The sequence below is a fragment of the Barbus barbus genome (assembly GCF_936440315.1).
Source record: "Barbus barbus genome assembly, chromosome: 16".
In the NCBI taxonomy this organism is placed as follows: domain Eukaryota; kingdom Metazoa; phylum Chordata; class Actinopteri; order Cypriniformes; family Cyprinidae; genus Barbus; species Barbus barbus.
In genome coordinates, this window is record NC_136744.1 from 8,884,366 (window position 1) to 9,000,806 (window position 116,441).

Consider the following 116,441-nt stretch of genomic DNA (forward strand, 5'->3'; position numbering starts at 1 on the left):
TCATGGAAAAAGAGTCAACAGTGGATTGATTCATACATTTTTTTTTTTTTACTTACAGGACAGTAAGGGTACATTTTTGTCAGTGATTAGGCCAGAACATTTTTTTCACCCACACATATTTATGATAGAATTTAGGTGTAGAATTATTAAATTGCCACACTAAAGTGACATGAGGACTAAATTAGATGAGTGAAGTATGACGTAGGCCTAACACATACACAAACAAAAACAGGCCTCTGACCCTTTAAAGCCTACAGTATCATATTTGAAATGCAAATTTATAAGGCCTCTAAATTATAAACACGATCGAAACCTGTTGTACATGATCTACTTCATGCCTTTAGACTGATAGTTCATACTGTTTTAGCAAATAAAAGGCCCTATTAGTATAACTAAAAATTTGGTAACACTAACAGTATTCACTTATAACTACTTGCTTATTAGCATGCATGTTACTATATTGGCTGTTTATTAGTACTTATAAAGCACATATTAATGCCTTATTCTGCATGATCATATTCTAGATCCCTTAACCCTACCCCATATCTAAACATAACTACTCAAACAACTACTTTACTTACTATCAATTAGGAGTTTATTGAGGGGAATACTCTTAATGGTGAGTATGTGTTCCCTAATCTAAAGTTTTACCAAAACGGCCCCTTCAGGTCGTGGCCCACATGTCTTTTTTACTGTGAAATCTTTAATGATTTTTATAAATGAATCATAAGAATAACTTTTAAATTGCTAGTAATATTTCAAGATGAATACCTGGACTGAAGCAACTTAGGTTTACTTGATTATCAATATATCATTTTTTTTTTTTACAAAAATCATGTAAAAATGTGATAATAAAGGCTTTTGAGGAATGCTTATTTCATCTTATAATCATCATTGTATTGCACTGCATTACATATTTTGCCCTCCAGAGCTTGGGACATAAACTAAGCATTTAAATATCATCTTACAAAAACATATTATTGGTAAAAATAGAGTGACAACTGATATTTACATGCATTTTATGTAAGTACTCTGCTATATTGTTATAAAGATCTCATTGATTTGCAAGCACATCATCTTACCTTTTGACCCTATAAATATCAGCAACAGCACATTTTTGCCCAGTCTGGGCCTCTGCATAAATCTGAGGTGTTTTTATTTCCTCAAGTAGCTCCATATTGTCCTATTTGAGCCTGATGTATCAAATATGATTCTCAACAGAAAACACATTTTACAAAACAAAACACATATTTTAGACTACCACGATACCAGGTAATGGACTGTCAACTATAGTGCAATGCACTTTTGGTATCTGTCACGGTGCACACAGCAAGGAGGAACAAGGAACACGGAGACGAGGATGTAACTCCAAATAACAGACTTTACTGGAGACAGGGCAGGACAAGGCAAACTCACAGACATCAAACACCGGGGGTAACGAGTAGACCAGACAACATCTCACAACACAGATAGGACTTAAATACACAGGATAATTAACTCAAACACACCTGGAACAGAATAAACTACTAATCACATTTAACAAGGACAGGAACCAAACCATATATGGGCACGGAAACACAGGGAGCACGTGGAAACACAAGACACACACAACAGAGGTCTGACAGTATCAAAGTATCTGACAGATGCTCTCCTGTGGGATGGGATGTTGCATGCAGAAATGTGGCGCGCCATACAAATGCAGCAACAGGGTATCGGTTTCATACAGAAACAGCAGCATGTACTGCTGGAAAATGCTGAAATGACTCATGCTTTTTTCAACTCTTCCCCTCCAAACATCTCCATTATACAATATAACACTCACTCTTCACAGTCCAATCAGTTCTCGATGTACTTAGAATTAATTCACAATTTCCCTTCATATGTTAGCAATATTAAATGTGTGAATTTGGAGTAAGATTAAATCATCACTTTATAAGTTCAAAGTCGATATTTTACACTGAATTAACTTGTGAAGTTATGGTAGATTTAATTGAACCAGTAATACATTACTTTTGTGAGAGCTACATTCCCGGAGATCTCAGCTCCTGCTTTAACACCCCAGCCTGTAATTTCCAAGTAACGTTGTATTCGTGTTTAGCTGGTTCAAGTGTGTTTGATTGAGGTAGGAGCTGAAATTTGCAAAACGGTAGATCTCCATGAACAGGGTTGGTTACCCTGTTCTTTATCTTTTCTTTCATAAATGTTACAGGAATATATTAGACTGTTTGTTTCAAACTACCACACTCTTAAAAGGATCAGATTGTATTGATGTGTAGTACACTTCAGATCTTCAAAGAATATTTTTACATACAAAGAACATACTTTCAGATAATATAATATTAATGAAATAAAAGGCTACATAATTGTACTTATACAGAGTACACTTTCATGACTTTTCAGTTATGCTAGCTGTGTTATGGAAGCAGGCGGACACGGAGGTAAGTGATAACAATGTGCCTTTATTTACAGTGAATGTGCTGGAGATCGTGCTGAGAGGTGAGTAGGTGAACTTGAGGTTGGATGCCCGGGGATCTGACGACTGAACTGATAATGTCCTTTGCTTCACAGGTATGACTTGTCAAGACTTGAGAGGATAGCCGGAGCCAGACGAGATGAGTCCCCAACAGTGGCGAGACTGCAGACAGGGGAGACAGACGGAACGGAGAACAACAGGTTAGACAGACAGGTAAGTTGAAGGTAGGTATACTCATCGGCTTCTGGAGACGTAGGAGAGGAGTCCACATTGAAACAACGAGATCGGACGCTGGGGTGAATCTGGTGAGTGTCTTTATAGTGCTCCTGATGATGACAGTGATGAGGTGCAGGTGTGAGTGGTTCAGAACGCAGGTGAGGCTGATCGTGGAAGTTGAGTGGGGGGAGAGCCTGGCCGTGCTGTTACAAGCTGAAAGTAACTCCTCACATCCTGATAGCAATCACTAAATTACATTTTTATTCATTTAGCTGACGCTTTTATCCAAAGCGACTTACAATTGCTATATATGTCAGAGGTCGCACGCCTCTGGAGCAACTAGGGGTTAAGTGTCTTGTTCAGGGACACATTGGTGTCTCACAGTGGATTCGAACCCTGGTCTCTCACACCAAAGGCATGTGTCTTATCCACTGCGCCATCACCACCAAATTAAGTGTTCTAAATGTATTTATTTGTATACATATCGCCCGTTGAAGGCGTATGTCACGAATCCTGGCCATGCTCTTCCGTTAACTCGCCACCAGATGTCACTCATTCACCACATTGACTCTCACACTACACAGCACACTGGACTACAGTTCCCACAATGCATTGCACAGATCACAGCTGTCACCATTCACTCATCACACACACCTGATGCTCATTTCACAATCACGCACTCCCTATTTAACCTGGGACTTCCTCTTGCTCTGGGCCGAGTATTGTTTAGCATTTATCACTCCCCAAGCGATAGCTACTTTACAGAGCCATAGTCTTAGTCTTGCCTTGCCTTGTTTATCTTGCTGTGTCTGACCCTGCCTTTGTTTCCTGGATTTACCCCTTTGCCTTGCCGTTTGGACTCTGTTCGCTCCCCGTTTGGATTATCGCTCTCGTTTCTCTGCCTTGCCCCTTTGGATACTGTTCGGTGATCGTCGACCCACGCTTGCTCCACGGATTGCTCTGTCTTGCCCTTGCCATACCTGTTTGCCGATCTCTGACCCTGCCTGTTTTCTGACCATGTTTTTTAATAAAGCTTTGCACATGGATCCGCACGTCTCACGTCTCGTCAGCCCCGTAACAGCGTAGGACTATAAAATGTTCGTCTAATCACATCCCTCAGTCCGAGGACTATGATAGGTTGTCCTACCTGCCTGTCAGCGTATGTATTTGCATATGCACATCTGGTTTGTGCAGACATGATACGTTCCATTACGCTATTGCAGAACGTCGAGAATGGAATGTGTTATTACTGTAATATTTTGCGCTATGTACTATGGAAGGTGTTATTATTGTAATATTATGTGCTATGTACTAGGGGAACGACTTCAGATCTTTTAAAGCTGACATTTATGTGATGAAAGTCGAGTCGACGTTGTCTAGACGCCTATGACGTTATTAATGAACAATTAAGCCTTGAGCAAAGATTTGAACACCTTGTGCGCAGCTGTGGAATATGACTATATTTCTCACAGATTTATACTCGTTCTAAATCAGATACAGATAAAGTAGCACTGTAAAGACTGAATTTATATGAATGCATTAAAGAGAGAGAGCGATTGCGTGTGTGAATTAATTCTACCTGACAGCGTTTCTCTACTAACAGTGAAGCTGTGCGTTCACTATTATAAGTGATATATTTTCAGTTTCTAAGATATATTATTGAGAAATCACAGAACAGTGTTCTGTGATTTACATTTCCACGCCATGCTACCGAATGATTCTTTTTATGTGATGTACGACGAGCTACTGTCTGTAGCCTATGTGTGTGCATTACAATGCAGCAGCACATTGCATTGCAGATGGTATAATCACACATCTTGTTGAGCACTTTAGGAGTATGCATTTATTTGTCATATTAACTGTCTGGAAACGGAGGGTAAATGTGGACTTCAAAGATTTCTTATCCTGTTGCGCCCTCTATAGGACTGGCGACTAGTCGACTTCAAGATTAAAGCGCCACGGCAGAACAGAACATTAAAGTCGACTAATAGACTAGTCAGTGCAACCCCTACTTTGTACTGTAATGTTTTCTCACCAGTGAATGAAACATGAGGTAATCTGACAGCGTTGCACTGAATGCTTCACCAACACCGTCTCTCATTGTGTTCCTGGTTAGCCTCTGGTCTGCCTGTGCGTGTTCTTGTGTTTTGGAGGAGGTGTGGATTTGGAGAGTGATTTGCAGGCAGGGTGGGATCTTATGCTTTCAAAGCAAGCTTCAGATTGCTAGCCTCTCAGAAATTGTAATTAGTCAAATCAAAAATTAAAATGATTCGCCATTTTGAAGAGTACCCCAGAACATAATCAACGTAATCAGCATTGTTTACGTTCAGCATGCGCACGCTGTCTACTGAATGTAAACAATGGTGTTTGCATTCTGGGCTACTCTCCAAAATGGCAGAAGACTGTAACTCGGGGAGAAAAATTGTTGAGTAAATTATGCTATTATTGTTTTCTTTGCTCACAAAAAGTATTCTCGCTGCTTTGTAAAATTATGGTTGAACCCCTCATGCCACATGGACTATTTTACAGATACACTTGCTACGTTTCTGTGCCTTGATCGTGGTAGTATCCTTGCTATCTCTGGAGGGTCAGAGAGCTCTCAGATTTCATCAAAAATATCTTAATTTAGTCATGTGAATACCTCAAGCTCCTTAGATAAGCTTCTACCCACTTGCTAATTACTACATAATTTATGATGAAATAGTTGACATTTCATTGGAAAGTATACTTTGAAAATGTCTATATTCTAGAGACTTAATCATGCTTTCGAAGGCTTTACAATGGTGACAATGTCTAAATACTTCAAGGAAACAAACCGCATGGCTACCAGACAGACCCCACCTCCCACTGAGGCTAAGGCAGCCTTGAATTCACCCAAGAAACAGACTGATGCAAAAGTGAGCTTGGAGAAAGTTTTCACCGAAATTTCAACGATCGCCATTAAAGAGACAACAACGGAGTTAAAAGATTATGTGAACGGACTGCAGGTGAGAATGGAGGAGGCGGAGGGCCGTATTACACAATTGTAAGACGTGACAGAGGGGCTGATGACAGACAAAGATGTTAAAGAAAAGAAGATAAAAGCTTTGTGGGAATGTGTTCAAATGCTTGAAAACCATTGCAAGAGAAACAATGTAAGGCATTGGTCTCAAACTCAATTCCTGGAGGGCCTGCATAATCTCTGCACAGTTTAGCTCCAACCCTAATCAAACAAACCTAATCCAGCTAATCAGGGTCTTCAGGATTACTAGAAACTTCCAAGCAGATGTGATTTGGAGCTGGTTGGAGCTAAACTCTGCCGAGCTGTGGCCCTCCAGGAAGTGACCACTGATATAAGGCTTGTGGGGGTGAAAGAGAAGTACGGGATGAACGGCACCCTGAGAGAAGCGTGAAGAAAGTTCTGAGTGAAGGTCTGGGGATCGACATGGAGGGGGAGTTTGAAATTGAGAGGGCTCATCGAATATTAACCCCCATGCCAAGTGATGATCAACTGCCGAGACCGGTGCTGATCAGGTTTCTGAGACAATCAGCTCAGGAGAAAGTACTGCGAGCCGAGTGGGAGTGCCGTGGAATTGAGTGGGAGGATCTTAAACTGTCCATGTTTCCCGATATGACGAGGGAGCTGGCTGAAAAAAGAAAGATGTTCCTGCCTGCCAAGAAAGTACTTCAACAGCTAAATGTGAGATACATGCTTACCCTGAGATTTACTTGGAAAGGTAGAAACCGTAGTTTCACCAACACCGAGGAAGCGGAACGCTTCATCAACACGTTGCGCAATGATGAGACATAAACAGGTATGCCCTTATAAGACAGTGATGCTTATGGACATTGAGGAATATATAAACGTCAACCATGGGTGGAAATTAAACGCGAGTGGGCTTTGAGCTTTAGATGGTATGCTGCCTGAGCCGGTTGCAGCTGGACAGTGACATAACCAGCTGCATGGGGGTGCCCCACGGACTAATAGGAGTTATTTTCTGTTGTTGCGTCTTATATTTACAACAATTTTGTTGTTTTTAGGTTTTGACTTAAAGACCAGAGATCGGTCAGAGCTCCCAGTTTCTGTTTTGAGGGAGCATTTTAAGTTACTTAATGGTGTTCGTTTTGTTTTTTGTAAATCTCTAATTAAAAAAGGTTCGGTCATGACAAAGTTTACAATTAAGAATTGATTATATCTGCTAGGCAACAATATCTATATAGGTATAAATACACAACAGTGTTTTTTTTCCTTTTCTTTTTCTTCTTTCTTTTTCTCACCCTTTCTCCTGATGTCGATATTACATAGTGCACTATGGTGGGGAATCATATAATATGCATGTCAGAATTACAGTAAGGAGCAAAATCTTTGTCAATAATGAAGTGTTATTTGCATTAGATTAAAAGCATCTGCTTATCAGCAGAAACTCTACAAAAGTGTTTTCAGTTCCTTCAATACTCAAACTTTCTACTCTATGAGCAGAAGGTTAGTTCACTGAAGATGTGGCAGCAAATGCATGTTAATATATAGTATATAAATCACATGGAGGATTAATAACCTTTTCAATGTTGACAGAATTTGTGGTGCATAATGGCAGAAGATGGTAGGTCTTTACAGAAGCTTGGCGGAAGAAGCGTAGGCAAAGATGGTGGCAGGGCACATTCTGTTTTTCTCAAGTGCCTAAATTGATTTTGGTGTGGAGTTTCTTTGGGCAGCAGCCAGCGGCTAATGCAGTATCATCCTGCCACTCCCTGTCTCAGATGCAGACACATAAAGAGATGGATATCTGTGCTGAATATGAAACAGAGATCCTTCTGTTTACAAGGCCCTAAGACATATGAACATCAAGAGTGTAAGCATACATGCAGGGAACATACTGTATGTCTATATATAAATACTCGAACAATGTGAACATGCCTTATGCTTTTTTTGTTGTAGTAGTAATACCTTTAATAAAATTTATAGAAAGCCTCTTTAAATAGGATTCAAACTGTTTTGAGTATGAATAATAACATGGATTATTGGATTAGTATTATTAAATAGTAATTTCATTCATTAAAAATAAGGCAGGATGCTGATAACGGAATAAATCTGACATACTGCACATCCAGACAAGAATTCATGACATATGTTAATTGACCTAATTTGAACGTTACATACAACTTGCTTTACAAACCTGCCTATATGCCTGCTCCCAAAACACAAACGCATACTTCAAATATGACTGAGCTTTTTCATAATTATATATCAGTAACATTAAAGGGATAGTTCACCCAAATATGAAAATCCCGTCATTAATTACTCACCCTCATGTCGTTCCAAACCTGTAAGACCTTTGTTCATCTTCGGAACACAAATTAAGATATTTTTGATGAAATCCGAGAGCTCTCTGACCCTCCATAGACAGCAACACTACTGACATGTTCAAGGCCCAGAAACGTAGTAAGGACATTGTTAAAATAGTTCTGCCGATGTAGAACCCGAATGCACTGCACCTTGTTTCCAATCAAAAGTAGACGCACGCTGTATATAAAACAGTCTTCATGAACATGTCTGAAGATTTCGACAGAGAAGATGACCTGCAATTTTTTACCCAGCCTTACTTTTTTTAACCAGAATATACAGACGATGAACTAAGAGAGATGGACGTGTCTTCTGAAATTTCATTAAACAAAAAAAGAAAATAAAAAAATTAATTTAATTAAACAACAACAACAAAAAACGTGTTATACAATGTGTATGGTCAGTACATCTCAGATAGTTTCTCAAAGCATTTGATGCTAAATGTTTGAATTCATAAAGAAATTTCTGTCTTTTGTTTGAGACATTAGGTATGTTTGCATGCACTTATTTCCCTAAATCGAAATGAATCCTGTCTGTTTTCTGATTCTGAAACTTCTGTTTAAATGAACATAGCAAGCTGATTTTCTTATTAATTTACAAGTGTATACATGTATTCTGTACAAAACATCAGCATGTATGTCCCAATCAGCACAGTCCAAACCAGAGAAAGTCTCTGCAATATTGTTACATGTGCTACTGTGAGTATAATTATCTTGTTTGCCTTGATGGCAACAAGAAAGCGGACATGTATGTCAGAAGAGCTTTATGGGACATATTTAGTAAATATGCACATCTTCCACTGACCTGTTTGAGACACGCGGCGTAAATAAAAACACGTTTGCATGTTAGATGTAAAATGTACTATGTAAACATGCGTATCACAGCACATGTGCACAAAGTGTTTTTGAATCCAATTTCAGTTATAGTTGGATTCAAGAGTTTACATTTTTAATATATTTCTGTTGATTGGTTATTTCAGGTTGACACCAACCTTTTCAGTCCAATTAAGCCATCAAGTTGATTATAAATGGCTGTATAAAACCATTATTGTTCAGAAAGTCTACAATGTAATATATATATATTTCGATGTTGTAAATAAAGAGTTTGTTTTCTACTTCAAAATGTAATTTTTAATTCAATGTGTTACTTGCTGCTGCTTTGTAATTTGTGAAATTTACTAGCAATTTATTTTTAATAAAACTTTGTTTCAAAGCCAATTATTCAGTCTAGAGGAGACGTGAGATTATATCTCAGACAAAAAAAAAAAAAATCTGAGAAGCAGGAGACTGCAGCAATGTCCAATTGAGCTGCTTAGGAGAAACATGCAAGATATTGCTGAGCTTTTAACTGTGATTTTTCAATCAGAACCAGAAACCAAGAAACTTTTCATTAAACTGATTTGATTTATATCCACAAAAGCCATAAATATGTCTTCTGTAGTCTGAGGGGTGGCAGTCCGGCGCACTGAACTTGTCTCAGGTTGACGTCACAGTCTGGTACCTTTCTGAGGTCATTTTTTATTCTTAGTCATGAAATCATAAATCATTTAGCCATGGTCTTAGTGGCCATCCATAGAAGGACGGAGTCGTGCAGAAACCAGGGGAGACATTCCCCCAAACATGTCACATAACCCTATCAGACAAAACTACATATCAGAAGTTTGTGAACATCAGCCAGCTCAGGTACACAGCTGCTCTTAAACACATTAGACCAGTCACCTGACAAACCGCATCCTCAGTTACCCCCTTCTGTCACCCAGAAGACATGAAAACATGTACTGTGTGGTGTAAAATCCAATTACGCAATTAGGCATCTCTGCCGCATGCCTATAAAGCTGGAATGTTTTTCTTGTGTCGTAAACCAATCAGCTGTCGGATGGTCCAGAGCATCTCTGCAGCGACTGGTCAAAAGTGATCAGAAGGGTGGAGTGAGATGCTTAGAAGGAGGGATTTGTGTTATTTAGGACAGCCCCTGTCCCAAGTCAGCCATACCCCCTTTAATTGTTTTAGCGTGCTAGAGAGACAGAGTTTATTCTGGCAGGGAAGAGAGTGCAGCCTCACTCCTGTGAAGTACGGACTAGTGTGGATGGAGCACGACATCTCTCTCCATCCCTCGTCGCATGCCAAGTCAGTCTGACTTTATCACCGTTCACCGGCTCCGACTTTATTTTGTCCTCTGCATCTGGAGTCTCTGACTGAGAGGAAAAGGAAGGAGCAGGTTCTTCAGCCTTGGAGGAAGAGAACGAGGCTTCCCAAAACCAGAACTGACAGCCTGGACAAGACCCCCAGTAGACAGCCACCATGTGTGACTGTTTTCACCTGGCGTTTCCCAACTGGCATGCGTCAGCCGCGGGTGAGCATCACTCTTTATTTTGAACCCTCTCTTTAGCTTTCCTTCTCTCTCTCTCTTTGTGTCGGTCTTACTCTGCATAGTCTGTGCTATTTTTATCTCCGCACTCAGCACCTCTGATGGTAGGACAATATAATCATGCAGTTGGGCTGTGCACGTGCGTTTTAGAGGGACACTGGTGCTGAGCTTGTTGACAAGCAGCACTGCATTTCTCTGCTGAGATGACGCTGCAGTGTGGGTGATCTGGGTGTGTCTGCAGTAAAGGGTGTGTGGTATCTGGCTGTGGGTGTGTCAATAGAGTTATGCAGTATTTTATCAACAGCATCTGCAGTCTATTTGTTTACAGTGTTGAGAGTGCGATTTCGGAGCGTTTAGGAATTGTCAAATTTGGATAGAATTGTTTACAAGGATTTGTGAAAATTCAGTATTTTTTTCCCCTAATATTTAAATTAATAAATGTTTATTTAAATTATTATTAAATATGTACGCATTTATATGAAATATATTGACACTATCTATATATGTATATATATATATATATATATATACATATATGTTTTTTTAATCATATATAATAAAATATAATACACACACACATATATATGTATATACTGGTATATATTTCAAATATGCATGTAATTTTATGAAATTATTAACTGAATTTTTACGTAAAATATACAACATGTATCCATAAGCCAAAGTGTCTCCACAACATAGTGATATATATTAGTAAACAAACAAACAAACATAAAAAAATGGAAAAATACATGTTGTATAGATATGCATGTACTTTCTTTGTCTAATGTTTTCTATCTTTGGCTGTGTCATTATGTATTACAGTGACTTGATTGTGCTCTTTTTGGCTTCATATCAAAGGACTTTAAAATCCAGTTAACCTGCTAACCAAACAGCTCTGTCATTTGGTCACCTTGTCTCATTTAATTCAACTAGCAGCTTTATCTATAGTTTTTTTCTTTGACCTTCAGATGAACTTCAGCCTCTTTAGTGATACAAACAATCATTTGGAGTGACCTAAATGAGTCAAGAGTTATATTTTAGAGATCTTACAAGCTCCAATGAGCAACCAATACATCTCACAATACAACGGCTGCATGACAGCTTAATTACTAGATATATAACCAAGAATGGCATACACAGGATTTAATTAAATCAAATGTGTTTATGTGCTCTGGTTTTATACAGACATGAACTTGCTATGCAGCTTTCCATGACGAAATGTTTGTGAGATTGCATTAACACAATCTCTGCTCTCTGAGAAAATTATTTAAATCTGATCACACTAAGATGAATATATTAGAATATCGTTCCAGTAGACTAGACTTAAAAACTAAATTATTCTAAACTGCTATAAGCAAAGCACAGTAACCATACATTTTGTCAAAATTGAATTTTGAGCCAAATCAAGTCTATTCTATGACAAATGGTGTTGGCTTTGCTATGCTCACATTTCTCAGAGTGTGAAAATTTATATAAGATCAATCAAAATTCAATCAAAAAACTTTTCTCTTTAGTTGGTGTCTTTGTGGTTTGACTGTAGGGCAATATAAAGGCTGGTGGGCACGGCTCAATGAGGGATTTAGACGTCTGAGACTTGGATAATGGCTAAATTACACCAACTGAGCATGATGAGCAAGACGTGGATGAGAATGAATACTCTGAATTAGTGCAATAGGCCAGCTGATATATGGTCAATGAAAAAAAAAAAGCTTTTAAAAAAACCTGTAAAAACTGTAAATTATCTACAGTAAAAAAAAAAGTCATTCAACAAGACATTAATGAAACTTTAGTGTAAAAAAGTTTAAAAATCATATTTATAGAGAAGTTCTAAAATATTAGTGCATCAGCAGGCCATAAAATACTTATTGATTTTACCCACTTAGTCCACACTTAAAAATAGTTATCATCTCACTAATGCCCTTCTGCTAATAAATAAATTATGAATTTGAGAGTTTTTGCATTTTTCATGGTTTGGTTTCACAGAACTGTCTGAAGTTGAATATTACTGAAGACAAAAAACAACAACAAAAAACGAGAACAGGTCATACTTTTACCTGTGAGAATATTGTGAGATATTTAATTAAAGGCATAGTAAACAAACAAATAAATGGTAACACTTTCTTAAAGCCTTTAAGGATAACACATTATAAAAGTATTCATAATGTACATTGTAATGCATTATATATGTTTTATAAATAATTGTAACCAAAGTTAAATGCATTAAAATATTTGAAGTTTAGTTTGTTTTAATGCATTATACTTTCTACGTGTGTAACAATGAATAGATTAGTATTAGAATGCATTTCAACTGTGGTTATAATTATTCTTAAGATCATACAATGCATTATAAGTTGCATTACTAGGCATAATAAATGCATTAAAACTACTTTTATAATGCATTATACATTAAGGCTTTAAAGTAAAGTGTTGCCAAATAAATAAATAAATACATATATACATACATAAATAAGTCATCATTTAGACTCACCCTCATGTCATTCCAAATCAGTTAATGGAGTCCAAACAACATTGTATGGAGAAAAAAATTATTATTATTTATAGGAATTACAGTTAGGAATTACACAGTTTAGTAAATGATATCAGATTTTTATTTGTGTCTGAACTCTCTGTTTAACCCTCTAATTCTAAAGCCATCATCTCTTTGGCACATACAGTAAATGCATCAATTATTGCTGCTGATTGATTGGAAACATGAAGGAACTTGGTCCCATGTTCTTAATGCGGAAGAAAATCCAATTCTGTTTTCAGTTTTCAGTATTTTCCCTCTCCAGCCCTGAAATTCAATTATATTTTGAATACAAACAAGTCTTTCCCACTTGACTCTGAAAGAGGTTTGTGTATGATGTTATGAGCGCAGGCCAGAATTGATGTTCCTGCTCCCTGTATCTTGCTGAGCAGCTAATTAACTGTATTAGTGTGCTGAAGGAGCAGAGCTCTGGGCCTCGTATGGCCACAGGAGCAGAAAACAACCTCTAATGTCTGTAATCTTGGTCATGGGAGATGTGCTAACATACAGAAGATCAGCAGTTGGCAAATTCCAGGATTTTTACAGCTTAAGTTGTAATATCACGAAATATGAAACATACTACACAGCATTTAGCAATACTCAATTAGCGAGGTGTGTTAAAGGTTTGGACTTAATTAATTTAGCATTTTTTAAAAGATGAATCATTCATAGAATAAATATATAATACTAAATATGTAATAATAATACTGAATACATCACCCAAAAATGAAAATCCATTATTAATTCACCCTCATGTTGTTCCAAACCCATATGTTGTTAGTTTTTCTGTAAAACATAAAAGGAGAATTTTTGAAGAAACTTCATGCAGATCTTTTCCACATTTCAAAATGATCATCTTTTTCAAGTTCAAAATAAAAAAAAACTTACAACTTATCTACTAGAAATGTGATTTCAGAGATTTTGATAACATACCGTATTTTAGTGAAATATTTGCATACACAAGCATAAAGTCTTCACATATGATATCAATAAAATGTAGTGTAAATAAAAAAAAAAATCTTATATTTTAAAAAAGAGAGCTTTGTGACTTGTTTTTTTTTTTTAGTGAAGTGACATACGGCCAAGTATGGTGACCCATACTCGGAATTCGTGCTCTGCATTTAACCCATCCTGCCGTGCACACACACAGCAGTGAACACACACACACCGTGAACATACACCCGGAGCAGTGGGCAGCCATTTATGCTGCGGCGCCCGGGGAGCAGTTGGGGGTTCGGTGCCTTGCTCAAGGGCACCTCAGTCATGGTATTGAGGGTGGAGAGAGTGCTGGACATTCACTCCCCCCACCTACAATCCCTGCCGGCCCGAGACTCGAACCCGCAACCTTTGGATTACGAGTCCAACTCTCTAACCATTAGGCCACGACTTCCCCGTGGCCTAATGTTTTGGTGACATATTTGGGCACACAAACATAACATCTTCACAAACGATGTCAATAAAATGAAGTTCAGTTTGCTGATGATGTTATGTACTCAGTGCAGCAGACTAAGCTTTTGCCAGAAGATGTAATGACCTTTGGTCCCCATTGAAAACTATGTTCTGGGGTTAGGAAAACTATGATTTGTCTACAGCTAGTTACAGCACTGTGAGCGTCCACACCCCTGAACAATATCTAAAGGCTCATTGTTCAAATCTGATGATGCAATTGTTTAATCAACACGTCCACATACACAAGAATAGGAATAAACTGAAATGGACAACATATGCACAACCTTCATATTCATTTTGCTTTGCAGAGAGCTTCCTTGTCTTTGTCAGAGCTGTGGTCCCACTCCTTCTTTCTCATTCCAAAAATTTAATTATATATGAAAATAAAGCTAAATCCCAATGTTAGAATATACCTGACTCTGTTCACAATGAGACAAACAAATAGTTACTAACTTTAGTCATGATGATAACAACATGCATTAAATATAACGCCCTTAAATAAATTTAATTTTGTGTAGCCCTTCATAACATCATAAAAAAGAGAATCAGTGCGTGCATACTTTCTGTACTAATAAAGTAGTGTTAGAGGATTTCCTATGCTAGTAACACAAATTATATACAAACTATTTTACAGTAGTCACATACTTTAAATGCTTTATCACTTTTAGACCAGCACCCTGTGAGCAAACATTTGATTAAGGAGTAACTACTTTATGAATTTACTAACACTGAATTTCTCACACTCATGTCCATCTCAGTTAAGGATCAATGATTGTGCCTAAAAATCAAATAGGCTTTTTGTAATTCAGGTTTCTTTCTATTGTTGGTTTGTTACTTGCTAAATCAGTTGCATGGTAATTTTATAACAAATATGAAGCTAAATGATAATTTTGTGGGTATAAAAGGAATTTTTGGACTCTGGTATTTAAACACACAGTCAACCATGTGCACACACACATACTGCAAAAACATCATGTGATTGACAGCTTGCTTTGTATTGAGTTAACTGATCTATTCTTTAAAATCTTATTTACTTTGGCAAAAGCACAATGAAAACAAAAGAACTCTGAACTGCATGAGATCTTGTCTTCATTCTGCATTCATTTCCCAGTGTACACTAATGTCATAACTATTTCCTTCAACTCAAATTTAAACTAAACAAACAGACAATATTCACTGGAGAACAGAAGGACATAAACATCCTTACAACAAAATCTTTGCCCTGATTCATCATTTGCTATAAAATCTCAAGACCTGTCAGTTATATTCATTTGTGAATGTGTGCAAGCAGTGTTACACATTCAGAATCAGATGTTTGTTCTACAGCACAATAGCATTAGCAGGAGTTTGAACCACAGCCCTAAAACAGGATTGTGCCATACCTAAAGAAGGGCAGGTCCCTTCATCTTCTCCACAAAAACTAACAACTATCCACAAACTATCCTGTCAATGCATGCTGTGCACTAGGTGAATTACTATCTGGAAAACAGTAAAACATATTTCTGCAAGTAAACCGCATATCAGGTAAGTGCAAATCTGTATTGTTAACCTTTTGCATCATTGTAATTACAATGCAGCAGCAGCATGATGTTTTTGGATATACATTGCATAATACTGCATTTTTTTTGTTTTTGTAATTCTGTAATCTATGCTATTTTATTCTTGGAACATGGATTCTTTTAGTGTTTGTACTTATATATATATTTCAGTAGCATACTGAAGTAAACAGCGTGTTTTAAAAGCAATAAGTTAAGCATATTATTTTTCTGAATCTTCAGTCACAAGCTAAAACTGATTTCACAACACCTACAGCAGAGCTCACATATTTCATTTGTAATCCTAACAGAAACACACAAAGTATAGGAGCCCAGGAATGATTGCAAATTGATTTAGTGTTGATTTTATTTTAAATGACTTATTAATAATGGACAATGGCCTTTTAAGAACACTTTAAAGCATTTTATTAGGTAATTATTACATATACCAACTAACCAACAGCCTCATTATACCTGACAGGGGTGAGGAGCCTGAAAGCATTTAAGAAAAAAATAAAACACTTGAAGAAAGTGAGGCATGTTTGTTTAGGCCTGTTCCATTCACTGTGTTGGTTTTGGACATATATTATAAAGCTTTATATTAAATGAAAAAAACAAAAAACATCTTAAGCCTGTTTAGCTACAATAGCAGCCAGAAAAGACACCTTGTTGAAAATTGTTGATCCACACCACAACATATGAAACCTCAAAACGACAGAAAACAACTGTTACAATCACCCCAGATCTCTCCTATGAACATCAGTTTACATCAGGTTACTTAAACCATTGGTTTTGCCAATATCATATCATTGAGTGAAGGAACACAGTATATGACCTGTTTAATTAATGGTTTCTTTTGCAATAACCTAAGGTGCTGGGTTGAAATGCAGCCAGCAAAAGGGGTGCTAAACCCCTTTCAAACATTGCTTTACCTTTGTTTAAAAGCCGGGTTTAAAGAGCCTAATAATGGTCGACACAAAACTTATTGTTTTTTTGTTTTTAATTTTTTTTAATTGAGGGTGTGTCATGTAACGTGTCAGTGCTGGCATCTGCATAGTGACAGAATGATAGATGAATGGCATTTTAATTGTTTTACCAGAATACCATTGAGTTGGATTGTTCTCAAAGCCTTTGACACCAACAAAAGATATGGGAAGAGTTGTCTCCTCCCTTTAACAAGTCTGTTTACTTCTTATCTTAACTGTGGATAATTCACATTTAGCACGGCTTTTCCCCAGCTGTCTATACATTGGTGCATTCACAAGTTTAGTGTCTGATCATTAGACACTAGTGGTGCTAAACTCCTTTCAAACATTGCTTTACCTGTGTTTAAAAGCCGGTTTTAAAGAGCCTAATAATGGTCGACAAAAAACTTCCATAATTTTGTTTTTAATTTTTTTTAATTGAGGGTGTGTCATGTAACGTGTCAGTGCTGGCATCTGCATAGTGACAGAATGATAGATGAATGGCATTTTAATTTTTACCAGAATACCATTGAGTTGGATTGTTCTCAAAGCCTTTGACACCAACAAAAGATATGGGAAGATATTTTCTCCTCCCTTTAACAAGTCTGTTTACTTTACTTCTTATCTTAACTGTGGATAATTCACATTTAGCACTGCTTTTCCTCAGCTGTCTATACATTGGTGCATTCACAAGTTTAGTGTCTGATCATTAGAAACTGTAAAAAAAAAAAAAAAAAAAACAAAAGGTGCTGGTGTAATAATATTCACATGCTACATGACATGCATACTGTACATAAATCTCCATTGTGCTTCAATACCATCTAGACCTGATGCCTGGATAAGTGCTTGAAGGAAAGTGCAGGTTAATGGCCTGGGCATAGTGAGGCTTATGGAAAATGTTTATGTACCTAAACGATCCTTTAAGTGCATTCTGTTATGGGAAACTGGAAATATCTGCATTTCTCAGATGAAAGGAAGTCATAAAAGCATTATTTCTGCTGGTATCATAAGTATTTCTGTCTATAGTATAATATTGTTCAAATTAATACAACTATTTAAAAAAACATGCAAGGGAATCATTTCTTCAAATGATTTCAAAATATTCTTCAAATTTCTTCAAAATATATATAATTTGTATTTTTAGAATAATACCACATCTGCAGATATTTATAACCATATTATTTACACTGTCCTTTTCGGACCGATATTGTTTCCATGTTGGTCTTATTGCTGGCAGTGTAAACCGACCCCTTAAGATCAATAGAGTGCCTCAATTTACAGGAAGCAACAGAAGCAGGTAGACTGTCTGGATCCTGTGGGAATAGCTGCCAGGAAATTTAGCCTTAGATTCTGCCTTTTTTGTAGATAAAATTTTTTTTGGGTCTGGCAAAATACAGTAGATCCCTCACTGACTCTCCAATCAGTACAAACTATAAAACAGCAAATAAAGAAAGTATAGATTGCATAGATAATTAACAGGCTCTACATTTAAGATGCATTCTTAAGTTTTGGTCATATGTACAGAAAACATAATGCACCTACTTCAAATTCAAGTCCCATGTGAGCTTTTCACATAGCAGCCAGATGTGAAACCTATGTATGCACATAGCTTGACCCTTAAGTGCTTATTATGCTTTTTTCATCCCGACAGGAGAAGGGCGAAGGCTGAAGGGACCAGAACAAGACACAGATGATGATTTAGTGAGTATCACTCAAGTAAAGCACATTCAGCAAATATACAACATACAACTTGTGTTAAACTGTATCTCTGTTTTAGGTTAATTGTTTAAAGCTGCAGTCTGTAAGTTTTGCCTCTTTGTCGCCATCTCTGTTTGAAAACCTGGAATTGCAGAATTATCTTCCGTGCATGGGGTTGTGCACCAGCACGGCTCCAGCGCGAATTAATCTAATGTTTTGAGGAGTATGTGTGTCAGTCAGTCACCGAATCAGTGTGGATACTGTACTTAGGAATCATAGATTCTAGCCTTGAAATATATGACCCAAATAAGAATTTGCACCGCATAGTGCCATCTGAACAAGTAAGTTAGTGAACACTGTCTGGTTATGTACTTGCTCAAATATTGATTCCGGATCATTTTTAACCCAAAAAAGTTACGGACTGCAGCTTTAAACAATCTTTAATTGGTGTTTGATATAATAGGTATGTGAGGAGCCAGAAGTTTTAGAGGAGGAAAGACCTCGTCCTCAGGGTTCCTCTCCTGTTGAGGAATTCCCCACCACAGAGAAATACGCAAAACAGGTGAGCGCTACATTAGACTCTTATCTTATTTATGTACAGTATAATAACCCTAATTCAGAATTGTGTAATGCTGTATTTGATCATAAAACTATTATCTATTTAAAATATCACATGCTGTTTTGTAAGGCTGAAGGTGACTTCTATGACTCACCCACCAAGAGTTCCAAAAAAAGCAAAAGGATTGGTTTCGGCTCACTGTTTGACAAGCGTTCCTCTGCCAAGATGAATCAAACAGAGGTCAGACACACCTAAAGTTCTCTCTAGTGAAGAATACAGGTGATTAGGAATGTAAATACTGAGAAAACATGAATCAATTTCTAAATTATTTTCATTCTATTTCAGGATATGCAAAGTGATCAGTCAGAAATAATAGTGAAAACTGTGAAAGAAGTCTGTGCTGAGGGTTTGATTGTAAGTGGAGGAAAGGACGGCATATTCATCAAGGAAGTAAAAGCAGAGTCGCCTGCATCAAAGCATTTAAGTGTGAAAGAAGGTGAGATTTTTATTGTAGCACATTACAGAACATTTCTGAATACAGCTAAATTTGTTTTTCCTCCATCTTTTCACTTGCATCCTCATTTGTGTTCTTCCTTCTGGCCTTTCAGGTGATCAAATACTTAGTGCTACAGTATATTTTGATAATGTGTCATATGAAGACGCCCTCCAGATTCTTGAGCATGCTCAACCATATAAAGTGGCATTCTGTCTAAAACGCAAACCACCTCCAATAACCCAGGAAGATGCTGAGACAATGAGGCCAGATACAACCATTGTAATTATAATACTGTTCATTATATTCTTAAATACAGAATACAGCCAAGCTTCTTCAGAGGTTTCATTGACATTATATTTGCTTCATCAATGTTTGCAGGGCGAGGAGGCTGAGCAAGAAGAAGAAGGAAGAGGACCAGAGATGAGAGGTCAAATAAAGACAAAAAAGCAACATGATCGCATCTCTTGGCCCAAATTCCCTACCTTTAGCAAAGGTTGCAGGGCAAATTTTAAAAGATCTCACAGCACATCAGAAGCAGAGGAACAGAGAAAATTAGAGATAAGTCCACCAACAAGTGACACAGAGTCTCCACTTAAGTCTCCATTAAAATCCCCAGATGGAAAAGACAAGAAAAAGACACACAAAATGAAACTTAAGAAGCGGATGGCAGGCCGCAGGAGCAAATCTGTTGAAGAAACCCAAGAAAGTGAAGAGACGCTTGCAACAGATGATATGGCGGGCTTGGACAACCAAATTATTATGAATATAGTGGAAGAGCAAGTGCCAGTGACTAATTTGATAGAGAGTCCTAAAATATTGAATGAAGCTGACTCAGCTAAAACAAGAAATGAATATACATTCCCGACTTTGCCAGCGACTGAATCACTGCATAAGGTTGAGCTCATCAGTGTGGACACCACATTAAAGGCTACTGATATTACAGTCATTCTTGGAGATGATGGCAAAGAAAGGAGAGAGAAATCGGAACTGAGGGTTAGCATTCCAGGAAAGGATACATATGAAATAGAAACAGAGAGTCAATTAAAATCCTCCACAAGTGGAATCAGAACTTTAGATCCATCAACATTCGACAATATTTTGGACAGTCCAAATGTAATGCCACAAACTGAAACAGCTGGACATAATGTTGATTCCGATAGCAAACCAAGAGATAAAGAGATTTTAGAAAAAACTCAAGAGTCAGCAAAAACAGACATGACCATACCTAAAGTCGATGCTTCTCTTGACATGCCAGATGTAGGACCAATAAGCAAATCACCAAGAATTGTCTGTGACAAGGAAAAGAAAGAAATCAACATTTTAGAAACAGAAAGTTATGGAATTCGAACCAGAGGACCACTGGCAGACATGGCCATATCAAAGAGCCATTTTTCAAATGCAGTAAACAGACTAGACTTTACATCAGACACTTTCACTTTTGAGAATCAAACAAGTGAGGATGTGTCCTCAACAGACACAAAGAAACTAATCACTCCAACACCTGTTATATCCCAGCCAAAATCACATGATCTGGATGTGGACAGAAGCAGGAAGAGTACTGGAGGTAGCACTGACATTGAATCAACTTTTAAACTGCCTAAAGTAGATGTCTCTGAATTCGACCACCAAGAATCAATAACTGTAAAACAGAGAGAACCGACCAAAGTACCTCTTCTGAAACGAGAGGAAATTGAGATTCCCGGAATAGAGAACAAAGGATCAAAAGCCAAGGTTAAATCTCCTAGAATTAAAGAACAAAAAGTTGAGAAGATAATAAATATATCAAAATCAGAAAAAAAGCAAGCTCGGGGTGCAGCAGAAGAGTTTAATGTTGAGGATGTAAAAGAAGCAGTATCAAAATTCCCTGCCTTCAAATTACCTGAGAGAGACATCACTGGAGTCCTTGTACAGAGAGAGGTCACAATCATGGAAATGAAGTCAGACAAGACTGACATGACACCTAAAGGATCCCCTTGTAAAATGTCGAGCATGAGCACAGAAATAAACATTAATTTGCCTGACACAATGGATAAAGAAAAGCAGAGACTTTCTCCTCTTGCTAAAATAGATCAAGCCTTTGTATTACCAAAAATTGAACAATTGCATCTAGATGAAATGGTTATAACTGAGAGCAAAACAGACCAATCAAAAATTAAACTTGTTGACCACCAACCCAAACCTGGCAAAATGTTAGCAAGGGATGATAAGATAAGTAAATCTCCAGATGTACAATTCAAACTTCCAAAGCGTGAAGACATTGAAATACCAGGAATGGAAGCCATTGAACAATCAGTTCCACTGCAAAAAATCATAATAGCCAAAGATACAGACACTCAAGGCAAGGCTGTGAAAGACTATACTGATACCGATATTAAAGCTAACAAAAATGTGCATGAAAAAAAATCAAAGAAATCAAAGGTATCAATGCCAAGTTTTGGAATCATGACACCTGATATTCACTTCCCATGTATTGCGATTGAATTGCCAATAAAGGCCACGTCATCTAAAAGTGATAGTGGTGCAATCAAGGAGATGAAAACTGAAGCAAAAATATGTCTTGAAGAAGACATCAAAAAATCTTCTGAAGAAACAACATTTGATGAAACTAAAAAAGCACATGATATAGATGGTGATCAAATGCTCCATCATGACGTTTGCACTGCTATTGTTAAGGAAACCTCAAAACAAGATGTTGAAGGAGAACTGAAGGCTGAAATCAAAAGCAAAGACACAGATTCCTCTCCACAAAAAAAGAAACTGCCTAAAATAAAAATGCCCAAAATTGGAGGGAAATCTATGAAAGGAACAGCTGAGGTCACTACAAAAGAGGATGTTACAGTGCAAGAAAGTGACATAACAGAGGTTGTATTAGATTCTGAGAAGAGAACATCTGAGACGGATCCAGAAACAGACAAAAATTTGAGTAAATTCAAAATGCCAAGCAAAGATGTTTCTGTTCCAAAAATAAAAATCCTTAAGGCAGAGGGAAAATCAAAGCAGGAGGAAACTGGGCTCTCAAAGCCTCAGGCTGTTGAAGCTGTTGAGGATGATCGAGAGGAAAGTGGATTTACACTGATCAAGTTTGGTATTTCAATGCCAAAAGAGAAAACAGAAGAAGGTGGTCTGTTACCAGATGATTCTGAAAAAACCATCAAGGTTAGTGGAAAATCTGACGTGGAGCTACCTGAACTTCCACAAGCTGAAATAAAAGAAGCAGAGTCTAAAATGAAGAAACAGAAAATATCATTTCCCAAATTTGGATTCTCTAAATCAGATCCTAAAGTAACTGATGCTGACATAACGCTCCCAGCCACACAGGGCTCTTTACATGATGCTGATGGGACAAAAATAGATGTTGAAAGTAAGACTACAGATGTAGAGACTGAGTTCAAGGACTCAACAGATTCTCCCACAAAATTTAAACTTCCCACAATTAAACTTCCCAAATTTGGAGTCTCATTTCCCAAGTCAACTGATGCTGGGGCCGACATTCAAATGCCTGCTGTCAGAACAGAGGAGACTACAATGGATGTTAAATTGCCAGAAGCTAAACTATCTGTAGAATCAACAGCACTATCTGACAGGAAAGGCCCAGAAATGACTCTCAGTGTATCCAAACCTGAAGTTGACTTGTCTCTGCCTGAGGGTAAGGTAGAAATCAAAGGTTTTCAGAAAAAAGAAATAAAATCATCTGAAGAAATTCCATTTTCTAAACCAGATATTGATGCTAGTCTGACTGACCATGACGCTGGGGAAATTCCAGCCACTGTGTTTTCAAAACAAGACATCAAAGCTGCAGGTTTTGATGTCAGTCTTCCACAGGTTGATTTATCAATTCCAGAAGGTTCTGTGGAAATAAGAGAGCCTGGTGTGAATTTCCCAGTTTCAAAGGATGAGGCTGAACATAAAGATCTAACAAGTGGTGGTACACCAGTAAAGTTTAAACTTCCCTCTCTCAGCTTTCCAAAATTTGGTGGAAAATCATCTAAGGTAGTAAAAGACATGCCAGTTGTAGATATAGATATTGAAGAGCCTGATGTAAGCCTTCCAGAAACACAAATATGCTTGAAACTCAAAGATGATGCACCATCAGGTGATGTCAAGGATTTATTTGAGACTACAGAAGGTCAGTTTGCTAGTGTAGATGTTAAGGTTGAAGAACCAAAGCTCAAAGAACAAGAGGTTACCGTTAGACTGCCTAAATTTGGCATTAGCCTTCCAAAGGTTGAAGCCCACAAGCCAGCCGATAGTACGAACAAAGAAGAATCAATTATAGACCCCAAAGAATCAAATGCAGAGTCTGTCCAGGCTGAGAAAGATCCAAGATCTCCAACCAAAATTAAACTTCCTACAATTAAATTCCCAAAATTTGGGGTCTCATTTCCAAAATCAACAGATGCAATCTCTGACAGTCAAATGCCTGAAGTCACCAAAGATGAACCTACCATGGAAATTAAAGCGCCAGAAACCGAACTGTCTGCAGAACTGCCATCACTACCTGAAATGAAAACCCCACATATTATTCTCAGTGTTTCCAAATCTGAAGTTGATGTATCTACCCCAGAGGTAGACAAGGCTATTGATGCACACTCAGAAAAGATATTGTCTTCAGATCATGCATTTTCTAAACCAGAGGTTAAGATGAGCCTTGTAGGCCATGGTCTTGATCAAGAGACAGCTATAGAAGATTTGAAAGTGCAAGCCAAGAAACTTGAGGCGGAAGTCAAACTTCCTTCAGGTTCAGTAGATGAAGTCATCCTGGAGGCTAAAGAGAAGGAGAGTCAAGTCAAACTTAAGAAACGTAAAATATCTTTTCCAAAATTTGGCTTTTCCAAATCTGACACTAAGATCCCTGATGCTGACACCAGTCTTCAAAAAGAAGGAATATCTGTGCCTGACCCTGAGATCAAAGAGACAGAAGTGACACTTCCTGCTCCAGAGGTTGAAGTCCAGTTAAAAAACAAAAGTACTTCTGGTTCTCCATCTAAATTCAAGCTTCCAACAATTTCTCTCCCTAAATTTGATATTTCCATTTCAAAGACTGGGGAAGAATCTACAATAAAAGCTGAGGATGATGCACAGTCAGAAATAAAGGCAGCATCAGCAGTTGCATCACAAGATAAAGATGCAGGAATGCAAGATCCAGAACCATCTAAATCAACTTTTGAAACCATACCAGTGGATGCTGAAATAAAAACCAAAGACACTGATCCTGGTAGTCAAGGGAGTAGATTTACGATGCCCAAATTTGGATTTTCATTTCCAAAGCTAAAGGGACCAGAATTTAAAAAGGGTGCATCAAGAACAGATGTGGAACAAACAGAGGTTTCACTGAAACATGACAAGGAGAGTGCTGAGGGAACAGCAAACATACCTGGGGCATCTGTGGAAATGGAGGTAACGATGAAAATGCCAAGCTCAGAGCATGAATTTTATGAACAAGACATTAAAGCTCCAGAGATTAAGGTTGTGAGGGGAGATACATCTGTGGCAGTTGGTGAAGTGGATGTGAATCTTGAGTCTGACTTGAAAATTCAAACAGAGATGTTAAAAGATGATTCAACCACAGGAGGGTCACAGATCAAATTCAAACTTCCTACCTTCAAACTACCCAAATTTGGAAGTTCATCTACCAAAGTAAATGCTGAAATAACGGATTTGAGGGGTGAGGAAATTACTTTGGAGACTGAAGATTTATTCACATCAGTAAAACCATCAGACGTAAAAATTGACTATAATGTGCCCAGTCAAGAGTTGAAGAAATCCTCAATCAGTGTTGATCAGCCAAAGGTAGATAGTGGAGATCAATACACCCTGTCACTTACAGAGGCCAAAACATCAAAGGCAGAGGGCTATATTTCCTTCCCAGAGGCAAAACTTGGGGATCCATCGGCTAAAGCAGAAGTATCACAAGCCACACTAGAAAGCAAATTTGATCAAGAAGTTGATTTAAAAGACACAAGTCTGAAAATGAAAAGACCAGGCTTTTCACTTCCTAAATTTGGATTTTCTAAAACAGATATCAAGGTCCCAGAGATTGATGTCAGTCTTGCACAAGTTGATACCTCTAAACCAGAAGGTGATGTGAAAATAAAAGAACAAAGCATGAATATCTCAATGTCAAATGTTGAGGATGATCAAAAAGATACAGGAACTCTTGGTGCCACAACAAAATTTAAACTCCCCTCAATCAACATACCAGAGATTGGAGGACAAGCTACGATGGAAGAGAAATCTATGCCAGTTGTAGATATAGCTGTTAAAGTACCTGACGTGAGTTGTCCAGATACACAAATAAACATATCAGGTGAAGCCCCATCAGTAGATATAAAGGAACCTCATCTAGCCATAGACGGTCAAATTGTAAGTGTGGACTTGAATGTAGATGACACTGAACTTGGAGGACAGGGTGGAAAATTTAAGATGCCAAAGTTCGGTATTGGCCTACCTAGAGTTAAAGGGTTTGATTTAAGTACATCAAAGTCAGATGATACAATTGAAGTACAACAAATTGATATAAAAAAAACGGAGATAACAACTGACGGGATGGTTCACCCACCAGAACAAGATTCTAAAGGTTTAGATGTGCAGATGAAGACATCAGCTGAATTTGGGTTTTCAAAACCAGAATTAAAAGCCCCTGAATTTGATGCAAGTATTCAAAAAACTGATATCCCCATACCTGAAGGCAGTATGGACCTAGAAGAAGCAAATGTGGATATTAAAGTGTCAAAGATGGAGTCTGACCAAAAAGGTTCAACAATTTTTGGATCCCCAACTAAGTTTAAACTCCCATCTATAAGCTTCCCAAAATTTGGTGTTAAATCATCAAAAGTAGCATTAGACATTAATGTGATAGATTCAGAACTAGAGGGAACAAACTTAAATACTGACATTTCTAAACCTGATGTGAAATTAGAAGCACAGCCACCCAATACTGAAGCTAAAGTTGAAGGGAGTGCAGACATGCCTGAGGCTGACTCCAAAGGACTCCAAGTAAAATTGAAGAGGCCGAGCTTTTCATTTCCCAAGTTTGGGTTTTCTAAACCAGACACTTCAACTCCAGAGGTTAATGTCAGTGCACCAAAGGCTGAAGTGTCCATACCAGAGGTCAATGTACCTGTAAAAGAACAAACAGCAGAAGTCACACATTCCGGAGGAGTGGCTGAACAGAAAGATCTAACCATTGTTAGTTCCCCAACCAAATTTAAACTGCCAGAAATTAACTTGCCAAAATTTGGAGTCAAAACTTCAAAAGGTACAGTAAGTTTACCATCAGCAGATGAGGACATAAAAGGTATCAGAATCACTGCTCATGAACCAGACATCAAGGTGTCAGGTCAAATACCAAAAATTGACTTAGATGTAAAAGAAATAGAGACCGATATACATGCCACAATAAGAGAAACTGATGTTCATCTAGCAGAAGGAAAAGTAATACTACCCCAACCTAATGTTGACATTCAAGACATATCCATCGGAGGCAAACCAGATATGCCTGAAGTTGACTTGAAAGGGCTTGATATGAAACTGAAGAAGCCAAGCTTTTCACTTCCAAAATTTGGTTTTTCAAAGCCAGATATTAAGGGGCAATATGTTGATGCCAGTCAACCAAAGATAGATATGTCTGTGCAAGAGGGCAACATACCTATTAAAGACGTAGATTCAGAAATCTCTATTACAGATGAAGTGAAACAAGGAGATACAACAACATTTAAGCTGCCCTCCATCAACCTTCCAAAGTTTGGACTCAAACATCCAAAAGCTACAGCTGATATTCCAGCAGTTGAAGTAGATATCAAAGAACCTGAAATCAGTCTCCCAGAAAAAGGAGAGTTACAAACCACTGACACAGAAACAAACATAGACATTAAAGGGCCATCTGTTGATGTGGACATTAAGGTTAAAGAAATTGAAGTTGATGGGATGGGAAGTAAGTTCAAGCTGCCAAAATTTGGAATTGGCATGCCAAAAGTAAAGGGGACAGAGATGGAGGGAAAAGAAATAGACATAGAGACTGACCTGCTATGCGAAGAAAAGGTAAATGTACAACAGCCCAGCATTGAAATTCAAAATGTGACCATTGAGGGGAAAACAGATAAAGTTGAAGTTGACTCCAAAGGGCTGAAAGTAAAACTTCCCAAATTGGGATTTTCAAAACCAGATCTTAAGTCTCCTGAAATTGATGCGAGTCTACCCAAAGCTGACATGGGCACATCAGCGGGAAATGTTGATGTTTCAGTGCAATCTGCAGACATTAAATTACCAGAAGAAGAACCTGATTTGAAGGAGGAAACTTTTGGCTCTCCAACAAGATTTAAACTTCCAACAATCAATTTCCCAAAATTTGGAACCAAAGCATCAAAGGATACAGCTTATATAGCTACGGCACATGTGGACATCAAAGTTCCTGAAGTAAGCCTTCCTGATAAGAAATTTAACATGTCAGGAGAAGTGTCAAGTGTTGAAATGAAAGGGCCAACAGTTGAAGGCCCATCCATTGAGATAAACATTAAGGCAGATGATAAAAAGCAACAAGAGGACAAATTTAAGCTTCCAAAATTGGCTCTTCCAACAATTAAAGGTCCAGATGGTGAACAAGGGCTTAAGAAAGCTCTGACCGAAACAGAAGTGAAAATGTCAGGGGATATACTATCTATAGACAAGAAAGAGCTAAAGTTACCCAAAGGATCAGTGGAACTGGATGTGGAGCCTAAAGGTGCTGAACTTGAAGTAGAAGAAAGTAAAATCAAACTACCACAGTTTGGAATTTCTCTACAAGCATCGAAAGGTTCAGAAAGTGTTTCAAAAGCAGAGGTTTCTCAAACTGATGTTAAAGGATCTGTTACAGTAAAAGATTTTGTGGTTGAGGAACCAGCAGATTTAACTGATATGAGTTCTAAGAAACCAAGCTTTGGATTTCCAAAATTTGGATTTTCAAAATCAGATGGCAAGGCCCAAGATATTCAAGCCAGTGAAACGGCAGCAGATATATCTTTGCCAGAGGGCACTGCAGAAATAGGAGAATGTGAGACTGAGGGCAAAACTGAAATAACAAGTCCACAATTTGGCTCGCCAACAAAATTCAAACTCCCAACAATAAAATTACCCAAATTTGGAGTTTCCACTCCAAAGGTCCCTAGTGATGCAGCAAAGGCTGATTCTGAAACCAAGGAAATTAAAGTTAGTTCTGTGGATTATGAGATAGAGACATCAAAGGTTGATCTATCAGGTGACATCAAAGGCAAAACTGCAGAGACTGAAACCCCATCTATTGATATTAATATAAAAGAAAAAGAACTTAATCAAGAGGGACAGGAAATTAAATTTAAACTTCCAAAATTTGGGATTTCGTTACCCAAAGTAAAAGGTCCTGAGGTGACGGTGACTGCAAAAGAGGTAAAGACAGAAACACCTGAAATTGGGATCACTGAACCAGAAATTCAGGTCGCAGCAGAAGATGAAAGTCTCCCAAAAGTAGACATGGCTTTAGATGGAGGTTCTAGCCTTGAAAAAAAAGAGGTAGAGAAAGAGTTGAAAGATGATACAGTTGTTTCAGGTTCTCCAAGTAAATTCAAATTGCCTACTTTTAAAATGCCAAAATTTGGAACTTCGGCTCAAAAAACCTCTGATACAAAAGTAAAAGTTGCAGAAGTAGATTTACCAGACACTGACCTAAATATTGAAGTCAAGCCTGTACAAGTGTCTAAAGAAACAAAAAGAGAGGGTGAAATTAAAGAAACCACTGAACAGCTTCCAGAGGCTGCTGCTAAAAAACAGGATGGGGACAAAGGCTCCCCAAGTAAATTCAAGCTTCCTACTATACAAATGCCAAAGATCAGCATTTCAAGAACAAAATCTCAGGAAGGAGAAGATGATACCACCACCAAAGTGAGTGCTCCAGATGCTAAAATAGAACCCAAAGATGATACTCAAGGGGCTGGAAAATCACCAAAATTTACAATGCCTACACTTGAGGATGTTCTCAAGGGCTTTGAAGTTGAATTTAATGTTCCAACAATAGAGGAAACGGAAGCACAAAAGGACAAACAATCTGTTAAGCCAGATCAGGAGACTGGAGCAAAAGTTGAGGAAGCAGTAGAACCTAAGGACAAAGGAGCTCAGGAGAAATCAAAATTTAGATTTAAATTTCCAAAATTTGGATTCAGCCAGTCTTCAGATGAAAGCGATAAGTTGGTTGACGCTAAGATCGAAGAAAGTGAAAAGCGTCTGGAGGCTTCAGCAGATCAGAAAGCAGCTGTTAGCAAAGAACAAGTAAAAACTGAGAAAGGAAGCTGGTTCAAGTTCTCATTTTCTTCTCCAACCAAAACGTCAAAAATAGTTGAGAAAGAAATCATCCAACCACCTGAAGAGGCTGAGAAGCTTGATGATGTTGAGGAAGAATCAAGCAAGGAACATGAGGAACCTGAGATGAACTCGCTCAGTGAGGCTGTGGAGGAAAACCTCAGCCCAACACCGTCACTGAAGTCATCTGATGCTTTTGCAGATATAAGTTCTACAGTAACCACTGAGCAAATTGGCCAGTCACAGACCTCACCTACAAAAGTTAAAGTGAAATATTCTGAACCCATTGCCACCGTTGGGCTCGATGTACAAAGTGATGTTGTGACTTCCACAGCCAGATGTGAACTGATATCAGTGGAGCCTCACCAGCCAGAGAAAGTCAACATCCCTTTCTCATTGGATATGTCCTCAGCCTCAGTGGACACTCTGAAACAGATGTCAGGGGAAATCCATGTCATCACATCGAACATACAAGCTATACCAGAAACACAGCAAGCCTCAATCTTTACTAATTTAGACGTGCATGGAATTCACACCTTAGGCTCAGACTCAGTGTTGACAGTGGAGGAAACCAGAGTGCAAAGTGGGACGCGCACATTGGTGGAAAGGCATGTTGTGAAAGAAACTATACATGATGACAAAGAGACAGTACTTGTGACACAGAGAACACGTGTATTTGAAGGAGACTCTGCAGAACCCATTTCTGATGAGACGGCTTCCTCAATTCGTAGGCTAAAAGATACAGTGCAGATTGAGAAAATTAGTTTTTTTGACAGTGTACCAACAACTGAAGAAGTCACAATAGTGAGCTCTGAAACATCTCTAAGAAATATGGATTCCGCTACCGATGATGGGAAATGAACATGAGATATGGCTGATTTGATTTTATGCTTTTGAATGTATGTTTCAGTGTTCTCATATAATCATATAAGCCAGCTAAATTGTAATGCTATTAAGCAAAAGAGTGCTGATACTTATGAACATATCACAGAGTATTGTTTAGCTAACAGACATTTTAATCTTAAAAGACTTTTAAAAATCTATATCCACTGGGGGAAAAAAATGTATGTACATGGAATAATAGGGGGGGAAAAGTATGTTATAATTTTATGTGTGGGTTGGCAGTGTGCTTTATTGTAAAACTGATATCTTGGGAATATTGTTTATAGAATAAACTTGGTAATCAAGCAAACACCATTTAAACAGATATATTCACAAATAAAATTAATTATAAATTTGATGTGGCTATTAGAGACTGTTGACTCTATCACATACTGAGGCATTTGTTTCTTTAAGGTTATTTTGTGAAAACTATATAATTGCATATAAAATCTGTTTCTGCAGCCTTGACAAAAAAATGAAAATATAATATATGTTTTATTTACCCAAAAGCATTTGCACCTATGGTATGATGGAATCAATGGACTTGCAAAACACAAAATGCATATTTTAAAATACAAATAATTTTCTTTCTTTTAACATATAGGCTATAGTCATCAAATTAATGTTGTAAGAGAAACACTTTAACTGGTTGCAGCAAAATAAATAAAAAGTGGAATTATGCTCCATGTCTCTGACTTATTGTGTGAACGTGTACACAAATAATAAAACATTTGAGCAGACTGAGAGACAAACCACTTGATCTTTACAAATTCTGATAGGAAATACTATTTCCTGCTAGCACTAATCAGGCTACTACTATACATAATATTACTAAAACAGACCAGTTTAAGTATAAAGCAAAGAAAGAGTTAAAATAATGTACACGTACACAAACAGTTCATCGCAAGGCGACGTTTAGAAAGATATTTACATTGAATACATTATACACAATATTTTAGCAAGTCGTTGTTGTGTTTTTCGACTGTTTAGAATCTGAACGGACGCATAATAAGTAGTGAATCACTCGTTTAAGTCTCTTCTTTTCACAGAAGAAACTGAAAAAATTTAATTTTTGAGTTTTTCATCAACTCTTTCAAGTCTGACTTTTATAAAACTTTAAAAAATTATTAAAATAAATTTACATTCTTTATTGTCACTATAACATATACACACTATATAGATACACTATAATGTATCAAAGTGAAAGTCTTGGATGCAATTATGTTGTGACAGAAAAGACCAGAATCCACGAAACACTAACTGCATAGTATACATGTAATGCACTGTATTCTCATAATTTACATTATTACACAAAATGCACAAGAACATAATATACAGAATTCATTATATGTTTTAAACACTGCAATGATCCTTTCAACAGTTCCTGTTACAGTATAAGTTACAAAACAGTGAACGAGTATGTTATGGAGTGCAATATCAGTATTTATAGGGGTAGTCCATCCAAAAAAAATGAACATTCTCTAATTATTTACTCACATTTATGCCATTCCAGATGTTAATGACTTTCTTTCATGACATAAACACAAAGATTTTTAAGAATATAATCCATCTCTGACAATCTAAATGACACAAGTGGATTGTAACCCATGCACGTATGACAGTTGAACGGGAGCGATTGTTAATAGTAAAAAGTTTAAATTAGTGTTTTTCTTATCTGTTGTTTTACTTCAAAAAATATTGATTTACCCACTAAGGTCAGATGGATTACTGTCATGGTCACTGTGTGGGGTTTTTAAAGCATCTTTAGGACTCACAGAGATGGATTATTTGCTTAAAAATCTTTTGTGTTTACCTGTCCAGTAGAAAGAAAGTAATATACATTTGGGACAGCATGAGGGTGAGTAAAATAAGTTTTATTTTTGGGTGAACTATCCCCTTAACAATCATATGCTAATTCAAGATCAGTATAGACTAATAAGAATAAAGTGCAACCTCTTGTGTACTTGTGAACTGTGTTTGTTTTAATCTAGAGCTCCAAATATTTTTTAATATTTGCATAATATCAGGTGTCTGAAGATCAAGATCCCAGTTATTCAAAGGTGATGTGTCTGAACAAAATAAGATTCTTGTCTGATGAGGGCAATGGATCTCTGGTACTATCACTGCATCCTCTGGGTCAGCATCAGAAGTTTGTTTATGGAAAAGTTGCTCCGCTCCCTGGAAATTGAGAAAGATGTGTTATAGTCTAACAATACCAGCTGCTTTGGCATGACACAACTCCCATGACACATTTCAAACTTAGAATATTTCAAACAAATAAATACACAATATAATTATTTAATTTTATATGTATTAGTAATTTTAACTTAGTAATAAATACATCAAAATTATGCAACATTTATCATCTGTAATACCGTTGTGTAACCATTAGATGGCTGTAAAGCCCTATATATCCATGACTGTGTATACCCTTGTTGCTGGAAACTAATTTCAGTCATAATTATTTGTATGTATTAGGTTTTGCATTTGGATACATATTTAGGCATTATTAAAGACTGCTTTTTGTCAGTTTGTTTCACTTCAAGAAGCTGTCAATCAAAAACTCAGTACCCAATGAGAATACACCGCTGCTAGCCCCGCCCCCACAAGAGATTTGTGCCAGAATGGTGAACGAAAACTTCAGAATCATAAACGAAAACTTTAGAAACGTAAATGAAAACTCTGGAAGCTTATTTGTAAGTACAGATCAACGAATGAAAGAGGAGAAAACAGTCGCAAAACATGCAGTGTATTAAAAACGAAGTCAAAAATTTTGCATGCAATTGTTTATTTTTTCCGTTTCAAAGACATTTTATTCCGTTTCAGTTTATATTTTCATACGTTTCTTGAAAAATTACATTCATTTTAATTGGCACAAAGTTAATCCCATATTAAAACCCTTTCCCGTATACGGGACGCCTAAGTTTACTTCACTATATTACAATTAAATCCTAATGTAATCATGACAAACTATATATCATTGGAAAGGTCTAAGACTCCTAAATAGATATTTGACCATTTTTTGTTGTTAAAAATTATGTAGGAACAGTAATAGATTAATTTATGACAAGAGTGCACCAAGAGTCTATGATAAATCTGCATCATAACAGGAGTTCTGACCTTTGTCACAAAAAGTCTTTATTTCCTTGTCTTTTTTTCTTATCACATGTTTTAGCAATCATCATAAGTTATATACCATTTGAAAATCTTAAAATCTCAAAATTCATCCTGTGAAAACCATTTTGAAATTGGACATTGCGTAACCATAGAAATGGTACTTCAAAATGTTTTAATGGTCTCCTCCCCCTTAGTATTACCTATGTATTACAGGCCTTTTAGAATCAAAACTTTTTATAATCTTGACAAAATACATATTGTTGGAAAGGTCTGAGTCTCAAGATTCAATATTTTGTTATAGATGTAACATTGAGAGAGAAATTGATAGACTTGTGACATAAATGCATCAAAAAAATTCAATGGAGTTTCGATGGCACCCGGTGGCTGTTTTTGGCCTAAACAAAATTGCATATGAACCTAATTTTTTTTTTTATATCAACTTCAAATTTAGAACACAACTTATTTAGACATATGGCTTTAATTTTATAGCAATTTTGGATTTTTAACTATTTTTAAAAATATTTATTTTATATCAAATAAAATAAAAACAGTATAATACATTTTCTTTACAGTAAATTTAAACTTCTATAACTTTTTAATACTTTAATTTTATTAAATGATTTCTGTAATAATCTGCTAATTGTCTTCTTTAAAAAGAGACTAACCTTGTTCATGAAGTGTTCAAAAATTATAATAATTTAAGTTTGGATAGTGCACTTTCTCGTGAATTTTTCAAAACTGGGGATGACAGTTAAGGGGTTTTAAGAAATTCAACAAATGATGTGATGGAATTTGTGAAGCAGGTAAAAACAGACTGTACGGTACAATTTTTTGCTTAATGTGGCTTGTGCTCTGTAACTTTATTTCTGTTTATGGTTAGCCTGTGCCTGTTTATGAACCCATTACGTGCACTTGCTTAGAAATACATAATTTTCACCACAAGCTCATTTACTTACTCTGAATATTTATATAATTGTTTATAAATAAAGTGCTGGGGAAGGGGGACTATTTAAAGCCCTGTTACACAATTGTGACATTGTCTAGAAAAAAAAACTTTTTCCCCCCTGTGTGGTGATTATGGTTTGGCTGCCTTGACCACAGCTTCAACTAGGGGAAACCAGTACTTTAGGGTAAAAAAGGAAAGACTGTTCATTGCCACTGAGTGATATACAGTGTGTTCTCCTGGAGATGCAATGGCCTTTAATCTGTGTGCATTCTTGTGGTTGCTCAGATATTGGATTTACACAAGCATGTAGTCTGTGCTACAGTAGTTTTGTAATAGTCAACCTCTTAGTATTAATTAAAAGATGTACTAAATGTTCTGTTTTTTACAATCATTTGTAAGGGATTCACATTTCTGAGTCAGGGGACAAAATCACATTTATTACATCTTACGAACCAACATTATTATACTTGGTTTTCTTCTTCTTCTTTGGCATTTAAGATAAGAATGACCAAATGTGAATGATAACACACTGATAAATCAAGTTAAATAATGTTGGTCATATTTTCATAATACACAGATTTCCATTTAAAAAATGTGGACAGCACTAAATAGAGCATAAAAACAGAATCTTGAAAAACAATTTTGTAATATTGAAGGAGTAAATTAATACATTTGATGAGATATTTTTTGACAAATAGTAACAGCATGTGGTGGGGATTAAAAAGACTAAGGAGACATACTAATAATAAAGTGCACAGCAGAAAGTTCAGCCAATCAAAAATGTCATTCCTTACGATTTCAGTAAAATCATCTAAACAAAGTGTGTGAAATATGGAAAGCAGAATAATTAAAACAACATATGGAGTTTGTGCAAAACAATGTGGTCCAGTCAAAGCAGCAATATATTACATACAATAAAACAGTAAATGATATAGCTGGCTTGATTCTTAGATTGCATTTTTCAAATGGCTCAGAAGAAAATTAACGTAATATTTAGCATTACATCACTTGCTCTCCACTGGATCCTCTACAGGATGATCAGAATGATTCAGACAAGACAACATTGGAGAAAGCAATACAGTATTATGGATAGAGGAAACAATACTTTCAAGTAAAAACCTCTTCAAGATCTATTTGTATATTGCAAACAAACAGCTTTTTCACTTCACAAGACATTAATTGATGGACTGGAGTCATGTGGATTATTATGATGTTGTTATCAGCTGTTTGGACTCTCATTCTGACGGCACCCATTCACTGCAGAGGATCCATTGGTGAGAAAGTGATGCAATGCTAAATTTTTCCAAATCTGTTCCAATGAAGAAACAAACTCATCTACATTTTGGATGGCCTGAGGGTAAGTGCGTTGTCAGAAATTATAATTTAAAGTGATTTAAATCAAATCTGAACAAAGGCACCATTTACTTGGAATATTAGCAAAAACTCGATGAGGGTCAAAGAAAGGGTAAAACTTTTGGGTCAAAAATTTGATGCAAAGAAACAAAAGGTCTATATATAGGCCTACATCAGTGGGGAAAAAATATAATGATGGTCAAATAATTACTTTCAGCAGCAGGGGGCATCAATGATCTATAACCGACAACGTGAGAGATTTCAACAGTGTTCATCTTCCTTTAACCAGACAAGCGCTCTAATATACATTCAAGCACACAATAGCTTACTGTAATATCATTAACCAGTAACATGAAGTACGCGCATCTTTCTGAGGAAGTTTTAAGCCCTGTCGCTTCTAATAATCAGCTTCAGTGGTTCAGGTCTCTGAACTCACCCAAACACTTGCGTAATAATCATCATCTGGAATCAGAGATCCCAAAAATTACATGAACAAGCAAGCTGTGATGACGATGTGGATGTGTGCTTCTCATAACCAATCGTTGGGCGACTGATGTTGCATGCATGCAGCTCTCAACATGTAAATGAATGACGTTGGCAGGATGAACACAAGCACTGTGACAGCATTCAACAGTAACTTTCCGCAGCAGGTCAGATGCGCGCTCGAACTGGACAGACTGGTGGGAACAGAAGCTGTGCGCGTTTAACGGGAGGATATACTCAATATAATAACATTCCTCGCGCTTCAAGAACTGAAGGGGACAAAATAAAGGTATGTTATATATGGAATGAATGGTGATCCATTACAGTTTTAGTGTTAAGTGTGAAAAAGAAAGCTTAGAGTAGTACTAAAACCATATATGTTGTAAATTGCTGCAACACTTAAGGTTTAACAGCATATTTATGATTAGTGTTTACATCCTTTTAATTGCTTATATGGCTGTTGTATTGATGAATATGTCTAGGACTAAATTCAATTTGGCATCTTTTTTTTTAAAGATTTTGTATATGTATTTGCCTTAATGGAGTTACATATTAGCCAAACTTACAATAAACCTTCAAATGATTCCATTATAAGGGAGCTTTCTGTATCCCTTAGATACGTTAAAAAGGAATTAGCCTACTGTAACAGTGAAAACATGACTTAACTTTTAAGCATCTGTTGTAATAGACATGCTCACCAACCACATTAGTAAAATCCTTTAACTTTATTTTGTCCCAGCCCTGTATTTCTTATTTATCTTTGTTGTATTGTCAAATGTACACAATGAATATTAAAGTAAAAGCTAATTTTTGCTAATTATATATTTGTTAGATTATGGGTTTTATTCAAATGTGCCCCCAGGTTATGCATCAATGCTATTGCATCCTAACTTCCTCTAACTAACCAGTAATAGTTATCAGAATGATGTCCAATTGCATAGCAATAAATAAATAAATAAATAAATAACTCTGACATAATGGCAGTCATCTAAGGATTTGAACTCTTGAAGGACGAGGATTGTCAGTATAGGGACGATTTTAAATATTCAGTCCTGTTACTATGGTTTTGTATAGTAAACAACTTATTAATAAAAGGGCCATGACACTTAATGCCATGACCTTGCCCACTTAAGTATAGTTATGGCTAAATTGGCAACAAAAAAAAACAAACAAAAAAAAGCAGATTCTATTTGTTTGTTTGGAAATATAGCTGTATGGAAATAAAAAATAAAAATAAATATAATAACACAAAAAATTGTGCAACAATTGGCAACCATGTCATGGACTGACCATAAAATTTAAATATATGGTGTCATATTTCCCACAACATTCTCCACACATCTTGGCTGTTGTATGTTTGGTTTAGTCTAATTTACCTTGATGCATGAGGTCTAGAGTGTATTTGTGTGTACACACGTGTGTGTGTGTGTGTGAGTGTGTGTGTGTGTGTGTGTGTGTGTGTATGTGAGTGTGTGTGTGTGTGTGTGAGTGTGTGTGTGTGTGTGTGTGTGTGTGTGTGTGTGTGTGTATGTGAGTGTGTGTGCATGTTTATGTGGTTTATGAGGACACAAATTTGTATAATGACATGGGTATGACAGAGGTATTACAATATGTCCCCGTAATTCAAAAGGCTTAAAAAACATGCTAAATGGTGTTTTTTTAAATCTTAAAAAAAAAGTTTAGGTGTAGGGTTGGTGTAGGGCAATAGCACACACAGTTTGTTCAGTATAAAAACCATTACGCCTATGGAGAGTCCCCATAAACCACAAAAACCAACGTGTGTGTGTGTGTGTGTGCTTGTATCAATGGCCAAAAGCAAGGGCGGAATTTACAAGAAATTATTTTGAAATAATTTTAATACAAGGCCTCTATTTGCCAGACGATTTTTTGGATTGCAAGCACAGACGTCACCATGCATGCCAAATCATGTCTAGGCCTTTTGTGAGTTCACTGAGAGTGACTGTTTTATGATTATTATTCATGATAGATTACAGTCATGAAGGAAAAGAGAGGCTTTCAGGATTTTTTAAATTTCCAACTGGTGAACTGATCAAGGAACATTGTAATATGCTTTATGGCATGTTTGTCTGTTTGAAAGGCAGTGAGTTGAGCTGCCTCAGTTTTCACCCTAAGCAAACCCATAATTAAAGGACAGTATTAAGTTAGAGGATCTATCAGTGTTGTTCTAATGACACCATAATATCGACATAAAACACACTGCATTCAACAGCCTCGCCATTCTTTGCAAAATACCACTCAAACAATTAGACTCAGCATGCTCCTAATACCGCTTCCCTGGTAACATATTTTCTAACACTCCACAGAAATCTGTTTAATATTCTCTTTCACACTTTCTCTTTACTTTCCTTCTCGTCTAAAAACTTTAGGAAGAACATCTTCACAGTTCACTCAGAGCTGGCCCATCACTGCAACAGGTTCCCCTTTTTCTCTACAGTTAATGACTTCTCTATGTCTGGCTTTTTCTAGGGTTATTTTAGCATTGTTTGTATTAATATTTATGTAGTCATCTTAATTTTAGTTTGTTTTAAAAATGTGCTTTTGATTTTTTTTTTAATTATGTTTTGTGAAATACATTTAGCTTTAATTTAAGTTGTAGTCATTTTATTACTTAACCTTAAACTTATTTTATTTCAGTTAGTTGCAACAGTTTAAGCTCTAAACTTTGAAGTTTTTCATCTAATATTTATGTTTGATTTATTTCAGATTTATTGTAATTAATTAAAACTATTTTTAGTCAACGATAACAACACTAGGCACTAAAATTTGATCAGTTTGGGTCTTATTGTCAAAATAACATGAATAGTTTTAATAGGCCTTTGTACTATCTAGCCTTTAACTGTTGAATAATTGAACAGGATTTGTGAGTGTGCGTGAGCGTGGGTGTACTAGTGTGTCGGCTTATGTGTTCACAGTTTTATTATCCTTCAGAATTCAGCATTCGACTATGACTTCTGTCTGTTCAACAGACTGCAAACAGAGCTGAGTCCTTCAGACCACCCTATGTATGATGGAGGCCTGTTTCATTATTTTACCAAGCTTCATATTTGCAAACCCACCTGCAGACACCCGTGTTGTCCCTGTCACACCGCAGCCTGGAGCAAAGTTTAGGTGGCGTGTTTGGTTGTGTGCATGCTGTTAAAACCATACCAGTTTGAATGGGAGACAGGAAGGGATTTTTTAGGGATCATGGACTGAACAAACATGCAAATGCTGCAACTGACTTGTTGGAGCACGAATTTATATCAAAGTGTCTTTTTTGTTAAAGGAATAGTTTAGGCACAATGAAAATTATGTCATTATTTACTCACCTGCTTCCACCCTGTGTTTTTCTTTTTCTACGAAACACAAAATTAAAATAGGATGCTGTGTAGTTTAGATGAATTTTAGGCTGATTTATGTTTTATTTTCACATTAGAATGACAGATATAATGAATAACCCAGAACCCAGTCGAGAAGACTTCTCTGTGAGTGACACCGGAGAACAAGGCGTTTCCTTTCAGGTTGGTAACTAATCATTTCATTGGTCATTTCACCATCAGCTTCAAAACACACACAACAAATACAAAATATACAAATAAGTCCATGTGACTTTTCTGCTATATTCCAAGCCTTCCAAAGTCATACAATAGCTTTGTGTGACAAATACACTGAACTTTAAGAAATGAAAATGTTGGCCTGTTTATCATTCAGAGCTATTGTATTGACACTTTTTGGTGTCATTTCATCACTTTGTGGCTTGACAGCCCTGGTGCACTTTCACTTTCATTATAACAGTCTAGATATTCTTCAATCTCTTTTGTGTTCCATGGAAAAAAAGAAAGTCATACAGGTTTAGACCAAAATGCATGTGAGTGTGATGACATATTTAAAGTATTGGGCTTTACTGTTCCTTTAAGTCAATAAACTTACCGTAAGTGGAACATTCAACATCTCTCTGACAGATAAAATCTACCATCATCTATTTTCAGATTTTCCCAGACACACAGGAGCGCCACCCCAAGCTGTTCAAGCGCCTGCCTTCCATCGTAGTGGAACCCACAGAGGGAGAGGTGGAGAGCGGAGAGTTACGTTGGCCCCCAGATGACCTGAGAAGCACAGATCCTTCCAGCCAAACACACACACCCATGTCCGCTTCACAAACCCAGATATCACACAGCCAGAGTACAGGTGTGTAAGAGAATAATTCAGGGAAAATGCATGTTTTTCTCTCATCGTTGTTATTAACATTGACCCACATTACAATGTGCAATGATCTAAAGAGGAACATCTGAATAATATATGCTGCCTGAATTCTGCTTATATGTGTTTCGGTTTAGAGAAGTTCATTTATAAATGACTTGCATGCATTTCCTCCCCTCAGATGAAGTCAAGTGCAGCAGCCTGGAAACATCAGGGGCAGCTGAGCGTGACTGAAATTTAATAAATATGTTGTCACAAGTCTGCCATTATCACAAGTCTCGGTTCTCACAAAATTTTCACACTTAGAAAGACAAATACTGACAAGCAACACAAGCAGCCAATCTGCCAGGCAGGTGTGAATAAGATCAGAGCTCACCAGTGCTATATCTGAGCACACTTTATAACACATTTATGGCTTTAAAAAGACTTTTGAAAGTCTTTTGTTCTTTTTAAGATCAAACTCATTTGATCACACATTTTATCTGTGGAAAGTGGCTTTAACAATCTTACATTGCCTTCAGACTTGAAGGCCTAGTTTGTCTTTCCTGATGCAGAAATGTACAGTGTCCTCTACATCTGTGTCTTAGAATATACTGAAAATGGGTAGAATTTGGATGACACAACAAATATGGTGCACACTTAAAATATGAATGTACAGAATATTATTCAATATAAATATATAAAAACACACAGTTTCTGGATCGCAAGTAAGCAATGCACAGTCAGTTAGCCAGTATTGCTCTATTATTTAGCTTTATTGACCAGCTGATTGTATTAGTTCACTTAATACATGGTTACTTATCAAATAAATGGATTTAAAATATTAAATTAATTTAATGTGTGAGATGTAAAAATCAAAAAATGATACAGATTATACAATGTGGACAGCAATGTGGGAAACTGATTGCCAGGTCCACTGTTTAATGGTAAATATACATAAATATTTGACCTCCAAAAATGTGCAGCTTTCTGTCGTCAAATATTTATGTATATTTACTGTTTATGTATATTGCCCAAACAGAATCAAGTATTCCAGAGAGCCGTGTAATGAGCACAACACACCCAATGGTTTTGGATGCTTTGATGATCCATATCAAATCTAGAGAGAGATGTATTGATTTGTTATGATGCCCTCCGCTTTGATGTATCCCAGAAGCCTGTGAATGCATATTCTAAAAAGATTGCAGTGACCACTGTGAATCTCTCATTCATGTGAAAATTATTTATTACACGCTCGGCGTCTGAAAACTTTATGCGAGGAGACTCCATCCTCTCTCCACACCATCTGGCTGAGGCTTGTGAGGAATGACTGCTACTGAACTTCAAACATGTCTGCCTGTCAATCAGCCTGAGGACAAGGACTTCCTATATCTCCAAGCCCTGTCTAACTTTCTGCAGACTTGAAATTATTAGAGGCGTTTGTTTCAAAGCACAACTGCTGGAGCTAGAGTCCCGCACTGGACTACAGACAGAGACTGCAGCTATTCTGGGTATAATTAGTAGTGTCTGCTAAGACAAGCATTGTGTGTATTACTATTTTCTTTCTTAGGGCTAGGAATTTAAACAGACACCTATCCTTGAGTATTATAGAACCTGTTCTGAACCGTTTGTACTTTTTATTTTATTTAAATCTTTTTATTTAAGATTTGTACTCAATTGCCCTCATTTCATCATCAAATTTGTTGTAAAAATTAATTGATATTTTAATATTACACTTGCTCTTAATATGTACACATTTTTTGTTTGTTCATTTGTTTCGTAAATTTAAATAAAGATTAATATTAGATAACTGCTGAGTTCGTGTTCTTCATTCATTAAAGCTGTTCTCCTTTGTTTAATCTATTACACCATTTAACTCAGAGAAATGTTTTCTTAGAAACTATTATTGCATTGTTTTGTGTAGTTTATAACCCCGCACATTAAGTTCTTTTCTCTGCTCAGTATCCCCATTATTCCCAAAATGGCAAGAAATAATGAGGATTTTGTTTGGGAGGAGCATCTTCATTTGATCCTGTCAATCACAACACAAGGACACTACACAACACCTCCCACCACCCCAACTTCACATCCATCATTATTTGAATTATCTAACATTACTTAATTATGTAGTCTGGTGGGAACTAAGAGCTCAAATCAGGTTTTAGTTGTAAATTAAACAAAGATTATTGGAGTATGTTTTGCAAGAAAAATAATATTTTGGTCTTTCGACTTTAAATTTCCATTTTTAATTCAATGTGTTGCTATTTCTTTGTAATCATTTGTGAAATTTAGTCTAGTGTAAAAACACAACACGCAGACAAGACACTTTAGAAGGCACTGGTATTTAAAGTGAAATCACAATCATTCCAGAAATAAGATGATTATGAATGAGTGATTTCAGAATGAGACTGACCACAGAGACCTTGTGTATAAGAGCACTGAGTCCTAAAGATAAAGGGGACATGGAGAGACTAACCTCTCTGTGATTAACATGACCCTGATGACTCAAGTTCAGTCTGCTGCATTTGATGGCCATTTTCTCCTCACTGATCCAGAAATCCCATGACAACATGACATGCACTCTACTTTCTGATCACATCTGGCACTTCAATAATAAAGAAGTATTTTACTCAAAAATGAAAATCTACAAGTCCATAATCCATAATCATGCTTCTCCTGTGTAAAAGTCCATCCCTTGTTGTCATCACACATCAAAACCCACCAACATATTTGTTTAGAACTGTTTTTGCTCGTAAACGGTGCTTGATCTGTGTATATTTTTCTCTGCTGATTCAGGCAAGATGACTTTTTCACTGGAGAAAGCAGTATATTTTAGTATTTAAGACAGACACAACGGTTTGTAGTTAAAAACATCTTAATGATGAGTCTGTTAATTGATGGACTGGAGTGGTGTGGATTTTTGTGATGTTTATATCAGCTGTTTGGACTCTCATTCTGACGGCACCCATTCACTGCAGAGGATCCATTGGTGAGCAAGTGATGTAATGCTAAATTTCTCCAAATCTATTCCAATGAACAAACAAGCTTAATAAATTCTAAGTAAATTTAAAGTATCTTAATATGAAGTTCAACTTGTTTATTTTATGAATTCAAGCCCTGAATAAATGGCTCTACTGAAACACGAGTACACTATTTCCAGATTTGCATTGCCTGTCCTCAGTTAATGTCATTGTTTTCCTTTTTATCTCTTTTCCACTTCAGTCAAAACCCCTCTGTGCTTGCGCTGGGTAACTATGGAGATGGTTCAATGTAGGGGTTTGGTTACATCAGACACGGATAGTGGCACTTGACCTAGTTCAGCTGGAGCCTGATTAGCAACACAGCTATCAGCTGCATGCTCTTCATCATTATTATCATCAGAGCTGCAGTCCCAATCTGTTTGTTTGTTCGTGCCATTTGGTGAGATATAGTCTATTTTACTCTTTTATATTCTATCATTGGTATAAATGCGTCAAATCTCTGCTCAGAGGTTTGCCGCTCATTCAACAGTCTGCCGCACTGAACGGTGCTCTAGTAAAGTTTCTCTCTGTAGTTAAAGGAAGAGATTCGCTTTTATCTTCCCCTCACTTTGTCTCTGCTGGCTTCAAACAGCTGATTTCAAATACAGCCAGGTGAAATGGTGAAGAGGAATCACTTCCATCGACACACATGCACAAACATGCGTGCAAACATACACATACTGCATATCCTCCTACATCCTGCAGTCAGCAGAAATAAAGGAGCAAGTCATCCAAAAATGTAAAATTGTTATCATCATTTTCTCACCCTTACGTAACCCTTACTGTAAACTGTTTGGAGTTTTTACAGAAGAAACTGTAAAAATTCTGCAGTTAAAACCTGCTACTTAGTTGATTCTAACTTATCTTACCATATACTGTGAAGAAAAAGAAATGTAAGAACATTGGTGTGTTTTGTGTTACATTTTGTTATTTAGTGAATGTTTATTGCATTAATTTAGCGTCATTTGTATTACTGAAGGTGTTTTGTCTTTTTGTGTATGACTCTGTGCACTGTCTATATATACATGAGTACTGGCCAGTTTTCAGCTTTACCACCTGTATTATTATGGTAGATTAGCATTAACATTATAGCATATAGCACATCAATGTGGCATCCCATAACCTGAAACATTGTCACCACATGTTTTATACTGAATTTATGAGGATCAGTCAGAAATTTAAATTGTTATTCACTAATAATTATTCTCTCCAGTGAGCGTAGGGAAAGCTGTCATCAGGTCATAGAGTCATTGACTCTGGGAATCAGATCAATTTGATTCAAGATTGAATCATATATACCTGAAATGTGTATATCATCAGATTCAGTGAAAAGGCCTGACTCATTTGTTATCAAATCAGACATTGCTACATACAGGTGCATCTCAATAAATTAGAATGTCATGAAAAAGTTAATTTTTTCTTGTAAGTTATTGAAAAAAGTTAAACTTTCATATATTTTAGATTCATTACATGTAAAGTAAAACATTTCAAAAGTTTTTTTGTTTTAATTTTGATGATTAGAGCTTACAGCTCATCAAAGTCAAAAATCAGTATCTCAAAATATTAGAATATTTACATTTGAGTTTCAATTAATGACCATCCCTACTGTATAAATTCAGGGTATCTCTTGTTCTTTGAAACCACAATAATGGGGAAGACTGCTGACTTGGCAATGATCCAGAAGACGAACATTAACGCCCTCCACAAAGAGGGTAAGTCACAGAGGGTCATTACTGAAAGGTGTGGCTGTTTACAGAGTGCTGTATCAAAGCATATTAAATGCAAAGTTGGCTGGAAGGAAGAATTTGGGTAGGTAAAGGTACACAAGCAACAGGGATGACCGCAAGCTTGAGAACACTGTCAAGCAAAGATGATTCAAACACTTGAGAGAGCTTCACAAGGAGTGGACTGAAGCTGGAGTCAGTGCATCAAGAGTCACCACGCTCAGACGTCTTCAGGAAAAGGGCTACCAAGCCACTTCTGAACCAGAGACAACGTCAGAAGCGTCTTACCTGGGCTGTGGAGAAAAAGAACTGGACTGTTGCTCAGTGGTCCTAAGTCCTCTTTTCAGATGAAAGTAAATTTTGCATTTAATTTGGAAATCAAGGCCCCAGAGTCTGGAGGAAGAGTGGAGAGGCACAGAATCCATGTTGCTTGAAGTCCAGTGTGAAGTTTCCACAGTCAGTGATGATTTGGGCTGCCATGTCATCTGCTGGTGTTGGTCCACTGTGTTTTCTGAAGTCCACAGTCAATGCAGCCATCTACCAGGAAATTTTAGAGCACTTCATGCTTCCTTCTGCTGACAAGCTTTATGGAGATGCTGATTTCATTTTCCAGCAGGACTTGGCGCCTGCCCACACTGCCAAAGGTACCAAAAGCTGGTTCAATGACCGTGGTGTTACTGTGCTTGATTGGCCAGCAAACTCGCCTGACCTGAACCCCGTAGAGAATCTATGGGGTATTGTCAAGAGGAAGATGAGAGACACCAGACCCAACAATGCAGATGACCTGAAGGCCGCTATCAAAGCAACCTGGGCTTCCATTACACCTGAGCAGTGCCACAGGCTGATCACCTCCATGCCACGCCGAATTGAGGCAGTAATTAAAGCAAAAGGAGCTCCTACCAAGTATTGAGTACATATACAGTAAATAAACATACTTTCCATAGTTTTTTTTTATTGGTCTTATGAAGTATTCTAATTTGTTGAGATGAGTCTAAATCATCAGAATTAAAAGAACCAAAGACTTAAACTACTTCAGTCTGTGTGTACTGAATTTATTTAATACAAAAGTTTCACAATTTGAGTTGAATTAATGAAATAAAACTTTTTTCACGACATTCTAATTAATTGAGATGCACCTGTATCTCATGAAATCGACAGGGAGAGCTAGAGCAGACAGTATAATCATTTGTGAAATACAAAAATTGGTGAACTAGTTCTTTAAATACACTTTTAATAGGTCAGTATTTTGCAGTATTACTAAAAATAGCATTTAATCAAGAGCATTCTTATTATATTGGATTAGTTTGTTATTTAACACCCTCTCATGTGTGTTGAACAGTGTGTCCAGTTGTGTTTTAGACAACAACAAATAATTGTTTTTCTTTTATATTCTCCCTCTCACTTTTGTCTGTCTTTCTATATTCTAAAGTTGTTTTTTTCTTCTCCATTAACCTCCTGGCAGACTTGCTAAATGTCATCTCAATCAAATTCCTACTAATGCAATCCATTAATTGCTGACAAATGCTGTTAAAGATGGTTGTGTGTGTGTGTATGTTTTCTTTCTGTACTTGCATGGACAGTTCTGGTAAAAAAAAAAATATTTTGAAGCCTTGCCAACAGAATGAAAGCCTTTTAACAAAAATTGCATCATTTTACAGCTAAACAGCACTGCGATTAAAAATAGCTGTTTTAATGGGTTTCAATGGAGACATTTTTGTCCAAAAGGTCCTGAGTGTAACAATTTTGTGTACCTAGTGTGTAAATAGATTTATTAAAGGAAATGAGGGTGGAATATTAAAATTCCAATAAAAATACACACCTGAGCCAAAATTTATGCAGTTAGCATTAAAACAGGCAAAATGATCAAAAAAAACTAAACTAAAATGGACAAAATGTCCATAAGGGTGCACAAGGGTTGGCATTCTTTCTGCAGGTTACATCATAATGCATTATGGTGAAAATTTGCTGTCTTATGAAATTAATCCAACATTCAAATGATTTGTTCAAACCCTCTGATTCATGCAGGAACAAACAAGTGACTGGTTTATGAGTGAATCGTTGAATCATTCACTGGTTCATTCAGAAATGAAAAACTACTATGTTGCACAGCTTCTTGAATTTGTTTGGAGCAAAAACAGACAATGTAACTTGCAATATTCTGTAAGTTACTCTAAATTAGCTTATTGTTTATTTACTATATAAATCATAATAGTAATAATAATATACATATATATCATAAAGACTAGATGGCACTGGCCCACACTGATGACTGATGACAGTCTATATAATTAAAGCTACTAGAATATAGTAATGGTGTGGAATGATTCGGCAGTCTATCTCTCATTAGTAAAATTGGAAAGTCTGATTTATTTGAATGAATTGGTTTTATTCTGACATTTCTTGTAAAGGAACAGATTTCTAACAAGTTTTAAGTTTTGAATTACTATGTCTCAGTTAGCCTATGTAAATTAGGGAGAATTCGAGATGTTTTATTTATTTTAGTATAAATGTATATTTTCTGCTGTTACACAAATAGTAATACATATATCCCATAGCAAATCTAGACAGGTGGAGCTAGGGGAGGTGGAGAATGGGTTTCAGATGAACTCTGATAGCATGCTTCAAAACCAGCTTACCATGAACACATGAATCAACAGATTCAGCAACTTGTGTCATGTAGTAAATGATGAGACTGCTAGAAGATTGCATGTAAATGACCTATCAGTCTGCGCATCTAGAGTTGCAATATTCATGTTCATGTGATATCGCTATATATATAAGCATATTTGATCATCATAAACTTCACAGAAAATCAGAAAACAGCACAATTTCTTTTCTCTCTATTGATTTAACCAAACTCTATTTTGAGCTCTGTATCTATTGGAAAAATTAGAGTTGATATGTGGATCCGTGACATGACACTGACACTGAATACACAGTTTCCTAAATGTCATCCTTTTGATGATCTCGTGACCTTGGTGCACACTGATTAGTTTCACACCTCTCTGTTTTCTCTCACTATGTGACTGGTAGTGTATGCCTACGCGTTTGCTTATTTGTGTAGTCTGTTCCACCTACTCAGGCAGGTTTGGCTCAGGTGACAGATGGATCATGAAGAGCTCGTCACTTGTCTGTCAGTGCTTGTTTGTGAAGACAGCATTCATGAGAACTCTATTATAAGCCTTTCGGTGAACTGAGGGTGAGGCTTAGGTCAGCTTACACAATGACATAAAGATCAGGAGGGTCAGTCCATTTGGTGCCACATAAAATGTGAAACGTATCTTTGTTAATTTATTTTCATTTAGGGAGCATTGAGGCATATTCAACCGCCAAACAACATTTATACTTTTACATCAAAGGGATCCAGTCAGACAGCATATAAAAACTGAACTCAGAAGATACTGCCTCTGGGTATCTGAATGGAAAAACTAAGTCATGAAGTGTGAATCTGCCTGCTTTGGATCAATCTAGGTCAATTAATCTTTGCGTGTTATCTATTTTTAAAACTACATCATCAAGATAAAACTGAATCAAATGAGATGCATTGGGACTTGAGGGCTACACTTCTGCCTTTGTTACCAATACTGTTTGTTCTTACCCATAATGCAGTTCAGCTCTCAACTGTGACTCTCAATCACAATCTTTCAGCACAGGGAGCGACACTAGCTTGGTTTTGATTTCATCCCCAGACACAAGCGCATTTGAGGAAGCAAGCACATCTCTGATGCAGGGAGAAATAAGAGAGAAAGGTTGTTTCAGGGTCAGCAAGTGCAGGATTACATGCAAGAAAACAATTTAATTCATCCCTGTTCATGTCAGCCGTGGTTGTTTGCAAAGTTGTGCTCATTTCACTTCAGTCCTTTGTTTTGCGTCTGGCTGTAGACCTATTATGTATGCAAAGCTGTACATTTGCATCAACAAATTTAGCTTCTCACAAGCAAAAAGTTCCCCTGTGTATCTGCGTGCTTGCGAAAGATGTTTGTCGGTTAAGTTAGTTAAGTCATTCCCATCTGCGTGGCAGAGGAAGAAGCAAAATACAGTCTGCAGAGCTACAATGCAGCCGATGTTTAATGCATGACAGGTCTTTACAAGACCAATAATTAACACACATAACCAGTAGACACAGGCTATAAATACAACACTTCACAGGGAACAATAAATACAGACATACTCAATTACTATGTAATATTGTGCAAAAGATAAAAGGGTTAAAACAGGAAGTTATTTACTTTAATGCAGAAGTGTAATCAGGCAAGAACATTTTTTATTTTTCAAAAACAAACAAACAAATAAAACACGTCCCGCGCCGTAAAAGTTCCACCAGGGTGCAGGACTGGGACAAGGAAGGCATATGGCCCCCCAAAAAAGAATTTCCAGGGGGAAATCAGGGGCCTAGAGGCCAGGATGAGCTCTTGGGGGGACTCTGAAGGACCGGGCTCTGGGGCTGGAGCTGACACGGGAGCAAGGATGAGGGCTGCTAGCAGTCTTTTCCTCCTCATCCTCCTCTGTCAGTTGGCGGTGAATTGGACTGCCGTTGGGCTTGACATTGCGGTGGCCGGCGGTCTTGACTGGGGAACGGCTGACAGGCTTGACTGGTGAACAGCTGATGGGCGGGATGGTGGGCTGGATACTCTCTAGACACCAGAGGATCCCTTCCCTCCAGCTCAGTCCAGTGGTTTCTGGGAGGTCCATGGGGTGATAGTAATTGGCCCCGATGCAGAACAAAGACTTTAGCGTCACGTCATCCAGCGCTGTACACACGGCGAGCCCGCAGAACTCCAGCGCATACTCCACCAACGGGAAATCTCGGCGGGCCATGTTGGAGAACCGCACGGCGGTTTCCATTGCCGTGGAGTGGAAAAACAGGATAACAATAACTTCCAAAAAACGGGGGGGGAAATAGTGAAGAAGGGACACCGCTTACTGTACTGTTTTGGTCTGGTGTTCTGTCACGATTCACATAAGGAGCAAGGGAATGAAGGAGCAAGGAGATGAGGAGATACAATTCAAACACTTTTTAATAGAATCCAAAAGCCAAGGTACATGGAGACATCGAATGATGTTTGACACCAGATGCTGGAGACAGGGAAACACAGGGCTTAAGAACACAGGAGAGAACGAGATAATTAATAGAACACAGCTGCAACTAATGGAACTAAATGGGAACCAAACGAGAACAGGAAAACCAAATATGGACATGAGGGAGAAACTAGGGCGAGGAGCACATGGCACAAAGACAAATACGAAACAGGTCCATAACTCTGACACCTAGGCTGTTGCTATAATTTTCAAGAAAATCAAACCAGATCATCAGAGCATACTGACAAAAAGTTACATTTAAGTTGGTTCACCAATTTTGACAAAAATCTCTTTTTTTGAGATTGAAAAAATGAATTTTGTCGCAAAATGCTATATTTCACTAATGCATTGGTGTATTCTTACGAAACTTGGCATGTATATTTGCCACCATGGTCTGAAGGTGCTCAAAATGTTTCAGGGCAGCGCCCCCTTGTGGTCAATAACGATTTAAAAAAATATAAAAAATGCTAATAACTTTGGATTATTGTTTTATATTGTCATGAGACTGGTCTTGAAAGATTCATTGAATCATGCCGAGAACATCAATACCAGTTACGCCATAATCGGCTGAACTTCTTGTCCACCATTTTCATTTATGCTGAAAACTTACTTTTTTCTAACTCCTCCACATTCGTCCAATTTTCAGCAAATTCAAATCAGTTCATCTTCAGACCATACTGGCAAAAAGTTATGGATTTCATGTCAATAGACAGAACAGTTTTTGTTTACCACATTGCCAAATTGTATGGCATGATGCCAAACTGCATCTGAGGCTGTATCTCTGCTTTGACATATCGACACCAATATGTGAAAACTTATGTGTGTCATTGTCCCCTCACACTAAACACCACACCAGTTTGGTAATATCTACTGGTTAAAAGAGATAAAAAATTAAATCATATTGCTAGATAGCATTTTTACTAAAATCTTCTTAAAATGTCTTTAATGGCTCCTCATTTTGCCTCTTTTGTGCTTGACCTCTTAATTGCTGCTTGCAGGTATATTTTTGCACTATATTCACAGGATACAAAGAGCACCATAATTACAGGAGTTTCTGAAACTAAGAACTAACAAACAGATGAATGGCAGTGTTACAGCTGAATACAGGTTTCTTTTGACGTGTAATGTTGCTGTTTCTAGAAACGAGAATAGGGCAGTCTTCTCTTACTTTTAGTGAAGCAATAATCAGCATTTGAACCAGTGCTCAGCCCTCGTTAGCCATTAAACTAAGATTTTAAAAATGTAAGACTTCAAAGCAAAAATGAATTTTTGAAGAAAAAGTGGTGTTTGCCTGTGTAAAAGTGGTTGCTAGTGTGTTCTGGATGGTTGTTAAGATGAATGTTATGCATGGTGCAAGTTCTGCAGCCAAGTTTAGGGATGGTTGAAAAAACACAGATGCTGTGCAATAGTAGTAATCAAAGCTCTTTGTCTGATAAGAAACAGAACCTCCATAAATATGTAAGAAATGTGTATAAAAAGTGACTGAGAGAAGGAAAGATCTCTGTCCAAATATATCTCTGGCTTAAAGGTTGCATGTATCTTTTTCAACTTGTGTTTTTTTCCATCAGCACAATGTCAGTGTTAAATCCTGCAACTGATGTTAGCCTCATTAGCCCTCCAGTGAAGAAGTGATATAAAGTGGGTCTCGTAAACCTCATGAGGCTTTCAATAAACCTGATAGCATTTGTCACGACTGATGTGTTGATTACATGCATGTGTGTGCTGTATCTCAGCGTAACTCCTGCTCCTCATGATAAGGTAAGGCAGGCTGAGAGACAGAGAGAGCGCTGGAACGCGTCTGACATCAGGAACGCTATGATGAGCTAAATATAATACTTACTGAGCACCAGAGACAGCGGCACTGACATGCATTTTCATACACACACAAACACACACTTGAGTCACACACATCTTCACAATCACATGACACCCAGGAAGTCATCGGCTACCTCCTGTCTCTGTATACAAATCAGCTAGAAGATATTTGAATAAGCTGCATCCTCTTGAGAGACAGGAGAGGAGGGAAAAAGGCAAATATTCAGACCTGTGATCACGTTAAGTAGGGCAAGTTGAAGAAAAAGTGGGATTGTGGATTTGTAGGAAGCAAAAGCTATAGAGATGCTTATGTGGAGGTGAGAGGAGGTGAGGAAAGTGTCATTTTTAACTGAAGAGGACTTGTGGGCGAGCCAGAGACCTATGGTATTCAATCTCTGAACTAATATCTTTAAAATCCCCTCCTACCCATTTCATGACATCAAATTCTAGAGACTGTGGATAAGATTGTAATCCTCAGGACATCTGGACACAAGCCAGCCTGTCCTGAAATAACACACTCTCTCACGCAGACAAACAAATACACTCTATTTGTATGTGGAAAGATATAAAAATATGTTTAATTGCCATTCACAAATATTTAAATTCATCCCATAAGAGATTACAGATAATCAAACATTTAATACAAAATCAGTATGTAAACAACTGTGGCATTTCACATCCAAATCTCTAGAAATATCCCCAAAACTGGACAGTACAAACGCCATATGAAAGAAAATATCTGTTCAATAACACAGTTACAGGTGAAAATGATTTTTATCTCCAAGTTTTTTTTTTTGTTTTTTTTTCTCACTGATAAAATCAGAGAGTATATTAGGTTTAGGCTAAAAAAAAGGTTTAAAATTTGCATCAAACAAGAAGGTGGAAAGACGAGATATACAGTAAATAGCTAAAGTAAAGAGCTTGGTCCATCTGGATTGAGTTAATATTTGTTTTATCCAACATCGTGTTTTATACATCACATTTACATGATTGCTATCACAATAGATAAACAGACTGAATCCATCAAATCTCTTTTTGCATGATTAGGCAATATGGAGGAAATGCAAATATTGCGTCTATAGTTTATTGTCTCCCTCTATTGGCAAGTAAAAGTACAAACAACCAATGGTTAAACTGATAATCACGATTATATTGCTCAAAAATAAGGGATTGTTAGAGGCAAATGGCACAAGTAGCCTCATGAAGGAACACAGACAAGCTGCATTACTCTTTCATTTGAGCAGAATATCACAATGGAGATCACTCCAACTCCAATGTTTGTCTGTCTTTTCAGATCATTTTTACCAGTACATGTACAGCACATGTAAGTAATCATGCACCAAATACACTAATAATGCCCGTATATTCTAACAAGAAAATGTACTGTACACATTATTAAAAATTATACAATCAATACTTTTTACCCTACGATAGTTCCTGATAGTTCCTGAAGCATCAGAATGGCCAAAAGAAAACTCACAGTAAAGACAAAGGTGTGATACTCAATGAGAATACGTCAGCCTATATACTTAAAAATACATACATTTATAAAGTATGCTTAAGGTAATCAACAGAGTCACTTGTTTATTTAAAATGTATTTCAATTCATTAGTTTATTTTATTAATTTATTTAATTTAAACATATGATATTTTGACTCACTATATGAGAATGCAATACTATATGAGAGTGCAGTGTATTGCATGTTTCAGAAAAGTACCTCAATGTCAGTAAAGAAGGAGTGCTCATGATTTGTGTTCCCGGCATCCCGTTTAAGCGCAGTAAAGTGATTAATAACACTGTACTTCTCCAAGCTAAAACCATTGTCTCTGAAGGACAGAACAGCTGACAACTGCTTCTTGCTAGAAATGCAAAGTGAAATCCATGATAGCTATACTACATTTATTAGTAAAGTGAACAAGACAATGCATTGTTTTAAAATAGTAATATATTCAAAGTTATTATAACACTTACCTGATGTCTGGGTAATTACTAACCAATGGATTTAACAGATCTTTTATATTTTTCTCAATTCCAATAATGTCACTAAGGTAATTTCCCAGTGGATAAAGCCACTCTAAGGATGAACCCTAAGTACAGAAGAATATTTTCAGTACATCTAAATTGAAAAAACAGTTGTATATTTCACTGTCTCTTACCATTTCCTCAAATAGTTTCCTGAGTTCATTCCACTGTTCTTTCATTTTTATTGCAGCATCTTCGTTTTTTTTTTTTTTTTTGCATGAATATTTTTTCTTCATCAGTTGGGAGACATATTCTTTGGCTATGTAATAGTGTAAATCATTCACGAAAATCTGTAAATATAGACACTGTGTTTAAAGTGGCTCTCTAGAGCTGTTATTAGAGAGCATCTCTGAGCAGATGCGAGGAGACTCACTTGGACTGATGGAGCTCTCATGGATTTACAGAGCCAAGAATAATTCTGTATACTAGAAACCACTTCTTTAAAATATTCATCTGTTTTCAGCCATTTTTTTTGTCATCATGCCATCCATGTAAGGCTTTGGGGAGTAAATGACACTGTAGTTAGTTATACAGTAATTTAAATATTCAAATGTAAAATTATAATGCTCTTGACTAGTTATGCAGAATTTCACATTAGGAGACATTTTAAGGAATAGTTTATCTAAAAATTAAAATGATCTAAAAATGTAGTCACTCTCAGGTCATCCAAGATGTAGATGAGTTTCTTTATGGGAACAGATTTGGAGAAATTTAGCTTTAAGGGTGCATTAGGGTGTCATCAGAATTAGAGTCCAAACAGCTGATAAAAACTTCACAATAATCCAAAAGTAATCCACATGGTTCCAGTCTATCAATTAACGTCTATCATTCTGACGGCACCCATTCACTGCAGAGGATCCACTGGTGAGCAAGTGATGTAATGCTGAATTTCTCCAAATCTGTTCTGATGAAGAAACAAACTCAGCTACATTTTGGATAGCCAGAGGGTAAGCAAGTTTTCATTTGAGGAGAATTAAGCATTTAAGACAATAAGTTAGTTCATTGAGTACATTTTATATATCTACAGTTAGGCCCACCTTGACCTCAGATTTGAAATGATCCATCAGAGTCTTTCTAAGCCTCTGAGTCAGTCCATCCACTTCTTTTTCCAGCCTCTCCACCTGAGCTGAACAGCTCTCTTTATAGCACTGCACATTCTCTCTGTAACAACAGCAATGACATAAAAATTTTGACATACATGTCACAAAATGGACTTACACACAGGGACTCCAAAGACTGAGATTAAACATATTATAACAGCATATTTCAAAGACAGAAGTGATCATGAAATTAAGATGTACTTAAAAAAAGCTCTTGAGTTCTTCAACTAATGTAGCTGCATTTCATATGAATTTAAACTATAATACATTTTCATTCAAATGTAAATAACATGCATTTAAGAGTCTGAAAATATTACATTCAGTTCACACTTAAGTACGTATATTCTGGCCCCACTTTATATTAGGTGGCCTTAACTATGTACTTACATCAAAAAACAAGTACAGTGTATTTATTGTGTTCATATTGTATATTGCAAATAACTTTTGCTGCTATTGAGGTGGGATACGGGTAAGGTTAGGGACATTTTAACTATAAGTACAATGCAAAAACATGTATGTGCACAATAACGCATTGTATCAAATGATTAAATTAAGGCCACGTAATATAAAATGGGACTTATATTCTTTTAAAGTATATTATTTCCAAACTAAGCATGCCAAAGTGTACTCCTTTTTCACAAGGGTAGCATTCTTCTCGTAGTGGACTTACTTGAGGAACTGAAACTGTTGATGTAGGTGATTTGATATTCTACCCAAAGACAGCAGTCCAACAGGTCAGAGGTCAACAGAGAGACAGTGTGCTGTGAAAACTCTTTTTCAAATCTAAAACAGAAGGAAACTGTCAGAGAAGGAAAGATGCAGAAGTGATCTCATGTTAATCTATAATAATACTGTGATACAAACCTTGTCTAAAATGGATTTAGCTCCTCTAAACAGGAGCTTACAACTGACTTCCCCAGATTCTCATCGATCTTCTCAAGATTGGCAGCATACCTCGCTATCAGCTAACAACACAAATCAATAGGAGCAATTATAAAGACTTTTTCAAGTGTTTCCAGAATTCTGATATGGGTAAACTGAGTGAAAATGAAATAAATAATACAAAAATTGCATTTGAATTATTATAGAATATAAAAGAATTAATACAAAGTTTTAAACAGAGATAAGATTAAGTCCTGACCTTACAGATGTGTATTTTTGATGTAGAGAATCCATCTTTTGTTCTTTCAGGAGATTTCTTCGTTTTCCACACTTCTGTTTCAAGTATGATGAAATTCTCCAGTTCAAGTTTAAAGTCCTCCTGATATCAAATATGGCAGCACAGTAAAACAAACTGATGTGAACAAGTTCTAATACTTATGTCTTGTATTAATATAGAATTGGCTAAACTCTCTTTCCTTGCAGTACAGTAGCTCACCTTTTGGCGATGACAGTAAGAGGTTTTTATTTTGTTCAGATCCTCCTCCGTTACAAGAGCTCTCAGATGGTCTCGCAGATCACTGTGTAACACAAAAGAGATACAAATGAATTGAAACATGACGTAAGCAATGATGTATCATTCAGGTATTTTTGTGTTTTGTTCTTAAAACCTCACCTGGGGTAGGAATGAATAATGAAATCTAGAAGAGCGTGGTAATCGTTCAGCTCTATCACCTTTTCCAGAAGTCTCTTCAGATGCTCTACTACAGCCTCATGGTGGCAGGACACATAGGTTTCAAACACATTAAAGTCTGCTGGATACGAGCTCAGAAGCTCAGTCTTCACTCTCTGCAAATCCTCTACCACAGCTTTACCCAGGTGCTCCAGATGCACTGCCAGCCAGGAATCGTTCTGCTTGTCGCTGTCCAGAGGAACTTTCTTCAGTGTATCTCGAACCCCGTTTAGTACCGCATCCCTCCATGCTTCCCTCCATCCCTGTATCGCTCCTGGCTCTCCATGTCTCTTCTCTTCCTCCAGGATAATGGAGGCCACATTCACCAGCAGCTCTTTATTGCACGAGGGAAGAGCACTGGAGTTACGTACAATGACAGACATTTTGTCCCTTAGTGCGTCAAACAACAGATTGAGGTCTTTCTCTTTATTAACCAGATTTGAATGAGATTCTCCTTCCCTCAGGACACTCTGTTCTAACTTGACCTCCAGGCGCAGGGAAAGCAGGTTCAGATATGCCTCCTTCAGGATGTCTGTTTGTATAAGATCTTTAATCTGCAAAACTATTGAGAAAACAAAAGCAGGAATGAGAGAGAATGTTGAACCAACGTGTGTGTGTGCTCTACTCTGCACCTGCAATGGATGAGACTCAAATTATTATTCTATTTGTTACATCCACAATTTGTCATCCAAGTCAATACTCACCTGCTGCCTTGTGTTAATCTTGCCATTGGTTCAATAAACTTACCATTGCTTCAGTATTCCTGTTCCCTCTCATTCCTGTCATGCCTGACAGAATCTAACATTAATGTTTACACATCCATTTAGTTACAAATTGAGAGAAAGTACCGTTAACATAGTCCCCATGCACTTTTAATTATTGTTTTATTATTATTTAACAATGACTAGATGTCACTTAATTAGTTTGTATAATAAAAATAGTATATCAATAAAAATAAAACAAATCCTTTAGATTTTTATACAGGCTTACTAACCTGTAAAAACCAATACAGGACTTGCTGTTTTGTTAATATGCTACTGTGCTCATAAAGGGAACACATAAAGCTTTGCATAACCACTTTTTTTTTTTTTTTTCTCAGTGGTACGCACAATTGTATTTATGGGAATCTGAAAGTGAAGTGTAATCATATTTCAAAAACAATGACTCTTACAACTACATGTCAGTGAATACACTGCATTGAATCTGAAACTAAAATCTGAAGCTAGTTCCTGTAGCAGCGCGCCCCAATGCACCTATTCAGTGACGTTTCAAGGTGAATACCAAAAGCTCTGTTGTGAGCAACAGGGTTTGTATTTTCTGGGAATTGATCAGTTTATTCTTTGCGGTTGAACCTGTCGGTGCAGCGCGTTTGCCAGCTCTTTGTTTGTTTTTTGCAATAGCTATTATGTGACGAGCGCCAGACTTTGACAAGGACCTCGGATCTCAGGTGAGTGAAGGGCTTCGATTACCGTGCGATGTTTACGAACATGTATCTCATTTTAATGTACTAATAGCTACGTTTGTTTGTAAACGAGTCATAACTGACTAACATTTAAACGTGTTAGAAGTGACTGACCTTCACAATACGTCTACTCCTCAACCTTTAATACCTGGCTGTGCTAATAACACAGATTTCAGCTTCACAGAGTTTAAGTTAACTGGTTTTGAAGCTTAAAACCAATGTTACATTAATGTAATGTGTCATTTTAAACGAATTTATTTGAGGTCATGTTTAGCCAGTCCCTTACAAACATTTATCATGGTGTAATTAATTTCCTCAAAATAACCTACCATAGTTAGCCACTAGATGTTGCTTTCGGTGTTATAAAGGAGATATTTTCTTCATAACTTTTGGTGTGAGCTACAACATTTAGCCTGCAATGAGAAAAGTCACAAATGTTACATATAATCATTTAAAGTGGGACAGCATATCAAAGTTAATACGTTTATCATTAACTTATACTTGTTTAAATAGCAGTGTACAGTGTTGGGAAGGTTACTTTAGAAATATAATAGGTTACAGATTACAAGTTACTCTACTTAAAATGTAATAAGTAGTGTAACTTTTCAATGACTTTATTAAAGTAATGTAACTGATTACTTTTTGATTACTTTTCTAAATTTGCATTTAAACCAGGCAGGGTAAACCTTACAGTAGTACTCAACACTGATTACTGTCACACTTTAGAAATCCTTCATCACTTGAATTAAGATTATATTTAAATTTTAAAGTAGACATTGGATGCAAAATTAACTTTTACATGGTGTTTGCATATAAATGTATCTTAGCAGTGTGTGGACACAACCACCCTACAATGATAAAAAAATCCATTCACTCCTTTTTTTTAATCCCCCAAAATCCTAAACAGTCTCAATTATCAAGCCGTTTAGATTTTCTGAGCAGTATGATGCCATAGCGCTCTCTCCACCCTCAATACCACGACTGAGGTGCCCTTGAGCAAGGCACCGAACTCCCAACTGCTCCCCAGGCGCCGCAGCATAAATGGCTGCCCACTGCTCTGGTTGTGTGTTCACGGTGTGTGTGTGTTCACTGCTGTGTGTGTGCACGTTGGATGGGTTAAATACAGAGCACGAATTCCAAGTATGGGTCACTATACTTGGCAGTATGTCACTTCACTTTTTTTTTTAATATTGCTCAGGCCCCACCCTCAACCGCTGATGTACTGTCCAATATTAGCATATTTTCATCCTCAGCCAGTTGTATGAAGTCCATAATTTTCTGTACGTTCCAGCATCTGTAGCGACAATGTCTTGTAAGCAATGCAGGTGTTTAGTAGTTTTGTGATGAATGAATGAATGATGCATTTATATAGCGCTTTATTGTGTATTGCTGTACACCCAAAGTGCTTTACAATCATGTGGCTGGGTCGCTCCACAACCACCACCAGTGTGCAGCATCGGCAGCCACACTACAACGGCGCCAGTGCGCTCACCACACACCAGCTACAGGTGGAGAGGAGAGAGAGTCATAGAGCCAATCAAGTGGATGGGGATTATTAGGAGGTCATGATAGACAAAGGCCAGTAGAGGGAATTTGGCCAGGACACCGGGGTTACACCCCTACACTTTACGAGACCTGCCATGGGATTTTTGATGACCACAGAGAGTCAGGACGTCGGTTTAACGTCTCTATACCGGGGCATTAGGACCCACACAGACCACAGGGTGAGCACCCCCTGCTGGCCTCTCTAACACCTCTTCCAACAGCAACCTAGTTTTCACTGGAGGTCTCCCATCCAGGTACTGACCAGGCTCAACCCTGCTTAGCTTCAGTGGGCAACCAGTCTTGGGCTGCAGGGTGATATGGCTGTAATTCAGGGTGATATGGATGTAATTTTTAATGGTAATGCGCCACTGAATACACCTAAATTTGTTTATATCGTTTATATTTGACTCCAAACTGCTTTCTGAACGAGGGACAATTCAAGGCAGGTTTTGTTAAAAAGTTAAAACTCAAGGATAGATCAGTACCCATTGTACGTGATCCAGCTGCACCTCCAGAAGAAGGTCATTGCACACTAAGGAATTTTCGTGTGCGTTTTTTCGTATTCGTAATCCAAAAAATTTGTCACGCGCAGAAACCTTGCACACTGAGTCCGATGCGTATTAATTATTAATTTGCAAAACTAGCCTACTAAATGGAGTCTGAGGAGGATTTTGTGTCCTCTCGCTTCTTAAAAAGAGAAAAAGAAGGGAAATATTGGGTCAATCCGGACGGAGAGTTCCCCCTCCTTATTTAAGGAGCAGCGGGATTATCACAGGCAATTCAAAGTTTACTTCAGGATGTCAGTGGCTAAGTTTGATGCTTTGCTAGCGATACTAGAGCCGTATATTAAAAAGAAGACCACCAATTCCTGTGAAATCGGTGTGCAAGGATCTATATACATTGCTTTGTGCTGCAAGATGAAATGGATGAATTTGACAATCCCATTGTGGATTTTGGCATTCGCTTACGGTGGCTCTGAACTGTCAAAACACCTCTCAAAATGCTTGCTACGGATGCGAAAAACAGAATAAATTAAACCCGATCCGAATTTTTTTATGACGAATGAAAATTTCGGAGGCAGTGTGCAATGACCTTAAGTCTGACACTTTATATTTTTTATGATTATTTGCAAATCGCCTTTGCTCTTCCACGGAAGAGAGGGGCGGATGAGCAGAGCTCATTAGCATTTAAAGGGACATGCCCCAAAATGAGTCGCTGTGAACAGAGCAAAGTAAAAAGGGGGTTGTTTTACACAACCACTGAGGAATTTTAACCAAAGTATGTTGCAGACCATTCATGAAGACCCTAAAGAATCATACCAACTTGTGGAAGATCAATGTCCCCTTTGAAGCACAGCCATCACAAAATCAGACTTACTTTGAGATCATTCTGAGGTTAAATACATATTTAAAATCATAACAAGAAATATTTTATTAGCTATGATATTGTTTTTTGGATCAAATCTTTGCATAGCTATGACAGGAAACACTGGAATCTAACGATGCCTTGGAAAAAAACAGTTACTTTATAGCTATAGCTATACAGAAACCCATACAGGAAATATAGGAGTTATCGAATAAGCATGTTCTAAACTCCTGAAACATTGGTGTTTCATATTTTAGAGCAGATGTAACCACCTTTGTAATCCTTAACATTTTCATAAGTAACTATAATTTAATAAAAAAAAAAAATCTCAGTAACTGTAACTCATTACAATTACTTTTATTTTGTAAATAAATTACGTAATTCTGTTACATGTAACTAGTTACTCCTCAACACTGGCAGTGTACAATACAGTCGGTGCAACTAATGTGTAGTGCAGTGTAATGACATGTACACTGTAAACATTTCCAGACCTCCCAACTCAAAATTTTCTAGTGACTGATTACATCAAAATTTTTTACATTGGCTCAACATATTATTTCTCATTGAGCCAATGTTAACAGACTGTTGCCACAATTGATAGCTGAAATTGCAAATGGGCCAATGGAAAAATTTAGTTGGGAGGTCTGTAAATTTTTTACAGTGTAGGCTACTTCAGAATCGAATGACATATTGGAGTTAAATAGAACATAGAATAGTAATAAATAATAAATAGAATGGTTAAATAGAAACAATGAAAGTATTTTTTTCTCAGGCTGAATGTGAAAGTTATCATTGTTATCATCACTCTTGTTTGGAATTGAAGAAACTGAGCCTCTTGCACAGTCTGAAGGAGATCTCTCAATTTACATGGTATCATGGTATTTATGGTATGTGAGGTGTGTAGCCTAATTGTTTAGAGATCTGCAGTAGAACTGAGTAGGCTAGTGCATGACTCATGAAGTTTCTTTGGCTGTTTAGTGTATTAATATGAGTTCACATCTTTGTTGTTATGACAATGTATGTCTTCTACACCCCTGTGAAAAGAATCCCATGTTGTCAGTAAACAAAAAACTCCAGAGATCATGATGTACCTGCTGATAGATTCAACAGTTGCATTCTTACACTCGAGTCAGCACAGTCAAACCTTCTGTTGTGGTTTTGGTACAATAATTCAACTTTTCTTAAAGTTTTTCGTGCATTTTCTGCAGGCTTGATCTGACTAATGCATGGTCAAATGGCAGAAACTACAAAAGAAGATGTAGACGGTGGAAATGAGGTTAATGACCCATCAGAATGTGATGAGGATGCAACCAAGGGTTTGAAAAATGGTGGGGAACAGATGGAAAGTCCAGTCAAAGAGAAGAGTCTTGGAGTCTTGAAGTCATTCAGAAAGAATCTGAAAGGGTTCAACCCTAAGACACAGAAAGACAAAAGGTCAGAGAACACAGAAGACCAAAGCTCAAATTCTCCATTACAACCACCACCCTCTCCAAGTAAGTGTATAACCACTAGACATAAAAAAGTGCTGTTGTTGTTTTTTTTTGTTGACAATGGCTTCCCACAGTCAGTAGTTTAAGAGGTAAAGCAGAAGTTATGGTATTAATAAAGGGGTGTATACAATGCTGGTTTAACGTGGTTTAGCCAAAAGCAGTATTGGACTAGCAAAACCTAATCATAAATAATCAAGTGAACTGTTAGCCAAGAAACAGAATCTTTTTTATTTTTTATTTTTATATTTTATTGAAAGCTTTTCATGTTTTAGAGAACAATCCCCCAACCCCCTTGCCAACAAATCAAAGAAAAAGAAAAAAGGGAAAAGAAAAAAATAAACCCATATATAGTACAATTAAATATACACCTCCATAAACATACACCGTTCATATTGTGCACTTATACAAAAACACATACAGACATCTCTACATACGTGACGTGCTGGCAAAATGAGTCACAATGAGCAAATGTTCAAAAATGAGTTATGTTTATTTTAAAAGACCTTCAAAATGATGTATGATTTCTTTGAATCTGACAAAAAAAAATGACTGCGCTGCACCCGTTTGAAGTCGATAGAGTCAGCAAAGTCAGTTCTGAGAAAACTCGAGTTAAAGTTTTCTGAAAGTTCCAAAGCAAAATCAATTAGCAACACTGCATTGTTTCCTCCATTTCCTTTCTTAATATTAATTACTGTATTAATAATCACAATATAGCCATTTTTTATTTTATCTTTGTTATTAAAAATAAGAACAGATACAAAAAAACAACAACAGTACAACATGAAAGAAACAAATTATTTCATTTGACATCTAAACAAAAGCATTCAACTAAGAAAAACAAATAATAAAATGTAAAAATCACTTATGTTCACAGTATGTTCATTTCAAATAAACTGATTATTAAAACTACAAAAGCAGTTCAATCAAGAGCAGCGATCTTTTATTGTTAGATTAACATTAATGAGATAGACGGCCTGTAGGTATAGCAAGTCCTACTGTACTGCACGGAACTAATATGATGTTACACATCAGATGTTTTCCCCAACAGTTCCCCAAACGTTCACTTAAGACATAACAGATTATGTTTACATGAATAGCCTACTGAATACTGTAATTCTGTGTATACTAGGGGTGGAATGGTACACAGATGTCACGGTTCGGTACGTACCTCGGTTCGGGGGTCACGGTTCGATACGATTTTGGTACAACAGGAAAAAAAAATCTACTATGCTCAGTTTCTTTTCATTTATTTTGAACAGACAGTAGTGCAAATTAAAAAAAAAATCAACCTAGATGTGAAAATACAAAATATTATTACATTATGTTTTATATATATAAAATCTGTTGTTTTCATTGTGAGTGTACACTAATAAAAGCAGACCTTTATAAAGTGATGCATTATTAATAAGACAATAAGTGTCCGTACCGTGACTGTCTGGTACGGATACATGTATCGTTCCACCCCTAATGTATACAGTATGTGTATTATTTTGGGATCACATGCTGGCGGAAGCGCCTTTATGTGCGCGATTCATATATCAGTCAGTGGCAGCACGAGAAGCGAGCAGAGAAAAAGGTACTCCTCTCAGAAAACATACAAATAAAGATCATTTTAGATGTTTAATTACTATTTGGAGCATTGGGATCACTAGACAAGGGCTTAATGAACTACTTTTCACTTTTTTATAGCTCAGAATTAACCTGTGCGCATTCAGACTCATTTTGCCAGCACGGGTCACACATACACATACAAAATCATAAAAATAACTAAAATATTCCAATACCTGTAAATACCCAATTATGAAAAATTGTTATTATTACACACTGCTATATTTTATCAACTTAACAACACCACTTGAAGAAGGTTAATTCAGTTCCCTTTTGATACTTCACTTGTACTGTGTCGCTAGACGATTATGGGGAAAACTTATTGTTCTCCGATCACTGAAGCCTTTTTTTCAATCACGCAGTGTAACTGCACGGCCATTGGTTCGAGCAGTGAAATAAAAATGAACCAATGGCTCGGCAGTGGAGCTGTTTTGCAGAATCGAAGACAATCTGCTAGATGACAGCATGCCTCTTGCAGTGTCAGACGCGACAATCGACCTGCTCCTTTACTTAACTAGGGATGGACGCCGAACTGTTCCGCGTCCTCTCTAAGGCAGTTGAGGAGCTTGGTTTGGAGTGGTCTGCGCCGGAGGAGCCCACTTGTAGCCGTCTGGATGAATGGTTCCTGCCGGGGTGCTGTCAGGCCCACGTCGAGCTCAAGAAATTGTGGCGCTCTCCCTACTTGGCTTGCCTTTGTACGTCTGCATCATCCACCCTCACCTCCATTGATGGCACTGAAGAGAAGGGCTACGAGAAGCTACCTCCTTTAGATGAGTCAGGCCATCGGATGGAAAGAGAAGGTTGCTCACCCCTCCAAGCCATGCAGGACTACATCTGCCCTCGCTGGACGAGCACACTCCTCGGTCCTGCGAGGAGTCTCTCCATGCACTCCATGGCTGTGCTCCAGGTCTTTCAGTCCAAACTCCTCCAATGCATGGATGAGTCGGGACCTGTCCCCGCAGCTTTCAAGGAGCTGCACAGTGCAACAGACCTGGCCCTGCGAGCTCCTCGACTCTCCAGTCTCCTCTACGGGGCTGTTTAGATCATTAATCGCCAAGGCAGGCTCACCTCGATACGCCTCTTTGAGATGGTAAAACGCCTCTTGCATATGGGCACACCTCAGCTTGCGTTCATTGAGGGCAGCATATGTGCCAGGTGTATCGAACCAGGGAGCAGACATGCTATCTCGGAGCAACGTCCCCTCAGAGGTGTGGATGCTCCATCCACAAACGGTTCAGAAAATCTGGGAGATCTTTGGCAAGGCAGAGGTCGACCTCTTCGCCTCAAAAGACAACTCTCACTTCCCAATCTATTTTTCGAAAAATGAGGATGCGTTAGCCCACGACTGGCCCAACCTCCTCCTCTACACTTTTCCCCCGATCGCTCTGATCCCCCAGGTATTCAGGCGAATCAGGGAACGCAAGCACAAAGTCCTCCTAGTGGCCCCGCTCTGGAGGAACCAGCTTTGGTTCTCGGAGCTATTTCAGCTGTTAACAACAGCTCCATGGCCCATTTCCTTGAGACAAGACCTTCTCTCTCAGGCGAACAGGATGATTTGGCACCCCCAGCCCGAGCTGTGGGCTCTACACCTCTGGGCTCTTGATGGGAACCAGCAGATCTTCCTGAGAGTGTCTTAAATACTGTATCGCAGGCTAGAGCCCCGTCTACGAGATTCCTCTATGCCCTTAAATGGTCTGTCTTCTCTGCATGCACCATGCAGAGAAGACAACCTGCGGTGAAGACTTGACTTCCTGTGATATATCTGTGATATTATCCTTCCTACAAGAGCTGTTGGACAAGGGCCGTTCCCCTTCCACACTCAAGGTCTATGTGGCAGCTATAGCAGCTTCTATAGCCAGACAGTTGGTGGGCAGGAACAACCTAGTTGCTTACTTTCTGAAGGGATCCAGGCGGCTTAATCCGCCTCGGGCCCCTCACCGTCCCTGCATGGGACCTGCCCACATTCCTGAGAGCCCTTAAGGTTCCCCCCTTGAGCCGCTACAATCAGTAGACCTAAGAACCCTGTTGCTAAAAACCCATCTACTACTGGCATTAGCATTGGTTATGTTGGTGACTTGCAGGTGCTCTCACAGCAACTGAAACAACAATTAATGTCATTGAGGTAATTTTTCCTGGAAGAAAAAAAAAGAATGTGTAAAAAGTCACCACATTATCAAATTTATGTGTATTTATAAAATACAGACCTTAATGAATAACTTATTCTAATATGTAGACAACATTGTCTTTGCTTGTAAAACAACTTACAAGACTAAGATCCAGAAAATGGATTTAAGTGGCTGAACATTCTCTTGTCCTCAAAACTAAACACACAAACCTCAAGAACGGTGGCAATAAACAAATATTAAAAAGATGAGCTCTTTACATCTCCGTACATCAAATAACTAACAATAACGACAAAACAATAACAAAAAAGTTTAAATGAAGTCAGCGTAACAATAATTCTATAACAGTAACTGCATAATTTATTCTTGCTGCAATGCATTCTGGGAACTCGCAAAGCCTTAAAATTTAAACAATATGAAATTCTTTGTTCAGACAACTGTGTTTGACTAGTTGGGACAACATTTGGGGTAATTTTGTTGGTCTGACAAGGGTTTTTATGTAGTTTTAAGAAAATAGCATTTTTTAGTTCTTTTGAGACTCAAAAGGTTTCGTGAAACTGGAAAATGTGCAGTTGGATTTTTTTTACAGTTTAGAAGGAGTTCTAAAGTCATTAAAATATTCAACATATTTAGAGACAAGACCCTTCAATTCAAGTTTAGAGGTCATACATAAATAAAGATATTCAGGGGGCTTGTAAGTTTCAAAGTTAGAGAGATCACTTATAACATAATGCCATGCTTGTAAATATCTGAAAAAAAAAAATGAGAGTAAGGTAGACCAAACTTTTGTCTAAGCTGAGCGAAAGAAGCAAATACATTGTCTATTTATAAATCTTGTGTAGATAGAACTCCTTTTTGTTTTTATGCGAAAAAGCTTCTCTTACCAGAACTGTGTCAGGTGACTGGTGTTTGCATGTCACTAGATTCACCTCTAGATAAGTGAAATACTGTTTGGGCTATCATGACAGGAAGTGTTGATAGTAAATGTTGCAAACAATGCAAAAGGTTTGTTGATGAAATGTTTTAAACAATTTGGGAGTTTAAGCTTTAGCTCATAATTCACATCTGCATTTTGATTTAACCTTTTGCATATTTTTACATACAGTATGTAAAAACAAAACACAACAACACAGCTTACAATATATGGTTATTTCTAATATGACACACAACACTGCAGTAGTGTACATTAATTAATTATAAATATTAATTCATAAAAGGGTCAAATTTAGAGTAAAATTACTGGTAACTAAAAAGAGCTTTCATATTACATGGTCATGTTGATTTTCTTTAAAGACCATTTGCTCTGTTGATTGTTAAACAGAATGACACGAATCGTCTCCAGTAACTGTTTGTGTTATTCTCAGATTCTGCAGCTGAAATAACAGGTTCACTAGCAAGGAGAGGGGCATCGATCAGGCAGAGCTTGGTTCTGGGTACTAAAAAATACAAACCAGAACCACTTCAACCTGTCACAGAGGTCATGACTTTATCTGAAAAGCAGACTGAGGCTGTAGACACTGTGTTGAAGCTCAGAGACACATATACTCTGCCAGAGATACCACCTATGCCTTTGTCAGGTGAGTGTGAGTGCATGTCCCATCTCTAGGCAGTTGACAAAGGAGTTGTGAATATCATCGTTTCAAATGAAAATGTATATAAATGTTTTAGATATTTGGACTGGGCAACATTTTTGTTACATCATTATATTTTGGGTGATTTGCTTTACTAAATTTATATTTGGTTTGCTGAACATCAACATCAAAGCGTTTGCTCTTAGTCCTAAGATGTTTTTTTTTTCACAGTATGGGGGCTGGGGCCCATCCTTATCATTTTGTCTGTGTTCCCATAAGATTCAAGCAATGAATCTTATTTGAACTGACCTAAAAAGGAATGCAATTAAAAGTAAAACTGCAGTTTAAAATGGGTCCCTATAGTATAACCATATGTCATGCTGCTCAACAATCCACATAAACACTACCGTTCAAAAGTTTGCTCAGCATTAAATTGCTCAAAAATTTATAATGTTACAATAGATTAAATAAATGTTGTTCTTTTTAACTTTTTATTCATCCTGGAAAAAAGGTATCACAGTTTCCACAAATATACACTGAACAAAATTATAGATTCAGATTCCTGGGCACCACCATCTCTCAGGACCTGAAGTGGGACATTCACATTGACTCCATTGTCAGGAAGGCCCAGCAGAGGTTGTACTTTCTTTGCCAGCTGAGGAAGTTCAACCTTCCACAGGACTGCTCTGCCATCATTGAATCCATTCTCTGCACTTCTATAACTGTCTGGTTCAGCTCAGCGACCAAATCTGACCTCAGAAGACTACGGAGAATAGTCCGGACTGCTGAGCGAATCATTGGTACAACCCTCCCCACTCTCCAAGAACTGTACTCATCCAGAGTGAGTAAAATCACTCTGGACTCCTCACACCCAGCTCACTTTGAACTGTTACCGTCTGGTCGACGCTACAGAGCTCTGTGCACCAGAACGACCAGACACAGGAACAGTTTCTTCCCTCAGTCAATGCATCTCATGAACACTCAACAATAAACGTGAACTAATACATTATCCATTGACCACACTCACTCATTTCATTTTTATTTTTCGAATTTCTAATTTGCACATACTTGACCTGTACATACATAGTTGTCTATATTATATATTGTTTTTTTGTTTTTTTTGCTGCTTTGTACATTGGTTATTGGCTATTTGTTGTTATGGCTTTTATTATCTGTGTCCTGTCCTGTTGCTGTCTTTCTGTTGCACTGTGGAGCTTCTGTCACTACAACAAATTCCTTGTATGTGTAAACATACTTGGCCAATAAAGCTCATTCTGATTCTGAATATTGTTCACAAAACTGTCTAAATCTGTGTTAGTGAGCACTTCTCCTTTGCCGAGATAATCATCCACCTCACAGTAGGGTTGTGACGGTGAGGAAATTTTCCCACCGGTTAATTGGCGTGTGACAACACCGGTAATACCGGTAATACCGTGGTGGTGCTGGGGTCGTTTGAGTTTTCCCTCTTTTCCTCGAATTTGCGGCAATTCGGCATCAAGCAGTTGTTTGTTTTTAGTTTGTTTGAGTTTTCCCACTTTCCTTTGCTTGTAAAAGCACCGTGCGCATTTTACTTTCACTTGGGGGGAAAATCACACAGTTTAAATAAAATAAAAACTAGCAAATACTGTGGAACCACATAAATGAGAAACGAATATAAAAAAAAAAAAACTTCCAATATCACCTTAGATAAATGGCAGGTCAACAGGCTTTTCAAAATCCAAAATAATTTTACAGGCGCTTTTACATTTCGTTTTGAAATTCTTCTGCCATCGTCTTGTCTGTCTCACCTCACTCTTCTGTCAGTCACCTCGGCTCATTCTCCTCACGTGTTCAATGAAATCTGATCTGTGATGCGCGACTGTCGTTCGCTCTGTGTTGCATTGAGCAGCCGTGTTCAGTTTTAATTGTAGTGTCTGTTCTCTAACTGAACTAAATTATTTTTATTACTATTAAAAAAAAATCTAAATTACGGTGAGGGACGGTGCCGCGGTGGGCAAGTGAAGTAACCGGTGTTGCGGCTTAACACAGGTATCACCGCCAACACCGTCTATCGCAGCAAGCCTACCTCACAGGTGTGGCATATCAAGATGCTGATTAGAGAGCATGATTATTGCACAGGTGTGCCTTAGGCTGAGTTTTATCACACAGCACAATTTCACAGATATCGCAAGTTTTGAGGGAGCATGCAATTGGCATGCTGACTGCAGGAATGTCCACCAGAGCTGTTGCCCGTGAATTGAATGTTCATTTCTCTACCATAAGCCGTCTCCAAAGGCGTTTCAGAGAATTTGGCAGTACATCCAATAGGCCTCACAACCGCAGACCACGTGTAACCACACCAGCCCAGGACCTCCACATCCAGCATCTTCACCTCCAAGATCGTCTGAGACCAGCCACCCGGACAGCTGCTGCAACAATCGGTTTGCATAACCACAGAATTTCTGCACAAACTGTCAGAAACCGTCTCAGGGAAGCTCATCTGCATGCTCGTTTTCCTCATCGGGGTCTCGACCTGACTGCAGTTCGTCATCGTAACCGACTTGAGTGGGCAAATGCTCACATTCGATGGCATCTGGTACTTTGAGAGGTGTTCTCTTCACGGATGAATCCCGGTTTTCACTGTACAGGGCAGATGGCAGACAGCGTGTATGGCGTCGTGTGGGTGAGCGGTTTGCTGATGTCAGTGTTGTGGATCGAGTGGCCCATGGTGGCGGTGGGGTTATGGTATGGCGTATGTTATGGACAACGAACACAGGTGCATTTTATTGAGGGCATTTTGAATGCACAGAGATACCGTGACGACATCCTGAGGCCCATTATTGTGCCATTCATCCACGACCATCACCTCATGTTGCAGCATGATAATGCACGGCCCCATGTTGCAAGGATCTGTACACAATTCCTGGAAGCTGAAAACATCCCAGTTATTGCATGGCCAGCATACTCACCGGACATGTCACCCATTGAGCATGTTTGGGATGCTCTGGATTGGCGTATACGATAGCGCGTTCCAGTTCCTGCCAATATCCAGCAACTTCGCACAGCCATTGAAGAGGAGTGGACAACCTGATCAACTCTATGCGAAGGAGATGTGTTGCACTGCGTGAGGAAAATGGTGGTCACACCAGATACTGACTGGTTTTCGGACCCCCTTGGACCCACCCAATACAGTAAAATTGCACATTTTAGAGCTGCCTTTTATTGTGGCCAGCCTAAGGCACACCTGTGCAATAATCATGCTGTCTAATCAGCATCTTGATATGCCACACCTGTGAGGTGGATGGATTATCTCGGCAAAGGAGAAGTGCTCACTAACACAGATTTAGACAGATTTGTGAACAATATTTGAGAGAAATAGGCCTTTTGTGTACATAGAAAAAGTCTTAGATCTTTGAGTTCAGCTCATATGAAAAATGGGGGCAAAAACAAAAGTGTTGCATTTATAATTTTGTTCAGTGTATTAAGCAACACTACTGTATTCATCATTGATAATAATAAGAAATATTTCTTGAGCAGAAAATTGCATATTAGAAAGATTTCTGAAGGATCATGTGACACTGAAGACTGGAGTAATGATGCTGAAAATTTATCTTTGTGTCACAGGAATAAATTAAATTTTAAAATATATTCAATTAGAAATCAGTTATTTTATCATTTTTCACAATAATATTTGATAATATCTCAAAATGTTGTTTTTACTGTAGTTTTGATCAAATAAACGCATAAGAGACTTCTTTCAAAGACATAAAACTGATTCCAAATGCCAATGTACATTTGCTTTGTCATTTTGCTGAAGAATAAAAGGGAAAAAAACACTATATACTGTCACACTGTCATTTAATTGTTCTATTCCTGTTTTTTAGCACACCTGTCTTGAAGAGGACTTGCAATCAAAGTTACATTTTGTTCAGTGTCTATTTATCTGTAAAGAACATCACATATGCCGACATTACCCAGATGCATCAGAAACACTTTAGTGGCTAATCAGGGATAAACATTTTACTCAAGTTCTTGGAAAACATGAGCTGATGAGGCAGCGATCTAGACAGAGGCATCAGACATTCCTGACTGAAATATGATAGTTGTTGATGCAAGTGTTTTATAGTTCCAGTATCAGGACACAACTCATGCAGTCCTCTGTATACTAATATTTAGTTTTTTGTTCTCCTTTTTCTGTTATTTTCTGCAGTAATGGAGATTAACAGACTGATAGAGAATGAATGTTTAGAGGAGGCCTACGTGAATCTACTGTCACTACATCTGGAGCTTCAGCAGGAGCATCAATCTCTGGATCAAGAAGACTATCCCATCGAACTTGTCAATAAAGAGAAAGACCTCAGTCTGCTCTATGGCACACTAAGGAACAAAATGTCTGTCATTGTACGTAACTCCAGTGCTCTTCCCTCACACAATAAAGAGCTGCTAGTGTATGTATCATGCATTATCCTGGAGGAAGAGAAGAGACAGGGAGAGCCAGGAGCGATGCAGGGATGGAGGGAAGCATGGAGGGATGCGGTACTCAATGGGGTTCGAGATACACTGAAGAAAGTTCCTCTGGACAGCCGCGAGCAGAAGGCTTCCTGGCTGGCAGTGCATCTGGGGCTTGTGGGTAAAGCTGTGGTAGAGGATTTGCAGAGAGTGAAGACTGAGCTTCTGAGCTCGTATCCAGCAGACTTTAATGTGTTTGAAACCTATGTGTCCTGCCACCATGAGGCTGTAGTAGAGCATCTGAAGAGACTTCTGGAAAAGGTGACAGAGCTGAAAGATTACCACGCTCTTCTAGATTTCATTATTCATCGCTACCCCAGGTGAGGTTTTCCTCAGTTTAGATTTAGTTTGTCTAAATACAGCATGTCAATATAACTTAAAACCCTTTTTTGATTTTGATCAAGCAAGCATACTGGTTCAAACCTTAATGAAGTATATTTTTATGACACACGAAACCAGATTTTTCGAAGAATATCCAGGCTGTTTGTTCCATATTATAAAAAGTGAATAGGAAACTCCATTTAAACACCATTAAAGTATCATAATAATATAAATTCAATAATTTCATTGACAGTACAATTCAGAAGTTTGGGATTGGTAAGAATTGTAAGAACTTTCTATGTCTCTTTAAGTCTCTTATCAAGGCTCCATTTTTGGATCAAAAATACAGTAGTATTGTGAAATATTGTTAAAATTTTAAATAACTTTTATATTTTAATACATTTTAAAAATGCAATTTATTAAATAAAGAGTTCAAAACAAAAGGATATAAATGACAGTATTATTTCCTTTCCGGGAAAAACAAATCCTATGCCAAACCTTTGACCAGACGTATATATTTAAGATCTTCTGAAGCCATATAATAGCTTTGTCTGACAATTTTTCCGTCATGGTTCACTTAAACACCAAGTCAGGTTTGACCTCAGTGACATTTGATCTGAGAACCAATGGCACTTTATGTCGTTGACATCAAACCCGGAGTTCGTTTGATTTACATAACTCATTCACATAAGCCAATCAATAGACGGACCTACTGCATCAGAGGATCCAAACATCCACATCTCAAATCGTGAAAGGTCAGGTGGTCTCATGAATGTGTTTTTAAAAGACCTGTATACAGCTGTGCCTCAGTGTGATAAATAGCTCATCGTGATTTATTCCAGTCTTCTACAGACCTTATATGGATGCTCATTTGTGATCCAGTTGTGACTGTACTACTACTTTAAAAGGTTGTGATTATGGCTTTATCTTAAAGCTGTATTTACTAATGTACCTGAATTTAATTTATCTTTCCATAGTGAGAAGATAATGGGAAGCAGATCTCTGCAGCCTGAGTTGAAGGAAGATCAGAGAGCGCTGCGAGTGGACAAAGATTTCCTTAATCAGATAAAAGACAAATACTGTGCTCGCTTAAAGGTAGTTAACAAACATATTTGTCATGGTAGAAGTGAGATCGTACTGACAATCAGGTGTCAGGTAACTGAGAGTTTCTGAAGTCAGTGAAATCTGTGCTCTTAATAGGCTGACATGAAAACATCACTGAACAGAATTATTGACTTGGAGAATGAGGAAATGTGGAAAGAAAAAATAAAGCCAGTGATTGATGAGGGAATCTACAGCTCACACATTGACATGGACATCTGGACGGTAAGACTGCACACTTTCATAATTAGCTCACCTTTCCTTGGTTTTGAATGGAAGTCAAATGAGCATTAAAGAAAAGTCCTTTGATTTCTCATTTATATGGCCACAAACTGCCCTCTATTGGTATACTGTTTTCACTGAGTAAAATACACACAATATGCATCAAAAGATTATTTATATACATATACATGATGTTTTATTAAATAAGTTCAGGAGGAGCACGTTCAGATAATTAACCTGATTAACAAGAGAGGAGCACGATCAGTAATTAACCCAATTAACAAGATAAGAGGCGTGTATATATAGACAGCAGACTTACCTCTGTTCCTTAACAGTTTTCCAGCATCCCTCCGCCACCCCTTCTCCGCACTTACAACTATTCCTGTCCTAAAGTGTAGGGGGGTACTCTGGGTTTGGGCCAAAATTCAGAGCTCGGAGCCCTCCCCTCAGACAGCACACCAAATACGCCTAACATTTACTCTGTTTATTATATGTAAGTGTGAACTCATGAAATGACTGTAATGGCCAGAAAGAGCGATGTAGATGTTAAAGGAAAAATTAATAGAACTTAACAGCAATGGTTTCCTCCTTAAAGTTTATGGCCCACCGCCCGGCCAACTCGGAAACACTGGTATCAAAATCATGACTCCAGGTTTCCTGGTCATAAATGTGAATTGAGAAGCTGTTCATGTCCAATTTCCGTCTTGGAAACTCATATTTATGAATACGATAACTCTGATTGCACATGGAGGCAGCATTAAGCCACTGTAATGTTTAGATTTTTTCACTTTTCATGTAAATAATTTCACACAAAGAAGTTTGTTCAGTTTTAAGTTATACAATGTTTGTGGAATGTTCTCAGTACTGATCTATGTTGTTGTAAAAAAGTCAATTCTAGCTGCCACTTAGTTTAAGTATTTTTAAAGTCCAATTCAATGGCATTTAGACATTTCTAAGTGGTTTATGTGCCCAAATCTTTTTAAGAACACTGTAATTAAAAAAAACAGCACAAGATTACAAAAACACATTTATTTTGTTTTCTTTCCCAGCATATTAAAGGGCATGTACAAGGATCTAGAAGAATTGATGTGAACCTTGAGCAGAAGGTTGTGCGTTCCTGTTTGGAGGAACTGAAGACCTTTCCAACACGGTTTGTGATAAAGAACTAATATGCTTATTGGAAGTCAGTTTTGTAAATCTATAACTCTAAAAGCTTCTGTAGTCTTTATTTTTTGTACAGAGGACAACTATTCAAGTTTATTTCACTTAACAGCTATTATATCTTGATGTGCTAATTTGACAGTTATTATAGGGGAAAAAAAGATTATCATATAATTTGCAGGTTTCTTTTTGCCAGTCTATTCATATGACACATCTTTCCCATAGACTTGATCAAAACTACATTCCATGAAACGCATTTCCATGTTTATTTCCCCTCATTAATATCTGACAATTTAGGTCATTTAGTATTTAATTAGATTTGTTTGTTTGTTGTAATTCTCTGTATGCCTGACTGTGGTTATTTGTCTCTGTAGGTTTGAGTCAGCATTTGTTGAGTGGAGCAGTCCTCTCTCTAACTCCTCTCTCTGGACAGAGTATCACATCAGCTACATCAACAGCTTTAGTGCCCTGAAGTAAGTCATTTACACAACACAATGCCCAAAAGTCACTTGTCACTTCACATTTATATTGATGGAAGAATTTTCATTTGATATTCTAATGTTTCCATAATCATAATCACTAGGTTTAGGTGCCAGCTGTTTTTGAGCGAGTCGTTTCAAATACCATTAATAAGCAATCAATCATAATAAACAGTCACGTGATTTCTAGGAATATGTGCTTCACACAGTAGAGGCCATCGGGCAGTTGGCAGGGGAAGTCCCTGACAGCGGGGAATGCCTGAATGATGGAAGCATTGAATGTGTGTCTCCAAAACTTAAACCAAAGACCTTGGGCAATTCTAACTAAACATGAGGGGTATACGGAAAAGAAAATAATAACATTAAGAGATTTTAGATGTGAATGCATTATTGATTATTTCTTAAATATTACAAAACAGAAACACTGCATTACAGTACAGTTTTATAATGACAAATTCATCCTCTTGTCTGCTTTGTTGTTAGGCAATCTGAAACCCTTCAGTTTATTAGCTGTAATCCAATACATTGGCCAAATGTGACACTGGACCACAAAACCAGTCATAAGGGTCAATTTTACCAAATTTAGATTTATACATCATCTGAAAGCTGAATAAATAAGCTTTCCATTGATGTATGGTTTGTTAGGATAGGACAATATTTGGCTGAGATACAAATATTTGAAAATCTGGAATCTGAGGGTGCAAAAAAATCTAAATATTGAGAAAATCACCTTTAAAGTTGTCCAAATGAAGTTCTTAGCAATGCATATTACTAATCAAAAATTAAGTTTTGATATATTTACCATAGGAAATTTACAAAATATCTTCATGGAACATGATATTTACTTAATATCCTAATGATTTTTGGCATAAAAGAAAAATAAATAATTTTGACCCATATATATTGTTGGGTATTGCTACAAATATACCCCAGCGACTTAAGACTGCTTTTGTGGTCCACGGTCACAAATGTGAATCACTACCAAAGGTTTGGGGTCACTAAGATTTTTTGTTAGGATTTTTTAGTGAAATTAATACTTGTATTCCTGATCATAGTTCACACAAAAACCCACACAACTGTTTTCAATGCTGATAATAATAATAAATGTTTCATTAATTAATAAGAAATATTTTGTATGCAGCAAATCAGCATATTAGAATAATTTCTGACTGATCATGTGATACTGAAGACTGGAGTAATGATGCGGAAAATTCAACTTTGCCATCACAGGAAGAAATTATATTTTATATTATATTAAAATAGAATTTATTTTGAATTACTTTACTGTAAATTTGAAGTAAATACCACTTTGGCGAGCATAGGAGACATTAAAAACATTAAAGAATCTCACAATCTCCAAAGTGTATAATAGTAGTGTTACACTATATACTAACAAATAATTATATCCAGGTGAATGCATTTGTATGTGTTTCCTGTTAGTGAACTAAATGATTTTGAGGTAAATGTTGGTGTGACTATTACAATGCTATTGTGATTTCTGGGAGCATAAATCAATGTAACATTACTTAGATTACTTACAGAAAACATGAAGTGGTGAGCATGTCAGTGTACAGTCCTTTCTAGAATTAATCTTTGTATATATATAGATTAAGCAAAAAAAATATAAGCAAGCAAATATTGTTATTCTACTTTTTATTTTACAACTGTACTGTTCATAAAGTAGACATAAAGAGCAAAATACACACTGCAAACAGAAAAAGCACATGTTATAAACTATTTGGTTAAATAAAGCTGACACTACAGTACTACAAAACTGTAAAATGTCAATGTTTTTTCCTTCAGAGAGCACATGGAGAGCTATAAAGACACCTGCCCGATTCAGCTGGAGTTGGTTCAAAAAGAAATAGATAGACTGACCACCAGTTTGAGTCAAGCTGTGATGGAGAACTTCAAAACAGATGTCAAGGTGTGAGCTTCTGAAATGCACACCTTTCTCATCGTTAAACATTTAGTTTGAGAGCCACACTAGACTCTCTCCGTCATGCAGATTATAACAGGCAAACAACTTTTATGAAGTATTTATTTTAATACAAAGCAATACTACATATCTGCAGGATTCTAGAAGTAAATAAATCACTGACTGAAGTATAAAAATAAATAATGTCTGTGACTGGAATTTAATAATGAACTGAATGTATACGTTTGATAGTGGAGTGAGTGAATCTTAAGTATTAAAGAGCTTCTCTTTGTAGCCCTTCCTCAGGAGACAGATGACAGGGAAATGGTTTTCATTTGATGAAGACTTTGAACAGCTGATCTGCAAAACTAAGACTCTTTCTGAACAGAGCAAGTACATGACCCCAAAACATAAACAGGTGAGAGTGCAAACAGTTTGTTCCATTAATATACTCTAATGTAACCACTCTGCTACAGCACTGTCTCCACTCTCTCTTTTTCAGGCTTTCGTGAATGAAGCTCACTTTTTTGTGGTGAAAGAATATGTATCTCGGCTGATGAAGAATAACTACTTGTGCAAAAACAGGAAGAATGAGACAGCTGCCACTAAGATCACAAAGCAGTGGGAGGAACTGAAGGAGATCTTCCAAGATATGGTACAGTCTCCATAATGCAACTCTCTACAGCTGTGCTTTTCATCAAAACATCCTTACATGTTCCTTACGTATCATTTTTTGTAGAACTCCTCCTTAGATTGGCTTCATCCAGTCGGGAACCAGCTGAGCGATATTATTGGGTGCAAAAAAAGTGAAATAAAACGTAACCTAAGGCCATTAGTTGAGAACTATCCAGATATCAAGTGAGAGTCATATTACTTGCTGTAGATTTACCATGTCTGTTAATGTAACATTGCTCATTTTACTTTAATTCAACCAATGTTTTACTCATTTCAGGACGGGTCATCTCTCAGCTGTGCTGTATTTCCGAGGAATTACAAGGGGCAGGGAAAAGCATACTATACTACAGCGGCTGGCAGAGCTGAAACAGGGAACAGGGAATCCAGGGAATAGAGAGCAGGCTCTCTTTAGTGAGATTCAAGCAGCGGTTAACTCAGACTGCCTGGCTGGTACACCCTTCTCCTGTCTGTCCTTTATTGTACCGGACAACTAATGCACCTCATTTGATTTGAAGTGGAAATAATCATTGCCCTGTTTGAAAGCGACCATATGTCTAATGTATGAGCAATAAGGAATGGTTTTATTACTCTATGAATCCTTCATAGTTTTGAAATGTTGCCCTTTTGGGGAAAAAAGATAAGGTAAAGAGGGAGCTAAAACTGTTTTTAGTGTGTTGTGATCATATGTATGCCATTAGTTAATGTTAATTAATTAGTAAATAATGATAAAATACCACTAGGCCTTGAGATATGGTATTTCTAGATGCTACATCCTAGTCAAGAAGCTCTCTCAAAAATTCATGCCAATTTCAGGAATCCTCTACAAACTACTGATTCAAGATTCAAGATTTTTATTTGTCACATACACAATTATACAGAGTATAACCAGCAGTGAAATGTAAGTCAGGTCCGCTCCAAGGACAGTGCAATTGTATAGAATACAAAAATATAGAATGTACATAAATAGTAAGAAAAAGAAAAGTAGAAAAAATAAAATAAAAGATACAAAAAGAAATATAAATATAAATGTGCAGGTCAGTATGTTTGTTGACTTAAATAGTAATATAAGAAGGAATGTGCAAAAAGTTGTACAGGGTATTCACAGCAGCAATATGAGGTAGACAATGTTAAATTGTTGTCTTTCTGATTTTCTTCACTCAGAAATCGCTTATTACCGCTGTAAGTAATAATTAAGTAAAATAAGTTGTAAATGTTGTGAACCCTATCAAAACATATTCTCTGCACCACCAGAGATCTCTATAAACAACAAACAGCAGTGCACTTTTCAATATCTACATGCATTATTATTCTAAATTACTGATCAGTTTAGTGTTTTTTTACAAAACATGACTCTCCGTTTTTAACCATTATTATCTGAAAAAGTTAATTTGCTTTTAAATTAATTTTCTGGATTTTAAACTTGGACTGATTTTGTCCTCTAGCGGTGGAAGCATAGAACTGCACACTACTTGCGGAAGAACATTGTTGTAATTATGTGAGTTGTGCTTCAGTTCAGCGCGGATGAATCTGATGAGGCAATCACTTTATATACAGATGATAATCACTTTATATCAGTGGCAACATCAAAACTTCCCACACTCCAGTAAATAAATAAATACATATATTTTTGAAAGAAATATCAATATGTGAAACGTATGTCTTGAGCAGGAAAGCAACTTATATACTTTTTTTTTTTTTTTTTAATAAAGTTTAAAAAGCAATGGTGAAATTATTGCTATTCATATCAGGTAAGGTAAAACGGTGAACACTATTAAATGATGAAGGTTATCAGGTTTAACTAGCCATTGTTAATAGTAATAAAATCGTAGTTTTGTAAACCAGGTTTGTGTTTTATTACGAGTACTGTCATTTCCCCTTTTGCTTGCAAACTCTTTCATTCAAGGTCTATTTGTTGCGGCTTCAAGCTCGTAACAGCTTAGTAGCCTGACCTTCTTTCCTCAGTTATGATGGTGATAAAGGCGCGCAAGTACTGTATGCAGTTTCCCGGGAAATCCGTCCATTAATAACTCTCTAAAACATTAATAACTACTATGCCTATTGTGTGATTCAGAGTTTGGGGAAGTTGCCCTCAAAATGACTGAAACAAATCATACAAATAATCCGTCATGTTCTATAGGCTATTTTCAGATGTCAGGAGAGTAATGTATAACTATTGTAACATGATATAACAATAATTTCTATGGCACCAGCTGTTTTCAAAATACGCTTAATCTCGTTCTCCACGTTAAGAGAAAAAGACACGAGAAAAAAGTTATAGGGAAAAATAAAATAAAAATGTAATGTCTTTAAATTGTTTAGAGCATTTAGAATAATGTAAAAAAAAAAGATATTTCATTCATAAGTTATGCTACGCATGGCCAAAAACAATTGATTTTTTAAATCACCAATACATTTTTAGTTTGATTTTTTTTTTTTTACCAAACTTTGTATAAAGATGATTCTCAACTATGTTATAACAGAATGATTCGATATACCTTTTTTCTTTATGCAAAATGTGTGTAAAATGGCCATAAACTGGTTTTCTCATTATATACAATGTATCTATAAACTAAATCTAATTTGCATATTAATGTGTTTTCGGGGCAGCATGTAATGACAAAAGAAGTGTAATAATGGGAGTAATAATTGACCAGATTTTCATAATAATATATAATATTGAAATATAATTTATTTCCCTATTCATTTGTTATGTCTCCCAAAATGTGTAATAAACATGCTTTTAGTCCCGGTGACCTCATATGAGGACATGTACGAAATCAACATCCTGTTTCGTAACAGAAGGTCATATTTTGATTTGAAACCCCATAACATTTTCCTGAAATGTTGATTTATGACACACAGTTTAAAAATTTGACATTTAAATGATAATTACAAAATATTATCATATTTCCATAAGAGTGTCACTAAATTAATATCAGTCATTTTTAAAGACCAAGGAGAGGCAGTGGTCATGGTGAAACATCCACATCATTTGGTATCTCTGAAAAGCCCTGAACGTACAGGACATCCAGACTTAAAACTGTGGCATGTATAGTCTCAGAGAAATTCACTAAATATAATGTCCTCATATGAGGCCGCAGGGTCTTAAGAGGATAAAATGTAGCCTAATTGTCTCCCCTTTTCACTTCGTTATTAGTTTACTGGAATAGGGGAAATATTTGTAACCCTACAAAATTACATAAATCACTTTGAAATATTATCACTGAATGTTAACGTTTTGATTAAGACAACATTGCATAAGCCTAATACAGACAGGCTGTATTACTAAACTGATAGGCTATTTAACACGTCTGTAATATTTCTGCAGAAATAATTGATCTTTTGGGGTTATTCATGGTCTGTTTCAGCAATTTGTTATAATTTTACACTTTAAAAAATTCCTTTTAATGTTGTTTAAAGGGTGAGTAGAATAATGTCACCTGGTTGTACCCAGTTTTTGAAAATGCTTATTATTGCATACATGGAGCAAACATTTAGACACAGTTTACAGTTTAACATAATCTAATTCCCTCAAAACTTCATGGGTTGTAGGAAGGTGAACAGTGAAACAGCTTTCCATCATATGTTTAGTCAAGTGTTATCTAGGCTACTTCCTTCTCACTGCCTCTTTTCATTATTAATGATTTTCGCAAGTCAAGCATAAATTCCTTTTTAGTATTATGTTGACTCGGGGCTGGCAAACTGAAGGTTGTTTATCAGATCCTCACAATTAGAAGGCCATGAGCTAAAGCCATCTTGCTTTTAAATCACCATCAAACCTTTAAATAATTAAGGCTTCCTCCAGTTTAGAAGTTAACTACCCAAATGGAGGATTTTTGATAATAAAGCATCATGCAGCTTAGGATTTATGTGTTTATTTTGTAATAAATAAATGTAGGGGAATGCTCCGGGTGTGTGTTCACGGTGTGTGTGTGTGTGTGTGTGTGTGTGTGTGTGTGCATTTGTTCACTACTCACTGCTGTGTGTGTGCACTTGGATGGGTTAAACGCAGAGCACCAATTTCGAGTATGGGTCACCATACTTGACAATACGTCACGACTTTTTTTTTTTTTTTTTAAATAACTACACGCCCATTCTGTGGTAGATTGAAATCTAGCAGGGCATGATAATAATTTAATTTTAACATCTTTTCAGCTGTTTACCCACAGTCTCATAAACATTATGAATATAATCTCTGCACTCCTAAAATAAACAGACTCAATAAGAGAGAAAAATATGGTTTGATGCATTGGCGAACCCATAAACAATACACTATTTTGATCTGAATGACCAAAAATGACATGAGCAGCTTTTTAACTCGGCATAAAGTGACCCAAGAACATAATACAGCATATAATAGTAAGTGAAAGCATTCTGCTATACTGAAACAACAGAAATAACCAAATGATGAAATACATAAAAACACCAAGCGGTCATTGTGTTAGTATGCCCCCCCCCCCCCCCCCCCCCCCCCCTGCTGGCAGATGTGGTAACTACACACTCTGAACACACTCTTTTTTTTTCAGAAGTGCAAGTAAGTAGATTTTTGACTTGTGCCCAATTTTTAAAGGCTCTGTTGTTCCCATCTGTTGCCTTGATTTTTAAGCTCAGGATAGCCCAGTGAGGGGATTTTCCTGTGGCTTTTCCAGGGATCTTTGGCAGGGCATTTGACCTTCAAAACCCTGATTGCACTCTAACCTCTTCTCTGCTGGTTAAATTGTAACCTCTACAGTGATTCAAGTGGTGTTGGGTCAAGCAGCTTCTTCTTTTAATGTGCAGCAGGGCTCTTGTCTTTATCCATTTACAGTCTACACCAGATTACTGCCATGGTTCTTGTCACAAGTAAAGAAAAACTGACTAGGGTCAAATACATGTCACTGAAGGACAGGTGCATGTCATATCTAAACAGATGTTTTTATCTAAAGTGACTAGTATTTTGCAGCATCTCCCACGTAAGGTCTATTACAGTATTGGGAAATATCAGGCTGTAAAAACCATAAATGCGTCTACATTGTGGGTATTTTCCCGTATAGTTTGTAGGAATCATGCATGCCTTGGAGAAAAAGACATTTTTTTGTGGTTAAATCATGAACTATTTTTCTTTATTTCCTTATTTCACTTTCTCAGGCATTTCCTTGAATGTATTATATTTTTATAATACAATACTATATGTATATAAATGTCAACTGTATAATAAAGGTAGATTTGTGTTCTGAGAACATTTTTGTCAGATTAGAGGAAGTTGTCACATTAATAAGTTTATTCATTCATTAATTACAATTTTATGTTGGCCTAAACAATTTTTTCATATTTTTACACATTCAGCCTTTTTCTTGAATCATTTTATTCAATCATTCATGTTTGTTTGTTTTTTTTACTTATATTTGCTTTACATTTTTTTATTTAAATTTTGCTGAAGTTCTGTTTAAAGGCAGATTCCTATTGTGACAACATGCCCCCAGGCTTTCCATGGCTTACATAAAAGAAAGAAAGAAAAAAAGGGCAAATGAAAGAGAAAGTATTTAAGTATTTTACCTGGCTCAGGTGAAATGAGCAGGATGGTTGATAAAGACCTCACAGTGTTTGAAGACACACACTGAATATATTTCAGGTAAGAGCTTCACTACCCTGCATTCTACTTTATTTCTTTCATTAAATTCAATGCGTAATAATGGAGACATTTGAATGGAAAACCCTAAATTAGGCCTAAATTCAGCAATTACAGGTGAGATGATTTTGTGATACTCTTTTGAGGACTTTTATGTTTTATTACACCAATTTCTTTTTCAGTTGTAAAATATGCGTATATTTATTTTAACATAAAATTAACAAAAATGTTGTGTAGATAGCTTTCATATCTTGCATCATCTTTATAGCTTTCTAAACATTTGTGGAAAGAACTTCTGCTTTCAAAATTACTGGTTGTATTTTGTTGGGTTATTGATTTCACAATATTTTCTTCTGGTTTTAAGTTTCAAAATGAGCATTGAACACAATGCACTTGAACAAAATCAGGCATTATAATTCGAGATGCACCGATGTATCGGCCAACAATCGGTATCGGCCGATAAAATCAATTTGTTTCACTATCTACCATTGGCCGATTGTACAAAATCAGCCGATGATCAGGGCCGATTATATCCTGTCAATCAAAAGGCGGCGATCTGTGATGCGCGACTGTTGTTCGTTCGGTGCGCTGCATTGAGCAGCCGCGTTCAGTTTTAATTGTAGTGTCCTCTAACTGAACTAAATAAATTTCATTACTATAAAAAAGTAAAAACGACGGTGGGGGACGGTACCGAGGTGGGCAAGTGATGTAACCGGTGTTGTGGCTTAACACCGGTTTCACCGCCAAAACCATCTATCACAGCAAGCCTAAAAAGTACAACAATAATAAAACAGTACGCTACAAACTTACTTATATAATGTAATTAACATAAACGAATAAGAGGAGGCATGGCATAGGCTACACCAGAACCTTTAGCAAACACTGAGGAATCAAATGAAGAAAGAACATTTAAAGAAAGCCTCCATAGCGTAACAAGAGATAAACAGCAAAGACAAAACCAACATGTTCACCTTCTCTGGTTTAAGAAGCAGTCTTGTATTTTACTTTCACTTGAAAACCGAATCCTCCATCCCGTCCGTTATCCTTTCCTCAGTATTCGCGTCATTTTTGCTGCTGGTGCTGATGCGGCGAGCATTAACCAGGCTCTGCTCCCAAAGAGAACTCATTGAAAGCGCCTCTCTCACTCTCTTCACATGATCAGAAATCTTACTCCTGCTGCACTGTGCATTAGCTCTGCAGCGCGTGCTATATGCATGGAGCAGAGCAGACGTTTTGGAGCAGCGCAGACCATGCACTGGCACAAATGCGACCACATCAAAAAAAATTACTCGCTCATAACTATCGGTATCGGCATCGGAATCAGCCGATATCATTCTGAATAATCGGCTATTGGTATCAGCAGAGAAATTCAGTATCGGTGCATCTCTAATTATAATGTATGCCTACATTAGAAATACTGTTCAAACATTATTTCAGTCCTCCATAAGTCTTATGTGATGGGTGCTGCAGGTTTGTTTACTAAGATAATGTAAGAATTATTATTACAAATGAAAGCATTATATTTACAAATGAAAGCATTTTTTTAAATACTGTTGTAATGCATAATGTAATTAATAATTTTGTAGTGTATGTTAACAAAACAGATGATGATGTAACAGCATTTGAGTTGGCAACAGCTGAAGATGACAAATCACATCACAAATATTATTTTTATGGCTGTAGTTATAATTTTAGAAATTCAGATTATGATTACTCCAAAACTAGGAGGATGTCCTAGATCCTGTAGTCACTTACAGGCAGAAGAACAGAGTTCAGAGTTTACCCAGAAGCAGGTGACCAATACGATCCATACAGACGCAACACATTCACCCAAACACCACAGGGACCTGATCTTCCTTCCTGTCTTTGCAACCCACTGCCTTTTTTCAGGATGTGTCATGACTCATTAGTGCTGACTTAAGCAGGGTTTTCCTGCAATCCACTAATGTTTTCCTGGAATGCTTCTGATGCTGAAATACTGGATCTGTGCTGCTTATCCAACGCTATCTCACAACAAGTTCTGACTTGGTATTTTGAAGCTGACTATCTAATCTTTCAAGATTTATTTATTTATTTTGTAAATTGCTTGGAAATGCCTTTAAAACCTTTCCCAGATTCACTGGCATCAATAATCATCCTCGTAAGGGGGTTAAAAATATAGCATTTTTGATATTGTGATGCTACAAGAAAGTTATATTTAAAATATGAACAAAAGGTGATTTTTCTTAATTACACCACTTTTATTTACAGGCCCATCTTTCTTCTGTCCGAAAATTAAATTGCAAACACTTTCATGCAACACACAGACTCATTGGAAATACCCTACATTTCTGCAAAACCTGAAATTCGTTGTTCCGGGTATTTTGCAGCACTTTCAGGTGACATGTCCAAAAGAGGCGCTATATGTGACATAATCTGTCAAGAGAAAAACAAAGTGGCTGTCTTTGCAAAATGATATTGCCTTGCTTGTTTCACCTTTCACTTCAGAGTGAAATGTCCAGTGACTGGTGAAATAGCACGTTAATTTTTCTTACAGACGGGACTGTGGCAAGGTTTTATCACGTTCGCTGTTGTATGTATCGTGGAACATTAAACCCTACCCTAAACCTAAGAGATAGTGTGAGCAAATTCAAACATGAGTTAAAAACACATTTGCTAAAGCAACCATGCCATTTTAGCTTGCTTCTATGAGGCTTTGAGCTCTTTTAATGAGTGTTATGAGTTGTTACCAGGTGAGCTGCAGGGCAAGTTTACAAGGCTGCATCAGAAAAGCCATACATATGGAGCTGGTTATATGATGCAAATTTCAAAATGTATTAATTTACAAAAAATAAGGGACCATGTGAAAATAAGTATTTGTTTATTGCTAATTTGCTCTAATCATAATTCTTTGAGAAAAGGACATTGTTTCAGTTGGAAACTGCATTGAAATGTGTTTGATTTTGTACATGAAAGAAACAGAGGATCGTTTCTTTATTTATTTGCTTTTGATAATTAGATAGCAATAGAAACAGTAGAGAAATGACAATAAATCTTTGTGTCTGAAGCAGGACGTCGGAAGGGAGAGGGACTGACGAAGGTCACGAGCCAGATTAGAACTTGCATTGTTCCAGATGAGCGCCATGGCTCAACGAGTTGGAGCATGTACACTTGCCACATGACGTTTCTGGTTAGGGTTTCTAAATTACTGCAGATTTACTTTTTTTGGAGTTGAAAAATGAGGATATGTGGAAAGACAGGAGAAAACCAGAGAGTGAGGGACTCTACAGCTCACATATTAATATAGACTGCTGGACGGAGAGATCAATAAACCCCTTGTTTCAGTGGAAAAGGAAAGTCCCTCTATTTCCTTTCTTAAATGGCTTTGGCCTCTAATGGCTTGTGTCTACCAAATAAGTCCATAAATGTAGTACGGTTCAGTGTGGTTCTGTTTTCATCAAACACTTAAATCAGTTTCTCTTTCTGTTCCTAACATTCTGTCAAGAAGTTTCGTAGATATTTAAAAGCAAAACAACTGTTTAGAAACCTCATTCAAACTTCAGTTGCCCTTGCTAAAATCTGACAGCATGGTTAATGAATCAAGTGGCCTTTAAATGAAAAGACAAACCAAGACACCAAACCAAAACCTACCCAGCAGACAATATTGAGGAATCTTTCATTTTTAACTTCCTCTTTTTTGACTATGCTCTGTATCTTATCACACAAATTAACATAAAACACCAGCCATGGAGTCACTCTGTATTTATATTCGTGCTATTTATATTACACATGAGTTTGGAGTAAGTAAAATAATTTAGTCATCTCACATGCAGCTCACAGATTACAGTATTTACAGTGGTAAGTTCTGATAATAGCAGACAGAGATCAAAGGGTATGCTTGTTAATTACGGGTAAACTGTAAACATTATTTACAGCATTAAATGCTGTGATGCATTTTAAGGTTATTTAACTTAAAGTTGAATTGGGGAATGTCACTATATAGACACTAAAACATCAAAAATCCTCATTTAAAGGAATAACATACAAGTACTACAGGGAAGGCCTACAGATGACAGGGAAAGCCCCTCAATAGGTCACAAGAGAGGAATTTAAATGTCAAATCACTAAAACCTAAATGCAGCGCAACAGTTGTTCATATGATTTAAATGTGTTCGTCTTCAAAGAAAACTACTTTATCTCAGGAAATTTTATTACATGTGAGTGCATAAATTTTTTTTAAAATAGCACAAATACAAACATAAAAAAAATTAACAAAATGATTTTTTTACAAACATGGACAAAAATACTGCAATACTGCATACATCTTTCCCTGGTGTTACAAAGTCCCTTTTAAGGAATCCTGCCAACACACTACTGTAGATATCACCCTACATCTGTTTGTCCTTCAGTAAGCTGTGTGATGTGATGTAGTTCAGGCCTTCTTTAACAACACAGACCCAGAGAGCATGGCATGCACTTCTTGTGGGAGTATACAAAAAAAATAAAATAAAAATGAAGAATAGTGATGATGTGATTATTTCAGTTCAGGGGTAACAGCTTCACTTATAGTGCATGCTGGGCCACAGATCCAACTAATATTGACAAAAAGCAATAATGCATTTGCATGTAACATAAAAATAAATAAATATAAAGCTGAAAAGCAGTTTCTACAACACTGGCATAACTAAACCAAAATTTCAGAAGTTCAAACTGATTTCCTGAACAATCTCTCTGTCTATCACTGGTCAATGACATTTTCCTCCTGAGGGGACAGTAATTTGTGTGAAATTAAGGATTTACTGGACAAAATATGTTTTGATGTAAAAAAAGGTAAACTTTTTTCAGTTAATGTTAAATGACAGAACTGGTTTCATCTGAATCAACAGGTTTTATTAATTTGATATACAAAATCCACAGTTTGCGTCACTACATGCATAGCAAAAATAAATAAACACTTTTTAAGTATTTATATATTTGTTTCCAATCTCTTTAGAATGAAATTGTGCCCTATATGTTTACAATTTTTAATTAAAATGTTTCAGATGAAATGGGGGTGAATTGGGTTGGTGGTGTTGGGGGATGGCATATTTTGAACAGCTAAATTTGATTGACTCAAATTCATGCAAAAATGTAAAGTGATCATAAATATCCTAAATATTTATATTAGTGGTACATCACATTCATGAGTCTGTCATCAGCATTCTGTGTATTGGCATTAATTTACACAGTTTATGAATAAGTTGTAGATGTCTTCTTTAAGGGTGCTGTCACGGGGTGAGGAATCACACGACAGGGAAGGTAGGTTAAATTCCCCCGGAGGGTGGCTCTATTTACAAGGAGAAGTGCAACAAAGGGGAAAAAGGTCCCTGTGGGTGCTCCAGTGCGGTGAGTGCTTTCTTCCTCCTTTGCCAGTGCAGTGAATTCCGTGCTGTGCTCCAGTGGGGCTGGTCGGCCACACACTGCTGTCTGTGGGTGAAATGAAAAGGCGAGTTAGTGCTTGGTCTCATGGAGAAGTCTCTCTGTGTGCTGGGCTTGCGTGGCTTATGTAGCCGCCGTGTGATGAGCCACAGCTCATCAGCCTGTGATGAGGATGGGCAGGTGTTCCTCGCTCGTTTCCAGGGCGACGCTGATGAAGCTTCGGGACGCTCGTCACAGTACTTTGATATAATTATAATTTATAAGCACTGGAAGGTTATTTCAATATACTTGAGACATACAGTCCAAAAAAAAAAAAAAACAGACATATGCTTGAGATGTCTTGTGAAAGCTGTTATTTTTTCCAGGCAGTTGCACAACCATCATGTTTTAAATCATAATGCTATAAGATTTTTTCCACCCCCGTGGAAAAAGATTGTGTTTTGAACTGTTCTTCAACTTTCCTTAAATTAAATAGCAGAATACCCATAGATTTTCTTTTAAACTGAGTGAAAGTGAATGATGCCAACAGCTGGTCCACATCCACTTTCCTTTTACAATTCACATAGGCATGGGATGACATGAGGTTGAATAAATAATTAAAAAAAATAGAATGACCAAATGTTGTTTTGAATACTTCTACTAATCATTGTTGCTGGTTTGCCAGATTTGTGTACATAGCAACAGCTAAAGTAAGTAGTGATGTGAGATGTCAAATGACAGCTCTCACAAGACTGCTTCACATGCCTGAATTAAAATGTTGTGGCTTTACGAAATTTTGAGAAATCATGTTCCTTATTTTACTTCCCTTTTTCTTCATAAGCGAAGATGTGAAACACGCAATTTATGAAAAAAACAAAACAAATGCATTATATATTTATAAAATGTATACACTACCTATTATTAACTGAAGTCTTTATAATATGTGACCTTGGTCCACAAAACCAGTCATAAGTGTAAATTTTTCAAAATTGAGATTTATATATCATTTGGCCGAGATACAACTCTTTGAAAATCTGGAATCTGAGGGTGCAAAAAAAATCGCCTTTAAATTTCTCCAAATGAAGTTCTTAGCAATGCATATTACTAATCAAAAATTACATTTTGGTATATTTACAGTAGGAAACTTACAAAAAATCTTCATGGAACATGATCTTGTAACAGAACTGTTTGTTTAGTTTCCTTTTTTCCTTATTTGGTTCTTCCTGTTTTAGTTCATGACCTAGTTTTGTTAATTAGTTATATTCATCACCTGTGTTTGATTCAATTACCTTGTTTCCTCGTTTGTTCCAGCCCCTTTATAAGTCCTCAGTTTTGCCTTTATGTTTGTCGGATCTTAAGTTAATAATGTCTTATGTGAGTTGATGCCATTGATTAAAGAATATTCCTTTTTGTTTCATTCCTTCGTCGAGAGCTTTATTGCTACAACCACCGACGCATAACAGAAGATCCGACTGACACAGAAGATGGGCGAGCTCGCGCAATTTTTTGAGCTGGCTCACGCCATCCAGGACCCCATCAGCTATGTGATGGCATTTGCGCCTCTCGCCCTCGCCAGCTCACTCGAGGATGGGACCCTCAAGATGCTGCTCCGGCTCGGGCTCACGCACCACCAGCAGCGAGAGCTCCCAGACACCTCCGACCTCACTTGGAGAGAAGCCATCATCCGGTGTCTGGAGAGTCTCCGACCCCGAGCCGGAGCCTTATCCCCGGCGAAGTATGTTCCGCCCGCGGCGATGTGGAAACCGCCGCAACAGGCGATGAACGTTGCGCCGTTTACGGCGATGATGGTCCCGTCCAGCCCCGCACCTCCCGTGCGCCCTCTGACGTCCGCGCTGCAAGAGCGCCCTCTGACGTCCGCGCTGCAAGAGCGCCCTCTGACGTCCGCGCTGCAAGAGCGCCCTCTGACGTCCGCGCTGCAAGAGCGCCCTCTGACGTCCGCGCTGCAAGAGCGCCCTCTAACGTCCGCGCTACAAGAGCGCCCCTTTGAATCCGCGCTGCAAGAGCGCCCCCAAGTGTCCGTGCTGCCAGAGCACCCTCCTGCGTCTCCGCTGGTCTCATCCAGCCCTCCTTCGTCTCCGCTGGTTCTATCCAGCTTCGCGCCTCCCGTGCGCCCTCAAGTGTCCGCGCTGCAAGAGCGCCCTCAAGTGTCCGCGCTGCAAGAGCGCCCTCAAGTGTCCGCGCTGCAAGAGCGCCCTCAAGTGTCCGCGCTGCAAGAGCGCCCTCAAGTGTCCGCGCTGCAAGAGCGCCCTCAAGTGTCCACGCTGCAAGAGCGCCCTCAGGAGTCCGCGCTGCAAGAGCGCCCTCCTGCATCTACGCTGGTCCCGTCCAGCGCTCCTTCGTCTCCGCTGGTTCTATCCAGCTCCGCGCCTCCAGAGCGCCCTCAAGTGCCCGCTCCTCCAGAGCGCCCTCAAGTGCCCGCTCCTCCAGAGCGCCCTCAAGTGCCCGCTCCTCCAGAGCGCCCTCAAGTGCCCGCTCCTCCAGAGCGCCCTCAAGTGCCCGCCCCTCCAGAGCGCCCCCAGGAGTCCGCCCCTCCAGAGCGCCCCCAGGAGTCCGTTCCTCCAGAGCGCCCTCAAGAACCCTCTCCTCCAATGTGGCCCCCAGAGGGGAGCTTTCCCAAATAAATTTTGGGGGGGGGCCATATAGTCTCAGTCTGTGGGGCCAAGGCCACGGAGGCTCCAGATCCGCCATGGCCTCCCGAATCTCCAGTCCTGCCATGGCCTCCCAAGGCTCCAGATCCGCCATGGCCTCCCGAATCTCCAGTCCTGCCATGGCCTCCCAAGGCTCCAGATCCACCATGGCCTCCCGAATCTCCAGTCCTGCCATGGCCTCCCAAGGCTCCAGATCCGCCATGGCCTCCCGAATCTCCAGTCCTGCCATGGCCTCCCAAGGCTCCAGATCCACCATGGCCTCCCGAATCTCCAGTCCTGCCATGGTCTCCCAAGGCTCCTGATCCGTCCTGGAGGCTTCCCTGTCCCATCCTGGTCCTGCTCCAGCCTCCAGGACGCCCACCCCCCCCTCCCCGATGTTACTGTTACGGTGCGGGATGCACCTTCCGGGAGGGGGGCGATATCTGTAACAGAACTGTTTGTTTAGTTTCCTTTTTTCCTTATTTGGTTCTTCCTGTTTTAGTTCATGACCTAGTTTTGTTAATTAGTTATATTCATCACCTGTGTTTGATTCAATTACCTTGTTTCCTCGTTTGTTCCAGCCCCTTTATAAGTCCTCAGTTTTGCCTTTATGTTTGTCGGATCTTAAGTTAATAATGTCTTATGTGAGTTGATGCCATTGATTAAAGAATATTCCTTTTTGTTTCATTCCTTCGTCGAGAGCTTTATTGCTACAACCACCGACGCATAACAGATCTTTACTTAATATCCTAATGATTTTTGGCATAAAAGAAAAATCAATCATTTTGACCCATACAATGTATTTTTGGCTATTGCTACATATATACCCCAGCGACTTAAGACTGGTTTTGTGATCCAGGGTCACATATTTCATAAAAACTCAACAAAAGTTCAAGGTATGTGCTTTTTGTATGCTCATCAATATCTGATTCAAAACATGACAGAGGTTCTGCTAAAATTAAAGTGAATTGTCAGTGTAGCAGGAACCACAAATACATTGCAAGTTCACTCGTGGCCAGAGTCATTAAGTGTAGTCTGATTCAACAAACACTAGTATACAAAAAAAGACAAAAGTGTTTTCCAAGAGGCCATCTGGTGCTCAAAATAAAAAAACTATGGGTGCTCCAGACGGGGAGTAAAGTGCAAACAACTGAAGGTATAGCAAAAGTGTATCAGATGAAGGCCTGTTTGGGCTGATACGCATTTGGGTTTCTTAATATTTAGCTCTGCAAATAAAGGTTTTTAAAATAGTAAAATCGATGCGAGAGCCTGAATGTGGAATTTCGCCTCTTCTATGGAATAGAACAATTAAAGTCATGATCACTAGAATACATTGTGTGACTGTAATTAACATTGTGTCCATTGCAGGGTTATTAAAACATGTTTGTCAACTGAAATAAAGCTCAAAATAATTTACATATCAGAAGAAAACTAAAGCTAAATGAAAATTAGAAACAAGTTTGAGGTAAAACACAACATTGTAACTTTGAATAAAAATTGATATAAAAAAAAGAAAAAGCACATGAACTAAAATTCAAATGAAAAGTGAAAATATAAAAATAAAGGCTTATTCAAAAGTATTAATAAAAACCTTAAAATGATATAAATAATATTGAACTAACACTGGTGTGTAGATCAGTTGGCATATTTTGTCTGTTCTTTTGCTTGCCTGCGTAGGAAGTTGAAACAAGGTAAAAGGGAATCTCAGCTCTGACCACTGACTTTGCATAGCACATTTTGAGGCTATAACACCTGTAAGCAAGACGTGTGTTTGTGTATTTTTAACTCGATCTTCATAACTGCGGTTAGAACATCTTGTTACTCAGTCGCTTATAAGCTGGGGCCTTTTTCCACTCCTTATTGAGTTACATTGCCTATTTGCTTCAAGTAATCATTGATTAAAATCATTATATCAGAAACTTTCATTATCAATTTTTGTTGTCTGAGGCCTTGCATCTTGGACAGACTTGTAAACGTTATCTTAGACCAGTTCCATCCTGTAAGACAACAGCTGAGGAAAGTTACTGGATGTAAAAACACAAAATCATAAAATATAACCTTCAGTATTTGCTTGAGGTCCAGACCTAAAGAAACGTCATTGCAATTTTAACAGTTTTGGAGAACATACACTCACCGGCCACTTTATTAGGTACACCTGTTCAATTGCTTGGTAACACAAATTGCTGATCAGCCAATCACATGGCAGCAACTCAGTGCATTTAGGCATCTAGATGTGGTGAAGACAACTTGCTGAAATTCAAACCGAGCATCAGAATGGGGAAGAAAGGGGATTTAAGTTACTTTGAATGTGGAATGGTTCTTGGTGCCAGACGGGCTGGTCTTGAGTATTTCAAAAACTGCTGATCTACTGGGATTTTCACACACAACCATCTCTAGGGTTTACAGAGAATGGTCCGAAAAAGAGAAAATATCCAGTGAGCGGCAGTTGTGTGGACGAAAATGCCTTGTTGATGTCAGAGGTCAGAGGAGAATGGGCCGACTGGTTAGAGATGATAGAAAGGCAACAGTAACTCAAATAACCACTCGTTACAACCAAGGTATGCAGAATACCATCTCTGAACGCACAACATGTCGAACCCTGAAGCAGATGGGCTACAGCAGCAGAAGACCACACCGGGTGCCGCTCCTGTCAGCTAAGAACAGGAAACGGAGGCTACAAGTCGCACAGGATCACCAAAAGTGGACAATTAGAAGATTGGAAAAACTTTGCCTGGTCTGATGAGTCCCGATTTCTGCTGCGATATTCAGATGATAGGGTCAGAATTTGGCGTAGAGAACATGAAAGCATGGATCCATCCTGCCTTGTCTCAACGGTTCAGGCTGGTGGTGGTGGTGTAATGGTGTGGGAAATATATTCTTGGCACACTTTGGGCCCCTTAGTACTAATTGAGCATCGTTTAAACGCCACAGCCTACCTGAGTATTGTTGCTGACCATGTCCATCCCTTTATGACTACAGTGTACCCATCTTCTGGTGGCTACTTCCAGCAGGATAATGCACCATGTCATAAAGCTCAAATCATCTCAGACTGGTTTCTTGAACATGACAATTAGTTCACTTTACTCAAATGGCCTCCAGAGTCACCAGATCTCAATCCAATAGTGCACCTTTGGGATGTGGTGGAATGGGAGATTCCCATCATGGATGTGCAGCCGACAAATCTGTAGCAACTGCGTGATGCTATCATGTCAATATGGACCAAAATCTCTGAGGAATGTTTCCAGCACCTTGTTGAATCTATGCCACGAAGAATTAAGGCAGTTCTGAAGGCAAAAGGGGGTCCAACCCGGTACTAGCAAGGTGTACCTAATAAAGTGGCCAGTGAGTGTATATTTTTCATTTGCAATTAATATATGTACATACCTATTTTATATCCAAGCTTAACATCTCCTTTAAGAATAAGCCATTTTTAAGTTCTCTGAAACACATTCAGGATAATCTGCTGTAATCAGAAATGATTGCAGAAAAGTTCATGCAATGCATAAAAGCTGCTTCTCTATCATACAAAGGTTTTGCAACACACATATAATGTCTGATGCACATGAGAATGAACCTTTTAGAAACACTAAAAAAAATTGCATAACCCTGGTCAGTATCACCGCACTCACCCCAGTCCTCCCTGACACTGTTTCCCAATACTGGATAATGGACTGATATTGTTTTTGTTCTTTTTAGCTAAGCCAGGTCAAAGTTATGCACTAAGTGATAAAGCTTGGTCAAGAATTTAATGAATTGTTTTTCCAGTCCCAAATTACTCATTCTTTTGGCTAAGGCAAACAAATGGTGTCAAAAAATGAGTGTACTTTCCCTTCATTGGGATTTTCCAATAAAGTGGGGGTCCAGACTTCCAGTACCACTTGAGATATTCGCAATAATTAGAGGGAACTGGCAGGATCAGGACATCCTGGATTTTATAGATCTAGAAAGGGAAATGCGTGAATATGTTCAGAGTAACGAGGCTCGCTAAAAAGTCTTGGTTAAGCATACCATAGGACAATGTTTTAGAGCTATGAGAACCCAGCTGGCATGGAAGCATGTCCACCATTAAATATCTGTTGGATCTACGTTATAAAAAGAACAGTATAGTTGTACATTTACATTTAGCAGGCACTTTTATCCTTACACATGAGGAACATCACAAGAAATTAATGATAATCAGCTGTACTTTCAGTACTGCAATCCTATTTCAGATAAAAACTGGAATAAAAGTAAAAGAGAAAGTAGTAGTTTTATAATATATTTAAAGGAAATGGGGCTGTAGGTTCTTATATGTACCTTGCGTGATACATCACATGATATTTTGTATATATGAAAAATCAGTTTCTTCTTAGTTTTATCATCACGTTACATTTTGTTATGTTTATTGTCTATTTTTATTGAGATATCACTAACAATGAACCTATATAGCCTATGTTTAATAAGAAAATACTATTTCAGTTTTCTTCAAAAATTTCGAGTTTATTTCAGTGTGTTACTTGCTGTCTCTTTGTAGCTAATTAACTGTGAAATTTACTTGCAATTTCAGATTGAAAATCATACACCAAATTTTTGGTGATTATTCTAAATGCTAAGGTAAAAATCTGATTTTGTTATCTCACGTTGCATAGTGTTGACATTATTTAACTTATTTAATTAAATTGTATTAACATTATTTATTTAATGAAATATAAGGTAATAACGGGCACCAATGCGCCATACCATAATACCTGAGACAATGTCACTTTTATTTGTACAGTGATTTTCTGGAAACCACAGCTGGCGTTTTATTACTATTATTATTTATTTTATTTTTTTCCTTGCCGTAGGCTAAATGTAACAGGATATAGGCTATATATAGGCTAGTCCTATAATGTCCTATTAATTTATTAGCCTCTTTAATAGTGCAAACTATCATTTAAATTAAACAAGAACCTTAATCAAGATGCAAAACAAGACGTTCGTGTTTATTTCTTGTCTCGTGTCTGTTTATGTCTTACTGCTATAAAAAATAAACTTGCCTTGCCCAACAGATCTCTGAAGTCCAGTATGATAAAAGGAGAGGGCTGTACTTGTGGCCAGATGGGCTAATGCTCCGCCCAATACACACACTCGCGCTCTTGAAGCCTATAAATCAGACCGTTATTTCTTCAAATCGATTCATTGAAAGTGAATGAAAGAAGATCGAATTGAAAATCACCCTTTTTTCTTTCTTGCGCATCCAATATCACGAGAGATTTTTTTCTTCCTCAGAAGAAATGACAAAAAAGCTCGGAATGCTAAAATTTTTTAAAAGGCATCCCAAAAAGAACAATATTCCAGGTAGGAAGAGTTAAGGCTTATTAACATTTTAGATTATGGAACAATATTCACTATTAAACAGTTGCTTATTAGCGTGCATATCACTTACATATTGGCTATTTATTAGCTATTATAAAGCACATATTAATGCATGACCAAATTTTAACCCAATTCCTAAACATAACTACTACAACTACTTTACTTAATAACAGCAAATTAGGAGTTTATTAAGGGAAAAGCTTAGTGAATATGTGTTCTCTAATCTATGAAATTTAGGGGTGTTCAATTGTCAGTCATATTTCAAAACTGTGTACTCAAACACAAAAATTGTAAAAACAAAAAACTGTCCAGTGTTTTATTATGGAATCAGCAGTACATAATTTCACTGTAAATTTCAACCCACTTAAATGAGAATCTTAAGTGCAATATTTAAAATGTATGTTAACGTTGTTATAAATGTATTTAAGTAAGTTCAGTCACTGTCAATATTGTTACTAATATTTTATTTGAATTTAATCACTGATTTAATCACTTGGCTATACATGTAAACTCCATGGAAATCTTACTTTTTCGATATACATTGAATCACACTGTCTGTATGAGTTTTTGTTTTAAATGATAAAATCAAACCTTGCTTGTGCACAGTAAGAAAAGCATCTTATTTTGTGTTCTCTACAGAGGTTCCCACTTTTAAGCAGAATCTACAAGCATGCCGCTTTGTGTATGCAGGGAAACAGCTGATCACCCGAGAAGACCGTCTGTTTGAGTTGAAGCAGGATGGGATTGGATCCAAAATGAAGCTGGTGGAGGAAGAGGAAGATTCAGAGGCTAGACTAGCAAAAGACTACGAGGACTGGATGGAGTCGGTGATGCGGACGCTGGAAAACTCCCTCGACCTCCAGAGTCCTGAGAAGCAGGAGCAACTGAAAGAAGCAGTCCAAGCTATACTGCAGGAGGAGGAGCAGGACATGCGCTGGAAAGGGTTTCAAGAAGAGGAACGCCCATCATGGAGACCGAGGAGGTGTAAACAGAACCACGAGGCTCTGCTGGAGCGACTTGTTCAGAGGAGGATGGACGAAGCCCAGCCAGACTCAAGTGTTGAGATGCAGTCTTCCATGCAGCAATCGATCTTATGCAAAGCGAAACGACTGAAAGAAGACTTGCTGAAAGTTGTGACATGGGTGAGCAGCTGCTACCCGGAACAGGAGAATGTGTGCCAGTTTTATGCCACACTGTACCATAAGATCTTCAGCGCAAGACTGAGAGAAGTCGCAGAGTACACACTGTGCGATAAAGACGGCGTACTTTTATTGCAATGGGTGAACCAGGATTACCCCAAGTAAGAGAAACAAATTACACTATACTGTTTTATCTCATAGTATGTACATGTAATGGCCCTTTATGCACCATGTTGCTGTGAGTGTTATTTTATTTTATTTTACTCGAGCGAAACAACATGTTTAATAAATTCTCTGAGAAAATTTTCTTGCTGAGATGTTGCTCTTATAAAGCTCAGGAGCCTTTTTGCAGTTAGATTTAATTAGATTTCTCTTTGAACTACTTAGTTTAAAATAAGAATGCAAACAAATTACATAATTATTGATAATTTGGTTCATAAATTGGTTATTAAATATTAAAACATTTTAAAAGGATAGTTCACCCAAAACATTAATATTCTGTCATCATGTATTCACCATCATGTCATTCCAAGCCTGTATTTATTTATTTTTTTTGTTCATATAATGAAAGTCAGCGGGGCCTAGTATTGTTTTGGTCTCCATTAACTTTCATTGTATGCTCAAAAACAGTTGAACATTCTTCAAAATATCTTCTTTTGTGTTGCACAGCAGAAAGTCAGTCAATACAACAGATTTTGACAATGGCATGAGAGTGTGTAAATGATGACAACATTGTCATTTTTGGATGAACTATTTCTCCAAATGCTGATTTTTCTTTTCTCTGGGTTGTGATACAGTTTTTTAGAGTAATATTTTGTCTTTCTGTCTTTATAGTATTCTAAATAGTGGAAAGATAAAAGATGTGATCGATCACACAAAGCTTGATCCGCTGCTTCCTGAAGACATGATTGCACCACTGGAACAGCAGTTTTTGATCACAAAAGAGGTTTGATGCTTTATGATATCTTTACCTAACACATTTCTGTTTTCTGTGTCACTTTAAGCCAATACACCATAGGTAAACAGGGCAAAGTGGGTATTCATAAATAGATACTTCCCCAGCTAATTAATAGCATTAAGACATTACATTTGTTTTACAGTTTTTCTGTAATTTTTAATTGAAACATGCATACATTTGCACAACAGAAACCTGAACACTGATATATATATATATATATATATATATATATATATATATATCTATATATCATGTATGTATCATGTGTGTGTGTGTGTGTGTCACTGAACCCCCAATTGCTCCCCGGGCGCTGCAGCATTGGCTGCCCACTGCTCCGGGTGTATGTTCACTACTGTGTGTACACTTGGATGGGTTAAATGCAGAGCACTATTTCCGAGTATGGGTCAAGCCGATGATATGGGTCACCATACTTGACCACTTCCCTTTCCCTACTGTCCGAATCTACTGGAGATTTCTGGCTCAAAGCAGAAAAGAGGCCTTTAAAGACAAATAGATAAAGTTTAATACAATAAGCACTTAAAAGGGTTTTATACGTAAGGGTATATACGTTTTCTTTCCTTAGTTTGAGAGTAGCAAAATAGCCCAAAATCTCAAAATTATGAAAACACAATGTCTTGCCTTAGATGTGCTTCCAGCAAAAAGCTTAAGTTTTAATTTTCTCACATTATTGTTCACTAGATGGAGTTGGGCACATGCCTTCACAAAATTCTGGACAGAGAAGAAACGGCCTGGAAGGAGGGAGAACTTCCACAACTGAGAGACCAGGTTTACTGCTGTAATCAGGCCATTGATATCATCGAGGTAGGCTAATTAAAAAGGGGAAAAGTAATAAATTTTTTACCGTCATCAAATAATGGATTTCTGGAGGAAAACGTTTATTTTTTTTCCCCATTTTTCTTAGTGCTTTCATAAGAATGTAGTGTGTGCTCAGAGGATGTTAGGCAATGAGGCAAAAGCACAGAGGATCACATGCCAGATGAGACATTTTCTGACAGAGTAAGTAACTCTAAGCTATTTAACTGATTCATGTTATATTCATGTCCCAAAATTCCATCCTTTTTGATCATTCTTGCTTTAAGTCTGTTCTTCTAAATATTTTACACAGATGATTATAATTAATTCAGTTCCATCCCACAGTTACAAAACATTTCATGACAAGGTCATGAGGAGCAGGCAGACCAACACTGAGGCCGTTTTGATGGTTAACCTCTCATGCCTCATACAGTGCAGGTGCGTGTACCTTTTATTCAGCTAAAACATCAAATCAAACCTTTCTGAATTTGTGTTGAATTTTATTTTTTTCTCCGCACAGGGACTATATTACAAAGAATGCACATCTGTTCCCTGAAGATATCAAAACTGATTGTCTCTCATTATTGGCTACCATGATAGAAAGCAGCCACTGTTACTTTACTTCCAACATCCATAAGGAACTTAAGGTAAAAGCAACATTTTGTTACTTTCACTATTATGTAATGAAAAAAAACTAACTTATTCATTGCTAATGTTCTGTTAAACTTTACCCCCGGTTTCACAGACAAGGCTTAAGCCTAGTCCAAGACTAAAATGTAAATCTGAGCTGTTTCAGCTGAAAGAAACTTGCAATGACTGATCTTTAAATACATCAGTGCCTTTATTTTGTCTCATTTGATTATTAGTATTTTAATGTATAAGCATATAGATTCCATTAAGTATATTATTATGAATAGGGAGTTCAGAACAGCATTTGTTTGAAATATAAATATTGGGAAAAAATGATAGATGTCTTTCGCTTTTGATTAATTTAATTCATCCTTGCTGAACAAAAATAATATTTTTAATTTAAATTCCGAACTTTTTTAATGGTAGGAAATATGAAAATATGTATATACCTAATAAGTATCTACTGAACTTTCAAGAAATCATATTTACACACCACTTGCCCCAATTATGTGTATTTATTTTAATATTTATATATTTTATACATGTATACAAATTCGAATAGTTAACATGTCTCAATGTATGTGTTCCGGCAGCACTTGTTTAGGAAGGTGGGTTCCAGCGAGTGGCTCAAGGACAGTGACGGTGTATGTGAAGAGCTGCTGGCAAAGCTGGACAGACATATTGAGAAATTCATCAACTGGGACAAAATGTGTTGCCAGGTATAAATAACATGTCAAACAAATAGATTGATTTGTTGAGTAATTAATTAGTACATTTCTGATTGATTGATTGATTGATTGATTTAATGATTAGGAGCTACTGGGTGGGATGCATAAGGAGTTTCTAGCTGAATATGTACGGAAAATGATGAAGCAAAAGATGAAACTTTCAAATAAAACACAGCAACAGATGGTAGCATCATCACTCCGCATAAACAGTGAACGCATACAAACATACTTCACCGCAACTGTAAGTCCTACTTAAAGGTCATTTTGTTGTTCAAATACTGTCTTTTACCCTACTTTAATATGCAAATATTACACAAATAATGTCTTAGGAAACCAATTTTATGACTACTTTTTATAATAAGGCATTGTCTAATTTTCAAATCCTCATTAATTCATTATCGCAGGGATCAAATTTGGATTGGTTGAAAGACATTCTTCCCAATTTAGCGGGTTTGCTGAAACTACAGGATCCAGACAGTATAAAGTTAGAGTTGGTAACCCTGATGAAGCTTTACCCTGATCTAAGGTATGGTATTTTCTTACTGTGCAATTATTTATGCAAAAAACCGACGACTGCAGTTTTCTCATGTCTGTATTCTTGTTACAGTGAGCGTCATATTTCTGCTTGGCTGAGACTCAAAGGAAATCTTTCTCCATCAGACCTCAAGATGATCCTGAAGAGCGTCACTTGCAGCCAGAATCAGTTTAGTGAAACACAGGACTCACTCCAGTTTAGCAGGAGCTTCTTTTCCATAGTGAGGATCAAATGAATTTTGCTTCATAACATTGGCTGTGTATATTTCCCTGCTTTTGTAGAGTTGCTCCTGCTCAGGTATTTTGCAATCATTTTGTACATACAGAAATTCTTTGTGAATAAAATTGCAAATCACCAGTTTTAATTTTTGTGTTACTTCTTTGGAATGTGTATGTTTTTTACTCTCCAATTTAATGTGGATTATGAAAATGAATTTATGGTAACTGTCTTGTTATCTGCATCAAATAATTCCAGTACACACATCCTAATAGTTTCTTTTCCGCTTTGAGTGGCGATTACTGGATTATGGGAGTGCCTGTAACCAGTGTTGGGGAGTAACTATAGTTACATGTAACGGAATTATGTAATTTAATTATGTAAAAGTACAAAATAAAAGTGATTGTAATTAGTTACAGTTACTAAGAAAAAATGTGTAATTAAATTAGTTACTTATGAAATTGTCAAGAATTACAAAGGGGGTTACATCTGATTTTTTTCACACACACACACTCTCACATACACATTTAATTGATTTCTTTCATAAATTGCAGTTAATGCTCTAAAATACGAAACACCAATGTTTCAGGAGTTTATAACATGCATATCCGATAACTCTTATAGTTCCTATATGGGTTTATGTATATGCTTTTATTTTTTTAAGATTAACTGTTTTTTCTAAGGCATTGATCGATTCAGTGTTTCCCGTTATAGCTATGCAAAGATTTGATTTAAAAAAATATTATCGTATCTATTAAACTATTTCTTGTTATGATTTTAAATCTATATTTAACCTCAGAATGATTTTAAAGTAAGTCTGATTTTGTGGTGGCTGTGCTTCAAAGGGGACATCGGATGCCCATTTTCCACAAGTAGGTATGATTCTTTAGGGTCTTCTCGAAATGGTCTCAGGGGTCGTGTAAAACAATACTGTTTTTACCTTGTCAAAAAAAGCTCTGTTCACAGCAACTCATTTCGGTGCATATCTCTTTACATGCTAATGAGCTCTGCTCACCCCGTCTCTCTCTTCTGTGGAAGAGCAAATAATCATAAAAAATATAAAGTGTGAGACTTTCTACTTCTGGAGGAGCAGCTGGATCATGAACAATGGGTGCTGATCCATCCTTGAGTTCAGAAAACAGTCTGGAGTAAAATGATTTGCGAAGCCAGACATAAATTAATTTAGTGAAAGTGAAGTGATGAGTGGCCAAGTATGGTGACCCATACTCTGAATATGTGCTCTGCATTTAACCCATCCAAGTGCACACACACAGTAGTGAACACACACCTGGAGCAGTGGGCAGCCATATTGCTGTTGCGCCTGGGGAGCAGTTGGGGGTTTGATGCCTTGCTCAAGGGTCTCACCTCAGTCATGGTACTGAAGGTGGAAGAGAGCACTGGTTATTCACTTCAAAATCAAAATGGCTTGAAATTGAGACTGTTTTTGGGTGAATTTTTATCATTGTAGGGTGGTTGTGTCCACATACTGCTAAGACACATTTATATGCAAATTAAGATATTTTGCATCCAATGTCTCCTTTAAAATTAAAACATTATAATCTTAATTCAAGTGATGAAGGATTTTGAAAGTCGAAAGTGTTGATTACTACAGTAAGGTTAACCCTGCCTGGTTTACATGTTTGAAAATGATTAACAGTTTAAAACAATAGTAACAAGTAACAAACAAAGTAACCTTCCCAACACTGCCTGTAACAGACGTCTACAAACAGGATATGGTGTGAAACGTTCAAGTTACTCTCCGGAAACACACCTGCTATCACAATACATGTGTAGTTCCTGAAAGACTCTGTTAAGGAAGATTTCCCGACAAGCTGTATCCTCTACAGGAACCCAGGATGTAGTTGTAGTGTTCATGTTTTTACCTCCTGCATCCTATCCTTGAAAAATAACTGTCAATCAGTCATACAGACACACAACGCAAATGTATTTCAAATGCAATGCTGTTAAAAAAAATAATAAAACAAAAAAACACTTGTTATCCATTTAAAGTTACTTGTTTTACTATACCACTGACTCTTGTATGATAAAATAATCATACATAAAAGAAACACTGTGTTCTATTAAATAAGAATTTAAAAAACGACAACCAATATAAATATTAATAATACAACAATAATTGAATTTCATGACTGGACATGTTGTTACAATTTTGGGATATACTTTATTTTAAGGTGTCCTTGTTACAGGGTAAATATACATTTAAGTAGTGAGTAATATTAATTAACTACATGTACTTAATATATGGTTAGGATTAGGGTTTGGTTTAGGGTTACTTGCATGTAATTATGCATAATTTATTGTTATTATAATAGTAAGTATATGTAACGTGTAAGGACACCTTAAAGTGTTACCCATTTTTTGTAACAACGCAAACGGTAGCAGTCAAAATGAATAACTCTGAAAATTAATACTATCATAGATATGACATACCAAAAAGGTAATTAATGTTTCTCCAGTGGTCCAGATTTTCAAGTAAAATCAAAAGATCATTAGATACAAACAAATACTGTATCTGATAAAAAATATAAATATACTCGTATAAGCTACTAACATTCATAACCGAATGTTACAAAACAGTCATGCCATTGAATTAAACTTGTGAACAAAGGTTTTATAATTCTAGCTGATGGTGTTATTCATATCAAAGACAACAGCAAAGTCTCTTCAGAGGCTGACAGGTGAAGCGTCTAGGCTTTAGATCGAGGCCGAGGTCCCGGCTGACATCCAGCACTTCCCTCACCTGTCGCTCTGATAACATCCCCTTCCAGCGCAGCAGACCAGGTACATACTGCTTACTGCAAAACATTCAGAAGAAGACTTTACTACAGACTTCACTGATGAAAACAAAATCACTCTTATAAACATGAATACTCTCATAAATACTACTATGTACACATGTATTACAGGCCTGGAAATATTTGTTAAAGTATATACTATTTTAAGTATTATTTGCTAAGTTTACCTGTCCTGAGGGAAATCTCTGAACAAATCACAACAGGTAATCTTCAGTGCTTCTACATCTCTGTGATGCAAAACTTCACAGAGTTTTTGAAGGAGATGGTTCCTCTGGTCCTCACTGCCATTCTGTAAAACAGATACATTGGATACATTGAGTCTGAAAATCCCCTTTTGTAACCTTTGTTTTTAAGCGTATAATTTTATTAAATATTCCAGATTTGTTTTTTTTTTTATACCAGTTCAGTGAATGTGTTGTGCAAACTGAGAACGTCCTCGCTTATCCTTTCTCCAACATTTCCCCATCTCCTCTCTAGCCGTCTGAACTTGCTCTTCATTAGGCAATCCAGATATACACGTGAAACACAGTCATAGGATACATTCACAAAGATCTGTCAGAAAGAAAGTGGAGCAGAGGAGCAGAGAATCAGTGTGAAAGGTTAAGAAAAGCTACAATGCTGTTCTTGAAGAACTGATTGTAACTGGGAATTCGAGCACAGAACCAACCTCCTGAATTTCTTTTCCCTCCTCAGTCTGAGGCAGAGATGCACACTGCTTTTGGATTTCCTCTGTCAGTACTTGAATTTGCTCACCTCCTTTTTTGAAATAAGGTCTTAAAAGGGCCTAGAAATGAACATTTACAAAGAAACCACAGTTAATTTCAGGCTTTTGGTCTACTGCAAAAATAAATGGACAAAACTGGTAAACCCTGCCCTCTAGAGTGCGTATTTTGTGTATTTTTGTTATGTTATAGTGACTTTATTATATATCATGAACAATAAACAAAAATTCTTCCATGATTATCATTCTAGGTTAAAAAAGTATTGTTCATTGTTAGTTCATAATACCTCATCTATTTACTACATAAACAAACTGTACCTTATTACAAAGGGTTACCACTTCATTGTTAAAAAACCTGATGGGCAGGCATGTAAGCTACCAAATATTAACCTCTATTGATGACTGAAACATTCCCTTTTTGGAATTTGGGAAACCCCTAAACTTTCCTTCTGTACATAAACTCTTTATGATGAAATGATGTTACCTGTGCTATGTGTTTCATCATATTCTGTACAATAGACAGAACGTGATCCTCCATCTCCTCTAACATGAGGATGATGTTTGAGAGGTCATCACTGTTGTTCATGTCCGGATTCTTGAGTTGAGGAGCAAAAAATCTACAGCAAAATAAATACATACATAAAGTTCTTTTTATGACTAAATGAACCTATGAACCTAATGTAGGATTAATCAGAACATTATGCACAAGGAAATGCCAGTTATTTATACACTGGCAGGAGTTATAAATATATTAATCATTAAAAATAGAAATCACCTGAGTTGCCTACAGGTGCTGATGAGCCGAAACAGATGCACAGAACTGTTCTTCAGGTGTTGCTGTTTTTCCAGGCGTTTTTTCTCTATATACACATACCTAGAAAAAGAAAATATAGGAATTGAAGTAAAAGTTCATAATATTTTAAACAAATATGCATAACAATAAAAAGTTTGGTAATGTAAAGACATTTTAGACACTTACTCCTGAACAAACTGATGAAGCTCTTTAAGGCAGAGCGTTTGTGTCGTACTCATCAGCGTGTGACTAAATTCCTTAGAACGCTGAATAACAGCATTCAGACACTGTAAAGACATAACAACATGAAATAAGTGTGCAGTACATCATATTTTAAAACCACTACAAATCCTCTTTTTTTGTACCAAGAAAAAAATTAGCATTGCACATAGTTGTCTTTACCTGAGTGACATCTAAATGAACTCTGATGAAAGTTTCTTCATCCATTGAGTCTCCATTATGTCCATGTTCTTCATCGCAGTTCAGGATCTTCTGTAGATACATGGAGATGCCATCCTGTGACAATTAAAGTGGGACAGAGATTTATGTCATTCCTAAATGTTTTGCTATTTTGGGTGCTCTTTTTAGCCTAATACACTGATAATACTTTTAACAAATATAGATGGAGCATATCATGACCTTTAGTTTTGGAAGCAGTTTCTCCGTTGCTCTCTGAAACCATCCCGTCAACAGCAGAGGGTCGTACACTCTGAAGAAATACTGTGAGTCTGAACTGTAACATAAATTAGTCCATACGTATGTCAACAGATGATGCTTCATTTGTTTATTACAAGTACATTTACAGAAAAGTAAACAACAATCATTTTTATACCTGAAGAAAACATCTTTTCCCCACAGTAGAAGGCAGAAGATCTCTTTTACAGACAGATCTCTGGTTAGGAGCAAGTCCAGGTTGGCAAAGATGTGACGGCTGTAACTGTCCTTCAGATGATCTAGCAGCCCAGCATCTTTCAGTGCAGGTGTTAATCGAAGCACCTCATCATATATCATACTCTGTGTTCTCTTTAGAAAGTCCTGTATCTGCTTTAACTGAGATTCCTGTGGTCCTTCTGCTGGCAGTGCGGGAAAGTGGTTTTCCACAAACTGATCTATTTCCTGAAGGTACTCACAAAGCCAGTCTTGCGAGTAGTTGCTATTCAGTTTGCTCAATGTTTTCAACACCTCAACTGCAGCATCAAAGTCCTCAGGGGTTGACTGGTCACTCAGAATTATTCTGAGAGCATAAAGCACTCTTTTGTTATGTGCTTCAACATCTAAAACAATGAGATCAGGAACTCCAGACTGCTGTGAACTGCATTCAGATACCTGTTCCCCTGGTAAAAGGTTCATTGAAAAATTAAAGTGTGCATGATAAAAAAGAAAAGAAAAGAAAAAGGGGGGGGGGGGGTAGAAAATGTACATTGTAAGTTCATAGAAATGTAATTTTTGCATTCATTTGGTTTCATGTTTTGACAACATTTTGAAATAAAGAGTAAATTCAATGTCATATGGTGTAACAACCAAATAAAAAGCATCTTCCTTATACTTTTATAGATGTGAATGCACACATTTTGAACATTATTTTACAAATCATGAATTATTCATTTATGAATATAGTGTTTTGAGAAATTTTACAAACTGAACTAACCGAAAAGTTAACCCAAAATTAATAGACAAAAAACAAGTACCACATGACTCGACAGTTAACCACTTAACCCAGATGTGATTCATCACACCATGACCCCAAACAAACTGCTGCAAAACTTTAAACAATATGCTTGCATTGTATACCAATGGTAAGATGTTGGCTTTTCGACAAATACAAAGATGCTTACTTTCATAAATGTCTATTATAGAAAAATAACAAGAGAGTGTCTTACCATCTGTCTGCTCTATGTTTTTCATTAAAGGTTTCTCTTCATTCCCATTCTTTGTTTTCCGCCTGAAAATGCTTAGCATTTTCTTTTCCTTCATACTTGACTGACACAAAAAGCTTGCTTGTCCCACAGAATACATCAGAGTAAATGGTGAGTGCAGTGCCTTTTTCAAAACAGGTAAATTTGTGGGAGATTCCCCTTATAGAAGAATATCCAGCCAATGGTTTTGCAGCTTATATTGGTTGCTTGGTACTTTCCTCATTCCATGGCCTTGGAGCTTAAAGGGTATGTGAAAGCTTTGACACCATGTAAGAGAAAATGAAAGTCCTTGGGTGTGTCATACAAATTCACTATACTGTGTTACAAACTAATATCATCATATTGTATAAAATGCCATGTACAGTGGCAAGAAGTTACATCTTATAACAGGGAAAGGGAAAATGAAAGTGAAAAAAGCCCTTAGAAGTGCCAGTGGCAGTGGCTTGTGCTTATATTAAACTGACACACAAACAACAGATCCTATCTCCTCTTCTTATTGACCTCGGAATATGTTCTATACCCACTATTTTCAATGTACTGGGGTTACCATGATTTTTATCTCTATAATGTAAGGCCATGGGATATTGAGGATTACAGATTCGTATAGCATTCTTATGTTCTGCTAATCTCAGCTTTAATTCCTTTTAGTCATCCCTAGATAAAAACAACCACATGGACGCTCCAACCTATACACAACAAATGAAGTCTTGCAATTAATGAATTTACCTTAAACTTACGTCCTGATGTTACATCAATAAATATATTTGTCTTAACCATATTCTCACAATGATTGCAATTACCACATCTGTAATTTGCCACATTTGAACATAACCAGGTGATTGGTCTTATAGGGGAAAGATGACTTCTCACCAGTTTATCTTTAATAGTTGGAGCTCTTTTAAACACAATGGAAGGAGATTCTAGTAAAACTTCTCTAAGGTGAGGATCCCGCATCCAAAGAGCACCGATTAATGGATTTTTTACACCCCAGTAGCACTTTTTTTGCATAACTGTGAATATACCTGTGCTAAGCTTTTTATGATCATCCATACAATGGATGAAGCAATATCTTCCAGTTTCTGTAGCATACTTGAGTCAATGTCACTGTATTTGGACTCATTTGTGTAGCACAGCATCTGTAGTTAAAATAATAACACTGATTTTATGATAAAACATCAGAAAAAAAGGGCATTAAAGGTTAACTGTAACTGTAGGTATATATTTCTTTCATTCAGATCAATTTAAAGAGCACTAAAAAGTTTTCAACCCAAAGTAATTAATATTAGCTACTTACCTATTAGCACAATATTATTTTAAATAATACACTTACAGGATACTGACTCATAACAGTGTCATAACATCATGTCATAATAGTGACCTAGAAAAGCTATTTTATTCTGCACAAGGGTTGTCCTTCATGGTTGACACAATATTTTAGCCCAGTTGTTCCCAACCTAGGGGTCGTGACCACCACTAGGGGTCGCTAAAGATTTGTGAGGGGTCGTCGAACTCATTCCAGTTTGAGGGTTACAAACAGAAACAGTTGCAGGTAAAAGTATAATATAAGATAGATATTTGATATAAAGGAAAAGGGGAAGTGGTGTGTGGCCAAATATGGTGACCCATACTTAGAATTTGTGCTCTGTATTTAACCCATCCAAGTGTACACACAGTAGGGAACATACACCCGGAGCAGTTGGGGGTTCGGTGCCTTGCTCAAGGGTCTCACCTCAGTCGTGGTATTGAAGGAGAGAGTGTTGGCTATTCACTCCCCCCATCTACAATCCCTGCCGGACCTGAGACTCGAACCCACGAACTTCAGGTTACAAGTCCAACTCTCTATCCATTAGGCCACGACTGCCCTAGCTTATGTTATAATTAGATATAATATAAGATAGATGTCTTGATTCTTGAAATTAAGATGCGTTTACTAGTTAAACAATATGACATCTTAATTCTATTTTATACCCCTACGCATACCCCTTCCTTGTCCCTTGAAACAGTGTCAAGGCATAGTGGTGAAAATATTCTCATAAGAATTGAGACACCACTACTACTATACCATTACATGTAATCATACATCGTTTAGCTCCTACAATAAACACACCTATACTGGTGTGCTGGTGTGCATTAGAGCCTTACCATTCTATATTAATGTGCTGCTTACTGACACACACACACGTTTGTACTTGTTTATGCTACATTGTGGGGACCAAATATCCCCACAAGGATAGTAAAACCTGAAATTCTTTACATTGTGGGGACCAGCCTGCCGTCCCCATGAGGGAAAGCAAAAGATTAAAAATAGTAAATGTTGTTTATCTGAAAGTGTAACGATGCAAACAGCTTTTCTGTAAGGGGTAGATTTAGGGTTAAGGGATAAAAAATATTGTTTGGTCAGCATAAAATAATAGAAGTCTATGGAAAGTTCCCACAATTCACAGAAACACACACATATACGGTGACTGGAAGGTGACATGTTCGGTTCACTTAGTTTTGTTGTGGCCATGACATATTAACTTTGTGGAACTCACTGTGGGAACGTGAACATAATTTTACTTATGTTAAGCAAAATGCACTTAATTTCGTTTTTTCCCCCTAGAAACAAGACTCAATATCTTATGTCATTTTGCTTATCTAGTAAATGCATCTTAATCTAAGAACTTTTAGAAAAAAAAACGAAAATGCTAAGATAAGCCTTATTTGCAGTGTGAAACTTCAGCACTCAATTAACATAACGGTACCACTTTCCAGTAAGATTCCATGTGTAACATTAGTTAGCTGCATTAGTTAACATTAACAATGAAAAATACCTCTAAAGTATTTATTAATCTTAGTCAATATTAATTTCAACATTTACTAATACATTTAAAATCAAAAATTGTATCTGTTATTTCATGGAACTGAGCTAACATGAACTAACAAAGAACAGTTGAATTGTTATTAACTAACACTAACAAAGATTACACTAGCAAATATTGTAAAGTGTTACAAAAATAACTTTATTAAAATAAAATATTGTCTTACCACTGGAGGTCTCTGTGTAGTGTGTTTGCATGTCTTTCACCAGAGGATATCTCTCATCTTTATTTTTGTCTGGTTTTATTTTTTTGGCATTTTTGTAAGTGTTATATCACTTTATAATAAGGGCTTTTAGATTCTGCAGTCTGATTCAGATATATGAAAACATGAGCACAGGATATGATTGTGGTTCATTTGAAGTATCGGAAATAGTTGCAGCAGGTTTGAGAAGAAAAGTTGAGCAGTGTTCCATATTAAAGGATAAATGCAACATTTATGGTAAAACAGAGGCTAGATATTGATTTCACAGTACGTTAATTCATAAATTATTCTCTATTGTGATCAATCACTATTTTTATTTTCCATCCATTCTCTATACCTTGATCGGGGCTTTTCTGTAGCCGGAATGAGCCCATAGGATGAAGTGTGTTCGCACATTCCATACTATATATTTTTCTCAAGTCAGATATGCTTACTCTTAGATTCATCTATGAGATTTTGATGCTTTGTATTGATTTGATATCTTTCAATTGGCTGTATAATTGGCATAATACATATTTACCTGACTGATAATAAATTGCTACATTTGATTTTATTCTGTTTTACTCTATAACTATTGATTATTACAATGTATCCTTGTTACCGCATTTCCTGCGTCAGGTTAGTAACGGACTAAAATTCAGCTGAGATGGAGCATAGGGCACACCAACTGTATCTTTAGAGATCCGGCTAATACTTGGTATTAGTTCAAGTGTACTTAGATTGTAAGGGCCTATAGTGAATTTCCATTTAGGTCAACTGGATGTTGTTCGACCAACCTAAATAGGGTGAGCCTAACCTCTGTTTATTACAATATTATTCTAGCTAAGTGTACATGGGGAAACCATGGCATGATTGGTCGACTTATATCATAGTAGTGGTTGTGACCTCTGACTAGAAATAATGTTGCTCTATTCAAGTGTGTACAAATCTATGGGGGCTACATAAAAGTACTTTTAGAATGAGCAAGCATAGGAGCGGCCGTCTAAAGTAGTAGCCAATTACCTCTGTCTAATAACCAAGACTGACGAGAATGTGACCGTAAGATACGCTAACAACGGCCGAAGCAATATCTTTGAGCGACATGAGCACCCGAATGAACGATTACAATAATATTAAAGAATAAATAGAATAATCAGATGTCTAGATAAATTATCCTATGAATGATAACAACTGGCATTCTAACTCAAATGCGAGGTCATTATAAAATGGAGTCAGATTAGATAATAAAATCTAGTCAGATTTGATAATAAAATCTAGTCAGATTTGATAATAAAATGTAGTCAGATTTGAATTTATCCTAAATTTAATAACTTTACACGCTAAAAAAGAAGACCGAACACGCAGGAAACCTTCATCCACCATTGGATACTTTCTCTGGGCCAAGTGCGTGGACTTTACACAGGTAATAGTAATTGTTCAATAATTGTTCTATTGTCCTCATTTGTAAGTCGCTCTGGATAAAAGCGTATGTTAAATGACTAAATGCAAATGTAATGTAAATTTAATTTTTATTGATTTTTATAAAGTAGACAGAAGGATTAAATTTTTTTAGGAATATTTCAAGATGAACATTTAACGTAATTTAGCAATTAAGGATTACTTGATGATCTATAAATCCATTTTTTTTTGTTTTGTTTTGTTTCGTTTTGTTTTGTTTTGTTTTAGAAAAATCATGTTAAAATGTGAATATCAAATATGATCCTGTCATGTCAAGTCTGTTTATGCTAAGTCAAGTCTGTTCAAGTCTGCCTTCATCATGCCTTCATTATGTGGAGGACTTTTGTGGTTTGTGTCATCTGGTGCTTGTGGCTTTTATTGATGTGGCGCTTAAGGATATTTATCGATTGGGCTGCTCACGCCTGCTCACGTCATGCCGACCACTCAAGAGCCTCTTCGCAAGATGGCCACTAGCCCACAGTCCCCAGCTAAGATGGCCGCCACACCTGAGTCAACGGTCAAGTTAGCCATCCTGAGTGTTTGGGCTGCACACTGCACTCCACGAGTCTACCCCAGAGGCCTTTTCTGTCCATGAGTCTGCCTCAGAGGTGGCGGCTTCTGCTTCTGAACTCTTTGCCTGTCCTGCTACGGCCATGGAGGACATATATGAACTCACAGTCTGCCCTGTCATAGCCAAGGAGGCCATTCATGATTTTTCTCCACCATGGATTTCTGCTCTGCTGGCTCAAATTAAATGGACCCTCCGTTCAAGTCTGCCAGGGGTAAGATTTGTTGGTCACTGGAACGATATATTGACTTTGCTTTGTTGCTGGGTGGTTCTTCATATACTGTGGGTTTAGCGGACGAGGAACCCTGCTATCCTCCAGTGCCCACCACACCGAAGCATTGTCACGTCCCAACTGTCATGTTTGGAGTTCATATCATATCAGAGTCTATGGAGCCCGCTCACATCATGCCTGCCAAGCCAAGGCCAGCTACTCCAGCGCCTGCTCCCATCACGTCTGCTATGCCAAAGCCTCTTCACATCATGTCTGCCAAGTAAAACCAGCTCACGTCATGTCTGCCAAGCCAGAGCCTGCTCACGTCATGCCGACCACTCAAGAGCCTCTTTGCAAGATGGCCACTAGCCCACAGTCCCCAGCTAAGATGGCCGCCACACCTGAGTCAACGGTCAAGTTAGCCATCCTGAGTGTTTGGGCTGCACACTGCACTCCACGAGTCTACCCCAGAGGCCTTTTCTGTCCATGAGTCTGCCTCAGAGGTGGCGGCTTCTGCTTCTGAACTCTTTGCCTGTTCTGCTACGGCCATGGAGGACATATATGAACTCACAGTCTGCCCTGTCATAGCCAAGGAGGCCATTCATGATTTTTCTCCACCATGGATTTCTGCTCTGCTGGCTCAACCCTGGCTTCATGCTCCGCCTGCTCTCCCTCCACTGCTCCACGGCCCAGGTCCTCCAGTGTTTCACTGTCTGCCATCGTTCCACGGTCCATGTCATGATTCAGGTCCTGATCCCCTTCACGGGCCTGGCCCTCCATTCCTGTTCCACCTACCCTTCTGGACTTGTTGGGGTTTGGGCATCTGGAGCCACCCTTAGGGGGTTTGAATTTTGTTTCTTGTTCATTGTTTTCATGTCTTATTTTGTAGTTTGGCCACAGTCGTTTTCTGTCATGTGATTCCCTTGTCTGTGTGTTATGTTTTGATTGGTTCTTTGGTTCATGTATCATCTTCTCATTGGTTGTCTTAGTCATGTGTCTTGTTTCTCATTGGCTGGTTCTTGTCATGTGACCCTCGTTGTTTGATATAAATAGCCCTCATGTTGTCCTTGTTCTTTGTCTAGCATTGATCTGTGTAACCTGCTGTTGGTGAGTTCGTGTTTCTGTTTATACCAAGTCAAGTCTTTGTTTGGATTTTGGATTTCACCTTGTTTAAATAAACTGCACTTGGGTTCAACATTGCAACTCAATTTCAGTGGACATTCATTAGAGATCCATCAGGCTTTTAAGGAATATTTATTAGTTCATCTGTCAATCATCATTAAATTGCATAATGTGTTGCCCCACAAGAAAAACTACAGAGCTTTGATCATAAGCTAAGCATTTCAATACCATCTTATTAAGAATATTATTGGGAGATAGTGTCAACTGATGTACAGTATATGCATTTTTTGCAGAGGTGGAAAGTCCAGGGGCCAAAGAGTAAGTCCTGCCATATTTTTGTTCCACCCATGAACTCCGCAGCGGATTTCACCAGAGGAGGAACCAAGCCTGCGTCCCAATGTGCATACTATCCATCCTAAATTCTATGTGATATTAGTAATTTTCAGTACTATTTAGGGCAGATAGGGTGGATAGTATGCACATTGGGACGCAGGGCAAGTCATTCCTTTCAAGTCACAAGCAAGTCTCAAGTCAAATCCCAAGTCCTCAAAGAGTTAAAGTTAATGATATTATTAAGTGACTAATTAAATGATGATTGTGCATTAGTGATGAACACCTGCTGTTACTGAGAATTACAGAGGATCAGATGCTAATGTTTTATTGGTTAAAATGATGCCATCATCATGGAGATCAGTGTTTGCTTTAGTTGGACTCCTGTGTTAGATCTCTCTCTGTAGTAATGCATGTGGTGTTGTAAAGCAGAGGTCAGTTCTCTACAGTGATCAGATAGTCACCATGAGCTGGTTTGATTATATCCAAAATAACTTTTGTTTCCTTGTTTCATTTATAGGTTTAGGTTTTGCATAATCAACCCTGTGACACTACAGCACGCAAGCAAAGTATTTATCTAATAGTTACAGTGAATTAATTTAAAATAAATGTAACACATAAAAATTTAAACTCCGGTACTTTTTAGACACACACAGACATCAAGAACCAGCATATGAATCTCAACAATGGTGACAATCAGCAAA

General features: G+C 37.3%; 4 protein-coding genes and 1 pseudogene across 7 annotated transcripts; 4 read left to right on the top strand and 1 right to left on the bottom strand.

Moving 5' to 3' along the window:
• The first annotated feature begins 10,024 nt into the window (after nucleotides 1-10,024).
• Nucleotides 10,025-31,471, top strand: LOC306882126 (uncharacterized protein). 2 transcript variants are annotated; one of them, XM_079436607.1, is made up of 7 exons: nucleotides 10,025-10,361; nucleotides 18,504-18,553; nucleotides 19,014-19,112; nucleotides 19,239-19,349; nucleotides 19,455-19,605; nucleotides 19,718-19,884; nucleotides 19,984-31,471. In XM_079436607.1, exons 1-7 carry the CDS (start codon nucleotides 10,310-10,312, stop codon nucleotides 30,769-30,771), a joined length of 11,418 nt encoding a protein of 3,805 aa, XP_079292733.1. In that variant the 5' UTR covers nucleotides 10,025-10,309; the 3' UTR covers nucleotides 30,772-31,471. The 2 variants fall into 2 exon arrangements, with proteins under 2 accessions (XP_079292733.1, XP_079292734.1); XM_079436608.1 differs by lacking the exon at nucleotides 10,025-10,361 and adding an exon at nucleotides 15,536-15,876.
• Nucleotides 31,472-36,620: 5,149 nt separating this feature from the next.
• Nucleotides 36,621-42,680, top strand: LOC306882028 (protein LBH-like). 2 transcript variants are annotated; one of them, XM_079436456.1, is made up of 5 exons: nucleotides 36,817-36,980; nucleotides 39,079-39,126; nucleotides 40,128-40,212; nucleotides 40,681-40,879; nucleotides 41,073-42,680. In XM_079436456.1, the coding sequence occupies exons 3-5, from the start codon at nucleotides 40,129-40,131 to the stop codon at nucleotides 41,123-41,125; spliced, it is 336 nt and encodes a 111-aa protein (XP_079292582.1). In that variant the 5' UTR covers nucleotides 36,817-36,980; nucleotides 39,079-39,126; nucleotide 40,128; the 3' UTR covers nucleotides 41,126-42,680. The 2 variants fall into 2 exon arrangements, with proteins under 2 accessions (XP_079292581.1, XP_079292582.1); XM_079436455.1 differs by lacking the exon at nucleotides 39,079-39,126 and having other exon boundaries at nucleotides 36,621-36,980.
• Nucleotides 42,681-54,214: 11,534 nt separating this feature from the next.
• On the bottom strand, nucleotides 54,215-58,029 carry LOC306882159 (exocyst complex component 3-like protein 4; annotated as a pseudogene). The gene is made up of 11 exons: nucleotides 57,991-58,029; nucleotides 57,869-57,875; nucleotides 57,187-57,805; nucleotides 57,010-57,091; nucleotides 56,544-56,596; nucleotides 56,302-56,414; nucleotides 55,569-55,692; nucleotides 54,905-55,028; nucleotides 54,666-54,821; nucleotides 54,481-54,596; nucleotides 54,215-54,368 (listed from the first exon to the last, which is right to left on the bottom strand). The product of its transcript is annotated as an exocyst complex component 3-like protein 4 (transcript).
• A 360-nt stretch (nucleotides 58,030-58,389) lies between these two features.
• LOC306882003 (exocyst complex component 3-like protein 4) lies at nucleotides 58,390-80,612 on the top strand. Its single transcript, XM_079436425.1, has 14 exons — nucleotides 58,390-58,516; nucleotides 58,644-58,690; nucleotides 62,824-63,108; nucleotides 68,201-68,413; nucleotides 72,597-73,215; nucleotides 74,194-74,311; nucleotides 74,417-74,542; nucleotides 75,589-75,689; nucleotides 76,075-76,173; nucleotides 77,983-78,106; nucleotides 78,393-78,515; nucleotides 78,600-78,752; nucleotides 78,837-78,955; nucleotides 79,050-80,612. Exons 3-14 carry the CDS (start codon nucleotides 62,838-62,840, stop codon nucleotides 79,264-79,266), a joined length of 2,283 nt encoding a protein of 760 aa, XP_079292551.1. The 5' UTR covers nucleotides 58,390-58,516; nucleotides 58,644-58,690; nucleotides 62,824-62,837; the 3' UTR covers nucleotides 79,267-80,612.
• A 16,899-nt stretch (nucleotides 80,613-97,511) lies between these two features.
• On the top strand, nucleotides 97,512-103,184 carry LOC306882336 (tumor necrosis factor alpha-induced protein 2-like). Its single transcript, XM_079436888.1, has 11 exons — nucleotides 97,512-97,723; nucleotides 98,381-99,041; nucleotides 99,715-99,826; nucleotides 100,538-100,660; nucleotides 100,761-100,855; nucleotides 100,997-101,089; nucleotides 101,172-101,298; nucleotides 101,875-102,000; nucleotides 102,095-102,250; nucleotides 102,414-102,535; nucleotides 102,617-103,184. Exons 1-11 carry the CDS (start codon nucleotides 97,660-97,662, stop codon nucleotides 102,777-102,779), a joined length of 1,842 nt encoding a protein of 613 aa, XP_079293014.1. The 5' UTR covers nucleotides 97,512-97,659; the 3' UTR covers nucleotides 102,780-103,184.
• Nucleotides 103,185-116,441: the final 13,257 nt, after the last annotated feature.

Excerpts from the sequence above, each read along its gene's own strand:
- LOC306882003 (XM_079436425.1), top strand. The coding sequence starts at position 62,838 with ATGCATGGTCAAATGGCAGAAACTACAAAAGAAGATGTAGACGGTGGA. Across the intron at positions 63,109-68,200 it reads ACAACCACCACCCTCTCCAA|ATTCTGCAGCTGAAATAACA; the intron begins GTAAGTGTATAA and ends TGTTATTCTCAG. Across the intron at positions 68,414-72,596 it reads ACCACCTATGCCTTTGTCAG|TAATGGAGATTAACAGACTG; the intron begins GTGAGTGTGAGT and ends TATTTTCTGCAG.
- LOC306882028 (XM_079436455.1), top strand. The coding sequence starts at position 40,129 with ATGACAGATATAATGAATAACCCAGAACCCAGTCGAGAAGACTTCTCT. Across the intron at positions 40,213-40,680 it reads AACAAGGCGTTTCCTTTCAG|ATTTTCCCAGACACACAGGA; the intron begins GTTGGTAACTAA and ends ATCTATTTTCAG. Across the intron at positions 40,880-41,072 it reads ATCACACAGCCAGAGTACAG|ATGAAGTCAAGTGCAGCAGC; the intron begins GTGTGTAAGAGA and ends TCCTCCCCTCAG.
- LOC306882126 (XM_079436607.1), top strand. The coding sequence starts at position 10,310 with ATGTGTGACTGTTTTCACCTGGCGTTTCCCAACTGGCATGCGTCAGCC. Across the intron at positions 10,362-18,503 it reads CTGGCATGCGTCAGCCGCGG|GAGAAGGGCGAAGGCTGAAG; the intron begins GTGAGCATCACT and ends TCATCCCGACAG. Across the intron at positions 19,885-19,983 it reads TGAGGCCAGATACAACCATT|GGCGAGGAGGCTGAGCAAGA; the intron begins GTAATTATAATA and ends CAATGTTTGCAG.
- LOC306882336 (XM_079436888.1), top strand. The coding sequence starts at position 97,660 with ATGACAAAAAAGCTCGGAATGCTAAAATTTTTTAAAAGGCATCCCAAA. Across the intron at positions 97,724-98,380 it reads CAAAAAGAACAATATTCCAG|AGGTTCCCACTTTTAAGCAG; the intron begins GTAGGAAGAGTT and ends TGTTCTCTACAG. Across the intron at positions 101,299-101,874 it reads ACATCCATAAGGAACTTAAG|CACTTGTTTAGGAAGGTGGG; the intron begins GTAAAAGCAACA and ends GTGTTCCGGCAG.